This window comes from Lepidochelys olivacea, assembly GCF_965140295.1.
Source record: "Lepidochelys olivacea isolate rLepOli2 genome assembly, chromosome: 7".
NCBI classification, from domain to species: Eukaryota; Metazoa; Chordata; order Testudines; family Cheloniidae; genus Lepidochelys; species Lepidochelys olivacea.
In genome coordinates this window covers 24,862,435-24,984,330 of record NC_140417.1, presented here as the reverse complement: position 1 = coordinate 24,984,330, position 121,896 = coordinate 24,862,435, and the positions used below count along the sequence as shown (strand labels likewise).

At 42.4% G+C, this 121,896-nt stretch overlaps 1 protein-coding gene across 3 annotated transcripts; it reads left to right on the top strand.

Moving 5' to 3' along the window:
* The first annotated feature begins 274 nt into the window (after positions 1–274).
* On the top strand, positions 275–113,406 carry FLNB (filamin B). Of its 3 annotated transcripts, XM_084634972.1 has the most exons (47): positions 275–692; positions 44,534–44,782; positions 45,972–46,069; positions 47,591–47,738; positions 51,039–51,157; positions 52,505–52,582; positions 54,835–54,997; positions 57,088–57,285; positions 59,186–59,323; positions 60,809–60,935; positions 61,464–61,600; positions 61,950–62,143; positions 62,595–62,708; positions 63,287–63,430; positions 63,807–63,930; positions 64,235–64,395; positions 65,258–65,348; positions 65,657–65,826; positions 69,571–69,688; positions 71,601–71,863; positions 72,546–73,143; positions 73,389–73,562; positions 73,948–74,110; positions 74,585–74,745; positions 77,733–77,900; positions 79,447–79,539; positions 80,388–80,511; positions 81,067–81,223; positions 83,422–83,611; positions 85,602–85,849; positions 87,660–87,734; positions 88,455–88,557; positions 89,571–89,711; positions 90,654–90,782; positions 91,430–91,603; positions 92,448–92,606; positions 93,063–93,266; positions 94,129–94,281; positions 95,314–95,436; positions 97,543–97,809; positions 98,842–98,979; positions 99,076–99,191; positions 101,261–101,393; positions 102,829–103,005; positions 107,188–107,406; positions 108,894–109,097; positions 111,639–113,406. In XM_084634972.1, exons 1-47 carry the CDS (start codon positions 401–403, stop codon positions 111,824–111,826), a joined length of 7,905 nt encoding a protein of 2,634 aa, XP_084491098.1. In that variant the 5' UTR covers positions 275–400; the 3' UTR covers positions 111,827–113,406. The 3 variants fall into 3 exon arrangements, with proteins under 3 accessions (XP_084491098.1, XP_084491096.1, XP_084491097.1); XM_084634970.1 differs by lacking the exon at positions 79,447–79,539; XM_084634971.1 differs by lacking the exons at positions 79,447–79,539; positions 87,660–87,734.
* The last annotated feature ends 8,490 nt before the right edge of the window (positions 113,407–121,896 follow it).

Below are 121,896 nucleotides of genomic sequence, written 5' to 3'. Positions count from 1 at the left end.
TAAAGCCCGGGGAGCAGGCAGGTGCCTCATCCAGCTCGGAGTACGTACAGGCGGGGCCTCGGTATAGGGGAGGGGGAGCCCGGACCCTTCCTGGGGGGGGATTGCTAACGCCGCTGCCCCTTTGCCCGCAGGTTTGTCGGCGGGCCCTCGGCACTGAGCTCGCCGCCGCCCAGGAGGCGGGAGCGCGCCCGGGCGGAGCCTGCTCGCTCATCCCCCGCAGAGGGCGGGGCGGGGCGGCCGCCCCAGCATGAGCAGCACGCAGGCGCGGGGCCAGGGGGCTCGCGGCAGAGGCTGGAGCAGCAGCAGCGGCGGCGGCAGCCCGCGGAGCCAGACCCTGCAGTTTCGCCGGCTAGAGCAGCCGCCGCCCGCGGGCCGCAGCGAGGCGGAGCAGCAGGCAGACATGCCGGTGACCGAGAAGGACCTGGCGGAGGACGCGCCCTGGAAGCGCATCCAGCAGAACACGTTCACCCGCTGGTGCAACGAGCACCTCCGCTGCGTGAACAAGCGCATCGGCAACCTGCAGAGCGACCTGAGCGACGGGCTGCGGCTCATCGCGCTGCTGGAGGTGCTGAGCCAGAAGCGCATGTACCGCAAGTACCACCAGCGCCCCACCTTCCGCCAGATGCAGCTGGAGAACGTCTCGGTGGCGCTCGAGTTCCTGGAGCGGGAGAGCATCAAGCTGGTCTCCATCGGTGAGTCCGGCCGGCCAGGGGAGGGAGGGAGCAAGCCGGGCGGCCGCGGGCTGGGACGGCGGGTCGGCCAGGGGGCTCGCCCACCCCGGGCGTGGGGTGTGTCGCTCGCCCTAGCCGGGCGGCCCGCACCTCTGGCGCGGCTCTCGGGCCGCTCGCTGGCTCCTGCTGCGGGCTAGGGCCGTGGCGCTCACGGCCAGCAGAGGCCAGGGCGGTCGTGTGACCGCCGGGCTGTGGCCGCCCCCCGGCCAGTGACCCTCGGCCAGGCTCCCGCTGCCCGCAGGAGCCTGCACTGCTCCCCCGGCGGGGGTGGGGAAGGGCGCTGGACGCGCCCTCCTTCCTGGGCTGCCCGGTGTTGGCGGTGACCCTGGGCAGGGGAAGGGCTCCCTCTGGGTCGGGAGCCCGCGCTGGGGTGTGGTGGAGCCTGTCCCCGGTGGCTGGGCGGGCCCCCAAGGAGGAGCCGAGCTGACACTCCCAAGGCAGGTGTGTGGGGCTCGGCTGGTGCTTGCCAAACCAGCTCATCTGGCTGCTTTTTCCTAGTGCTGACTAGAGGCAGCTACCAAGGCAGGGGGCCTTTACCAGGGTCTCTAACAAATCTGTGCTGTGGCTCTTGGTGTGGGGGAGTTCTGGCTAAATCCCAGGGTGCTCTGGCACAGTTGTGCTGCCTTATGTGACTCCCTGAGACTTAAACCCCAACTTTGCCTACCCCAAGGGCTCCGGCCTGGCCAGAGGATGGCTAGGCCTATTCCTACCCATAGGGAAAGTGAAGACTGTCTGCCTTCTTCAGGAAGACAGGATTTGCTGTGCTGCATCTGTCCCTGCAGGTAGAGGCACTCTCTCAGCTGCTGTGATTTGAGTGCTTTGCAGGGGTTATGCTGTTAATGAAGGTCCCACTGCTGATTCCATTGAAAACAAGCTAAGGCCATCACTGATCTTTCATTGGCTTGCTATAGACAGTATTAACTGGCAAAACTACAGAGCAGACCTCTGGCCCTTTTGAAGTGAAGGCAAATGCTAGCAAAGGAACAGCTAGCTGTTCTTGGGTTGGGACTATAATTTGGATGTTATGCTCACCCCTATAACAAAGGGTGCCTGGATAGGCAGTGTTGCTCAAGACTTGGAGTTGTGTGGCCTTAACACTAAGGTGTTATATTGAACAGCCTCGGACATACTCCCCCCTCGTCTCAAGGACTTGATGGATGCTCCAGATGCCAAAGTTGATTAGGCCTTAGCCAGTGGTCACTCTCCAGATGACATGGTTGTGGGCATGGAGTGCCTAATGGTTTCCTTGCAGCTCAACCCAAGAGTGGCCATATGGGGTCAGACCAGTGGTCCATCTAGCCCAGTGTGCCGTCTTCCATCAGTGGCCAATATCGGGTGCTTCAGAGGGAATGTGGGGGGAGGGGGGAAGCAATCAAGTGATCCATCCACTATCTGCTTCTGGCAATCTGAGGCTAGGGACTCCCAGAGCATGGGGTTGCATCCCTGACGGTCTTGGCTAATAGCCATTGATGAACCTATCCTTCATGAAATTATCTGATTTGTTTTGAATGGTTATAGTGTTTGGTCTTCACAACATCCCCTGGCAAGGAGTTCCGAAAGTTGACTATGTGGAGAAGTACTTCCTTTTGTGTTAAACTTTCTGCCTATTTATTTAATTGGGTGACTCCTGGTTCTTGTTCTGTGAAGGTGTAAATAACACTGCCTTATTCAAGTTCTCCACACCGTTCATGGTTTAATAGACCTCTTCCTATTCCCTCTCTTTTTCTCCAAACTGAAGTCCAATTTTTTTTAAATTTTTCCTGATATGGAATCTGTTCCATACCCTAAAGCATTTTTATTGCCCTTCTCTGTACTTCTTCCAATTCTAATCTTTTTGAGGTGGGGTGACCAGAACATGGGATATGTAGTATTCAGGATGTGAACATAAATAGGTTTATGTGGTAGCACTATTTTCTCTGCCCCTTTCCTAACATTGTTAGCTTTTTTGACTACACATTGAGCATACATTTTCAGAGACCTATCCACAGTGACGCCAAGATCTTTTCTGGGTGGTAACAGGTAACTTGGATCCAGATCATTTTGTATGTTGATATTTTCCAATATGCATTACTTTGCATTTATCAACATTGAATTTTATCTGCCATTTTATTGTCCAGACACCCAGTTTTGAGATCCATTGTAACTTTGCAGTCTGCTTTGGACTTACAAAATTACTCACTTCATTGTTATACCGTTTTTGCAAATCGCTTTTATATTCAACAATACTGGTCCCAGTACAGATATCTGGGGAACCTTGCTATTTATGTCTTCCTAGTCTGAAAAACGATCATTTATTCCTATCCTTTGTTTTGTGACTTTCAACCAGTTACTGATCCATGAGAGGACCTTCCCTCTTATCCTATGTTTGCTTACCTGGCTTAAGAGTCTTTGAGGGACCTTGATCGTAGACTTTCTGGAAAGCCTTTGACACTAGATCTACTGGATCACCCTTGTCTGTGTATTGACTCTCAAAGCATTCTGATAGGCAAGGCATGATTTCTCTTTACAAAAACTGTGCTTACCTGACAAATGGTGCTCAGCTGTATGTCTGATTCTGTTCTTTATAGTTTCAATCAGTTTGCCTGCTTCTGAAATTAAGCTTACTGGCCTGTAACTGCCAGGATGACCTCTGGAGACTAGAGGGGTGGGAGTTGACCGACCAATGATCAGAAGGTTAAGTTTTATCAGCTGCTCAGCTCTTGAAAGAGAGGTCTCTTACCCTTGTGAACTATGGGTAGAGGACTTCTGTTTGGTGGTCTGCCTGAATGGGGGCAGGGAAGAGTTTGGAAAGAGGGAAGGGCTGGAGGGGCAGGGTGAGGGAAGAAACCTTATTTGTCTCCATTAAGCCGATCCCAAAGAGAAGGGAACTCCTCTCAGTGAAGCTTATTATGAAGGAGGAATAGGTGGAAGTTGCTGTGGTTGACCACACTCCCCCTCATTATAGACCTTAATCTTCTGAAATCCCCAGTAGTTCTTTCTGGGGGCATAGCTGGAATCTTTCAAATGTGGCATAAAGCACATTTTTCTTAAACCTCTTAGGAGCTATACTTGGTGTTTAGCTGCTGTAGAGTTAACAAGCAATGCTTGGGCAGGGTGATCCTTCACTAGGAACAAAGGTGACTTAAATGCAAGTTCTAATGAATTAAGATCCTAAAGAAAACCACCATTTGCTTTCAGATGAGTTAGTGGTTGTTAATGGCTTTGTCACATGAAAGCAACTGCCTTGTCTTCTCTAGGATTTTAACTCTGCTTTCTTCCCTAGTGAAGACAAGGTCTTGAGTCTGACAGGTCTCAAGCTCACTAAATTGGCAATTTTCAGAGTAACAGCCGTGTTAGTCTGTATTCGCAAAAAGAAAAGGAGTACTTGTGGCACCTTAGAGACTAACCAATTTATTTGAGCATGAGCTTTCGTGAGCTACAGCTCACTTCATCAGCTGTAGCTCACGAAAGCTCATGCTCAAATAAATTGGTTAGTCTCTAAGGTGCCACAAGTACTCCTTTTCTTTTTGTAAATTGACAATGTTGCTTCAAAAGTAATCAAACCAGATAATCTAAAATATCAGGCTGACACTTTGACCAACATAAATTCCTCAACTGAACAAACTTTGAAGTCTTAATTCACTATTGTCTGGTAGTGATACTTCACTATCTTAAGTTGCAAATGAACATTGGAAAATTTCATGTTGCTAGCTATAGCATGGTAGATTAGACTTGACTTTTTTTTTTGAACAATGTGCTTGTTTATTTAAAGGCTTCATAGTTGTGCATGACTTTTATAGGAAACCTTCTTGTCAATAAGACTCATGAGAGTAATGAACTACATAACAAGGAACACAATGATAAGACAAAGGAAAGAAAAATTAATTACATGGGAGCTAGCATACACATTTGGTGACTCTGTAAAAATTATACAGCTTGCTTTAATTAGCATCATACTTGAGTGACTACATTATGAAGTGCCAGTTCATGGTCTAATATGTAGATTATACTGATGAAATCTGCATAGGATCTCAATTTGTTGGCATGCAACTAAAACATAACCCTTCAAGCAAGAGTGTAATACTCTTATGAAATGGGTAACTTCCAAATGGATAACGGTTCAGGCTTAGTCACAATACACACATCTGGAAACCAGTAGTTCATATGCCTATGATACTGCTGAAGAGGGATTAATCTAAAAATCCCCCACCATGTTCTAGCTTCAGTGAACTGTGGGTGAAGTAGGATGAATAAGGCATCTTGCACAAGGTAAAAAATGCTTCTATACCTTTGTCTCTCAAAGGAGCAAGAAAATCTAACTTGACTTCTAAATATCAAACTCTCCTTGCACTTATGTAGTATTTGGACTCAATGCTGTTGCTCACTGTTCTAACAGGAAAGTCAATAGAACTAAAATTGAGTGTTAAAACTGGGTTGTATAGTGCCCTTATTCTAAACTACTAGACAGTATAGAAAAATACTCAAGTCTAATGCCTGGTTGCATTTTTAATTGGAAACATAAGTTTTTATTTGGCACCATAGCTTACTAGGTAGGGGAAATGATTAAAGAAGCCATTAATTATTCACTCATGACTTTCTGGTAATTGTGCAAACCTAGCTGATGCTTGAACTTCACTTGTTGACAGATCATCTTTCCATCCTACTTTCCAGTGGCAGAGGGTTAAGAAACCTTACTGCAAACCGTTTATTTTGGCTACTGGCCTTCTCTAAAACTAGGCAAGCTACTTCGCTTCATTTTTGTAAATGTCATCCCTGTCCTATCATTATTATACCTATATTGTTTTTGTCCATAGGCGCTCCCTTGAACTATGCTAGCTTGGAGCAGCAATGTTCCAGTGAACTGACTAGTTTGCGCAGGCTCAGTTTTCATGTCTCCTTACTGATTGGAGCACTGTGCTGCAGCAACACAATCCATACTGCAAGGTTCTACCATGTAGAGCATCCTGTGCAGGTTACATAAAGACCTTAAGTCCCCAGAGCTGTCAAACTGTTCTACAGCTTAATGTTCTTAACAGATGAGACAAGGCAGTATATGCACAAGTTCAGAAAATGAACTTGGGCTGTGGACCCTCAATCTCTTTACCTGAACTTCATGGTCCATCCCCTTAAAGTAGTCTTCAAGCCAGACCTCACTTGTATAGAAGTGCTGCTGAACATTCTACCCTAGCTGAAGTGAGCAGCTTTGACTATACCCTCTCCTAAAGAGAAGAAAAGGCCTACTTGTGGCACCTTGGAGACGAACCAATTTGAGCATAAGCTTTTGTGAGCTGTAGATCACTTCATCAGATGCATGCTGTAGCTCACAAAAGCTTATGCTCAAATTGGTTCGTCTCTAAGGTGCCACAAGTACACCTTTTCTTTTTGCGGATACAGACTAACACGGCTGCTACTCTGAAACCTGAAGAGAAGGACAGTCCAAGCAGACATCGTGAGGTCTAAAGCAACTGAGCTGACAGAAGCATAATGTTGTCTATTCTAGAAAATTGGTAACCAACAAACTAATACCTACTAACTGAAGTCACTTTACTTCCAATAAGTGTCAAACCTCAGACAAGCTACTAGTTGCACTGAAGTGAAAACTGCACTTGGGCAAATATTGGCCTTAAATTGCAAGCACAGATCTATGTAAATAGACTTCCTAAAGAACTCTAATGCTAAGATCTAAAGCACTGAGCTTGCAGAAATCAGATCAAGCTACTCAGGAAAACTACTGTGATATCTGCTACAAGCTGATCTCTGTTTGAGGATACTTTACCAAAGCTTTCTGACTAAACATTATCAGGAGGGTATCTGACATTTGTCTTCCAGACAACTCCTAAAACATGTCAGCAATTGTGTTGCTCAATATTCATTGTACCTCAGCAACACTAAGGCTGTGTTGCCTTCTCAAATGCATGAGGTCACTTGTTTTGCTTAGAGTGCAATTTTGGAGTTTGGGGTGCATTCTGGCGTGTATTGGAGGTAGAAATGAGAGCCTGTTGGAGTAGCGGTTGAGGGTGTATTGACTGGATAACTTTATGATTTTATCCTAAAGTTGCAGGAGGATACAATCTGCCCAAAATATTAACTGCTACTAAATGTAGTGATGCTTACTGTGCAGATGTAAGCAATTGTGCTGGGTGCCGATTACAAAACGCTGCATAGCAGGGACAAGGAGAGGGATTTCATTCAAGGCTTGGTGAGAGGCTGATTAGATTTAATCTATGGGACCAGAACTGCATTCAAACAAAAGCTTGAGCAAAAGTGTCTTATGGGCCAGTCTGCTGGGACTGGGTTTGTCAGTAATGACTGTAGGAAGCCTTCGCAGCACAGCAATAGATGCTGACAGAACAAGTTTAGGAGAGGAAGACTCCATAAGTGAATTCCATTTAACAGGTTACATTAAAACTGATCAACTTGGTGTCAAGTTGCCAGGATTAGTGATGGTAACCACACTAAACTGTCCAACAGACTGGAGTTTATATACTAAAACTTAGGCTTTGTCTCCCTGCTTAAAAAGGAGCCTCTATCACAGGATAAGGAACATGTATTCCCCAACCCAGTACATAATCTTACTGGAGACTTAGCTGAGAGGCATAGTTGCCTCAAAGTGTAAACTTCAAGGAGGGGGCCTCTAAGATTTTAGTGACTCTTTATTTTACTTAAGAGGGTTTTTTACAGTGAAGACACAGGCTTGGTGAAACAAAGCCAATACAATTTGGTTTTTAACACTGAAGTACTCTACAGCTACTGACATATGCAATTTGTAGCAAAAGCTTCCCATATTGCCTTGTCACCAGACTTCAACCCTAACCTGAAAGGTCCTCTAAAGTTTAAGGTGGCTTACTCTAGTGATTATCAACTTTTTAGGGCTTGAGCCATTCCCCCCAACATAGAATATACACTAAACAAGCACCCTGTGTGCCATAGTGGTGGTTCCTGTCCCACAAAACTGGCTGGGATCAGTTCCCTGCTTCCCATGTTGAGCTGCATGGAGTCACAGTACCACTCACTCCAACTGGGCTTGGCTGGCTCCCCATCATAACAAAGGGCAGCTGGACCAAACACAAGCAGCACTGTGACCCTGTGCAGCACCTGGAGCAGGCAGCTGAGCCCAACCAGCCCCATGGGACCAGAACTGCGGGAGCTACTACTGCAGGATTAGTGAGGGGCAGGACCCTTTGAAACACTTCAGTGACCCAATTTTAGGTCACACCCCATGGGTTGAGAAACCCTGGCTTAGTCTGTCCATGTAATCCTCTCTCTTGGGCAACAAGTTTCCTTCTGAAAGACAGGCTACTGTGCAATCCTTTTCCTTGTAGAAAACTCTGTCCTCACCGTTAACTGACAGTCAATGGCAACCTCCATTTGCTCAGTCTTGTATGTCCACCTGGTCTGGATGCTCCTCCTCAGATGTTTATTTCAAACTTATGTTTTAGTGTCTATTGCTTGTCTCTGAATTATTTTCCCATCCAAAATAGACTTCACAAAGGTATACCATAGCTGGTTCCACACCCTATGGAAACTACTCTGAAGTGCACTGCTAGCCTGGGATCAAAGGAACTCAAACAGTGGGAGGGAGAATCTCTGCTACTTGGCCCACAAATAAACTAAGCAGACACAGTGAACACTCAAATTTGATTATTAGCTTGTGTATTTGTAGCATTATGGAGTCTTTGTTAGCCATAACTAAGTGGCCATGCACTTGTGTTGGAGGACATGTTTGTCCCATGCATGGAATGCTTCCCACTGTATGGTTGCCCATGACTTCTCAGTTTGTGAGATGGTGGGTTTACAGAAGTGCTATCTATGCACTGACAACAGGGCCCTCAAATCTGAGTTGCTTTTAAGGTACTTGAACAGAACAATCAGTGGATTTGTACAATTGAACTCCAGACAGAAGACACCAGATATGGGTCAGCTAGAGTTCAGTGCTAGTAGACATAGAATAAATGTCAGTGACTATTGCGTCTACAGGGTTAAACTTGCTGTACCCATGACTCCCAGTAAGATAACCAGAAAATGAAACAGATTTAAAGACTCCTCTTGGGCACAAGGAGAAGAGTAGTACTTCTCAGCTTGTCTCCTGAGTGGTGTCAATCCCATTTCCTAGGGATGGGCTACAGCAAGGGTGGGAGGGGGGTGGAACTGGGACCACAGAAAACTGCTTATGTTCCTTTTATGGCTTCAAGCATACCCATAGCTAGCCATGCAGTAGGTGAAAGTGGGGATGAGTCCCTGCTACTTCATATCCTCTTCCTATAAAAACTGGTTAGACTTCCATCAGGACAGAATATCTGATGGTACAAAGCCAAATGTGGGATGTTACATTATGCTATAAGTTGTTTAAAATCTTTTATGGGGGAAAAGAGCTGTCTAGATGAGCTTTGCTTACTGGATTGGAGGACTACTGTCTTCCAGTATAGAAGGAGCTGAGCTTCTTTTTCCTTCTACTTGTGACCATGGGGTTTTGGAGTGCTTTCCTGGGAGCAGTGGCCTCAGGCTGAAAGCTGTGACAAGACCATCTCTTAAAGGAGAGTTCACATTTAGGGCACCATTACTTTGTTAAGCCTGCAAATCTGAAGTGAATCAAGACACTGAAAAGTTTTCATGTACATAAAGTTTAAAGGAAACATCTTGCACCAATAGAAAATCTAGTAGCATTGAGTTGCTAGTTAAGCACCTGTTTCTTGTCACTAAGTGAACAAGGCTGTCAATCTGAGGAAGTGAGCCGTAGCTCACGAAAGCTTATGCTCTAATAAATTGGTTAGTCTCTAAGGTGCCACAAGTACTCCTTTTCTTTTTGCGAATACAGACTAACACGGCTGTTACTCTGAAACCAATTAAAACACAGTGGCTATTTAGTCATAGAAATGCTGGACTGCAAGGGACCTTGATAGATCTAGTCCAGTTCACTGCTGTGAAGCAAGACTGAATATTACCTAGATAGCCTCTGACAGGCTTGTCTAACCTGTTCTTAAACATCCAATGACATTGCCCAGCTTCCCTAGGTAATGCGTTCTCAACTACTGAAGACCAGATACATAGTAATGGACTTAAATTGCAGCAAGGGAGACTTAGGTTAGATGTTAGGAAAAACTTCCTAGCTGTAGGGGTAGCTAAACATAGGAACAACTTGTCACCCTTCTTGTAACAACCTTTTAATGTACTTGAAGCTTGTACTTGAACCTTTTTATGTCCTACCTCAGTCTTCTCTTCAGACTAAACAAATCCCATTCTTTTGATCTTTTCTCATAGGTCACATCTTCTAGACCTTGAATTTTTTGTTGCTCCAATATGTCTATCTTTAACAAAGTGTGGTGCCCAGAGCAGGACACAGTACTCCAGTTTTGAGGCCTGATAAATACAGTGGAAGAATTATTTGCATCTTGCTTACAATACTCCTGCTAATACATCCCAGAATGTTTGCTTTTTTGCAGCACTATTACACTCACACATTTAGTGTGATCCGCTCTATTCCTCAGATCCTTTTCTGCTGTACCTTTTCTTCATAGTTAGGCAGTCATTTCCCACTTTGAATTTGTGCAATTGATTATTCCAAAACATAGTGCTTTGCATGTGATCTCAGTGAATTTTCACTTCATTCATCTTGTAACACAGTGCTTAGACTAGGTCAGCAGGCAAGTCTTGCTTCAGCTCCTTCTCAGGTGAAGTCTAATGGTTGCCATCAACTAAGAACTTGTCTCATTTAAAACTGCAACTCTAGGATTAGTATTACGAATCAAGACTAACAGCTGTGCTAGAGTAAGTCTCTCTCTCTCTCTCTCTCTCTCTCTCTCAAGCCTTGCTTGTATTGCTAGGATTTGATATGGGGACTTCTATAATGTCTACACTTGGTTCCTTCACAAGCAAAAAATAGAGGACGCTTCTCTACTCTTCCTGGCTTCTTACAAGCAAGAGCATTCCTCAAATCTACATACAAACCTCTTGGCATTACCCCTAGGGCTTAGGATACTTGAATGGGATTTTTGCATCTGCCACATTGTCCAGAAGGATTTCTAGTAGCTGACTGGGCAATGCTGTCATAGCCTAATGGCACTCTAAATTTTGACACCAAGGTCAACTATTTAGACCTGGAGAATTGTTGCAGTTTTTCAACATCTACCCAACATGTAGGAATCTCCTCTTATAGTGCAGGAACTCTTATACAGAGAATTGGTCTCTTCTGACCACTATTTCTGATTTGACCTCTATTAAAGTGTACATATACAGTATATAATGAAGACTAACATGCTAGTTACTTAAATGCATGAATTGTTCATCTTGGCCAATTTGTACATGCCAATATTGACTTCCAGTAGTCTCACGTGCACAAGCACTGTCTCTAAATCTCCTAACTTGCTTTGGGAATGCAGATATCTGCTTACTAGCAGACAAATTTTACTTGGTAAAATGTATTGTACTAAACATTGCTGAGGAGCCCTGACCCCTTTTGAACAGCCCAGCAGGTATAGACTAGTGCAAAGCTGATGCAGAGACTTTCTCACCATAACACTACCTTTGGGGATCAAACGCTGCTAATCCTATTGCAGGGCTCTCGGGTCTCCATGTAAAAATGTAGCAGTTGAGGAAAGATTTAAGGTACGATGCAGTCCCAGTTCAGTATTGTATCAAATCCTTTTGAAGACACCAGGGGATTAAAGAATATTCCTCCTCAATCTTCTAGGGGTGGTAGAGGAAGCAAGAATTTTCCTGTACATGCAGGATCTGAATTTGCTATGGGCAGGCCTCCTCTACAGACTTGGAGCTGCACTGCATCTGGTGAAGGCTCTTTAAGCTGATAGTTCTTCCATTGGCTTCTTTCCAGCTCCACTAGAGATTAGCTACGTCACTAGGAGAAGCTCTCCCACTGATGTAGTGCTGCCTACACAGGGGGTTAAGGTTGGTATAACTGTCACTCAGGGGTATGAAAAATCACACCAAGTGACCTAGCATGTAGTCTAGACCAGGGGTGGCCAGCCTGAGGAGGCGGCAGAATTTACCCATGTACATGGCCAAAGAGCCACAGTAATGTTCTCAACCTCCCACCCTCCAGCAGCCCTGCTGATCAGCACCTCCTAATCAGCTGTTTTGTGGTGTGCAGGAGGCTCAGGTGGGGGGAGGGGGGAGCAAGTGTATGGCAGGCTCAGGGAAAGGGGTGGAGTGGGGGGCAGGGCCTGGGGCAGAGCCAGGGGTTGAGCAGTGAGCGCCCCCCGGCACACTGGAAAGTCGGTGCCTGTAGCTCCAGCTGTGGAGTTAACTTCTGAAGAGCCACAGGTTGGCCACCACTGGTCTAGACCAGTGGCTCTCAAATGTTTACTTGTGACCCCTTTCACATAGCAAGCCACTGAGCACCCCATATAAATTAAAAACACCTTTTTATATATTAACACCATTATAAATGCTGGAGGCAAAGCAGGGTTTGGGGTGGAGGCTGACAGCTTGCAACACCCCATGTAATAAACTTGCAACCCGCTAAGGGGTCCTGCCCTCCAGTTTGAGAACCCCTGGTCTAGACCAAGCATAAGTATCCAACAGCTCCTAATGAGAAGGAATTGATCTCTGTATAGAGCACTAGATTAAAATTCAAACCGGGCTAGTGATGAACAGTAAATTCATGACCTGAAGTAATTGAAGAACCATTTCTTACTTACCCAAGGAACTGCAAAGCTAAAACAACTTTTGCTGCATAACTTTATGGCTCAGTGGAGGTGGCAACAGGTTGGAGTGATTAAAGCAGGAAACTAACTTGCACTCAACCTCTTTAAGAAGATTTAACTTGGTTCTACTTTTTGCTAACTGGGGGTATAAACTTGAGTTTGAAGTTCACCTTGCTACATTGCTCCAGGGTATAAAATTTACATCCCTGAGAGCTAGTGAAGCTGGCCTAATGCCTGGTATAAACATAGCTAGGTTGATGGAAGAATTCTTCTTAACTTACACTATGGCTGCTATTAAGATGCCTGGGTTGGTGACTGGCATTGTTACATTGCACAAACAGGGCTTAGTTATTTTAGCTTAAATATGCTGGCTTCTAAACTTGTGTAATGTCCTGCATTTAATGCTTTAAGTCTAAACTATACCTAGTGACCAGAAACAGTTCTGGTCACTAGTGTCCTTCAAGATTTGAGAACCAGTAGTTCTCATTCTGACATCTAGTTTCTAATCCTAGATTGGCAGTGGAAAATTGGTTCTTCTACTTTGAATGAAGAAGCAATTAAACTTGAATAATCAGAAATGACGACTATCTATGCTAGGGCTGTCAAAGGCTGGCTTCATGGTAACACTTCAGACTGGTTCCGCATGCTTAGCCAGTGACTTACACCAGCTCAGTTGGACTTTACTGCTGGGATTTTATATATCCTGCTTGAGTTTTAATTTAAACAATTTTAATAGATTATAGTTCAGGCCTTAATACAGGTTGTCAATTCATAATTTACATTGTTATGGTATTTAAAATTATGTAAAAAATAAACGTTTAACCACCCAGAATGGCAGTCCTTAAGGAACTTTTGACAACTGAGATCCTGGTGCACATATGGGCTACAAAGGTCTCCATATAGTTATGGCACTCTCAGTGAACCATGGAGCTTCTGAGGGAAGCAGTGTAAATCCAGTTCTGTACTGAGAGCCTGTGTGACCTGAAGGTAGGTGGCAAGCTGGCTATCCCAGGTAATTAGCTCTACCTATTTCTTCACTTTCCTTTAGAAGTAGAACTAGGAAGCAAAAGCAGCTGGCTCTTAGCCCTCAGCTTCTGGGGACATGGCTTGTTCACTTAAAGCAGTCAGCTCTGATGTCTAACAGTGGTGGTTTTTGTTGCTCCAAGGATGTTCCCAACTGCCTTTCAGCTGCATGCTGATTAGACAAGTGCCATTTAGACCATCTGTAGGAGCTAACCACTCTAGCTGTTTCTAGACCTCTACTGCTGTGTCTGTTTTTCCAGTACACAGCAGACAAGTAGAGCTCCTGTTGCCATGGGTGGATTACTTTTAAAAACCACTTCCTGTCATGCCCTTTGTCATTGAATAAACTGACTCAGTTGTGCCAAGAATGCACTGATAAGCTGCATTCCAGCATACACCTCCTGTGAACAAATAGAACAAATTCATCTAGGGCTGTAACTTTTGAGCTATATTTGGAAGCCGCTTCTAACATGTAACAGTTACACCCGATCAGTGGCCTACTATTGCAGACTGCATGTGCATGGGGTGGGGTGTCTGTGGTTTACCACAGACTGTCAGAACAGCTTCCAGCTCTCATATTGCAGTAAAAAAACCTCAAGCTGTTCTGTTGAACCTGGGTGGAGTGGGAACACTTACTATTTAACTTTCGGGCTTTTATCAGCTATTTCTATAGCTGACAATGAAGCCACCCTCTTTACTAATTTGTGACAAACATGTTTACACCCCATTTTTATATATACTGAGTTAAGTAGATAAGGGTTAAATTAATTACCATCTAATCAGTGATTTGCGGTTCAAATATCAATCCATCTTAAGATCTTTTGTGCCATGTATGCATGGCACGAGCACTGACATTAGCAACTTAAATATGAAATATTTAACTTGACCAATTGAAAGCCTCAAAGTTAAGCTAAGGTAGAAGCTGACCTACTGCCAGTGAAGCTGGGACAGGATACATTGAGGGGTGTGTCTATATTGCAGATAGAACCCTGTGGTGGTCTCTGCCTGCCAACTCAGGCTAAGGGGCTATTTAATTGAGATGTAGACACTTGGGCTCAGGCTAGACCCTGTATTATGGGACCCGCCCACCTCACAGGGTCCTAGAGCTCAGGCCAAACATTTTCCATGCAATTAAACATCCGTTTTAGCCTAAGCCCAAGTGGGCTAGCACTAGTTTTTTTTTTTTTAATTGCAATGTAGATATACCTTGAGTGGCACAGGGTGTAGTATCTTGCTGTTTGTACTCTAGCACCCATGTTAAGAGCCCTAGTCAGACAACTTCAGATTAACCAGAACACTCAATCAGCTGCTCTTGCTTTGTAGCCTACTCCTAAAGGGACACCTAATGCTAGTGTTTCTAAGGCTATTTTTAAAGGGCACTGTCATGCTATAAACCAGGCTCAAGCTAATCTGATAGTGATGGAAACAGGTACAAAATCAAACCAACCACTTATCTTCAGGATAAAAATCAATAACTTGAGTTACTTCAAGTAACTTTTTTGGGAGAATAGGCTTGTGGGAAAGTAGCACCTAGCACACAGAACTTGGTTTTGTATGGCTGGCTATCCCATAGAAAGTGGTAGAAGCCAGGGAGCTCATGGAGTTATGCTGCCATTTGAGAAGCAGTTGACATGATCAAAACTCCCATCACCACAGCATTTCTGTACTTAGTCCTTCTGTGCCTGATTCTAAGCCAAACTCCTCATAAATTGCAAACTCTGCTAGCTATAGACTAAACCTCTTCTAGGGAGAGGCAGTGGCAATTGCCAATCTTGATAAATATCACATCTTGCCCTTTGACCAAACCTAGAGAGATCTAAAATGGAATGCCATATGGCTGGTACTAGTAGTCTTAAGGTGGTCACAAGGATAAGCTATTTCCAACAGGAGAGTGGGTTTGTGGGGGTGGTGGGGAGAACCTGGATTTGTGCTGGAAATGGCCCAACTTGATTATCATACACATTGTAAGGAGAGTGATCACTTTAGATATGCTATTACCAGCAGGAGAGTGGGATGTGTGGGGGAAAGAGAACCTTTTGTAGTGGTAAACACAAATATTTTCATGGTTTGTGTGTATAAAAAGATGTGTACTCTCCACAGTATGCATCTTATGAAACGAGCTGTAGCTCACAAAAGCTTATGCTCAAATTGGTTAGTCTGTAAGGTGCCACAAGTACTCCTTTTCTTTTTGGGAAGACTCTGGAGCCCTACATTATCTGATAATTGATGGTCTAGCCAGCTCCTCTTCTGTAACTCTGCATCATAACTGGGTGCAGAGGAAACTCCATCACACCTGTTAAGTTGATGAAATGGGGAAATCACAGCTATAGTTGCTCTGTGCTGATGAAATCTTAATGAACAGTAACTTAAAACATCATAACATGATGGCTTGAAAGTAAGCAAGGGAGTGCCAGCACAAGCCATTACTTTATGGCCTGCAGACACTTATCTCTAGAACTGGAATAGCTTGTACACATTACTTTACAGCAAAGCTTCAGGGCGTCTGTTGCAATATACAAATCTGGGTATGGACCATGTCCACTTTAGCTTATAAAGATATTGACTCCTTGCTTCTTGAAGGCAGGCAGCTGCAATAAACCTATCCTCTAAATGCTTTTATAGTCTAGCCTATTCTGCTATTTGCACAGGGGAAGATACTAACTTAAATCCCCTGTTTCTGTTCGCTCCCCAACCTTTAGTATATAGTAGTGGACAAACCTGACCTTGGTGCTGTCTTAACTAGATTAGTGTTACACAGGCATTACTAAAGCTAATGACCTGCAGACATCTGCCATTCCACAGACAGGAGCACATGTGCCTCCTGAACTAGGATAGTTCTCATGAACTTTTACACTAACTCTGCTACCATGTCTTATTCACTTAGTGTGCCAAGCACACAATATGCAAGCTGAGGGAGATCCTGTTAAGACCACTGAGCAGGGTCCAGAGTTGCTTAAAAGCTACTGGCACAGACAGTGGCTTAGCACAGCAAATGAATGCCTAGGCTTTCAAGGCATTTTGGGAAGCTCATACATAAGTTTCCCTTTCATGTGCCTTGTCAGAGGGGGGTGGTGTGGTTTTTTAAGCACACTTCTCTCTCTGGCCCCACTTCCTTCTGAACTAATAATCAGTGGAATAAACTTCTCAGTTGCTACAGATTAGGTTAGACAAAGCACTTAATGTTTCAAGAGGCTGGACATATGGGTCCTTCAGAGCTTTTAGCAGAGTGTGAATGAATACAAACCATCCACCTTATCCAGTTTAAATTGTCTGGACTGTACCGTAGCTAAGCTCTTAACTACAATAAATGCAGGCCAACAAACCCTTCAGATTTGTTAAGCCTGAATAAGGAATCAACAGATGCTGCTAGTGAGCAGCCAGCCCTGCTGCCATCACACTATACCAGATATGGAATAAAATGGAGGACTTTTTAAAAGGGGAGACTCCAACCTGGGTAGGTGCTCCTAAAATGGAATGATGGCCCATGATATTGGATGGGATGTCTCCAGACTACTCCTATGGCTTTTACCTCTAGAGAAGATGGCTCAGGCCACTGATCAAATCCATGCACTGACGCTGGAATCTGTCTTCTGTGATACACCTGTTGCTTGCTTCCTAGTCATGGTCTGTAGATAAGGCACAAACTGTAGCTGCTAATAAGTAATCTATGCTGAAGTTGGCTTTAGAAATTATCTGCATTGCATGTGCTCTGACAGGAAATGTGGTAAATTCAGTTCAGCAGGTCCCATAGATGGAAGGGTAAGTTGGCAGCTGGTATATTTTAGCATTTGTAAACACCTGATAGCATCTGTACAACAGAACCAACTAATGCATGATTTAACTTGCACTGGACTTTAATGCTAGTCAATTTATTATGCAGTTCTGGACTCATTAAATTTTTCCTAAACTTGGCAAACAGGAGTTGCTCTCAAACATTATGGGGGTTCAATGTTTCAGATGTGCTCAGTTAATAGAGCAGAAAAAATTGTCTGTCAGCCCTGCAAACTAAAGATTAACTCAGTTGCAAGTCACATTCTCTTCTTGTATGTCTCAGATTGTTGGAGGATAGGATAAACTATCCCCTTGGTGATACCTGGCAACCCTACTACCTTAATAGAGGCTGAACAGGGTAATTAGCACTGGAACATAAAGAATTTGGTATATAAGAGGGAATAAGAACTAGCTTCCTTTTAGAAAAGGAGGACTTGTGGCACCTTAGACTAACCAATTTATTTGAGCCTAAGCTTTTGTGAGCTACAGCTCAAGCTATTTGAGCATGAGCTTGAGCTGTAGCTCACAAAAGCTTATGCTCAAATTGGTTAGTCTCTAAGGTGCCACAAGTACTCTTTTTTTCTTTTTGCAGAGACTAACACGGCTGCTACTCTGAAACCTGCTTGCTTTTGTCATTATAGGTCCCACAGTGAGTTTAAACTTGAAGTTGGCAGACATGAATCAAGCAGCAGAACTGAGTTGGAAGCAGTGGTTTTTATTGTAATCTTAGCATTGATTTCAGTCTTCATTGAGATGCTCACACATGCACCTGTATGCTATTTATAGCATTTAATTTAAACTTCCACAGTATTTGCTGAAAATACATTACCTGGAGTGGAGAGAAGCTTAAATTTAATTTTAATCAGTTTATTACACAAATAGGCTTTAACAAGCTGTGGTACTTTTCATACTAGAGCTGTAGAGAAATCACAAACTTCTGAAACTTACAGTTGGACAAAGAAAGTATTCAGACTGAAACATACCTAAGGCTAAAACAGACCACCCTGTTCATCAGCTAAAGAATATTTGCACCATATGTGGATAGTGCCATGCAGATTTAGCTAGGTGGAGACATGTGCAGGCAACAGTGGTGTTTTGTTTTGTCTGAATGCTTTCAAAAGTGTAGTCTCAAATTCTTTGTCAAAGTGGAGTAATCTTCACTTAACTGAGATGAACTTTTAAAGTCTTTTCCAGCATGAGAGATGTACAGTCAAAGCTGGAACTTGTGGACTCCAAGGAAGTAGATTTGCCTGTGCAGACCAACACTAGCCTTGTTCATTCTTATGCAATTATGTAAAATTGCTTCTCCTGGGAGAAGCATTCAAACCCTTAAACCAAATCTCCATTGATGCAGTGGTTAAATAACATGGATCCTTAGACAAATGCAAATTCCAGGGGCTAGATTTGATTAAATGCATTATAAATGTGCATGACCATCCTTGAAATTCAGACTTAGTCTAGGAACACTCCTCGTATGTACACTCAATCTTTGAAGTTCTGAACCACCTTCCTTCCCTTTCATGATGAAACTTACTGATCCAGAGCTGGATCACAAGTAATGTTAGGACCTTGACTTTCCTGTAAGAGAACATTTTAAAACTTGAAATAGTATCCTACATCTATGCAACAAAGCATTGTACCAACTTAGCTAGCTTCCAAACTAAACAATGGCTCCTTGCGTTACTGTACTGTTGAGTTCTCATCCTAATTTGAATACAACAGCAAACAAAATCTATGAAACTGGCATACAGGCCAGTGGTTTTCAACCAGGGGTCCTGGGCCCCTTGGGGGCCTATGAGCAAGTTTCAGGGCGTCCTCCAAGCATGGTCAGCATTCAGCTTGCTGGGGCCCAGGGCATAAAGCTGAAGCCTCACCACCTGGGGCGCTGAGCCCAGTCACCCAGGGCTGAAGCTAAAGCCTGAGCAATGTAACTTTGTGGGGAGCCCCCAGGCAATTTCCCTGCTTGTTACCCCCAATGCTGGCCCTGGCTTTTATATGCCAAAAACCAGTTATTTTGGCACATGTGGGCTATGGAGCTTTTATTGCATGTGGGGGAGGGGCCCTCAAAGGTTGAGAACCCCAATATAGGCTACCGGCTCCTTATTTTAAGGTGCCAAAATGAGCAGAGGAATACATAACTATAAAATACATGCTTTGTGTAAAAGAAAAGTCTGCTGTCTGCAGCTGAGATCTAGTTTGACTGCAATGTCTAGTGAATTATTGGCTGTAATGAATTGCATCCTAATCTTTTAATAAATGCAGTAATACTAGATTGGAGAAAGCAACTTGCTCAAATTCTAAGTACAGGACAAATGCAATAGTCCAGCCTCTAGTGCTGGAAGAATAGAGGATCTTTTTGATCCTGTCATGTGCTGGAGGGTGAAGGTGGCATTGCCTCTGGATTAATTCTAAATGTTTAGCTGTTGAATCCCTGTTCCACACTGGAGCAGGGCAACTCCCTGATCTCACTGTCCCTGAACAGTCACCATTAAGAGGCTCTTCTGCCTCATTACCACAGATTAAGTAATAAACTGAAGACAAACTGACTGGCAGAGGAATGGCTTCTGAACACTAGACAGAATGCTCTGAAGGAATAGTGAAAATTTGGCAAGACAAACAAATGCAGAAAAACTTCTGATCAAAATAAAATGGGCTACCTATTGTATGGGCAAAAACAAACCTAATGTAGCTGTCTAAAAACATTAACAAATGGAGTTGCTCACTGGCAGCTAGAGCTGGATGAGACTAATTTTATCAACTTTTTGCAAAAGTCACCTTTGAACCAGTTCTTCCCCAGCTTTTTTTAGAACTAGCTTAAGTTCACCATGTGCTCAATAAGAGATTTTTCTCTAGCAATATAAAATCCTATATGTAATAGAAACTCATGTCTAAACTAAAATATATTCTGTGGCCATTTATCCTGCACATAAGCATTAAACAGCAGTGGCTCATGTGCCCAGAGTTATAATAATCCCATATGGCCCTTCTTAAGGTGCTGGGAGACCACCCATGCAGAATGTATTCTGTACAGATTCATCACTGCTATCCTTGTTTTTGGAAGCTTCTCAAAAGGGGATTCTGACAGTGGCCACCATGATAAGACAAGTTACCTGGGCTTCAAGCCAACATTCTTATTCCTTATGTTGGCAACTTCTAGTTGAAATTACATAAACATAAGTCATATGCAGTATGCTAAATATACAGATCTTAAATCTCAACTGTGCAATGGAGAATACCTGTATTTAACTTGGTGGGCTGATGGAAGTACTGCTGCTTCCTCTGGTGGTCTGCTTGCCCTGGTTACAGTGTCAAGTGTACAGAACTATGCTTAAATGACTAATGGTGGAGGGGGAAATTTCTTTATACCTAAAGAACTGGAGAACACTTGTGGTTGAGCCTTAATGAGGCAGAACACCTTAAAGGATGTGATACCAGAAGCTATTTTCTCAGTGACAGTTAGGATTATCGGTGTTCTGGGGGAACTCTCTAAACTGAATACTAGTTGGCTCAAACACAGGAAGTACCAAAGTCATAGTAGAAATAAACCACTTTCTAAGATTTGCAAAGAAGTTTGCACTCTGTTTAAAGTGAGAAATAGAAAAGAAGACCAGACAAAGACTTTGTGGGCTTGATTCACCAGCCATGGAGTCAGCAGTATGACTTTGATCTGTTAAACATGAGGTGTGCATTTTGCCTGCATCCAACTCACTTGGATGCTGTTGCAGTTGCTGTGCAGCTGGTCTGAATCTTTATTTGGAGGAGGGAGTGTTTATGCAAATTGGGCATATCTCCATGACTGGAGTGGATGCAGCCATGCTGTACAATTGACTAGCTTCTACTTAAACTCTGCTGCAGTACTATCTTCTAGACCATATGTTGCCTACCCAGATCAGAAACCCAGTATTATAGTAGATTACACTAGAATAGGGAGTTCACTTGCTGTTACAGGATCAACTAAGCCAACACCACTATGAGCACTTGTCAGCTTTGCCGGACAAGAGCAACTTCAAGTTGTAGTATGCATGCCCAAAGTTGACTAGGATCCTGCCATAGCTGAAGGTTAGGGGAATTCTCTACTCTGTTGCTCAAATGAGTAGCACTACAGAAATGAACTTCACAAAGCAACTAAAATGTTTACTTGCAGTATCAAACGTACTGTCTGCTTGCCTCCTATCCCTCTGCCCAAGGAAATCAGGGATAGCTGAATTTCCATTAAATTGTTTTAAAACTGTAGGCTAGTGATGTGACAACTTCACATTACATGAAACTTAAGTGTGTGTATAGGATGTCTGTCTCCATTAAATCTTGCCACTTGGCATACTAACTATACAAATTGCAGTATAAATCTATGAAGACCACAGTAGAAATTTGCTTAGGAATCCATGCATAATAAGATAAAACATCAAGATCTTGGGTCTCTTCAGAATCCCTCAGACCGTTCACATGCACTTGAAATCTTTAAAATAGCTAACTGGTAACATGAAGATTTGATCATGCCAGATTACAAACACCAAAAGCTTTTTATCTCAAACTCATCTTGCTTCAAAACCTACTTCAGTATATAGAGCTTGGTTGAGCTGTGCAGTCCTGCATGAATGGGGATTTCTTCCTGCCCATCCTGTTAGTACAGTGACTCCAAATGGAAAAACTGAATCAAAGTGAACATTGTAGCCAAGGATTTCCCCAAACAGTAATCACTGATTATTTCCAATGTGTTGGTTTTGGCTTCAAAAATTCCATCCACTCTGGCTTTAGTATTTGGCATCTGCTGCAGAGAAGACATCAGACTGAACCAGATCTGAATAGGCTCACTTATCCCAGCAGTCCTCTACTTGCTGCCTCAGAACTATCTTGACCTACACATAGTGTGAGTAAACACTCCTTATTAAGCAATGTAGAGGTCACTCTGGCATCTGGGAACCTTTTAGCTTATTTGTTGCCATTTGGCATTCCTAATTCTTAGCTGAGGCATGCTGCATGAGTGACATTCTCAGGGGAAACAACCAGTCACTAAGTTACCCTTTAAACTTTAAAGTGGGAAAACTGTAAAACAGGGATGTAACTTACTCTGTTCAAACTTTTCCAAGGAAGCCATGAAACAGCTATTTCCTGTGCTGGTCTATTGTAGCTCTGTAGGGAAGAGGCTACCCTGAAGTGCTGGGGACTGCTTCAGTTAATAGTCCACTCAACTGAGGCCTCTTGTGTTCCCTAGGGGTACTTTAAAGCCTCTTTGACCCAAGGTATCTAGCTGCCCCTTCTGGGAGGGGGAGAACACTTGCAGTCAGGCATACTTCTAGTTAAGGGATACTAACTTTACTATCTCTACTTCAATTTTAGGGGGTCCTGTCTCTTTTGAAACTTAAGGCAAAGTTGTTATAAAACTAACATACTATATCACATGACTGACTTATTCAACATCAGGTTATATATTTAGAAATTGGATTACCATTGCCTATCTAGTTGGAGGGCTCCCCAGTCAGAAAGCCAGAATCTTTAATCCTTTTACAGTTTTACAGCATCAAAAAGGGTGGAGGACAAGCAGCAAACTGAGATTCCACTCTGAGCTAATATGGGAATAGACTCCTCTTCCCCACTCGGACCCTTCAGTTAAAGGTGATACCTTATCTAGAACTAGGGGAAGAAACCCACATTGAGTTTCTCATCACACAGTGCTTCTAACATTCCACTGGAAATGGTGCCCTGCAATAAGAATCCTAATACCTGACAACTAGCACTAATCCCATGGTTGCCAACCCTTCAGGATTGTCCTGGAGTTGCCAGGAATTAAAGCACATCTTTTAATTAATATTATGCCCTGTGATGAAGCCTCCAGAAATACATCAAGCCAAAACTGATAACCCTAACTAATCTTGAAGTCTCCAGTTTTCTGGATCTGTACTATCTTCCTGTAAAGAGATTCTTAAACTCCTGTTGGCACATTAAGCATGCTCCATTCACAAACTTGCATCTTTTGTAATCTTTAAACCTACACAAAGCAAAACCTGAGCAGTGTTGAATCTTGCTAATGAGGTTCTTATCAGTAACTACCTCTAAATATAAACAAGGCATAAATTACAAAGCAGCATACTTTTTAATTTAAACTAGAATCACTTTTGCCTCAATTTCATCTGAGTTTCAGGCTTCTAGGACCCAGTATGTCACTAAACTTTGTCCAATATACAACTGTCTTTAAGCTAAGGTTTTATTGTCTATTCTTAAAGTTGCTACAGTAGGTGAACTAGATTGAAAAGTTGCTGACTCAGAATATTCCCAGCCCAATCTGCCAGCATCAAAATCTATAAGATTTTTTTCCGCTACAAACATTCTGCCCTGCTACAGCAGGTCAGGGAGAGGGTGTGCATTACCTCATGCACATATGCCAGAATTCCAGTGTTAGGGGACCCAGAGAAGTGGAACTCTGTCATAAATGCTTTCTGGGAGGCTTTCTTGCCACCCACTTTCCAGTCATATTCACCGCTGTTGCTCCAAGTTTCCTGGGCAGGAGGCTTTGAGTGGAAGCAAAGGGAGGGGAAGGGATTGTCAATGACCAATGGATGCTCCAATTTTTCTTTAGCTGAGCATCCTTTTGGACTCATTGGATAGCATCTCTATTGGAGAAATACTCCAGTGTAAACTTGAGTTACAAGGGTGAACTGATGTTTCAACCAATAAGCAACTCAAGCAGAGTGTTTAGAGGGACACAGTGGGTGCAGTAATACCATTTTATTGGACCAGCTTATGTTGAGAGACAGCTTTCAAGGTGTCAGACCTTGAGGTTCTTAAGGGACCTTTTAAAGTTACTTTATACTTAAAACAAAAAACCTGGTTTTGTGCCCTCTTGATAAAAGCTTGTTGTACTGACCTTAAAAAAAAAAAAAAAAAAAAAAAAGTGGAGCGCTACTGGAATTCTGATGTGAACTCCTGCACCTTTAACAAGAAGTCTGTCTCAAATGATCACTGGTCAATGAGGCCTTGTCACAAATCTGAAGTTTTAGTCACCATCCCTTCTCCCATAATCCAGTTTATGGCTTTTCACATCATGTTTATCTCAATTTCACTAGTGTTCCAGGTTAGATAAGACCTCAATTTTAAATCTAGAAAAGCTTTTTTGGCAAAAGCTTTGTCTAGTAAACCCAAAGGGCACAAGCCCAGTCCTGCCTCTGCCTATCACCTTCTATTCAGACTCCAAGTAGGACTTAATGTCACAAGCAAGAAGCATTTTTACCAAGTAGTACAGAAATTAGTCAATGTGAAAAGGCATTGGAGTAATATGAAACATTACTCTTCAAGCATCAAGAGGAAATTGGATACAGAATGAATGGATGTTATGAAAGCTAACTTGTGTATTAATGCATAGTGGTAAAGTTAACAAGAAAATTTTGTAGAAATAAGGCTTGAAGTGTATCCAAAGCACTGTTTCAGTCAGGGCCTGTCCCATGCAGGAAAAAATTGTGATCTCATTATCCACTTCTGGGGGCTCTTAACACAGGAGCAAAGGTGACTTCACTAAACAGGAATGTACTTTAAGTATGAGGGGCCTGTGCTCATGGGACCTATTGTCAGAATAAGCAGTTTGTCAATGATGTCATTTACCAAAGCATGCTGCAGCAGGCCTCAAAGACACAAGAAGGGGTCTGAAAGCTAGTTTCTCAATTGGTAATAAACAAATGTAGAGTTTCACAGGTGGGGTGTGGAGGAATTTATTAGAACAGGAAGCATTACTGTGTGCCTCCTGTTTCAGGCACAACTGCCAGACTAGCTTACAGTTTAACAACTAGAAGTTTCTAGTTCAAAATGTAGTGGTGGCAAACTTACTTGTATTGGCAGACTGCCCTGCAAAACTGGCAAGGGACAAAGTATCACTAACAAAGCAGCACTTATGAAAGCTTACTGGCGTATAAAGATTGAACATTCAAACTTCCTTTAAAGAAGGATCATGGGTATACATGTGACTAAACTAATTGGGGGCTGCCTCCTAGCAGTAGAGCTGCAAGAAGACTTGTTCACTGCCAGATGGATGATTCTTAAATGGTTAACTTGTGTGGAGGCCATCAATTCAGGTTCAGTGCAACATTGCTTTCTGTGACTGGTGAAACTGGATAAGCAGTATTAAACTATCTGGCCTTCTGAAAGATTCTTGATGCCCTCCTTGTACTTCTAGCACACCTCAATACCAAGGAGCATCTACATGGTACATGGCTTTTCTAATCTTCAAGTGCTCTACCAAATGATGGTGGGATATTATGCCATCATTTAAAGGTAGTTTGTTGTTTTTTTAATTCTAGTACTTTTCCTTACCAGGTTGTATAGCCATGTCTGTCAGCTACCTAATTTTGCAATTATCTGGACCCCTGCTCTTCACCCAGCCACCCTTATGGAAGCAATTTGTGGTTCAATGGGCTAGTTTTAACCCACTTCTGTAGAAAGTGTGGTACTCTAGCATCTCCCCACATGTTGAGGGGGAGGAAGTTTCTTCCTGCTACCTGTCTTGCTCAGGTGAGTGTAGGGATTTCTGTCTTTGAAGTCCATGCCCTGTACCACAAGAACTTGGTGTATGGGTGTGGTGGTGTCATTAAAAGCACTACTGAAATCTGAATCTATTCAGACTCATCTTTCAGTTACATTTGTTTTTTGCTGAAACTACTCAGGGCCTCAAATCCCTTTTAAGACCCAGGGCAAAAATCTGAAACTGAGGGCCCACCCAGCCACCCCAAAAAAATACCACAGAGGGGAACCTGGGAGCAGGTTTATACCAATAAAAGTAAAAACTAGCAGGATCTTATTAAAGGGGAAAAGGCAAAATGCCACATGTATTGTGAATACAGAGAATCCTAGTAAGCAGTTATAGCTATAACATTCCATTCAATTTCATATTTATACACATTCTGCAAGGTTGTTACCATAGTTACCAGCCTTAGAGTTGCTCATGCCAAGCCACTCCCCTGGACATGTGGAGGGAGCAGGGCCTTGTCTGATGCTCCTGGAAGTTAATTTGCAGAATCAGACCCCAAAGTTCTCACTTTCTAGAGTCCATTTTTATAGGAATTTCTTCCTATGCCAATCTATGGGAATTGCTTCATCATGCTGTTGCTGAATCAATCAGCAGATAGCACATTCCTGACAGCTCCGTGCTGCCAGATGTTATCTTGTTCTTTGGTTCTCCCATTCTTGAGGCTGTTGGGTGGATTCCAGTCTGCCCTCCAGGGGTTCTCTGGTTATTTCCACTTGACACTTTCTTCAGCCGATGGACACTGGATTCTTAGGCTGGCACCTCCCTGATCATTCAGTTACTAGCCACACCAAGCATCCATCCACATACATCCCCTCTCTATCTTAATCACAATTTATAACAAAGCAAGATGAATACAACAAAAGGGCAGAGAGTCTCTGGGTGCTGTTTCTGTTGCTTTGAGTCTCTGAGTAGTTTACAAAGAATTGCTTTGAGAACAGACTGTCTTAGAATGTACTAACACAATTAGCAGCTTGCAAGTTTCAGAGGGAGAGAACTCTTAATTAGTGATACCGTGGAATTTAAACTATGGGGAATCAAACTCATTTGTCATTTTAATACAGAACTTCTTTAATATGATCCAACAGTTGGCGAGCAAACCTATCCTGCACTCATCCTGTAAGTAGTAGCTTCTGTCACATGGGGACTGGGCCCTGCTCCAGGTGTCACAACATGGCACACTAGGTTGCAGCCCTACTCAGGTTTGGCCTCTATGATGATGGGGCTGCCAGGCCAAACCTGACTAGGGCTGCAACCTAGTGTGCCGGATTGCAACTTCACTTGATTGGGGGGCCAGGGTGGTGGTCCCTCTTGCTCCTCCTGGGTGGCCCCAAATCTAAACAGCAGGTTCTTACCAGACAGAAAACTATCACGAAAGCTGCAAAATGCATTTGACTTTTCACACAGTAGAAATCTCATCCTAAAGATACCCTTCCCACTGTGCACTGTATGTACAGCTGCGTGAAATCTTTTTTTGGCCAAAACTTCTTGCCAAAAAAGCCGCTTGAGAATGACTGAACCATTTAGTGAATTCAGGTTGAATTTGGTGAATTGATTTTTTTGGAATTCATTTCGTTTAAATATCTTTGAGACCACTTCAATTTTTGACTCGACATGCTGTTTTTGTTAAGTCTTAAAGGTTAAACCTAGAAAAGTCACTTGACCTGGACGTTTTGTTCAGCCACTGAACAAAAAAGTAATGGGCACAGATAATGCCGAATGCACATCAGCACTCCAATAAAACTGCTTCTGTAGATTGGCAGGCCAAAAAAGCGAGCACAATTCCCTCATTCCTGGCAGTACTCACTTGAATGCTCTCCCAAGTTTCTAGTCTGACAGCTTAGCCAGCCTCTTTTCAAATCGCCCACTTTTTCAAAAATCCACACCTTTGCAGCGAACAGCATGCATCAGAATACCTCAATTACCTCTCAAAATATAGGTGAACCCCCTGCATTCACTTGTTTAAGCTACTAGCTATCTGTGTAATGGTCACTCCTTTGTAACACTTTTTGACCCATAAAAAAAATTAAGCTTAATTAGACATTGGGACCCATTGGTCACAAGACTTCAGTTTCTGAACAAACTGTAAATAGCACTGAAGCTGGGGACAGACTAGTCTGTCACAGACCTGTGGAGCTTGTTGGCATCATATGCTTATGAATCTAAAACTTTGGGATCACTGTAGAAGCAGACAAGCTGTTTCTTCCAGGCCCAGAAAAGTTGATAGGTAGGTCTAGACTGAAGAGCTATTGGAGGAAATAGTGGAAGTATGTTCTCAAGGCACACAGGAACCTGTCTAATTGATTTAGACACATTATCCCCATAGAGGATGTTGCTAATGGCTCTACCAGGCACAATAAGCTTATGGAATGAATGTACACCGTGCACTTCAGCAAAGAATTTCCTTTCCCAATTCACTCAACTTAGTGAGTCTCATGTGCAAAATCCTCATTTTATAGGACTTAAATTGGAGATTGAGCTGCTGGGGACAGTTGAAGTCTTGCTGCCTTCTCCTAGTATTGTACTTCAGTGGGCAAAATATCCATAGCCAGTGTTATGGCTATGGATGGAAAGAACCTTTTTCCTGAACGCATGAGCCTTTCAGACACCACTCTCCTATCTAAATCCCTGGGATGTTACAGTGGGGCTGGCGAATGCCTTTGTAGTTGGACTGACAAGTATAATGAAGCAACCGCTATCTGGGCCCTGCCAGCATAGGTTAAATACACAACATCCTGCATTAGTGAATGAATAATGGGCAATACAAGTGTGGCTGGGAGACAAGCATGAATGTAGGTTTTAGAGTGGTAGCCATGTTAGTCTGTATCAGCAAAAAATAGTCCTTGTGGCACCTTAGACTAATTTATTTGGGCATAAGCTTTTGTGGGTTAGAACCCACTTCATCAGATGCATGGAGTGAAAATACAGGAGTAGGTATAAATGAAAGGATGGGGTGTGAGGGCAGTCTAACAAGATAAATAACAGCAGGATACCAAGGGAGGGAATAAATCTTTTGAAGTGGTAAGGGTGGCCCATTACAGACAGCTGACCAGGTGTGAGTAACAGTAGGGAGAAATTAGTATTGGGGATATTAAGTTTGTTTTGTAATGACCCAACCACAAATGTAGCTGCTTTGTTTTTTCCCTTCAGATTGTGGTTTAATGGCTGTCCTGACCAGAGGTGGAAATACTTCAGTAGAGCTTTATAACACCTTCATACAGTGCTTTGGGAGGGAAAGTGGTTTTGTAAACAAGATTACCTTTAATACAGCAGAGCAAAATACTTAACTATGTTAATGTACAGGTTGGATTGACATGCAGCTTGGCTGCTATTAACTTAGCTATTTGATGGCCTAGTCCAGTCCTCAACAAATGGAGGCCTTAGCATGAAGCTTATTTCTTATAGTTGGAATTAACAGGCAAATGGCTTTTGCCCATCTGCAGCACAAGATCTCTATGGTAGTAAGAATGTCAACTGATATCAGGAGATACATTAAGCTACATCTTTGATTATTCTATGGATGGAGTTAAACTTGCTCTCATCACACTTAAATGGCTAACTAAAAGCTAATGTAGTATACAAAATGCCTGAGTACCTATGGATGTGCTTACTGAGTGTTAAACTAGTGGTGGTCCAGTAAGTTATACAGATCCTAAACATAAAAGATACTATTAATGACTTGAGAATGGCCAGGCACAAAGTCAACATCCCTGTAAATATTCAGGAAATACAAAGGAACATGGGGCAGTGTTGAAGGAATGGGGTGGGTGGAGGAAAGAGGGGACTCCTCTGCTTGTGTGGTCACAATGCAAAGCAGTGCTCTTTTATATGTATATGATTACTTGATTTACTTATGAGAAATCAAACTGGAAAGAACTTGCAGTACATAATTTGAGATTTTTTGCAAATTTAGGGTGACTGACACTATTTAAGATATGTTCATCCTTCAAGATCTTCTTTCCTATAAGTGGAAGAACTGAAAATCCAGCCATTGGCCTTAAAGGGTTGGATGCCCAAAGTAAATCTTGTCTGATTTACAGCAGCACCTCTACCTTTGGAGTGGGGGTGCTGAACAAACAAAGGGTAATTCTTAATGATCTCTGTAGAAGGCAGACTAAATCTTCATGGCAAGTTTCAGTTAGTTGACAGACTGAAAAGAGCAGATACTTCAATGTTTTTTCCAAAAGTGAATAATTACCATTATTGGCCTCCCTACAGCTCAAAGGTGTAGACCACAACTGGTCTTCACAGGTTAGCTGGCATGAATAAAATGGAGTTAGTCAAAGCAGTATTACATCAAGAACTCTCTCTGTGGGTGAAGTGAAGCAATGCAAGCAACTGATTGCTATAAATGAACAATACAGTTTGTACTGGGAAGCAAACTCTGGGGAAAAAAAAGGCTGAACACTGCAGTACAAGAGGAACTTGTGGGCTTCTTAATCGAACAGAATGCTAGGCTCTTGTACATTGAGTTAGTGTAGTAACACTTTTTTAACTATTTAGTAGGACCAAATTGAAAGGGGGGGCTGAAGTAGTCTAAATTTCATCTTGATTGTCTGAGGTGCTCCTAAGAACCTAGGTTGGAAACTCAGTTTGCGCACACCTTCTGGAGCCTCTAATGTGCATATGCTTCAAAAATCTTCTGTACTCATGATCTTGTCCCCTTCAATTGTTTCACAGGGCCAAACAGTAAAATGTAAAGTTGCTGTGTTTAGCAATGAAGCTGACTCAAGGTCTGCTGCAATATCTCCTCTTGCTTCCACAAATTGTCCAAAGACTTGCAGCTCTACTGCAGAGCAAAATTCAAGAAGTATTTGATGCAGTTTGTCTAACACTAATTCGTTCCATGTTTCTTTATCTGAAGAATAACTTTAAACCATCATGAACAAAAGATGCTAGTAACTTAGTTTCTGTGAATCACATCCTTGGGTTGCTGTGGGATTCATGTTCCACACCCAGCTAATCTTACTGAAACTTCTTGCTCTCTAGAGTCTTCTTTTTAAGAAAAGCTGTCGCCACAACTACTATGCATGGAAACCAAAAGCCAAGTGAAGAAAAGTTTAGCTGTCCCTATCTGGGTAGTACGTACTTCCTGTAAAATAATCCATTAGGAATGCCTTAAAGCTCCAGCTTGTGGAGTCCTGTGACTATAAATTGGCTTTAATTGAAAGCTAGAAACTTTTTTGTGGCAGCAGGAAAGCCTGAAAACATGGCCTAAGTCAGGGGTTCTCAAACTCAGGGTTGTGACCCCTGAGGGGGCTGCAAGGTTACTACTGGTGGGAGGTTGCAAGCCATCTGCCTCCACCTCCCCAGCCCCCCTTTTCCCCCAACATTGAAATAGTTTTTAAATTTATAAGGGGGTTTGCACTCAAAGGCTTGCTGTGTAAAAAGGGTCAGTGCAAAAATTTGAGAACCCAAAAGGCTCAAAGGCAGAATTTGATCTTGTGACTCTTATTTGAGCCTAGCATGATCCTTTGACCCTGAGATCTAGCAAAGAGGGGCCAGACTGGCAATTGCACAAACCAATCCTCCAATATGACCTAAACTGATGGAGAGGTTAAGGCTCCAGGCTCAAAATCCATGGCCAGCTTTCAAAATTCTGGCATGTATCCCCTACCTTGACAGGCACAAATCTGAAATGCAGAGCCCTGCATGACCATGTGAACTTAACTCACCACCTACCTTGTTGCAGGTTGGTGACAGACCTGTTACAGCATGCAATAAAAATACTTGTTCCCCATCTTACTCTAAGGGCTTGTCTACACTTACTGTATGATCGATGCATTGGCAGATTTAGCAGGTTTAGTGAAGACCTGCTAAATCAATGCCAATCCATCTTCCATTGACTCCTGTACTCAACCTGATCAAGAAGAGTAAGGGGAGTCAACAGAAGAGCATCTCCCGTTGACCTCATGTAGTGTGGACCCCACACTAAGTAGATCTAAGCTAAGTCTATTTGAATTATGCTGTTAACTCAAATGGAGTCGCTTAGATCAACTTTTCCTTTAGCATAGACTAGGCCTAGGTCAAGCAGCTAAAGACTCCAATGGGAGCCAAAACACTGCCTATAACTAGAATAGCACTACTAAGTTACTGTAGACTCTAGTGTCCCCTCCAATAGGGTAACCATCTTCAACAGGCAATCAAATAAAGCAGAAATTGATTGGCTTAGTTCAAACACTGTTCCTGTTTGGGACTTTAAAATGGTGTATATTGCATGCTTTATGACACACCATAATCCATTGTTTTGGCAAGCTGCCACTTAAATAGGATAATAAGTACAAGAATTTCAATCTAGGTTCTTAGAAGTATGGTGGGAGGAAACTCAGTTTAATCTTCCTCTTTATTGCTACCTCATAATCACTTAATATTTTAGTTCTGAAATGGAGTACTTGTACATCAGTAACCAATGTCTACAGCAGAGTTTCTCAAATCTGGGTCCCAACCCAAAAGCAGGTTGCAAGCCTATTGTAGGGGATTCATGAAATTGCCACCCTTATTTCTGCACTGCTGTCAGAGCTCAGTGGACAGAGCATTCGCTGCTGGCTAGGTGCCCAGCTGTGAAGGCAGCGCTGCCACCAGCAGCAGCCCAAAGTAAGGGTGGCTCAATGGGGGATGAGATCATCACAGCCAGACATACTTTCAGAGGAAATCCTAGCTAAAAGTTGGAGAACCCATGGGCTAATCACTGATGGGGCTTTCAGATAGCCAGTTAATGCTACACCAGCGTGGCTCTTGCTTGTAGAGACTACTCAGTGGGTCTGCTCTCACTAGCTTATGTATAGGGCCCTGCAAAACTTACAGCCCTGAAAAATGCATCATGGACTGTGAAACCTGGTCTCCACCATGAAATCTGGTCTTGTGCTTTTACCCTATACTATATAGATTTCATGGGGAAGGCCAGCATTTCTCAAATTGGGGGTCCTGGCCCAAAAAGAGGTTTGGGGGGGGAAGAGGGGTCACAAGATATTGTAGAGGGGTTGTGGGTATTGCCACTCTTACTTCTGCGCTGCTGCTGCTGGCAGTGCTGCCTTCAGAGCTGGGCGCCTGGCCAGCAGCCAACATCTGGCCACCCAGCTCTGAAGGCAGCACCAAAGTAAGGGTGGCAATATCACGAATCCCCTACAGTTTTGCAACCCCCATGAAGCCGCCTTTGGGTCAAGACCCCCACAGTTACAATACAATGAAATTTCAGATTTAAAGATCTGAAATCATGACAACTTACAATTTTTCAAATCCTAGGACTGAAATTGAGCAAAAATTGACTGAATTTGGTAGGACACTACTTACATAGGGTGGTGCCACTAGGTAACCTACCACTACTTATATTGAAGCTGACTTGCAAGTCCTAGTCTATATGTAACTGAGGTACAGACTAAACAATTATAGTTCAGGAGCAAAGGTTGCTAATAGAAATCCTAAACTGCATGACTTATACTTGCTTAAATTCCACTCCTTGCTTGTGTTGGATGTTCTCCCTATCTGTGACTCCTACCACATTGGGCTATTGATCAGTTTGTGTATTAGACCAGAGGTTCTCAACCAGGGGTACATGTACCCCTGGGGGTTCAGAGGTCTTCTGGGGGTACATCAACTCATAAAACTAAAATATATAACAGGTTAAATAAAAAGTACTATTGGAAGTCAATATGGTCTAAATTTATACAGGCAAAATGAGAATAAGCAGTTTTTCAGTAATCGTGTGGTGTGGCACTTCTGTATTTTTCTGATTTTGTAAGCAAGTAATTTGTCAGGTGGAACTCAGAGTATACAAGACAAATCAGACTCCTGAAAGGGGTTCAGTAGTCTGGAAAGATGGAGAACCACTGTATTAGACTGAGGTCCCCAAGGGGCCACAGGTACCTGACTAGTTGCATACAAATGCCACTGAAGTCCATTGGATATGCAACTGACAGGATGAGTAGGACCAGAAAAATTCTTGTAAATGCAAAATGGCAAATTCTAATTATAGTTAGAACCTAGTCTGCTGCTAGGGGCTTGTCTACATGGTCCTGCAGTTCAGGCTACAGGAATGTGACTCTGCAATCACAGACTAAAAGGTACCTAATCAGGATTAAGTAGTCCACTAGGTAACTTCTAGTTCATGCTCATAAGGTCTAAATATAGCAGTTGCAGTGCAGCATGTGGATCACAGTTCTTGGCTCCTTGTTGGGACATCCTGCATTCAGCTCTGGCAACTTACCTCCTTAACTGGCTAAGAGAAGGGCTGGCAGTAGAGCACTGTTGCTCTGAGTGCCACATTGACCAAGAGCTCTTAGGTCACTAATCCACTCCAATAAAATGCCCCTCCTGGAAGAATCAGTCATGTGGCGCAGTATCTGCTTACCTACAAAGCTGATGCTTCCTGAGTAAGTGTTCACAATGGGTACAATTCTTGAGGGGATGGTATAGTGACAGATTGTGTTTTCCTGCAATATCCACAAGGAACCTTATTGCATTAAAGTATCTTAAGAGTCTGTATTAAAAATGGGTTTCAGAGTAACAGCCGTGTTAGTCTGTATTCGCAAAAAGAAGAGTACTTTAGAGACAAACCAATTTGCTTGAGCATAAGCTTTAGTGAGCTGTAGCTTATGCTCAAATTGGTTAGTCTCCAAGGTGCCACAAGTACTCCTTTTCTTTTTGTATTTAAAAATGCAAATGTTTGTACTGTGGGATTGTATGTAGTCAGATCCCCGCAGTGTTAATCTAAATCTAGTGAAGTGTCATGGATTTAAAAGGACTATTTGAACCAATATGCTAGACAAGAAGGAACTTCTGGGACAAACTAAGTTGTGGGTTTCTCAAACTCTAGAGGGAGGTATATGCAAATATGTCTTTGTAGCTGTAAATCTGTCTGATCACCTGTTACATGTAGACAAGATCGGAGGCCAAAACAGTATAAAGTAGCAACTTGTTGATGCATGTGCTTGTTTTGAGCTAACAGCTATTGTGACCACAGGAAAAAACCATTTGGGAAAGGACTGATCTGCCAGAGCCCTTGTTTCAGTTTGAAGTGATCCCTGGTAAACTGATTAGCATTGGAGGTTCTTTTTGTGGTCATCTTAGCTGTAGTTTCAGTTTAATGGGCTTGCTGAGAGTGCACTGTGGTGACTAAAACTGTGGGCAATTACAATGCTTTCTCTCCAGAGGACTATAAACGAAGTAGGCTGGCTAGGGAACAAAACTTGTGGGGAACTGAAGATAGGCAGGGAACTCTGCAGCCTGGAAATAATACCTTGATCAGGAGCAGGGGAAAGATGCTGGCTTCTCTCCAGCAGAAATGGCTGCTTTGGAGCTAGGAGCCTAGACATAGTGCCCTTGCTGGACTATTGGAGAGCAGATAAACATGCGGTTGTCCTGAACTGTGAAAAGTAGATTTCTGAGCTGTGATTTGATAAATGAGTATCTCTAGGCACACCAGTGACACTTAGAGCTGCTAACTTGTGCAGTGATTTAAATGTATGAGGGCACATGCTGACTTTAAAAATGAACAATATACAACTCCTGAGTTTCAATTATATGGAAAGTCACATTCAAGCTGCCTGGGCTAATAGGGCCAAAACAATCTTCAGTCACTTATCTCCTGACAAAACTTCTCTCAGCTTGCAAACATAAGGACAAATGTGTTAGCTGTTGACCTGGGACTGTGGAGCTTGCAAGTTGTCATGCAAGAGATGAATATACAGGGGTGGGGAAACAGCTAATAGGATACAAACATCTTCCAAGCTAGGGTGGACAGACATCAGGCTTACTGCTAGAGTGCTGCTCCTCTAGGGGCTTCTCTCTGTCTGTGGTCAGGTTTGGAGAATGAACACCACTCATTCCCTTCTGGCTTCTGTATGTTGCTTTTATTCAAAGCAATCTTGTTTATCCTTTCCTGTGGCTTCCCTGCAACATTCCCTTCAGGATCTTGCTGTATCTATGTTGCTCCTATTTCAAGAGCCAAAAGTAAAGCTGACAATTCCTCCTGCTTTTACTTCAGGGCCCTTGCTGCCCATGGTAACTTACTCATTTCCAGCTGATAGTTATTTGAATAAGGATGCTGAAAGCTTGAAAAGTACTTTTAACTAGGCTTCCATGTCTTGTACTTGGCCAGCTGGCCAAGTATGGTGAACTTCCAATGTGTCTGTCGCTAACGATGGATAAGACAGTCTGGGTCTCCAGCATTGAAACATAAAGGAAACATAAAGCCTCATTAGGCATATTCATAATTACAAACAAGCAGTTTAATCCTTTCCAAAACTTGTCTTCTGTGGTGCTGCTTGAACTTTTGTGCAGAACTAAAAGTGAGCCACTTGTGTTGGCATATCCCAGAATAAGCTGTCAACAGGTTGAACTCAAAGCATCATGTTGATTGCTAATAGAAATGCAAGTTAAAGCATTACAGTACAATTGCATGCCCAACTTGAAATAACATCTAAAGCAGGGGTGGGCGAACTTTCACTTGAGGGCCACATCTGGGAATATAAATTGTATGGCAGGCCATGAATGCACCCAAAACTGGGGTTGGGGTGCAGGAGGGGTCAAGGGCTCTGGTTGGGGTGCAGGCTCTGGGGTAGGGATGGGGATGAGTTTGGGGTGTAGGAAGGTGCTCCAAGCCCAAACTGAGGGGCTCAGAGGGAAAGAGGGGCTTTGGAGGAGAAGGGGGGGATAAGGGCTGGGGCAGAGGGTTAGGGTGTGGGGAGAGGCAATGGGATGCAGGCTCTGGGCAGAGTTTACCTCAAGCAGCTCCCAGAAGCAGCATGTCCCTTCTCTGGCTCATATGCAGAGGCACAGCCAGGTGGTTCTGCATGCTGCCTGTCTGCAGGCACCACCCCAGCAGCTCCCATTGGCTGCAGTTCCTGGACAATGGGAGCTGTGGGGGCAGCACTTGGGGCAGGTGCAGTGTACAGAGCAGACCCCCCCACAGCTGCCCCTACATGTAGGAACCAGAGGGGGACCATGCAGTTACTTCTGGTAGCTGTGTGGAGCACCGCCCTGCCAATCCTGCTCCCTGGCCGTAGTACCAGATTGGGGCAAGCCCTAAACCCTGCTCCCCAGCGGGAGCTCAATGGCTGGCAGGCCAGATGCAGGCTGTAGTTTGCCCACCCCAATCTCAAGCAACAGCTGTATACAAATCTAAACTGACTCTAAGATCTAGAAAGACTTAACTTGGAAGGCTTCATCAACACAATTCTGCATATCCCCAAATATCAGACCACATGTCCTGGATAGTAGGTAAGGCAAAAGGAACATGCCTATTCTTCCTAGATGGGAACTCTAATTGTGTCAAGCTCTGGTGCTTGCTTGGCTCTAGCTGTGGTAACAGACTTCAGCATTTCCTCCCAAGCAAGAGGTTATATAGCTAACAAGCATTTTGTCATCTCAGTTTTTGGGACACTTTGGCCTGGGAATAGCCTTAGGGGGTCTGGACACTCAAGTTTTGCTATTTGGATTAATTATGGAGTGATACATAATCAGCATCTGGTCATTATGCAGTGATTACAAGAAGATACTAGTTCATCTTGCTGGTATTTGTATTGCAAGCAATTGAGACTGGAGAACTGGTCAAGGCAGCAAAATAGACCGCTAAACTGTAATGTTAAAAAAACAGTAGTATAGTAAGTTTTAAAACTTGTTCCGGACACTTTCACTAGAGCTGGATGGAGAGTTTAAAAACTAATTTGCATGTTTTTCTGGAACTTTTGATCAGTTCTATTAAACTTTTTTCCTCATTCACCAACAAGACTGAGCTAATCAGTGTAGCAATATGGCTTAATGTAAGCTGGATAAGACTGTATATTTAAAGACCAATCAACCATGTTGAAACCAAAATGGAGATTGCAGAGATTGGTGAATTTTCTTAAAGGGATAGAAACTAGCACAAGAGGCTGTTTATGGAACAAAACCTCTCACTGATGCCCTGTCAAGCTTTAACAGCCTTGTTTTCCTATTTTATTTCTCACCACTTCCTGTAAAAGACCCACAAATGGGGCCAACTTTCAAATGCACAAGTAAAATTGGAAATTGTAATCTCCAAAGTTACCTTGGTGCAACAGCTAAGGCTACAATCCTTCCATGGAGGTTGCAGGAGTCGCAGAACCCATGACTTCAGGCCCCCTGTCGCCCCCAAGCTGCATAGTTGCTGGGGGCAGTATGGGGACCCTGTAGCTGAGCTCCGTATTGTCCCAAATTTTCAGTAAAAGTCAAACAGGTCATGGGCTTCTGAGGTTTTTTCTTGCTAGTGACCAGTCTGACTTTTCCTAAAAATATTCATGACACAAATTTTAGCCTTAACCGTACTTTAAAAGTAGATGTGACTGTCAAATTGACAGTTCCTAGTATTTGTACCAAATATACCCCCACCTGATAACTTGATGCAGTTTTAATGCTGGTCATAGTATCTGAATGTCCTGTGGCTTTGCTTGGGTTAGGGGACTCTCTAATAGACAGCTTTTGGCTATGACCAAATAAGTTACCACTGGCTAGTAGTGGTCAAGTGAGCAAATTGAGTTGATAGAGGATATCTTTTTAATCTAGTCCAAATTGCAAAGAGGGAGATTGGTCCTGTTCATATCAGACTTTCTTCCAGATCAGTGTCTATTGAATTCTCCTCAGTTGTCTTGTCTGTCTATATATCAGTCAGTTTGCCCCAAAATAAGACTTCAGAAACTGCGTTCTTTTAAATTGCCTTTTGTTTTTGTCAGGGACTGTTGCTGAGCCCCACCCAAGGAAATGGTGGGGATCAAGCACTACAGGAAGATGATTCAGGCCACTAAACTCTATTGCTGCTCGCTGCAGTCAATTATCAGTCTTAAACTCTCTGTAGATTTGCAGTTGTGCCATAACTGCAAAATAGATATTTTTAGTGATGTGCTTCAACTTGGGGAAGCCACACCTTGTCATAGCTGAGCAGTATTTCACATACAGCAACTTGGTTAGTGTGAATTGATCTGACTGGTTCACCTGCCTGGTAATGCTGGATGGGTATTTCTGACTCAAACTTATATCATTGCTATTTTAAAAAAAAATTAAACTAGTCCTAACTAGAACATAAGTCATTGCTTTGCCTGTTCACTGAATCAAGGGTAACACTAAAATGCCAATGGCCAGTACGAATTCTGAAACCAAAACACTGAGAAACTTCTGGCTTAGGGCATGGCTACACTGGAAACTTCAAAGCGCTGTTGCAGGAGCACTCCCGCAGCAGCGCTTTGAAGTGCGAGTGTGGTCACACACAAGTGCTGGGGGAGAGCTCTCCCAGTGCTCCTCATAATGCACCTCCACAAGGGGATTAGCTCAGAGTGCTCGGAGCCACATTCCCAGCACTCAGCCTGTGTACACTAGTACTTTAAAGCATGCTGACTTGCTGTGCTCAGGGGGGTGACTTTTCACACCCCTGAGCCAGCAAGTTAGAGCACTATAAGTGTAGCAGAGTCCTGAGTGATAACTGGGAACCCAGCTATAACATAATTCACACCATGAAATGGTAGGATCTTGGTCTGATACATGAATGCTCGCTTGCTCAAAAAGCAGCAGTGCAAAATACAAAATGAAGCATGATAGAATAGATTACAAAATAGGAAGCAAATAGTTATATTGTGAAGATAATCTGCCATTTCCTAAACTCAGTACATTCTAGCTTCCAGGCTTCGATATAAGCTTCCTAGTCAGTGTTTCCTTGAAGCCATAAGTAAGACTCTTTTGATCATACAAATCCTACTTCAGGGCAGGGGTGCTCTGATAGGCTACAAGTTCTCCCTCTCATGAATATTCCCTACTTAAGTGAAACTAGGGTAAAGAACCTGGCTGAATACATGATCAGTATAAAGGACTGGCTGTTTAATTGGTGCTAGAATACAAAACAACTTGCATTGTGTGAGCTTTCTCTTGAAACTCCCACAAGTGCCAACAGCCTGCAGTCTGGTTTTATTAACAGTACTTCACGCCAAAGCAGACATATCTTCTACATGTATTTAAACAGTCTCAGCTAGGTATTTCTGAATCTGGCTTCCAAGAACAGTCTGACCAAACTAGCCTCCTAGAATGAGTGATAGACAAATCAGGATATTATTCAGTTCTGTACAGAACATACTGTTGTCAAAATGTGTATTTACATTAACTTGCAGCTAACATTCTTGTATTGTAATTGCATACAGTGAGCTATAATCTTAAACTTGGCTGTCGTGTTTAACTTTATTTTGGTAATAGGCTAAAAGGAGCCAAAATGAAAGCTCTTGACACTGGTGTCAGGTTACTACTGCAGTGTAGCAATGTGTGTAAGGGGACTGTTGCCCCCTTACTAACATTCAGTGGGTGTTTTGGTTGGCTAGCTCCCAGTACTAAAAGGGGAGGATCTATTGGAAACCAAGACCCTGAGACTGATGGTCCCCAGGAGCAATAGGGAGAGGCCAATGCTCCAGGTCGGCCTGAATGACAGGGCAGGCAGGCTAATTAGGGGGTCAGGAGGCCAGGGAGGTCCTGTCCTGTCTGTGTGAGCTGGATTTGCCTGGGTCAGACAGTGGGGCCAGGCTAAGGAGAAAGCAGGGGCCTGAGCTGAGCTGGGGAGCAGAGCTGTGCCAGATGCAGAGGGGCCAGAAAAGCAGCCCAGAGAGAGCAGACCTATCCTGGGAGTAGAGCTGCAGCAACCAGAGCCAGAGGGGCCAGAAAGACAGTCCACAAAGCAGGTCTGTGCTGGGAGCAGAGTCACAGAAGCAGCCTGCAGAGCAGACCTGTCCTGGGAGCAGAGCTGCAGCAACCAGAGCCAGAGGAGCCAAAGAAGCAGCCCAGGGAGCTGGAGGCAGAGCAGCAGCAGTGCAGAGACAGTGGTGGAGCTGGGTGCAGTGAGCAGCTGGGAAGAACGAGGGGGACCCTGGGCAGCAGGCCCAGCACAGGGAGACGTCTCAGCCAAGGGGCTCTGCAGGCCAGGCTTGGATCATAACCCCAACAGGGCAGGGGCGACACTGGGAAGAAGGTTCTACCACTTAGAGCCTGAGAGCATGTGGCCACCACCAGAGCAAGTGTCCAACCTGCAGCAAAGCCAGGACCTGACCTGCAGCAAAGAAGGAGGCCTGGGACTTACAAGGAACAGACTGAACTGCCCAGACACTCCAGAGACTGTTTGTGATGTTTCCTTTAACCTTTCCCATTTTCCCTTATTCTTTTTAGAATTAATTGTTGATTAAATAACTTGTATGTAATGGTCAGAAGTGCCCAGTGCAGAGAGTACCCCAGAGTGGGGACACCCTAGCCCCTGTCCTAGGTGACCACAGCAGGGTTGGGGGTCAAGCCCCCAGGAATCCTGGGCCCAGCCTTGCTGGGGTTACGAGGACTCTTCCAGACAGAGTGGAAGGGGAGCCCTCAAGGGCAGGGAGGCCACTGGGTAAAGGAAGTGGGAGCGAGGACTCGGATCCTTTTGCTAACCTATTTCACCAGGGTAGTGCAGAAGCCAGGAAAGTTCCCCACAATAGCAGGACTGTTCCCCCTGTTTACATGTGCGTAGCAGTAACTGGGCATCATAAGGTGGGACTTTGAGGACTTTCAGTCCTAAATGTCCTGGTCTCCGAGCCAGCACTCACTTTAGAGGGCAGAACCACATGGGTTATGTTTCTTTGAGCTGTCAACCTGTTGGCTAAGAGTTGCTCTAAGACCGTTGTGTACAAAGCTGCCAGTAGTAGCAAAATGACTGTCAAGCAGGCTTTCCAAGATAGCTAAAGAGTCTCCAAGACCCTTACCTTCTCTCTTCTAGGCTTCTATATTTTACTTGAGACCAAGATAAATGAGAACCAGAAATGTCTGCAGTATAAGTCTTAGTAGACTTGAAGCATCTGGGTATGTTAAAAGGATAGTTGCCAAATATACACTGTTGTATTATAGGGATCCCTCATGCATGTCTGAGCTTCAGCAAAAAGAAATTAGAATACTTGTTGGCAAAACCATCTGCATAGCAGTTGTGGACAGTTACCAAGTCATCTTCTGGTGACTCTTTTTAAAACCAAAGCATATTGCAAGGGTTGTCAACGTATTGAAATCTAAGATGTCAGTAATAGCCTTATTTCTCAGTGGTAGTTTGGCCTAACAGGAATGTGCTTGAAGAGGGTCATCTTAATGCACTGGTGATGGTCACAAATTAAGTTTGTAATCTGATACAGGTATTTCAACTTCTGTGACTGAATGGAGTAATGGTTGAGAGCTGGGCAAAACTTTTGGCAGTTTTTCTTTACTCTGAACTATTCATTCACAAAATAGCTTTGATCAAAATGTTAAAACCCTTCATTTTGGTATTTGGGTTTTTGGCAAAAACCAAGGACTAGATCAGTGGTTCTAAACTAGAGTACATGTACCCCGGGTAGATACACCTACCCCCTGAAGACCTCTGTGTATCAAGTTAGCTAGATACATAGCCTGGTTTTACAACAGGCTATATAAGAAGCACTAGCAAAGTCAATACAAACTATAAAATCATACAATGTACTTGTTTATAGTGCAATTTGTACTATACACTGAAATAGAAATATTTATATTCCAATCAATTTGTTATGGTAAAAATGAGAAAGTAAGCAATTTCTCAGTGTGCTTTGACACTTTCTATTTTAAACTTGCTTATAGAAATCAGCCTTAAGTGAGGTGCAACTTGGGGTATGCAAGACAAATTTAGACTCTTGAAAGCCATAGAGTAGCCTGGAAAGGCTGAGAACCATTGGACTAATTAACAAAACAGCAGTGGCCTCCATCTTCCTTTGCCCTCCTTTAACCCAGTGGATAGGTAACTAACCTAAGCTGTGGGGACCCAGGTTCAGTTCCCCTTCAGCAGGTTGTGGAGAAGAGATTTGAATTCACCTCTTGTACATTGCAGGAGAGTACCCTTGCCGCTGGCCTTTGGAACATTCTGGTATGGTGTTTATCTCTCCTGTCAAAGCTGTTCCACTTAAGATCAATATTTAACAGTTATTGGGGCAGGGAATTGAACTGATGGTCTGCTAACCACCATTGCTTGTTCTGGATCATAACAGATAGCCATTGGGCCAGGGAAAGAGTGTGGGTCCTGATTTGCCAAAAAGTTTGGTTCAACCAGAAATAGTCTCCCCTTCCCAGGATTCCCAATAAACAAAAATCCATTATTAGACCAGCTGTAGTCTTACTCTCTGGGCCACCACATGAGGCCAACTCATTTGGCAAAAAGTCATTCACAGTATCACATGTCAGGATTTTAACATGCTGGCCTAAGACCTAGAGGAAAGGGGAGGATGAACTGTTTTAAAGAACTTTAAAACATCTTATCAAGAAGTGGCCTCTGTTACCCAGCACTCCATTTTCTCTACCAGTTTTAGTTAAGGCTAGCTTTGAGCATTTAACATCTGCAGAACTGGGTTCAAATTCTTAAATCAGTTGATGTTGGTGACAAAGTGTGACTTAAGTTCAAGACCACGAGACTGGGGTTTGGACAACCTGCCTCCTATTTCTGGTTCTGACAGTCTTCCTGTATTATCTTGCAGTCACTTAAACTGTTACTGGTGAGACAGAACTTCATGCTGTGGGGATCAACCCCATGTTGGGAATACTTGCCCACTACAGCTGTGGGAGTCCCTAACTTGTATAGAATTGGTCCTTGCAGGGAGTAGCTGCCCCTTCCCTACTTCTGATAAAAACAGAGCTCCAAGCCTTGTGTTCAGCAACCTGGTAACTTTGCCAGACTGACCTGATTGCTCTAAGGAGCTGTTGGCCATTTGGCATCAGATGCCAGCTCTGCCATAGGCTCCTGTAGAAGTATTTCATGGCTGGGCCATGCAGAGTACAGAGGATCCACTGAGACTCTGCTTTGCTTGTTTCCTGGATTTAAAATTGGTCCTACATGTAATTAGTAATCCACTTCCCACACTCTTCAGTTTCACTATTCTACTTGGTCAAGTGGCATATCCAACCATCAGGCATGCAGTGTCTGAGCTTGGGAGGGGGTGGGGAGTGGGCAGGCATGGTTTCATACTGCATATCAAACTGTTGCTTTGGTGTGCACTGGAATGTCCTACATTTGCTTCTCCTATACTTGCCTTATGAAACCTGGTTTTGGGTGTGCACTGTCTCAAAAGACAAATGTCTCTAAACATGGCTTCCACACCAGTTCTCCTCTAAACTGAACCTAAATGAGTCTTTAAACTGAGTTGCAGAGCTTGGGCTCTAGCATGAGCCCAGGCATCTATGTTGATATTTTATAGCCTCATGGCCTGAACCCTCATGAGCCTAAGTTGGGCAACACAGCCCCACCAAGGGTGTCTTACTGCAGTACAGACCCACCCTAAGGCTTTCAAATGCTGTCTTAGAAACAGGGAGTGTCTCTCCTATTGGAACTCTAGTCAACAGACTTGTCCTGCAATGTAAAATTCCCTGCAGAACAAGTGGCATTCTAAAATGGCAGGGCCCCAAATCAGCAGCTCCTTAAACAGCTGTAAAAGGGGACCTTAAACAACTTCGGGACAGCACACCTTAAATTAAGGAAAAGGAATACTCTGAAGCAATAAATATTGTGTGAGACTTGCTGCCCAAAGAGAATTGAGGCCAAGAGCTTAGCCTGAGTCAAAAGGTTATCCACTCTCAGGGATCATGAAACAACATGTGTGTTCTAGATAATGTGCTCCAGGTCATAAACACTTTTACTTATGGGGCTTGAATGTTCACCACCCCTCTGAGCAGACTATTCCAAAACTGCCTTCAGGAGTGCTGCTTGCTTCTCTGAACCAGTAGGTACTGGGCAGAGGATCAGATGGGTACACTGGACCACTGGAATCAGTCTGGTAATTCCTGTGCTTAATTTAAATGTGTGTGTGTGTGGTGAGCTCTTTCATTTACCAATTTTAAGGCTTAACCAGATTTATCTTGTCTTGCAGATAGCAAAGCAATTGTTGATGGGAACTTAAAACTGATCCTTGGCCTAGTATGGACCCTTATCCTCCATTATTCCATCTCAATGCCAGTATGGGAGGATGAAGGAGATGACGATGCCAAGAAACAGACCCCTAAGCAGAGACTGCTGGGTTGGATTCAGAACAAAATTCCTTACTTGCCAATCACAAATTTCAATCAAAACTGGCAGGATGGCAAAGCACTGGGTGCCCTGGTTGATAGCTGTGCTCCAGGTAAGCATTCTCTTTGTAGATCAGTGTCTTTCCTCCCTCTTTTTTTGTTCCTTGTGGCAGTGTTGAGCTAATGGTCTAAATTTAGCAATAAGATTAGACATCTAATGCCCCTCTAGATGAGACTACAGGTTTTTTTTATAAAACAGCCTACAAAACAGTTGTGGAAGCAAGCTTTAAATGACTTGGCTAAAGGTCCAGCCCTCGCTGGAAATATCAGCATAAAGATGAAAGTCTAGTTTGGTTTACTACAGCCCCCACTACAGTTGTCTGTCCTAACCTACTGGATCAACACAAGGTATGAAGGAGCAAACATTGGCTCCTAAACTGAAACGAACTTGTTGTTTGGGCTGAACATGAACATCTTTCATTAAGATCATAGCAGGAGGTTCTGCATGAAGGCTTTTAAAACACTTACACTTGGCACAGAATGCTGGAGTTACAGGAAGCTGTATACCTCCAAAACTCTAAATCTTCACCTTTATTTGTGTATTTCTCTACTAGAGCAAGAATAACATGAAGGGGAGAACAGCACAAGTACCTTTTCTTGCCATGAAATGATGGTGTTGTAAACATAATTACTTGAGCTAATCTAGTGCAATTCTGACAGTTTCTCCTAATGCTGTACAATCTTCACAGTATAGACTGTCAGCTCTGCACAAGATTCCACAGGGACTGTCATTTAAATCTTATTGTGCTTTAAGTCCAAAAGAGACCTCATTCCTCAGGCTAAATCTAAAACCTCCCAATCAAATGGCTGAGTGGGAGTCTTTCCTGACTGGCATCTTGGTTCATAGGCTAGCTTGGAAGTTCTTGGTGTCACTGAAGACTGCACTGTATCCTGCAGCATGCACACCCTTGGCAGTCATAAGTGACACACATCCTACTTCATGCCACCTTCCTTGGAAGTATGGTGGCTGCAACCAATAAGTGCAGTTCTAGAACTGTGAGGAAGGTAGCCTTCTACCATAGTAAGTGTGTTGCTTTCAGATTAGAACTTCCTATTTAGATATCCTTCCCTGAGAGCCAGTTGCTTTTTGGACTCTAAAAGCAGTCCTATGCACAGATTTGGAAAGTCATTACCCAGAATAAGCACTGTTGCATGTGACGGTCTCAAGTTTTTAAAAAAAACACCTCTAGCAAATAAACAGTCAATGTGAAAGTTCTGAATGCATAACTTGCTTATTCTTAGGTCTCTGCCCTGACTGGGAGACCTGGGACCCTAAGAAACCAGTTGACAATGCTCGTGAAGCCATGCAGCAAGCTGATGACTGGCTGGGTGTGCCTCAGGTAAGGCAGACTGAAAGCAAAAATGCCTGGAGCAGAGAGGATGCTGAGTCAGTGCTGTTATCACTAACTTAATTCTGACAGCCAAGTCCTGTTAAATTTATGTGAGCTTCTCTTCAGTAGTAGCCCTTCAGACGTCTTTAGAGTGTGGAGCTAGAAATCTGCAGTCTGTCTTCAGTAACTTGAATCCCTGTTCTGACTCTCAGGCCCTGTCTACACTTAAAGCAGCTGTAGCGCTTAGTGCAGAAGCTACCTATGCTGACCAGATTGCTTCTCTCATTGCCATATGTACTCCACTTTCCAGAAGCCCTCCTGTCAACATCATGCAGTGTACAATGGAGGTTTGGTTGATATAACTGCAGCAGGTGTAGGGGTGTGTGTTAAATGGGCATGAGTTTGCAGTGTAGACCAGGGCTTACATGCTAGCTCTATGGAGGAGAGCACCGCTCTTATGCAAGAGAGGAAGATAGTGTACACCAACTAATGGTGTTCAAGGGGAAATGCTTCAAGGCCAGGATGACTTTCCTGTTCTAACCTTGAGACTTACTTTTATTTCTGGTTATTTGCCCACTTGCAGCTTCTTTCTGTTGGATGAGAGAACAGTTGAAGTGACTCAGGCCCTTAAAATTGCTCTGACTTAATCAGAAGCAGTTTCATCAAGTCTTTAAGTAGATTTGATTTCAACAGCAGTGCACACCCAGAACTCTTCTATACAATCTTCTCCTTTCAAAATAAAACTAACCTTTGTTATAAAGATATGGCTGGGTATTGGAACACATCGTTCTCTTTTGAGTGGGGGTCGGGGGGAGAACTCTCTTCATTCTTCATTACTAAGTGTACTTGCTTGAACGGGGTCCTTGGGGTTAACCTGTTCATTTAGTTTGCCACCTGACGTCTTAAGTACTTTTGTAAGAAAGTAGCTTTCTTTTGCATTGAATATCTCACTTGAACAGGAGCCCATGGATCTTCAAACCAGATTTTCATGCTCATAGTATAACAAGCAATATGTTAATCTCTGAGCAGTAACTATGCTCATGGCATTAGAACAAACTGAGATGGACATGACAGCATCACAGCTGTCAGTGTGCATTTCCGTTTCACTTTTGCTGCTGTTCATCTAGCATTCTTCACTGAAGGAATATCCCCAAGTTGCTTTCCCAGAAAGGTAACTTGAATGGTCTCTGCTTCGAAAGTAAAGAATTCAACAGAAGTGCATTAGTTATTGAAGCAAACAGGCAGTGGTGGTCTCCATCTTTGTTTCCCTAAAACTGCATAAGTAGACTAGCTTTACGAACTTCCTAATGCAGACTTCTTTACTACTAACTCAACCCATGATACGGCATTAAATACTTTCAAACTGAATTGTATATTGTAAATCCTTCCAGTTAACCCTAGGAAACTATGTAAGGGGAGCTAATGGAATGTATAGAATTCCCATGTACCTGAATTGTACTGCTCTTGAAGTCTAATGTTGGTTGATGGTAGACTAAATACGTGTCAAACACTAACCTGTGTATGTTCCAGGTGATTACTCCTGAAGAAATTATTCACCCTAGTGTGGATGAACACTCGGTAATGACTTACCTGTCGCAGTTTCCCAAAGCCAAGCTTAAACCAGGAGCTCCTCTAAAACCCAAACTGAATCCAAAGAAGGCAAGGGCCTATGGCAGAGGTAAGGAAGAACACTTAGGTTGACGTTTCAGAAAAACAAGTTGCTGCTTGATTGTGTTGTCCACAGTAGGCCTGGAGTCCAAGCTGGATTTGTGTACTTCTCTTGTGGTGCTTTGGCTCAGAAATATGTGGAGACAGTCCAAAAAACACTCCTATTTCTAAAATGCAACTCCCCACAAAAAAACACCCCTTCTGAGCATGTTTAGGAAGCCTGCTGCCTTGCATATATGTAACAACCCACCACTGGGAAAAGTGGGATGGCAGACCAGGAAACCTTTTAACAAAATGTACAGGATCAGTGTCTCAAACAATACTCAAACAGTGTGCACCACCCCATTTGCATATTACCATATAGCATGCACTCTTTTAAAAAAAGCCCAGAAACCAAAGTGCAGCTAAGAAGTAAGTAAAAGATTGATTGCATGTAGGCAGATATTCCTGCCCTAGAAGACTAGCTGCTTCTGCAGGGGGTGGGTGGGTCAATACATATAACACTAGAATAGTCATAGTGAAACTTACTGAGATTCCAAGTTATTCATCGACAATAACATGAGGCTCACAGTTGCTGCCCAGAATAGCCAAACTATTAATCAGGAATCAACAATGCAAGGTTTTCATTGCAGCCCATACACTATCTTGTTAGTTTTAGTGCAAACATGGACAGTGCTTAGTGGTGAGAAGCCATGTGGGCTTTCTGGCAGAGGAGACCCTTTTATTGGATGAGGGTAACTAGCTGGTAACCATCTTGGTCCAAATCTTAAACTTTCTGGGAGTTGTGACTTTGAAAAAAGTCCAACAGGAGGTTTACCAGCAACCTAAAGTTGAATACTAGGAAAATCTCTTGTTACCATATCCATTCATGGTGTGTGCGTGTAAGTAAAACAAGATGGTATCTTATTGTATTCCAAGCTAACGCAACCTTTCTTTACTGCAAGGACAACTGTTCTCAATTGAGAGGATGCGATTACAGTTTGTGTATAGAACTGCACTAATGACTCCCTGAAGAGTGTTTGCAGTAACCTTTATCATAGGCAAAATAAGGCCCTTTAGGGGCAGCATGATCTGGAGGGCTAACAGGATTGAGAAGTGGTAAGTTCTGACTTCAGCTCCACCTTCAAGAAAGTAGCTTTATCTCATTGTCTTGCTTTCCTTGCCCAAGGGAAGGGGAAACAACCTTCTGAGGTGCTGCCTCCATGCTGGTACAGTACCTGAACATTAACAGCTTATGTGCAAAACATGCATTTCACTCTTGATGACTTTGATGCATTTAACACCTAATGTGTGACTAGGAATAATCATGTTACTGTTGCATTTCTCTAGAGATAAATTGGTTCAGAAATTCTGCTGTTCACAGCCACTTTTTGGATAAGCAATCAGACACTGCATTTTCTACTAACTGTACAAATGGCTGTGGAGAAACCAAGATTTAATAAATCTAGAGGCACTGGCTCATGAGAAGCAATTTCTCGGACATATGATGTATATGCTTGGACTAGCATAGAACAAGCAACTTTGGGAAACTCCTCCACCCATTCAGTCAACAGCATGACAGGTGTAATAGCTCAAGGCTAAGTGTAAAAAATCAAGTAACTAAGTTGCAGTAACTGCATGCTGTGACAAGTCTTGTGCTAAGATAAGTACAGAGCCTTTTCACTTTGGGGGGGGGGGGGAACTTAGTTAAGCTAAAAGTCCAGTCTTGCAGGGCACAGACCTTCACTTAAGCTATATTAGCTGTGTAAGCTTAGTTTTTGGCAAGATGTTTTGAATGACTTGCATGGGAGAAATTAGGGAGGGATGTGGATGTTCACCAGCAGATAAACCACAACAGTGTCAGTTACATGTAGTGAAAGTAGAATGCCTATGAAAACTACAAACTAAACTTTTGGCCACAATAACCAATACTGACTGGCTTATCTTTTTACGAATATCTTATCGAATTGCTGTTCAGAACTTCTCTACCACTTTAACATTGTGGCTTCTCTGTAATACTTTCAACATTCCCAATTCTATGAACTAGTAACACCAACATCGTTCTTGTAACTAGAATGAAACAATCCTTGCTACCCTATGGAAGCTGCGTCATGGGACACTGCTTCTAACTTTTGGTGGCTCTTCTGAACAGTCCTAACTCCATCTCGGAGAATCTGGCAGCCTATCCTGAGACTTAAAGCCAAGTGGCATTCAGAATTCCTGACTTCATTCTGGGATCAGCCTGCTGTGACCTTGTGTTAACCATTAAAACGCTTAAAGGTGCCTGTATTGTAGGAAGTGCAGGTTGTGACACTAATATCCTGAACAAAACCTATGGAATTAAGATAACTTATTCAATAAAGCTCAACATTAGTAACTCACACTGCCACAACTGCATTTATAGTACAATGTACCCAATAGGGATTGAATGTGCCTTTTCTAGTAGGGAGGGGAATGCTAATGGACTTCTGTTGTCAACCTTTGAAGCCACCCCTAGGGGAGAAACTCATAGACTAGTTCAAATTGGATTTTTCCAAAGACCAAGAGAAGACTTCTGGGTGTAAGCCTGAGTTTTTTAACTGACTCAGGGCCTTCTTCCTGATCCAGCAAATGGACAAGACCATTGGTACATGGATGGCCCAAATCCCTATAGCAGGATCAGAGGGATTTGGTCTACTGAGGTCCCATAAGATGGAGTGCTTGTTCTGAGCTGAATTTGTGGTAATTGGGTAACCATAAGGAATCCCCCATGGGTGGAGGCATTCAATGACTTTTAATCTGCTAGAATCCATGTTAAGATTGGGCTTCCTGATGAGCTTATTGGCATGTGTGAGATGTAGCTTTTCATTGGGTTTCGCTAATGCTTTGTGCCTTTAAGAATAAGGTAGGCTTGCCTCGACCTGTGGTAATTACCTGACAGTCACTATTAGCAGTCTCTGAAGAGACCCCAAGCAGGTTCTTTGGGCACCCTGTCTGTGCTGGCATAAAGGCTGGGAACTGTGCAGTCTGGGAATACCCCAGTTAGAAGGGAGAAAGATGCAGGTCTTCATCCCAGAGGCAACAGCTGAAGAGCTGGAAGCCTCAGTGGGTGCCCTTGCTGGAGCAGTAAGGGGAAAGACAGGTGTAGCTACCCTGAGTTGTGATGCCAGTTGTCTAACACCACTGGTCTTTTGGTAAGCAAGCAGGCCTGAGAAACTGTTAGAACTTAATGTCTCACAACTGAGGCCATATCAGAACTTGTATTAGGTGGCTTGTGTGATTGTCATAAACAACCTCTTAGTTTTGAAACAACCACCTAAATGTGCCATTTTGTGTCCTATCCCCTTAACAGGAGTTGAGCCTCATGGAAACATGGTGAAGCAACCTGCCATCTTTACAGTAGATACTATCAGTGCTGGGCAGGGAGATGTAATGGTCTTCATAGAAGATCCAGAGGGCAACAGAGAAGAGGTCTGTATGCTAAACATATTTTGCATGAAAATTGGTAGGGAAAAATAGCTTAAATGATTACTAACTACTGTATCTCAGTGTAGTAAACTGTATTTAATGCACAATACTTAAGTAGTTTCTCTGATCATAAATAGAATATATGAATATTTTAAAATTCCAAAAATAACTGACAACAGTTTGCTAAGAATTAGTGTACATGGTTCTTAAGTAATAGAAAACTTTCAATTACAACTGATCAGGTGGGACAGGAGCATGTTTTATTTGTCAAGTTGTCCTATTAGGCAGTTTTGCTTTCTAGCATGAAAATTGAAAACTATCACACTCTGGACTTGAATCTGAAGTGGTATTCAAGGCCTTGACCTTGCCAGGGAGATAGTGTTCCTGAGAATCTTTTCTAGGCTCTTACACAAATCATAAACAAGCCAGCTAGAAAAAGGGATTCCTTAGCTAGGATCCAGTTGGACAATTACCATGCGCAGTGTGACTGCAGAAGCAACTCTGAAATCTTTCCATAGCTGGTTTTCCCTAAGCAATGTTCTAGTAGTGAAGAAAACATTTTAAAATAGTCTTACCAGACTCAAAGCCCTACTGTCTTCAAGCCCTCCTCCTGATTGTTCACCACTTGGAAAAGCATGATTTATCAATTAACTTGAACAATTACAACCAACACAGTTCAAATGTTGAATCACTAGAAGTAAATTCTTGCAGTGAACTGTACTTGACCAATCAAAGGGAAAAATCAAATGACAGTACATTGTTACCAGATAGAATTAAATCATGATAGCCCTGATCATTCTGCAAGAGCAATGACTAAAGTTGTAGAATATCTGCTGCTAATTACTTATTACTCGGTACATTAGAACAATCTTGGGAGTATAACCAATGCTGTCTGGTTTCGAGGAATTCCACTAATGTGATAAAGTTTTTTGGTTACTTTAATCAAGTGAGAATTTGAATTAAGACATTCCAGACAAGTCCAATTGTACACTGTAGTTGATACTGATTAACCGTGTTGGTCAGCCTCCAGTTTAGTTGTGTGTGTTAGTAAAGGAACAGAATAGGTCACCCAGTTTATACTAAGTGGGTTCATGTGTTCCTAGAAATGTCAGTGGCTTTTGCACCGATAATGGGGAACAGATAGCTAGCAAGTATACTTGCTGCCATGGCAACTATATCTAAAGCATTGCTGTGGGTCCTAAAGAGATGATCATTCTCCTCTTTTGACTAGTTTCAGCATCAAAGTCTACCAACTAAAGATTGAATGTCACTTGTGAAAAGTCCTAATTTAGCAGATAGTAAAGTGTAGACTCAATGTTTCTGGGACAAATGCTTTGCCTTCCTTTCTAGGCAAAAGTGACACCTGACAATGACAAGAACAAAACCTACTCTGTGCAGTATGTGCCAAAAGTTACTGGACCTCACAAGGTGAGTTTTTTTGGTGTTCAGGATGCTCAACATGCTTAAGTTAGTATTGCGCTATTCATGGGCGTGTTAACCTTGCATGTTTACTGGTGAGATAACTACCCAGAAACCCTGGTGTAAATAACCTGTTTCCATTTTCTGTTCAAGTCTCCACAGTTTGGGGCCAATGGACTATTCTTTCCCTTCCCCTAAGAGATGGGTGTGTTCATCCCTTTCTCCAGGTTGAGAGAGAATATGGTCTTGTGGTCAGTACTTCTATTTGATGTGATGTGCAAGGATAACATGACATGCTGATCAAAAGGATGTCTGTCCTCTCCAAAAGGGGTTGGGGGAGTATTCACTGTGCCACTGGGCTCATCCTCTCTGCTGTTTTCTTCACGCTGGTGTCAGACTCCTTCAGAGCATGAGCAGAGCCTTTTGGTCTCCATGAGCTTTTAGTACCAGGAGTAAGGCCTGTGACTCAGCCTGATTTGGGGGCCCACCAGGAGGGTAACTACAGTGGACCACCTACCACACTCAAGAAGAGGCTGGCAAGAATGAATTGGAGGGATGGGCTCCATTCAGCTCCTCCTCCTGCCTCTGTGCTGCAGTTTATCTCAAGTTTTATTCCACTCTAAGCCACAGGGTTGAAAGGGCTTCGCTACAATACATCATTCTCCAGTACCCTCTACTTCCCAAGCTCAAGCATTAGGAAAAACTAGCAGCCTTCTAGGGTGGTTCTAAAATGCTGGTCCTGGGCTCCTGGAATCTTTATGCAGACAACTTGGCGGTGGGGAGGGCCCAAAGTAAATGCACTAGAGTGGTCAGGCCAGTCCTTTGCACTGTCCCAGTTAGATCTAGTGGGGAAACTATGACTAAGCCAAACCCCTGGATCATTCTGTTAGTCTTCACACCTGCCCCATACCTTGAGAACTTCCTTTCAAAACTCTCCCCTAGCTGTACAGCTGGGTACACTTTAGCCCCCTATATTCTAGATTGCTAGCTTAGTGGTTCCACCAGGCAAGGTATGAAAGCTGACCCTTGCAGAGTCTCTGCATTTCTCATCAGTTGCTCCAGCTCTGCAGTCTGCCCCCTTGGCTAGCTTTCCTTTCAATCTCCAGCAGGTCCTCATCCTATGCCTGCAAGTTCTGCTGGAAGAACTAGACCTAGAATCTATCGCCAATAGCTCTAAACTTTGTTACAATCTTGTTCTCTTTGCCACCACTGTGACTGGCAACCAACTAGGGCCTGTTCCAGAGCCAACGACAATGAGTTCAGTCCTCAAAGTGTCATTTTTCTCTGGATATACTGGGAGTGAAGCATGTAGGAAGGACCGTGAGAAGCAAACATCTCTACCTTAGTTGCCTTGAGTCACGTTGCTTCATTGTAACGGAGTATCCATGGCCAAAGCAGTCAGGGACTTTGTGTAACTTAGTGTGCCATATCTGCTTGCTTGATCTGTGTATTTTCCAGGTACACTAAGTGAAGTGGCTCTTGGATTTTGTATTTAGAGCTGTATTCAGCTTCATAGTCCAAGATGTGTACTTAATCCTCATAACTAGCTATTGTCCTTGGTGGACAAACTGATCACTAGTTTGAGTCCATTAATTCTGATCCAGGGAAGACAAAGATGCATTTCTGTAGTGCAAAAAAGCAGAAACTAGTAAAATAGTGGTGCAGGCTCACTGCCCAAATAAATGTATTCTCCAAAGGGTGCCACATCCTGGCTTAATGAGTCTAAATGCCAAAAGCATGATGGAGCACAACTTCACAATGGACAGGCTTTCAATTTAGCTGATCAAACCCCCTTCCCTCCAAATCTTGAAAATGAGCTTGTTCACTCTTATACCCTTCCCTCCCCACACCCTCAGTCTTGTCTGCCTACAACAGTCTGTACAGTGCAAAGTACAATGGGGCCTATCCTCTGTCCCTGTGCACTAGTATAACGATTGTTGCAAGTAGCCGTTGGGCCTCCAGCAGTGGAGTATGGTTATCTTCTGGAGACATTAAGACTTAAATCTAATTGAGGGCCCGTATTTCCCAGGTGTTTCTAAGTGTGGTAAGCAGCTATGGTACCTCCAGTTGCCTCAAAGTGAGGGAGTTAACATTAGTTTCTCCACAGGACCTCTTAACTTAGCCATGAACCTTAAGAGTTCAAGCACTTAATCTTGTGATTTCAAATAGTAAGTTCTGCCAGGCCTGAACATAATTGCAAGGTGGCCTCTTAATTCTAATCTTACTTCCACAGTGCTAATGTCTGATTTGATTTTTTTTAGGTTACAGTTTTATTTGCTGGACAGCATATTTCTAAGAGTCCATTTGATGTAAATGTTGACAAAGCCCAGGGTGATGCCAGCAAAGTAACAGCAAAAGGACCAGGCTTGGAGGCAATCGGAAACATTGCCAATAAACCTACCTACTTTGAAATTTACACAGCAGGTAAGCATGCTTAAATGAGTTATAGATCCCTAGTAAAGCAGTTACACAATTATATACTCTACAGTAGCTCTTGCAGCTTGACTTGGTTTTGGTCAGTACTGACAGTCTTCCCTCCACTACTTGCTAAAATGGGGCATGATATATCTGCCTCCTAGAGAAACTGAAGATTAACTGTAAATATAAACACTCCAAATGCTTCAGCAAAAGAATCCATCCAGTTACTATTTGAGTTCTGTCTTAAGTGATGAACCAGTCAGTCTACTAAAATGACTAGTGAGCTTGTAAGTTACCATTTCTTCATAGACCATTTACTTCACAGCATTTTGTGGCCATAATACTGTATTCCACAAGAATGTGTGTTTAACATATTGCAAATGCTGATGCAGAACTTCACTGTAAAAGAAAATAGGGCAATTACTTAAAGTATTTAAACACTTTAACCCAGTGTTTTTAGTGTATTAAACTGCTTTCTGCCTGAGGCTCCTAAAATCTTGGCTGCAGCTGTCTGATTTAGGGGACTTGCCACACTACTCTAGCAAAACATTGTTTCTAATTGGGAGATATAGTAATCTGCTTCATGTAAAGACATGTCTGGACTAAAAGTCATGGATGTTGAAAAAGCACCTTGATTGCTTATTCAGCAATACAAGATAGTTGAATAACAGGTGTCTTCAGTGGTGGTGAAGAAAAGAACGAACTTAGACACCCTTGTCTAGAGTAGGATGTTGGCTTAGAATAGGGGTTCTCAAACTGGGGGTCAGGACCTCTCAGGGTCCTGAAGTTGTTATGGGGGGAAGAAAGGGGGTCATGAGCTGCCAGCCTCCACCCCAAACCCTACTTTGCCTACGGCATTTATAATGGTATTAAATGGATAGTTAATTTATAAAAAGGGTCACCCTCAGAGGCTTGCTATGTGAAAGAGGTCACCAGTACAAAAGTTTGAGAACCACTGATGTAGAAGCTCTAATCTTAAATTTTAATTTTATTCTATTCTTTAGAACTAGTTTTTCCCCTGAGTTGTTCCAGTTCACCATTTTGGAATCACACAGTCCTGGTTAATGTCCAGGAACTCCTTACTTTATATTGGCAACTTGCTCTATTTGAAAGTTTGAGAGAATTTGATTATCTTCTGCTGGGGGCTGTGGAGTCCTATTTAGTGTGTGTGTGGAGCACAGGTTTGTCCTCTACCAACTCCCTGGAAAATTGAGTGGCATTTCAACTTGTGTATCAGGTTGGAACACCTCACTTATGTTTGGCCCACCTTCCCCTGCATGAAGGTGGGCCAAACTTGAATGTTGTAGGAACCCTGCAGGTCAGGTCACAATGACCCTCACTCAGACTTGACCCAGTTGTCCCTCTGTCACAAGATGATAGCATTGCAACCTAGCACATGGGGTTGTGGCCAACTCAAACTTGGTGTGGCTAAAAAGCAGTTGAGTTGGGTGCATCCCCCTTCACCCCAAGCTCCATAGCCTATGGCTTCTGCAGCTGCATGCACAGACTGAATTGTGAAAGGGTTTTGTGGGGAGGAAAAGCCAAACAGTATAGTTTGTCTAAAGTTGCCTGTGTAGTGCCAAGAGTGGTGAATAATCCTTGTTGTGAAACCATTCTGGAGGCAGTGACAGATTCCCTGCCACTGCTGCTCCCTCACCTTAGGGAGCTGCCAGCCTTCACTTACTAGCAAACAGGATCTGGCCCTTTTTGCCATAAGACTGCAAACCAGGGGGGAGGCAAGAAGGTAAAAGTAAACACTGAGGTAGGATTTAATTATTCTGCTACTCGGGTGTCTCCTGAACATAAGTGGTGTAAGGACAAATGGGTCTAATGCTTTGAGTAGAGGCTGCTATCAGTGTTCCAGACCACCTTAATGTGTCACTTATGCCCTTACAGTCGTGTGGCTGGGCCATAGCAAAACATTCCAAAGTTGGCTTCCTCAGGGCTGATCCCTTCACACAGTCTGCCAACCCAAAACAGTACCTTAATCTTGGATCTTAGCAGAGTCAGACTTGGAAGGGTCTTGCTTCCAGCGAAGTGCAAACTTGCAATGTCGGAGTTAAAAGGCTGAACTAAACTTGTTTTCATGTGGGTAGGTGCTGGTGTGGGTGATGTTAATGTGGAAGTGGAGGATCCTCAAGGAAAGAATATAGTGGAGCTTATGACAGAAGACAGAGGGAGCCAAGTCTACCGTTGCACCTACAAACCTACTCACGCTGGTCCTCATACTGTCAGAGTGACATTTGCTGGAGAGACTATTCCAAAAAGTCCTTGCATTGTTTCTGTTGGAGAAGGTATGTACTGGGATGATGGCTGCACCAAAGTATTTCTGTAAATATGGACTGTTTTCATCCATATTGATGGATTTGATTACAGGATATGCACATCCTTACCTTGTGTATGACAATCTTTTCCTTTAAACCATTCATTTGCTTTAATATTTGATCTTGCATATCCACTTAATTCAATATTCGTAATATGGCTCTAGGTGCTAGTCTCCTATCAATGGGCTATAACTTGAGCTTGCCCTTTCTCTTGGAAGAGGCTGTCTTAAATTCCATTTCAGTGTCTAACCTTTCTTCAGCTCTGATTCAGTCTACTATATTTACTTTCTCAGTTTTTCCTCCTTAACTGATGCTTGGCTTTCTGTTCCATCCTCACCTGCCTCTACGCTCTCAACCTCTGCTCACCTCTCCTGAGCTACCCTCCACTTGTGGAATTTTGGACTTCACTGCTAATGGCTTCCTAGTTGAGCAAGCTATGTCGGTAAGAAGCACAGGGTGACACTTTCTTCATGGTTTGCTGTCTTTCAGCTTCTAGCCTGCAGGTTGTTTGACTATCAACAGCTTTCCCCCTTGCTTCCTTGGCAGAACAAAAGGTGCAAGCAGAATACAAAGCACTTGCCAATTAGGGCAACAAGATTTGCCTTGCAATAAGTCAAGTTGGTGTAACTACTTAACCACAAATTAACTGCTTAACTGACTTGCATAAGGGCATGTGGCTTTTTCCTACTTGAACTTAGCTTTGCTGTGAGCTCTCCAAAGCTAGTAGGTAGCATGTGATTTAAAACTTTGATCTTGTTTATACAGCCTGGATTATGAGTTGAATTTACTAGATGACAATTGAAACCACTATCTCCAAGCTATTGGTATGACAAGCAGAATGAACTGCTTGTCAGACTCTCCACAGATGCTGTACACTACACTTCTACTATAAACAATGCACATGCATAATATAAAAATGCATGCTGGGATTAAACTGGGAACCTATAATAATGAGTGAGCTATCTCTCTAGAATGTTACTGGACTGAAGGCTACCTGATAGCTGGAATTACATTTATGTAAGGCCAGTTATTCAGAATTACCCAATAGCTTATTTTGTAGAAATAGTTGGTACTTAAACTTTGCTCAGGGATGGGAAAACACTTTGCTGTGGACAGCTACACTTATGCAAACTCTCAAGTTTAAGAATCTGCCACCTACTCTGCTTCTGTAGCCTATTGCTCTGATCTGACTAACTGTACAATGTGGCATTGCTCAGTCTCTGCATGTGTCAATGCTGAGCATAGCTCAATGCTGAGCATATCTTGCATTATTCTATGAACCTGCAGCAAAGCAAGAGTTTCCATTTCCAGTCTTCCAAGGTACTAGTTGTCTGAAGCCAGTTATAACATTAGATATTACCACCGCTGCCCTACTCCTGAAGGAGTAGCCCAGTAGATTACTATGGCACACTCATAAAGTGAAACTCTATACACTACATGCAGTTTGGCTCAAATGTAAAAATGACCTTGAGAAAAGCAAAGTTATACTGCAAATGGTGGGCTTACTTTTATAGTAACATGCTCCAGTTAATGTTTGGTATTAAAGTTCTACATAGCAATTGGTCTTCACTATGTAAATGTCAAAGGCTTTTTAGTCTGTCTGTAAGAACAGCTGATGTAAATGTACATGACTCAGAACACTTGGGAAATAACTTAGTACTACAGTCTAAAAGCCTAAAGGCCATATGTAGAATGGCTAGATTCCATACTGATCCCCTTGAGACTAGTGTGATTCAGATTTTTCATTTTCAAAAGCTAAAATATTCTCCCCTGAGTCAACATGCTAAGTAAAAGATGGGTGTAAGCTGCCTTGGCTTGAAAATCTACTTGAGAATCAAAGGCTATACTGATGTCTAAAATGCATTTGCAGCATGCAGTCCAAGTGCTTGTCGTGCAAGTGGTAGAGGCCTACAACCTAAAGGAGTCCGGATCCGAGAAACTGCAGACTTCAAGGTTGACACTAAAGCAGCAGGGAGTGGGGATATCAATGTGTCCATAAAAGGACCAAGTAAGTGTTAATGATTTGAAGTTGTCTGCAGTACTGTATTGTGGGAAAAGGGGAGAAGCCTCAAATGTGGACTAGTCAAGGAATTGCAACTTTCAGTGATATTCACAGTATGGGGCTTCAGTATTTTGATAGGGGGAGGAAAAATAATTAAGATGGCTCTTCATTTTTCATATGTAAAATGAACATATATTCATGGGTGTAGTGATGAAGCCAGCCACTCTTCAGTTGTTCCATATCATGGCTTGGTGTCTTTTTTTTATAGCCTGTCCTCTGAAATGACTTCTACTCTGCTTCCACTGTAGTGGGCTGGGAAACTTCAACTCTAATCCACATCTGCTTTATAGCAGATGCTACAGTAGTTGTCTTAAGTGATGCACAGGATCATTGTAACTACTGAAGAATGTTAGACAAGAATACTCTAATCATAGCATTGGTTATTGAGCCTCCAGCAGCAAGACTCCAGGGGTTTAATGCCTGGTGTCCACCATGAACTTCCATTGTCTATGAAATCATTGGGCTAGATACTAAAGATTCTGCATGATTAACTTAAAATTGAGTGTGTGTACACAATGTGCCAGTTGAACACTGAATGCTAGAGGTTGGAGTCTTTTTTTTTTCAATTTAATCAGTTAAATTCAAAATTGGGAAAGCTTTCATGTCTCGTCTCTACAGCTATGAAATTAGAAATGCTGTGAAGCTACTCAAAGGAAGTAAACTCTGTAGAGCATTCTAGAGCTTAAGTTGAGTGTCTGGGTGTGGCTTAACTCCTTCATTCAGTTATGTAACTTTTCAGCCTGAAACTCAAGCTTGCTTCTCCCATCACCCACTTCTAAACTCTACTTTCCTTTAATGTCAGTTTGTGTGAAGACTTGGGTAAGCAACTAGCCTATTCAACCACACAAGTGCTTTGGGAGTGGCTGGCTTGTCTTCGCCTGTCTTAATTTGGCAGGGCTGACCAGTGATGCCCGCTCTTGTTCTTTAACTGTTCCTAGTTTGAAGTAAACCCTCAAGGAAATAGCCAAGTATCCTGCACACCCTTAATGTTTCATGAGAAAGTGGTATTCCAGCTGGCTGTGGCTTAATGTAGTATGGAGAGAGAAGTGATGGACTTTTATCAGTGTAAATTTCCTTATACTAAGCTGTTCTTGAAATGTATCTTGCAGAAAACTAAAAGTAGGTATTCCTTAAATATTTGTAGTCAAAACCTGACAAACGTTAATCAGCAGAGTGATCCATGTCCTCTTAAAACAAAAGAGCATAGGACAAAACATAAGGGAACCTGTTAGGTCTGGTGACTTCAAACATTCTCTCATTTATGCCATCTGTCTTAGAGGGCAACTGGAACTATCTTGGTTTCCTAACTGCTTTCTGGTGGGAAAACTTTATTCTCAAGAGGCTAAGTAAAATCTAGAAAACATACTTGCCTGAATAACTTAAGGTGTTGGCTGGAAGCTATTGAGTAATGCTGACTTGATCTCCCAACAGAGGGCTTGGATGAGTTTGTGAAACAAAAGGACTCTGTGGATGGCATATATGCATTTGAATACTACCCAGTTAGCCCAGGGAAATACATTGTCACTATTTCATGGGGTGGACACAATATCCCCAAGAGGTGAGTTGCATTTTTAATAGATCATGTGGGTAGGAACCAATGCTAACAGGAATCTACTGGGCTGGACTTGCTTTCTAAGCTGCTCTGGCAAGAATTGTTTTAATTGCGCTAACTTGTATATTCATTCCTGCTCCTGGGCCAGCATAGCTTGCCTTGGAAGGTTTGTAAAAGGGGGCTAGCATAGGTCTCTTTCCAGGCTCTCCAATCTGCCTCTTGTGATCCACAGCTTGTATTAAACTGCATGGCCATGGGGGAGGACTTTCATTGAGCTTTTAGTAGGGTCCATGAAATCTCATGGTGGAGGACTCCAGCAGACATTAAGTCTAGTTAATTGACTTATTCATTGTTTCAGTGGCATGACTGATCTAGATGACCTAACTCAATCTGAAAGATTGCTCCATAGGCTGGTGGGCTGGGCTCTTCAATGCACATTGTATAATGTCACTTATTAATGAAGCTACAGACAGGAGTGGGTGCTATTTCTGCTGCTCCTAATACTGAATTTTGACCTTTTCCCCCATTTAATAGCCCCTTTGAAGTTCAAGTAGGTCCTGAAGCAGGTCCTCAGACAGTGAGAGCTTGGGGACCAGGACTTCATGAAGGGATTGCTGGTAAATCTGCTGACTTCATTGTAGAATCCATTGGCACAGAAGTTGGCTCTCTTGGTAAGTCAGCCTGGTTGTCCTGGTTAGGATTTTCAGGTGCTTTAATGTTGAGCTGCTTGATGACAATAGTCTTTCTGACAAGTATGGTGATCCCATCAGACTCACCCAGTCACTAACTAAACATTAAGCTTACATAAATCTGACTACACTTGCATAGGAAATGATTTTCTAGCTTTCTAGAATGTGGGGTATATTGGGTCTGAGGGGAGACAACACCATTGAGTACCTACTCCATAGGAAAGGTGTAGTAGAGCAGTGAACAAGGAAAAGGTCTGGCAACTGGGAGGCAGGCTTGAGCAAGCCTTTAAAACCCACCATGCCCACTTTGGGAGATGTTTGTTTCCTTTAGGCTTTGCCATTGAAGGCCCATCTCAAGCAAAAATAGAATGTGATGATCAGAATGATGGCTCGTGTGATGTGAAGTATTGGCCCAAAGAACCTGGTGAATATGCTGTTCACATTATGTGTGATGATGAAGACATAAAAGATAGTCCATACATGGCTTTCATCCAACCAGCTTCTGGAGACTTCAACCCAGATAAGGCAAGATAGCTGAATTCTTCTGTATATAAATAGCCATTGATATGGCTGTTTTAAAAGCTACTTGTAATTTTTCATTTTCATGCATGTTCTACAATCTTTAGCCATGGATTGGTTGGCAGGCACAATGCTGGTTCTTTTTCTTAAATGTGTCTAAACGAAGCTATTGCTTGGCCCCTACTATATTGAGCATAAGAGCTGTTGCAAGAATGTGACTATAGTGGCCTTTCAGGTAACATGGCAGGGTACTACTCGAGGCCAAAATTCTAAACTCAAGCCTCTTTAGGCTTGGCCTTCATGAAGTTGTTTTTAACACATGATCTCCTCAGTCCACAAATATGAAGGCCTGTGATAGGGTTTTGGGTCACCTTTTAGAAATACTAGCTTTAGCTATGAGCTTTGCTTTCTTTGGCTGTAGAATCCATGTAAAACTTGTGCACTTTACCTTTTTTAGGTAAAGACTTATGGTCCAGGGTTGGAGAAAACTGGCTGCATTGTAAACAACCCTGCTGAGTTTACAGTTGAGACCAAGCAAGCTGGGAATGCACCTTTGAAGATATATGCACAGGTAAAAACCTACATTAACTATCTGGAAGTACTATCAATAGTCACAGGTCTCTCCTTTGAAACAGGTACCTAGCACATTCTGGCTAATTAGTTAGCCACTCCCCTAAGAATATTCATGTAGATTCTGAGCATCCTGTTCTAAGTCTGTCTGCGGCTGTGAGACTTGATCTGCATCTTGGTCCTTCATTGCATTTCTGCATAGTAATCCTTTAATTTAAAAGGTGTTTGGGATTATGCAAGCCTAACTCCAGTACGGATTTAAAGCCCTTTTTATTAAGGCCTGTGACTTGTCCCTGGTCTTGCACCTATTGAGACTTCTCGAAGTGGTCTCCCATAAATTGTCGTGTTGTCAGTCTACTAGACTTCTACAGTTTGGTATGTGTGGCCAAGGAGAGATGAGCAGTTTAAATTTGTGGTAAGATTGTTACAATTTCTTAATTCCAAGCAGCTCTGCTGTAGCTGCTGCTCTTGATCATTAACTTTTTTGATAGCCCCACATCTAAAACTACTTGTACCTTGTCTCTGCACACCTTTGTATGTAGTCAGTCATCTAATTCTCCGTTAAACACTTGCTTTCAGGATGCAGAAGGAAGCCCTATTGATATTCAAGTGAAGAGCAATCCTGATGGAATCTGTGCCTGTTCTTATATGCCAGTTAAACCAATCAAACATACTATTGCTGTTGTCTGGGGAGGAGTTAATGTACCCAATAGTCCATATAGGGTAAGTACAAACACCTACAAAATTACTTTGCAGGGACTGGTGGTACATCTTGTAAAACAAGAAAACATTCGGATAGTTTGTGTTTGTCCTCGCTAATGCTAGTGAGTACAAGTCAATAGAGCTACTCATGAGTAAACGCTTGCTGCATCAGTCTTGCTGAAGGTTGCCTGTCCCATTCTGCAGGCTAGCATGTCAAAGGGCTCTAAAACCAGTGAGCACAGCATAAACATAGGGAAGTCGGAAACTTTATTTTCTCTTCTTTAACTAAGCAAGAACAATAGTTAAGAAGTCAGGGCATTTTGTCAGGTGCTAAACTTAATAAATCAATGTGACCCAAGTATAGGGTAACTCTGAACACTTTTGTGAACCTGTCTAGGTTCTCATAGGACAAGGCAGTCATCCACAGAAAGTGAAAGTGGTTGGACCTGGGGTGGAGAGAGCTGGTCTGAAAGCTAATGAGCCTACTCACTTCACAGTTGACTGCGCAGAAGCAGGAGAAGGTAAAAGATTGTAGATAATGTATTGCTATCTTGTATCAAAACTAATTCTATAAACACTCCCTGTTTGAACAGGAATCTGATCGCCTCAATTCATAAACTCTTGATTCAAGCTTTTTGCTTCAGAAGGGAAATCTGAAGCTAAAATCCTCTTACAAAGATTACGTGGAATGATTCATACAAGTACCTGACAAACTATCATATCCAAGGACTTAAAAGCAAGATGTGACTTGTTTCGTTGCTTAGTACTATAGCTACTTGGATACTAAACCAATTCCTGATGTTGTGGCACACTGTTTGCTCCTAGGTGATGTCAGTGTTGGCATTAAATGTGATGCTCATGTTATAAGTGAGGAAGAGGAAGACATAGCTTTTGACATCATACACAATGCTAATGATACATTTACAGTGAAGTATGCACCACCTGCAGCTGGACGTTACACTATCAAAGTGCTTTTTGCAGGAGAGGTTTGTATCTTTTTTATTTGCGACTAGAAATCTTAGCAAAAAGAAAAGGAGGACTTGTGGCACCTTGGAGACTAACAAATTTATTTGAGCATCAGCTTTCATGAGCTACAGCTCACTTCATCGGATGTATTTAATGAAGTGAGCTGTAGCTCAGGAAAGCTTATGCTCAAATTTGTTAGTCTCTAAAGTGCCACAAGTATTTTGTTTTGCAAATACAGACTAACACGGCTGCTACTCTGAAACCTGTCATTAGAAATGTTAGCTATGCAGAAGGCTTTGAATCCTAATGTAAATTACTATTCAATGTGCATTACTCAAAAGGGGTCATTGTTAAGTTTGTAAAAGTTCTTCATAGTTTGGGCCAAACTCCAAGAAAAATGTTTCTATAATCTTTTTTGAGTCTCTCTCCATTGTAACACCAAAAGTACCCATGCAGCAAATGTTATGCTGGTACTTGAAAAGGCAAAGGCTAGTTGACTTCACTCTTTGTCCAAGCTGTGAAATGTAAAGTTAACTGAAATGTTCTAGAACATTTCAGTTATCGGGAGGAGGGGGCTTTTAATGTGACTATGCATTTTAGTAGTTTCAGTGGTGGTCAGAGGGAAGGCAAAAATACATACAGAAGATTGCTAGCTGTTCCTGTGCAAAGCTGAAGTAAGCATATGGGATACATTAGAATAGGTTTATTTGGCAGGGTACAACTTTCAGGAAAGCTGTGACTATCTAATCTGAGACAATGCCTGATTTCAAACTTAAACAGTAGTCCTTTCACTGGAAGGCAGATGCTAGGTCAAGCTCAGCAGACAAAGCTTACAACTGGGTATAACTCTGTCCTATTAAAGTAGCATGTTTTATATTGAAGGAAATTCCTGCCAGCCCTTTCAGAGTTAAAGTGGACCCATCGCATGATGCCACCAAGGTGAAAGCTGAAGGACCTGGATTAAGCAAAACTGGTGAGATTCCTTTTCTTTATGCCAAGTGATATATTGACATGAGCATGGGGTAGTTCGAGAGCATAAACTCATGATGTAGACAAACAGCCATGTCCCAACTTTCCCACTAGGGATTTGGAATGGGATTACTCTATGCCAAACATCAAATCTGGGGGCATCAAGATTAAAAATTATCTCTGTATTGTCTTTGAACTTACTTGACCAAGTTGAAATTGCTCAATTTTCATATGGACTATGAACTTAAACATACAGCATAGATAGCACAAGAAACAAGCATATTCTAACTTTCAAATTTACTTTCTGTTAAGGTATGGAAAATGGCAAACCAACACACTTCACTGTATTCACCAAGGGTGCTGGGAAAGCACCGCTGGATGTGCAGTTCAGTGGACCTGTACCAGGAGATGCTGTGAAAGACATGGATGTTATTGACAACTGTGACTATTCCCACACTGTTAAATACACTCCAGTACAGCAGGTAGGTCTGACACTTCTGAAGAAATGGGAGTGTTAGGCTCCTTGAAATGACAATTAACAGCAAAAATAAAACTGAAAATATGTGAGTGAATTAACATGAAGTCTTGTGTCTGACTGAACTTTTCTGATCAAAGGAAAACCATGGCAATGGAATGCTTTCTTCCCAAGAGCTGCCCAAAAGCAGACAGTAAGGGGTCATGAGTGTCTACAATCACAAGTACAAATAAAGCTGTAGGCTACATGTTGGGAATGGCCTGTCCAGAGAGCAATTTAAACAAAGATGCATAGAAAATCTGACTGGAGAATGAGTGCAGATTTTGGTGGCATGAGAACTAGTCACTGAAACTGATCCTGCTGTACTAACAGTGTAACTTTGTCAGTCTAACTGATAAAGGCAGGCAGAAGCAAGTGCACCCTACAGGTGCCCAAACAGAGGCCCTACCCCTGCACTGCCTCCCTCCCTCACCAAGCTCCTGCTTGCTGTCCTCCACCCACCCCCCATTGCTCACCCTTAAGGTGAGTACAAAGTCAGGGGGCATAGCCTTCCTGCTTTTAAAAGTGATTGGGTTCATGGCCCCCTGCCTTCCCCTCCTGCCACCTTGTTCCAGCACCCCTCACTGGGTAACAAACTAGCAGACAGTTTACTAGCTAATATGAATGGCCCTGGTCCAGATGTTTAGGACTTCCAAATCACCCCAGATTTTTGCAAGCTGTAGTTTTCTATGGCTGGGCTGCAGGTAGTGAAACTGAATTGTCCTCAGTCGAATGAGCTGTAGTGTTAACAGGAGTGTAGACCATAGCTAGAGCCCTGCATGCATACAAAATTTGTATCTGCAGATTTGTAGTGCTCAAACAATAGTGCACAACTCCTATTTCATGGTGAAATGCATTTCCAGAGTAACTCTTCAGCTAGCTTGTTTGCTTTTAGGACTCAACACACAATTTATGCAGAATATAGAACAGTATTTTCAGTTGAGATCAGTTCTTTTGCACAATGGCTTAGGTGTTGCTTAACGTTTGCCTATAGGAGGAAGGAACCCAGATAGGGAACTTTCATGTTAATAGTGGATGCAGCTTTCCTAGTTTACAACAGGGAAGAGCTGGAAGTCTTTACTTACAGAGAAAGCATATTTTCCCTTTTTGTCGGCAGGTTTTTGTGTACTTCTGAATGTGCATAATACCCCAGATTTCTATTAATTGTCATGGCAAAGTAATGTCCTCTTAAGAGCTGCAGTAGCTTCTTGGATACCAAGTTGCCTAGACTATATAGAGTAACCATAGAACAGTAATGGAAGGAGTAAAAGCAAGTCATGTTTTTTAAGGGGACTTTCCCAGTAAGCTTGCTTATATTGCCAAGGTCAGGAATGACTAATCCCATTTTTAAGGAATTTAGTACTATCAAACTGAAATGGTCTGACAAACTTCAGTTATCACTTAAGATCTAACTGGTCTGACTTTGATCTACCATAAAATTGGCATGCACTTGGGACATGGCAAGTTCATGACCAAAGAATGTCAGTAGCTTCAACTAATATATTTGGAGAGGTATTACTGATCTCTGAGCTTGGCTGCTTTGTATATCAGTGGGACTGGATTTTAGTTCTGGCTCATCTGTTTCCTGGAGTGTCTTAAGCAGTAAGGAACACTGCTTACTTATAGTATACTTGTAGCTCTCTGATAGTTGTACATCCCCTTTCTAGCACTGTTAAAAGTATACCTCTAAGGTTCCTAATCTGTCTTTGCTGTTGCATGTAAAAGTGGCAGCAAAACCAACCAAAGATTGCCACCTCCAAATAGCACAAACAGATTCTTGGCTTCTCCGAAAGACTGGGTAACACCACATCTGCTTTCTTAACGGAGTCTGCCAGACTTAGGAAACCCCCCTTGCATAGGGTGTACTCAGTATCGCTGCTACTGCCAAACCCATAACCTTCCTGGCAGCCAGTGTTGTCATTAGGGTGGAGAAATTTTACCCAATAAATGGGTTTTGGATTTTAGTAACTAGAAGACCTGGCTAGTCTTCAAAGCTTTCCCAGGTATGTATAATAGGGTGGTTGCTAATGCTAGTGGGATGTCTAACACTGTTTGTTTATAGGCTATCAATCTACCTTGCCCTGAAGGCTTCCAGCTAGATAAAGGAAGCTGAATAATTCACTATGGGTAAAGGAGAGCACAGTGCCAGCTGTCAGACATTAAAAATACAGTGGGTGGTGTAACTCGTTTGACCAGTGCAGCATACGTTTGTATGTTCCTCTGTTTTTTCCACAGGCTAAGACTAGGAGGGAAGGAAAAGGACTGTATAAAAGCTTTCACAGAAGAAATTGTGACACATCTGTAAATACAGCAATGACTAATGTCACTTACCAAACATTTCCCAGCCCTGTAAAAATACTACATTTTCAAACCTATTCAAAGGATTAAACCAACTGGATTCTCCCTAATCAGCTGAACCTCTAGTATTTAGAGTCTTTAATTATGTGACTTGGAAAGTATCCAGTCCCATGCTATCCTTTTACTGCTTCTGAGGTTTCTAGAAGCTCTGTAGAGAACACGAGGCTGGCAATATTAATCTTGTACCCATTCTTCAGCACTGTAGAGAACTGAATGATGGCTACTGAGCAATAAACATTCAGGTCTTGGCACCCAAGTAAGCTGCTGTACAAAAGCTAGGGGAAATTATAGGTGTACAAACAGTGGTGATCATGAGGTTTCAAGCTGCATCTGGGAGAATGACTTGGGGGCAGGGGCAGCTGTGAAGTAACAAGACCCAACTCAACAGGAGCAAAACAGTGTATATATGGGAGGAGTGGAGGAAACTGCCAGCCTGGCGGAAAAGGGAAAACATTGTGGCTATTGGGCATTGATTTTTTTTTTAAAGTGGTGTCCATATTTTGGTCTCTGTGCACTAGCTTGTCTCCATGCAGAGCTCACTGGAGTGTGTAGACCCTATAAAATCTTTACAGGGATGAGGGACTTACTAGGCAGTTAAATTCCTAAGGGACAGCATGAACAGAAATCTCAGTATAATACTCTTAACCAGATATTGATAAGGTTGAGTAATTGTCAACTGAATAACCTACAGTTAGCCTTCCTGATTTCACCCAGTGCTGCTATAGCTGTTTGCTGGCTTATGTGAAACCTTCATGGATATTTCACTTGGGAGCTGAGCCAGCCAAGAATGAAAAGTAAGCAAACGGTGATTATAGCTGAAATATGGACTGTGGTAGGAGAGCATAAAAGGAACACACATCTTGGGCTGAATCTGGCCATGACTCTGGCATTCCAGCCAAAGCACACAGGAGCATTAATCTGTTTCTGATTTATACATCTTAACTTTGGTATTTCAAATGCTATTAAAAAATATAACCCCTTTGTGGGCCTGGACTTGGCATGCTGTCTGTACGGTGGAATAGGATACCTGGTCTCAAGTTGGGTCATTCATTCAGCTGTCATGCCTGAGCTCTGGGAGGGTGGGAATCAACCTGGGGCCTGAATTTCTTCCAGGCAATCAAAATAGTACTGCAGTGTTGGCAGGAGAGCAAGCTTTCTCCCTCTGTCAAATGAAAAGGGTTCAAAACTCAAAAGCTGGAGTGGGAAGTTGGGGCAGGGAGCTCACACAACACTTGGAGCCTGGTCACTGTCTGCCATTATACCTTGAGTCATAAACTAGTATATAGTGTCCAACTAGTAAAGCACAAGCATGAAATGGCTGAAGACCTAACTTACAATATTAACCTTTTGGCAGGGTCCCATGAAGGTTTCTGTAACCTATGGTGGTGATCCTATCCCCAAAAGCCCTTTCACTGTGGGGGTTGCTGCTCCACTGGATCTCAGCAAAATTAAAGTCAATGGACTTGAAAACAGTAAGTACACTTGCAAATGAGCTATGCAGTGCATAGTCTAGTTTACTGTAAATTTTTTTAAGGTCTGATCACTGAGTAACTTGGCTAGAATGAGTAAAAACCAATACAAAAACTCCTGCTGTTGTTTTTACAGTAACTTGGTATTCTAGCCCAAACACTGTAATTTTGTAACCGTAACACCACTTGAATATAAGCGGCTACTCTTAGAAGTTTGTTTCAATCTGATATTTTTTTAAGGCTGTGCAGCTATCTGAACATCTAGTACAACTACCAACAGGATTATGGCGTGTATGTAGCTTGTGAAGTATACTGAAGGATAGCAAACTTTAAAATGAGTTCCTTAATTAATCTTATTCCTGGTCATAAATACAGGCAGTTTACGTTCTCTGCTCCAGTTAGATTAGAAGTTGGTTCTGAATCCAGTTTGCATCTAACTTCAAGTTTTTGATTTTGTAGTAAATATTGTGGCGTCTCTACCTTTTAAAGGTTTTGGTAACTTTTTATTGCTAGGAGGTAACACTTCATAGAAGTTGCACTGAAAGAATCGTTTTAAGGCTAAATTGCACCACAAATACCTGGAAATGGACATCAATGTCATTTGTCAGTGGACACTAATCCAGTGAGAGACCCAGTTAATTATTGAATCAATGTGCCCAGCTTTAAACCTGAGCTGGGTGCCCAACAGGCTTCCAATAAGGATTAACGAGGTTTTTGTCCTCTAAACCTCTGTTCTACTTAAATCCCATGGATTAGTCTCCTATATAGTTATGGCAATACAAGCTTCCCTCTACAGTCTGTTTCTTATTGTGCTCCCACAAGAACAAGATTGTAAAGTAGCTTGCTTTGTATGCTCATTCAGACCTTTGAGACTGCTCTCAGATAGAGCTGTGGACACTATTTTTATTGGCTGACTTCTAGAAACTGGGTTATGCCAATGACTGGGCGGTGCCTGGCTGAAATGAAATAACCCAGGGGCCAGACTTTTTTATAGGCTGGTGGGCAATTCAAGGAGCAGGTAAGCACTTAAGTGTTCAGTGGGATTCAAGTGCTTAGCTCCCACTTTAATGCAGTTAGGAGTCTAACTCCCATTGGATACCTTTAAAACTCTGGCTCTGGAGTTAGAAACACATTGCTAGAATAACCTGAACAGTAATGTCTAGCACACTACTGTTCCATGGAACATTCAAAATTTAAACTTTTTAGTATGCCTTGTTGCAGAGATGCTGGTGTGATGTGGGTGGGTCTAGAAAACCCTTCATGTTAAAACGTCCTAGATAAAAGATCCAGACACTTTGTTAGCTCCAAATGCTGTACTTTGACACACACCATAAACTAGCTCTCAAAAGATCTTTTTTTCTATGAAGTGCCTTGCTGGACAACGGCTTCTAGTGAAAGTGGAGTATGGTGGCACTCCTCCATCCCACTACTTCTGAGCTGCTGCTTCTTCACAAGGCTCAGCTGCAGTAACCTAGTGGAGTACTGTTCTGCAAGCCTCATTTACCAACAGAAAAAATTGAGCAAATATACAAAATTATTGAAAGGGCTTAAATTGCATATTACCTTCTACCTGTAAATTGGCAGGGAGGTGGGACACAGAAGGCTGCAACATAGTGGTAAACTCCTGGATGAGCATTATGTATTTCAGATGTGTTGAGAGGCTGTATAAACAAGTCAAAAGCAATCTTGCTTGCCTTTGACCCTTTGCAGTTTCCAATTAACCCATTGTCTCTGCTTCTGCTTGTCATGACAGGCTTCTGCAGCTAAAGAAATGTTTTTAGTTGATAAAAATCCTTGTAAAACATTCTCTCAATGCTTTGTGGCTGAGGTATTTCGGAGTATGTCCAACTATAGGATTTAAGAAATCTAACCAGACCATTAATCCTGAAATACTAATATGGGCTTTCTCTTTAAGGAGTGGAAGTAGGGAAGGATCAGGAATTCATAATTAACACACGAGGAGCTGGTGGACAGGGTAAACTGGACATTAGTATTTCCAGCCCTACAAGGAAAGCTGTGCCATGTGTGGTGGAGCCAGCTCTTGGCAAAGAGTGCAGCACTGCAAAGTATATCCCAAGAGAAGAAGGACTTTACATGGTTGATGTAAGTTATGATGGCAATCCAATTCCAGGAAGTCCTTATACTGTGGAAGCCACTCTACCTCCAGATCCTACCAAGGTAAATGCATAGGAAATGCTTCAGTGGTTGACATACAGGAAATATTTGCTACCCACAAACTGAATTACACTCACATAAGAGCATAAACTTTCACATCTTGTTTGACCTGTTAGGATTATGGAGCAAGTACATCAATTTAATTAAGAGCTACTTAAAGATTAAATTGTTTGCTTCACAATCATAACTAATGACTTTATTCTTCAAACAGCAGCTTTGAAAAGCTTAGTACTGAAAACGAACTCCAGGTATTTTAAGCAATATGAAGTCAAGTGTGACTCCATATTAATCTACTGAGACTCACTTGAGGTTTCACCCTCGAAGAATGTATGTTGTAATACAGTTGGCTAATAACACCATATAAACACCGCTTAATGTTGCTACCTTTTAGTTTAATGGGTGTACAAAGACAGCCAAGCTTAAGTCTGTAAGCATGGAAACTTTAGCAGACTTCATATTGTCTAATGTAACTTGACATTAAGATTTTCTTCCATCAAAGGAAAGAAGCCTATTCCTTGCTGTAATGTGTCTATGTAACTGGAGTTTTTTGCAGACTTTAACAAGACTTACCAAATGAATTAGTCTGAAATTCTTTGTGGAACTGCTTTATTTTACTTTGCCAGGCAACTGCCAGGTGAGAATTTGTGTAAATGTAATGGCCTCTAACGGAATATTTTTATCCTAGGTAAAAGCCCATGGTCCAGGCCTTCAAGGAGGTCTTGTTGGAAGACCAGCAGAATTTACAATAGATACCAAAGGAGCAGGAACTGGAGGTTTAGGTTTGACAGTAGAGGGCCCATGTGAAGCTAAAATTGAATGCTCAGACAATGGTGATGGGACATGCTCAGTCTCTTACCTGCCTACTAAACCTGGAGAGTACTATGTAAATATTCTGTTTGAAGAGGTTCACATTCCTGGTTCTCCATTTAAAGCAGATATTGAAATGCCATTTGATGTATCTAAAGTGATTGCTACAGGCCCAGGTCTTGAACATGGTAAAGTGGGTGAAGCAGGATTGCTCAATGTTGACTGTTCAGAAGCTGGACCTGGGGAACTGGGTGTAGAAGCTGTATCAGATTCTGGCTCTAAAGCTGAAGTCAAAGTTCACAATAACAAAGATGGAACTTATGCAGTTACATATATGCCACTCTCTGCTGGAATGTATACACTTATGTTGAAATATGGAGGAGAGCAAGTGCCAAAATTTCCTGCCCATGTCAAAGTAGATCCAGCTGTGGACACAAGCAAAATTCAAGTGTTTGGACCAGGAATAGAAGGGAAAGGTAAGCAGACTTAAGCATATAAGTTGCTTCTGCCTGTTCAAGCACAGAATACTTTAAGGAGCGGAAAGGCTATAGTTGATATGTCTACGTACAGTATTACAACTAGTGATTTTTGCAAGAGAATATCTTTGACACCTTTATCAGTCATTCATAGTTGTCATAAATGTCTAAGAATCGAGGATTTTTCATAGACTAAAATATTAGGCCCATCTAAATAGAATGGCTTCTCAAATTGTGTTCTGCAGATGTCTTCCGTGAAGCTACAACAGATTTCACTGTAAATGCCCAGCCCTTAACAAAGACTGGAGGAGACCATATCCAAGCACAAATCACAAATCCCTCAGGAGCTTCCACAGACTGCCTCATCAAAGACAATGCTGATGGAACATATGCAGTAGAGTTTACACCATTTGAAAAAGGTAATCTGTTGTCTGACTACCCTGTGTGGAAAGGGGAAGACTAACTAAAAAATATCCTGTTAATGGGCTTATCAGTACTAATGCTAGTATTTAAATGTTAGCATCCAGGTACAAGATTCTTTGACTGAAGAGCAATTTCTGTAGGAGATAAATAGTATAGAGTTATATGTACTATATGTTCATCTTTCTAAGTATAGCTTCAGCAGAACAGGCTATTTTAAAGAACCTAGAATTAAAGGGTAATTCTGAGGCCATGCTAAACACCATTTTTGAGTAGATGAGGAGCACTGCCTGTTGTAGTCAGTCTCCAGTATCTTGAATGAATGGCTCCTTGAAGGTGGTGGTTAATCATTGAACCTAAAGATGATGGGTTTTCACTTAACAGGTCCACACACAGTTGAAGTGACTTATGATGATGTACCTGTTCCAAACAGTCCTTTTAAAGTGGATGTCACTGAAGGCTGCCATCCATCACGTGTAAAAGCCCAAGGAGCTGGACTGAAGGAAGCATTCACCAATAAACCAAATGAATTTACTGTTGTCACAAGGTAACCAAGTCACATGATCAGTGGAAGACAACATAACAAGTAATTTCAGGACAACTTGACATTGGATGCTAAATCCAATAATACTACAAGGGCTGAACTTCAGTAATCTAATGTCTTGAGTCACAGGTTGTTACTTCCATCAAATTCAGTCTACCTTTGGTAATGTTACTCCAGAAAGTAGCTATCACAAACCTGTTTTGGTGGTCTTGTATCAAATCCCTTGTGCAACTAAAGTTCACACCCAATCCATACCTGGCATTTCAAAACATTTTCACAGACTGTTCCTGAACTGTTTGATTCACAACTGAAATGTAGCCACCTCTGGGGTAAAATGCAGCAAAGCTACACTCTATCCATGCTAGCATTACTACACACTCTGAAATGCAAGTGGGACATCAGATGTTTGCTGTACATTATTCACAAAAATGAAAGCATACTAATGGGCTGCGTTTTTTTGGGGGGGGTTTTGCGTAGAGGGGCAGGAATTGGTGGACTTGGAATAACTGTTGAAGGACCTTCTGAATCAAAGATAAGCTGTAAAGATAACAAAGATGGCAGCTGCAGTGCTGAATATATCCCTTATGCTACAGGAGATTATGATGTCAACATCACATATGGGGGAGAACACGTACCTGGTAAGAATTCTTCCATTAGAAGATGCCCTAAAACTAATAATGGGTTGAAAGTAAGATTGTAAAATCAGTTTTAGCATCCAAGTAGAAAGTCTTCAGATATTAATGTTGTGTATTGTAGCTAAATAGTGGCTGAGGTGATGCTAAGAATGCAGTCATCCTGGTTTAGAGATTTGTAGAGCTTCCTCAGAAAGAGCTGGCAGACAATCTTGCAGTTCCCTACTTGTAGACGCTCTGCTGCTTGAGCTAATATTTGGGAGCATTGGGCAGGCTTTTGAAATTACTCAGGATTTTTAGAAATAAACTCAGTTTAAACATCAACTTGCAAAATAGCTGAAGCCAGACCACTCTTAACCTTGGCTGCTATTGCAAGCTAGTATGAAGCGATGGATAGGTGCCCAATACAAACAAAATGTAAAGCCCTTTTTGTATTCACCCTGGGTACTTCTGAGAATTTGAGAATGGTTTTCAGTCTTCTCTGATATAAGATGTAGCAATCCATCTTGGTGCATAGTCTGCTCTTGCATCATGAGGTGGTATTAGCATCTTATCTAAATCTAGCCCAATGGAATATTGGGACATGACATAAACTAAGTAGACTAGTGTGGGAACTTGCTTTCTAAAAGTGCAGTCTGCCAGTTTAGGAAACAAATTGCACAATGATGTTTGACAGGGCCAGACTAAGACAGCCCTTCCAGGGTGTGAACATTAAAACCATGGCTTGCAGTAAAATGATGCAATGATAATGTGGTCTTCTGGGATTATATCATGCACTGCAAACTTTTGTCACTTGAAAAAGCATTTTAGTGCTATCATTTCCATGAAAACGAACAGGAGCCTGTTTATCTCAAAGGTGCACTGGCTCTCCAGCTGACACAGTGTAGTAACACATGAACGGTGTTCCAAGTGTTTGGCAGCAACTAACTTGCATTTTAGCTAAGGTGGTTTTGCAGTGTACCAAGGATTAAATGTCTTAATTTCTGCTGAAATAGTTCTGAACATTTAGCCTTGACTTCTGTGTGTAGAACAATGTGCATTTTCTAGGACTTCATGGAACTGACTCTACCCCCACCAATCGCATTTATCAATGTACTGTAACTTGGTAAATTGCCAAGGAACTGGATGCTTGCATGCGTCTTCATTTTGGCTTCTGCCTTGTCCTCTGCCCGTACTCTGTTCCTTCCTCATTGTGACAAGCAAATGGTTCACAGCTAAACATCCAGCTTACAGGAGCAGGATGCCGGCAGGTCACTTTCAACAGTGAAACTTGTGTTTTTTAGCTAGCACTCTGGGTCCAGCCAGTTATGGCAGATAGCCCAGATATTTCCAGTTGCTGTCTGCAGGCCCTTCAAATGTTTCTTTGGCTCTTTATCCCCCCTCCTTTTTTTTTTTTTAAAGCAACAAGACTTTATTTCCTGCAGTTAAATCTACATAGTGTAGCCTTCTCTCTTGATTTACTGCTTAATACATCTCTGCTTTTGGAACACTCTACTTCTGCACAGCTTGATAGCATTTTGCTAACACATGGTCAAACTTGTGAAAACACAGCATGGAAATTCAAAGGGAATACTGACATGTAATTTAACTTATTCTATCTGGATACTGCATGTTTTATACTGCACAATAGGCATAGAAGTGTAATAGCCTACAGAATTGGATCTGTGTGAAGCCCTTAATTTATGAGCAAATAAACAATTAAGCTGTCACTTTCAGCTGCCATAAATGAGCAGGATACTAGCAGGGTAAAATGAACAGTGATACTAATTTTCTTGCCCCATACAGAAAGCTAGGTAAGTAACTAGAACTATCCACCTAGTAGCAGAGTCTCAGTGGATGGGCACAACAATTAGGCTTGATAGCTGGCTCTCACGGAAGTACAAAAGACTCAATGAGTGTGGCAATTAACTTCACTAGGCTTTTAAAAGTGCCCCTCCCCTTAAAGATTGAGGAATAGTAAGGTAACACCAGGAAGCCTGTACTGTACCTGTGGTATGAAAAATCGAGCATATAGTTTTCAGCATTACTAAGAACACACGAAATGAGAAGGCTAAAACTTTCCTGTGGCTGTAACTTGAAGCTTTAGTGACTTCAAGTGCTTATTTATTCCTGTCCATAACACCATACTTTTGGACAGGTTGCTATCTGGTTGGAGGTGGGAGCCACTAATGTAAAACATATTGAATGCTGCAAAAGCACAAAGCCAATGTCCTAAATCTTAAATTAGGCTATTCACTGCTGTGGCTGGCAATGTTGGAAGACTCACTGCCTCTAGTGGGGAGTAGATAACTTGCTTCAAACATTTTCTTACTGATGCAGACCTTGAAAGAAATCAAGGTACAAAAGTGAACTGGCTTTCATTGACACTAACATGTTGCTAAGTTAGCCTCTCAAATATTAGACTTCTAATTCTCTTGAGGTGTTAAGCATCCTTAGCTTATACTAACTTTCTCAAGTGGCAACTGTACCCAATGGCCTTAGAAACAACCTCTCAATTATAGAACCTTGAAACCTGACTTAATCACCTTTTTAAGAGACTTTTTTTGGAGCACTTGACCTAAATACTTTGCTTGATCAAAAGTGACCAGAACTTCAAAATGCTCCACCCCAAATCTGATTATCCTCCAATTCAGAACTGGTTTCAAAGATAGTTCCCTTAGCATAGTCACAAATGCATAGAAATGTAGGGAAGGTGAAAGGTCTATTCCAGCCCCTGTGCTTAGGCAGGACCACATAAACCTAGACAATCATGGACAGATTTGTCCAGTCTGTCATTAACCTCTAATGATGGGAATTCCACAACAGCCCTTGGAAGCCTTTGTCAAACTGAAGTGCATATTGCTTTTTATTTTCAGGTGTAGCAAAAAACTCTACCCTTAATATTAGAAGGAAATACTGTAGGATACAGGGGGTGCAAAAGATGGTGGCAGGAGGCTACAGTGAGCTTGCATTTACTACTTAAACTGCCAATTTTCTACACTTCTATTTTACAGGCAGTCCATTTAAAGTTCCTGTGAAAGATGTTGTTGACCCAAGCAAGGTAAAGGTTGCAGGTCCAGGTCTAGGAACAGCAGTTCGAGCCAAAATCCCACAGTCCTTTACTGTGGACACCAGTAAGGCTGGAATAGCACCTCTTGAAGTTATGGTGGCAGGACCCAGAGGTAAGGACCTTAGAATTATCCTACTTTGATATGCCTACTTTTGTAGCTTGCAGGCAGTGCTGAATTAAAGAATTGTGGGGTCTTGTTCATTATGGGGGGGGAGGGAGGGAGATGGGACGGTGCCTGCACTCAAATTTGGCCTGCCTGCTGTTAGAGGGAGTGTCAGACCAAACCTGAACAGTGCTGTGACCTGCTCTAGCTCTGTTCCAGCTGCTGCTAGCCCTATGCAGCATAAATGGGAGCTAGTCAGCAAAGCACTTCTACCCCATGTATACTACACCAGCCTCATTTATCCTGACAGCACTGCTGGGATGTGCATGGGGGCACAGACATCCTGCTTGCCCAGGGCCTTCCTAGTTACTTGCCAATGCCCCAACTGACCATTCCTATCGCCCACCCTGCTTTCGTGTGGCACAGGCCAAATTTGAGTGAGCAGCATTGCTGCACCTCAGTGCTGCACAGATTTGGCCTGCCACAACACCACTCGCCCAAATCTGGAGGGAGCTTGAGATGGGGGGTGCTGTGAAAGTGCAGAGTACATGCTAGTTAATCTGGCCCTATGAGTAATGACTAGCCCCATTGACAGACTAGTTCCATAAATACTAGAATTGTGCTCTCCTGGGTACTTTTAGCAGTACATTAGCTTTAAATAGATCTTCAGTCTTAAACTTTGGAAGAAACTGAGGGGCTACAATGAACAGGGGCTTCCTCTTGGAAGAGTTGACATTTCAAGAGGTAAATAAGAAGGGGGTGAGATTCAGACCTATTTAAAAAAAAAAAAAAAAGCAGTGCATCAATCTTCCCTGCCTTTGAGGGGTGAGACATGCATCTTTGTTCCCATAAAGCCCCAACCTAAGTTGTACTGCACATTAGCTTCATGAACAATCAAATCGGTGAAGTGAGAGGCAAAGATACTAATCAGTCCCCTGATCTATGTAACATTAGGACTGTGTTTTCTTGTTGCCTTTACTAGACAAATCCAGTCTGCCAAATAAGTCCACAGACAGAACACACATGCCACTTCAATATAAAATAAAAGATAAAAGTTCTGTCTTGAACTATGCAATCTCAAGTACCAGTAGCTAAATCTATGGGGTGGTAGTTCATTTCTCCCCCACCCTGTAGGATTACTCCTCTTTGGTCAAAAAAAAAAAAAACAAACAAGCATGCTGGGCATACCAAACTCCCCTTTTTAAAATGGAAGGTGGCTCTTTCAGTAGGAAGCTTCCTGAGAAGTCGGCAGAGTACATTTTTGAAGGCCTGCACAACTTGACTAGGTACAGCTATGACCCACATGTTAGTAATAGTGTCTGCTTTTCAGTAACTCATAGCGCTTAAGTCAAATGTATCCATATACAGGATTCATGGTGCGAAGACAGGCAACAAACTAAGTGCTAGAAGAATTTGACTGGGGGGGATATTTTGTTTGACCTCTGGCCTGATCTCTGCTGACCACACAAGCCTCTAATCTCATCTTTCATAAGGAAAGATGAGCCATAATTCTGTAAACATGAGTGCCCTTCAAATAACCATTATCTAATTCTAGCTGATGAAACGGATTCCCAGTCATGGCGCAGTCCACTGAAAGCGATTTCAGAGTTCTTTAAAGGTGACCCAAAGGGGAAAGCTAATAAGACAGGTTTGCATTTTTCACTAACTGCTGACCGCATATGTGCACCAATCCATCTGCCAAGAGCAAAAATCAGTTGTAAATATAACTTGCTTCATAGGCTTTGCATGGCAACTAAACTTCTCTAATAGCTGCTGAATTACTAAATTTACATTAAAGCATTACTGCAGTTATAAATATAGCTTGTCTTGAAATGTGTGATTTGAACTGATTAACTGCATGCTAAGAAATTTGCTGTAACTGCAGTAGAAATCTTAAGATTTCCTGTAGCTTAAAAAAAAGCTGCTTCAGACCACCTGGTTTCCTTAAACATTCAGTTTTACTGTAACTGATCTCTGTTGGGCAGTAAAACTTTTTCCAGATATGCTGAGGGAGCATGAGACTAAAATCACTGTCTTGTACTAACATGCTTTAGAGCTGAACTCTGCTTGCACTGTATTGCAGTGATCGTGTGTAATCTTATCAATGACTGACAGTTGAGACAGCTATCACCTTTCCCTTTTTGTAAAGCTCTTCAGATACACTTGAGTAATGTGGTCTAATTGCCCTTAGCCTGCCTTTCAAGACCATTCCGGCTTTCTCCAATAGTGTGCTATTGCCAGTGTAGTCAGCAAAAAGCCTAAAGGGCGAGTGGTGATGGATGCTGCTTATCTCTGATCTATGGCTCATAAACATAAGTGGAAACTATCTCCTAATACCTGCACAGTGCACTCATTCTCAGAGGCTTATATGTGAGATCTAGTGTAAGGCTTTAAATCAACAGCACTTGAAGCGACAAAACTGCTAATGCAATTCTGCTGTTCGAATAGGATGGGTTTGACTAGTGCTGTTGAACAAATAGCCTGTTTCTGTTTTAGGAATGGTGGAGCCTGTTAATGTAGTCAACAATGGAGATGGGACTCACACAGTAACATACACACCTACGCAGGAGGGCCCATGTGCAATCTCTGTCAAATATGGAGATGAAGAGATTCCTCGCAGGTAAACTAACAAAGCCTCCATTTTTCCAGAACAAGCTACCTACCTAAATAGCACTTCACCTCAGAGTCCATGTTCTGAATAGTCACAGCCTTTGTAACTTTGACTGCTTTCAATGCCTGTTTCCTCCTAAGTCAGTGTAGTTAAAAAGGGGGTTTTCTGGATGTTGATCCCAAGAGCCAGTCTGCATTTTTAAACTTTAGTGTTGGACTTGAGAAGTGATATCTACTTCCCAGACTATAACACAATGTTCTGAGGTGGCCTCTGGTTAATCTTGTATAGTTGGATTCCTCTTGTCTCCTAGTACTTGGGAGAAATGGAAAGGAAGATTATGCAGTGGCATGTGCATGCCAAGATAAAAGTGAACCCTTAGACTACAGCATCTCCATTTAATGCTTACCTTCAAATAGTATCTAGATTAGTCTTGGTTCCCAATTCAGGAAAGTATATTGGTTAGTGGGATTTAAGCACATGCTTAAGTGTTGTCCTGAATAGTGATAGTACCTACTATAAAGCCTGACAAATGACTTAACGCCACATTTGTTCCCCTGTAACAAGTCCTTTCAAGGTAAAAGTGCTTCCTACATATGATGCCAGTAAAGTGACTGCAAGTGGACCAGGTCTCAGCTCATATGGAGTTCCAGCCAGTTTACCTGTGGCGTTTGCTGTTGATGCTAAAGATGCAGGAGAGGGGCTTCTGTCCATACAGATAACGGTAAATTGTTTTTTTTATTTGTCCAAACACACTGTTCCTGAGTGGGAGTAGGTTTAAAATCTATTCAAATCTTATCAGTTGCCACACCCTGAAATACCTGGAGTCTTTGAAGGGTGTGCTCTGGCTAAAACACAAACTCAAATTCAGATATTGCTTGGGAAGATATACTTCAGGGTGTTAATCCCTAAACGTCAAACAACTGAAACGTAAGGCTGGTCAAGCATTAAATGACTAGCTGTGTTGTAGTCCAAACGTCTAGATTTTCTGATCTTTCTCCAAAGATCAAACATGCTGATGCTGAAAAGGGGGGGGAAATCAAGCTTCCTGTTGGAGACTATAATTTTTAAATTTTAAAAGTTAATACCTTCCTACTTATCTGATCCAGCAAGGCCACAGTCTTGTACTTCTGCTGTTGTAGTTATGTTGGAGGATAAACTAATCAAATGATCCTCTCTCCAGGCTGCTAAATTTACAAGCTCTTTAAACTGATACAACTGGATCTTGTTATTGCTATAAATACTTTGTTCCCCCAAATACCTGATAAGGTAGGGGAGGGGTTGTGGCAAGACTACTGTGGCTTGGGCAAAATTGCCCCTTGTGCAGTGAGCTAGTAAAGCTTACTGATCCAGACTCAAGTTAATAGTTTTAGAAGCAGGGTAGTTTTTCTCCCTTTTGCATTCTCTATCCCTATCCTCCATTTCATGGCCTTTGCAGGATTTAGGTATCCAGAAGTCATATTACGTAATGAAGTTGCTTGGTTTGCAATTCTACTTTTAACAGTATCAGTAACATGTAGTAAATACATAACTTCCCGATTTGCAGTAACCTGCCAGATAAAATTCTCTAGCCTATGCAATGTCAGCAACACTTAATGGTTAGTCTTGTAGAAGGTGGTTGTGTACTCAGTTACTCTTCTCATAAACCTCCTTTGAACACTCTCCAATATGACTTTTGGGTGTTCTACTTCCATTTGCTCCACCGATACAGCCTAAAGGAGCAAGGCATAACTCCTTGTACCTATAAGATGTCAGAGTGCATTAAAATATGAACCATTTAGCTCACAAACTTAGATGAGATCTGCAACTTTAGTATGAAGGGGTCCAGGTGGACTTTTTTGGAAGCTCACTTCATGCTTTGTAGCTGTTTGGAACTGTTACAGAACAGCTTTGTTAGAAGCAATCTTGTGCAGTGTTGACCTTGGTATTAGATGTGAAACTTAAGCATGCCTCAGCTTCAATACTATTCTGACCAGCAAGTCCAAGCAGCTCCTCGGTTCTTGTAACGCTTTTTGAATATCCATTGTAGTAATGGCAGTTGGACTAGACTAATATAAACTTTTCGGTTTTCCCCATGCCCAGCTCAAAAACATTACAAGACCAGTCTCTTCAGATGAAAGCTTAAGTAGGCTCAATGCTTTTGCCTGACATTGCTAATCTTTCAGTAGGCAACTGGTAGCAAAACTTGTGTAACACAAAGTATGTGTAAATTTATTTGAACCCTGCCCATCTTCAGACCTACAGAAATGGATATTGAGAAGTCAGACTAAATTAACCATTGTCTAGACAGATGCTGGAAATGAGATGCTTCCTGAAGTATCTGGTTGAATTACATTGCAATTTGCATTAATATATCCTTGTATCTTGTAACCATAAGGTGATATGCTGAGTGTATAAGCATTTTGAAAATAAGATGTTGCAGAACTGGTTTTCACAACATTTGAATTGACTCCCCTTTTTTTGTATGTAGGGGGTAATGTGTGTTAGGATTATTATGGTATGCTGAAAAATCTGGAAAGGACCTGAAGGGGTGTATTGGAAATTGCTTTGGGTGGGGCTGGATTAGGAGTTGGAGTGCTGGATGCTACTAACAGGTGTTGGCAAATACTTATCTGCAAATAAAGACAAAGTTGTGCAGTGTAGCTTCTGATACCTGTTTAATTTTTCCACTTAAAATGGCATGTTTTAGTGCTAGTCCTTTGATCTGTATAATCAGTTTAGGTAATGAACTCTTCCAGAGTTTAAGAACATGCGGTCATATTTCTAAATGTAGCTGACAAGATTCACTATCCTGTTAGATGTGTGATCAGGCCACAAATTTTACAAGACTAAACACTTCTATCCATCTTCCAAAGAGAACCTTATGTTAAATGTGTAACTAGTGAGAGGACACTTTCTTAATATTTCACTTGTGCCCCTCAGGACCAAGAAGGCAAACCAAAGAGAGCTGATGTTCATGACAACAAGGATGGCACTTATGCAGTAACATATGTCCCAGACAAGACGGGCCGTTATATGATTGGTGTTAAATATGGTGGGGATGACATCCCATCTTCCCCTTACCGAATCCGTGCATCGCCAGCAGGGGATGCAAGCAAGTGTTTGGCCACAGGTACGTGGCCAGTCTGTGTTCTGAAATACTTGGTGTATTCCTACCCTTTTTTTCACATGAGTATTTCTAGCTAAGCTACAAAAGGCTTTTTCTGTGACCTTGCCTGAAAAGACTGCAAAAGTAAAAATGAAGTAACTGCCTTCATAGTGGGTGCAGTTACCTGCAGGTCCCAAAATAGCTTCTCATAGAACAGCATTCTAACAGAATTGACTTCCCTAAGATCATCTTTTGGGGATGATTCCTTTTTGTGGGTTAGGAAGAAACTCTTGCCGGGGTAAGCCAGATATCAACTGCAGCCCTTCTTTGACTGTAGAAAAGTCAGACAGTTGAAGTTTGACACTTGCATTGGCATAGATGAGTCTCACTGAACTTAAACATCTATGCAGGGTAAGAAGGTGTGATTAAAACCTCACTTCTGCACATGGTGAGTTAGCATGCAAGTTCTAGCAGAGCCAAATGTACAGAAACCAGCTTCAGTCGAAGTGAGAAGACAACTTGTACTACTAGGTAACAGCTGTGACCCCCGCCCCTCCACGTATTACAGTAACACCCAAAGCTGCTCATGTTAGGTCCTGGACAGAGATGTAGTCCTTTCCCTCAATTCAATCTGTAGAACTGAATGTAATGATTGGAGGCATCCAAACATCCAGTTTATAGGACTTAAATTCCTGTAGTGAACATGCACAGCAGAGCTCTACTCCAGGTTTTGATGACAGTTACAGGAAAAGCATAGAATCTTGAACTTGGATGTTGGCTGGTAAGTAAAAACTAACTTCATCTCTGAATTTAATGTAAATCTAACCTACATCTACACACCCATAAGGACTTTTAGATAATAGTTTCACTTAAACTGGCACTAACTGAAAGTTTTTTTTATGAAGTTTAACTGTCACTTTCTAAAGTTAGTATTTTTGACAGTTGAGATGTTTTCAAGCTTCTAAAATAACTATAGATTCCAATCACAAATAAAGAAATAGCACCGCAGTGATCTTAAATCAACATTAGGGAGAGAACATTTGGCTTAATGTCCTCATACTACTTTCTGATCCAGTGAATTATTCAGCATTGTTGAGAGCAGCACTAACTGCTGAAGCCTTGAATTGAAAGTTTCTCAAGTTCCTTGTCCGCTTAAATCACTTTCCTTAAAATAAACTATTCCTTATCTGTGGCATCCATAGAAACACTCAAATGCTGCTGATCTATATTAAATGACCAAAGCTGTGACCATTTTGGTACTTAAATGTGAACAAATTGCTTTCTTCAGTGATGAATGCCATTGTTTTCATTCCAAAGCAGATGTCCTAAATGTACTGTAAATCTTACACTTGATTTTTAAGTCTGATGAGAAATATGATGTCTTGTGCTTGATTGCTATGTATTCATGGGGGTTTCTCAAACAGATGCAACTAATACAGAAAGGGTTTCAATATACCTTTTTAAGAGCCCCTTCTTGGCAGAGTCAGAAGGGGAAACATGGTCAATTGTCATGGCTAGAATATCTTGCCTTAGCCCATACCAAGGAACTGAATCTTATTTCGCTCAGGGCATCTAGTTAAGTGACTAGGTTAGGTAGTACAAAGAGCCAAAGTGCCAGTTGGTTCCATATGTGAAGCAGTCTCCTGATAAAGGATTAAGTGATAGGTTGCTTTCTTAAATGTAAGTGTCCATCAGCTTTCTCCCTCAGAAGCTTTATTTTATTTTATCCTCGCCCAGCCTACTTGACTGAGCTGCGGAAGAATAAGATTAAAAACTGGCTCTTGCCGCTGAAATTCCTGAAACACATGAATATGTAAGCAAAAAACATTTGTACCAGAACCACAGCTTGTACCACACCATAAACCTGGTCCTGTGACCATGTTACTGTTTCTCATATAGCCTTAATGTCTTCACAGGCGGCATGTCTGTTTAGTTATGATTAAAGCAAATCATCCTCTCGGGGAAAAAAATGACTGGTAAAACTTAACAATCTGTAACCAAAACTGCTTTCTAGGTCCTGGAATTGCATCCACTGTGAAGACTGGTGAGGAAGTTGGGTTTGTAGTCGATGCTAAATCTGCAGGAAAAGGTAAAGTGACATGCACAGTCCTGACTCCAGATGGGACAGAAGCTGAGGCAGATGTTGTTGAAAATGAGGATGGGACTTATGACATCTTCTACACTGCTGCTAAACCAGGAACTTATGTGATTTATGTCCGCTTTGGTGGAGTGGATATTCCAAACAGCCCCTTCACTGTAATGGTAAGGTTTGTTTGTTTTTTTTATAACTTCCCTCTGTCATACTTCAGATTTTATTTGGTAGTTCTCTAATAGTCTGGCAGAAAAATTTGGACACATTACTTGTGCATATACAAATATTGCCATTTTGCAGTACAATTGGGTGCATGATACCATGGTGATGGACATGGTACAAGAATGGTCTTTTGGACAAAGATTTTATCTTCACTTCCAGAGCTTTCATCTCTACTTCAGATGTTAAGAATTCAAATCAGTGGCCATAGCCTCTAGTTTAAAAGTCCCCATTACCGTAGCTGTGCACTTAGCTACATGTGCATCATGTCTGACTTGTCAGTAATTTGTAACTTCATCCCAAATCCTAAAGATCCTTTTAAATAACCTGGAGTAGAACATGCTGTGCTTACTCTTCCAAACACACTTTTTGCAGAACTGCCTGCTAAATGACTTCTCTAATCTGAAGTCACTCTTTTATGGCAACTACCCATTTATACATGAGCATGCTATGCCTTATTTTGCCTGTTATGTAAGGAGGTCTCGGACACATTTGAGACAGGCCTTGTTGTAATTACCCAAAGGAGCCCTTGGCAGTAGATAGCTTAAACAACAAATCCTGAGTACAAAGCTTGGCTTGAAAAAACAGCTCTGCACACAGCATGATCTTACGTCTGCTTAACCAATCTAAAGACAAGGTGAAGTGAAGGAGGCTCTTTACTACACTAAAGTATCAGAGGGGCAGCTGTGTTAGTCTGTAGCTACAAAAATGGAGTCCGGTGGCACCTTAAAGACTAACAGATGTATTTGGGCATAAGCTTTCATGGTAAAAAAACCCACTTCTTCAGATGCCTAACTATGCTATTTGAGTGCCTAAATACTGGTGGTGTGGTGTTCCTATACTGTAGATCAGAACATGACTCAACACTACTTCCCAGTATTATGAAAAAAAAGTCTTGTTACAGCAACGTATGTTGTCAGACTCCCCTCATCACTAAACAACTCCGTGGTGTTGGGCTGAAAGGCTTAGAAAACTCCATCAATAGTGATTGTACCTATAGCCAGCCATTTTTAACCCAGTTGCATCCCTGTGTGTCTTGACTTCACAGCATGATTTATTGGTGTTGCCCTTTGACTTATAGTAGCTAACTCTCGGCAGATAGTTACTGTAGCCCCAGAAGACACTTCCTTGAAGTGACTCCCTTCACAGCCATGCAAAAATTGCACCAGAAGCATCTCTTGAGGTCAATGAGCCTGTTCCAATGGCAGTCAGTTTGCTACTTCCTAATGTACTGATGCATTTGAGTCTGATGTGGGGGTTTTGGTGTTCTCAATACAAAAGAGCAATGGCTGTTTCTCTAAATAGACCTTTGTTTCAGTGTAAATTCCCAGTGTGTTGCTTCACTTAAGGGCTCTGCAATGAAGTAAACGGGCAAAGCAAGAGCAGTGGCATAACGGCAACTGAAGTGTTGTGGCCTAATGTCACACTCTGGATTTCTGTTGCTTCAAGTAGGAATGACTTGAGTCTGCCAGTCATCCAGTCTGCATATGTGGGAAGGGAGACTGCTCTGGAAAAGAACCAGATTGGGTGTCATGAATATGCATCAGGAGAATCCATTAACTAAGCACTATCATTAGTCAAGGATGCTCAGTCAGTTCCTGCAGTTGAATGTGTCCTGGTGAAGTGCCACTAGAGAACTGGGAGGAAATTTTTAGGGTGGGAAATGCCTATAAAGTGAAACCCCTAAGTGTTATGTACTCTCTAAAAGTATTAATTCCTCCACACTTGATATCCAATTAACCTGCGTTTGCCACTAACCAGGCTATGGATGCAGACGAAGTTGCAGTCATGTCGCAGGAGCCAGTAAGCGCATGTCCCCCTGGATTCCATCCCTGGGTACACAATTTTTTACTCTTCCTTCACATTCTATTTCAGAAATGACAGCCTGCTGCTTGGGACTGCTTGGTCTTTCTGGTCATTTGTTCACCGCTTTCCAGCTGATCAAATGTATTTTGGGATTCAGACTTCATGTGCAGATCTGTTTTCTTTGCTGCTTAAAGGGACTCTCCAAACTCTCAAACATGAAGAGGAACAGTGTCCATTTATTGCTCCTATTTCTGTAACTTAACAAATTCAACCTTGCAGTGTAACTTTAAGCAAACAGTGTTGTCTAAAACTGCATTGTGAAACTTGAATTTCTTCAGGCAAAAATTTGCTGCTGCTTACACTGCAATCATTCTACCATTCTAAAAAAAACCCTTTGTTTCAGGCCTTGAGCAACTAAAACTCAGATGGAGCCATTTTGCGTCTTGTGTGTGCTAAATTTTCTTTTTCTTCACTGGCGTTCAATTTTTATCTTAAGTGTGCTGAAAATCTTATTTTTGACTATTTGGCAGTTGGGTCAATATTAAGCTAAGGGGCATCAAGGGATGTTTAACTGGGCAGCTGTCTAGTTGGGCAAAATTTTGCAGTTGATCTCCACAGTACTTAGTGCAAACTTTGTGGACTGCACCAAACTGCACACAGATCAAATTCTCCTCTTTGTACTCTAAGCAAACGCCAGCTGTTCTGTACTTGCTCTGTCCCCATAAAATGACAGCGCTTTGTTTCCTTTAGGTCACAGAAGAACCTTATGTTCCTGTTGGTGACATGAATGGTGTGGGATTTAAGCCCTTTGATCTCGTTATTCCTTGGGCTGTAAGAAAGGGAGAAATAACAGGTAACCACTTCATAGTATGACAAGCTGCACGGAGCTGCCTTGCTTTTGACAGCACACTTTAGCATTTAACACTAAATGTGGTATGGAAAACGGCATTGACTATCTTGACATATTAAGTACTATGTAACTTAAGAGTTTTTTACTTGCATACAGGAGGCATAAGCAACACAATAAAATATGCACATGTGAAATGTGTTAAATTCCAAAAGGCAACTCCTGGCACTGCCACCAATCCCCTTAGTCCTAAATGGAGACATTACCTATCCCATTCAGGGGCTCTGGATGCTTCTTTCTGGAGCACCTGTATATTGCTCCTGAAACTATAATGCAATTTATCAAGTGAACTCCTCCAGCATAGATGCTGCAGATTATCCTAGTCCATAGCTGCTGACTCTTCTTCCAGACCTTGTGTACAGCCTCGGTAGCTGACATCCTATTAGCTGCTAGAAGTGACACCAAGCCACATCCTCAAACCCATAATTTAAGGGGGCTGCCACAAACTAGAAGATTTTCTACTGGGATGGTGGCTAAAGTAATATGAAGTGCCCCATCTCACTGTTCCCCACCCCAAATGCACTGTAAGCCAGGTATCTGCATTTATTAGAATTGAGTTTTCTTCAAGAACATGACCACTTGTCCTTCAGCTCAGTATTTAGCTGCTGCCCAAGTGGGTTCCTTTACAGTGCTCATAATCACTTTTAAAGGATTGGGGGGAACCCCTTACAGAAGTGAGGTAACCAATCAATGATCATACATCCTACTAACCTTTCATTTTGCCAATATAATCTTGTGCTACATTGCCAGGCTGTTCACCATATGTCTGCTATACACATACAATATAGAAGCAAGAGTAGAAATATTTGGGATTCTCATTAGTCTATTTGTACTTGTGGACAAGTAACTTAACCATCTGAAATGCTGGGGTTTAAAAATGTCTGACCATTCAAAGGAGTGTGGGTGGGGGAGAGAACACATCCACTATTCCAGTTTAACTCTTAAACTGCCTTCTGTAGGCGAAGTTCATATGCCCTCAGGGAAAACTGCTACACCCGATATTGTGGATAACAAAGATGGTACGGTAACGGTTGGCTATTCTCCTACTGAGGTTGGGCTGCATGAAATGCACATAAAATACATTGGAAACCATATTCCAGGTGAGTGTCCAGCTGAGCCTTTTTTGCATTGGGACACACATTGTCAGTGTAAAACTGGGGATGTTCTGTTTGCTCCCAAATACCTTTGGCAATTTAGTTGTAACTGGCAGGTTGCATAACTCAGATTAAGAGGTATTCTCAGATACGAAGGTTAGAAGAGACCACTATAGTCATCTCGTCCAACCTCCTGCACAATGCAGGCCACAGAATCTCACCCACCCACTCCTGCAAAAAACCTCTCACCTATGTCTGAGCTATTGAAGTCCTCAAATCGTGGCTTAAAGACTTCAAGGTGCAGAGAATCCTTCAGCAAGTGACGCATGCCCCATACTACAGAGGAAGGCAAAAAACCTCCAGGGCCTCTTCCAATCTGCCCTGGAGGAAAATTCCTTCCCGACCCCAAATATGGCGATCAGCTAAACCCTGAGTGTATGGGCAAGATTCACCAGCCAGATACCTAGGAAAGAATTCTCATTCACTTCACGATTGGAGTAGAAATTCCCTGAAAAGCATTTACTATTGAAATGGCTTTGCTCGTTTCAATAGACAAGGAAATGAGAGTGAAAGCAAGTGGAGGCAAGGGAGCTTCCAGTGCAGTTCAGCAGCACAAGACTGACTTAATGGATTTGTTTTTTGGGAACTAGATGTTGTGGCATTTGTGACTTGCTAACAAGTCTCCCATCGTGGCCCAGAATGAGCTGAGCAATATGTTTAAGGAGCTGGGAAGACTGGCATGTTTGTTGCAATTCCTTCATTTTTAGAAGAATCTCAGATATTTATGTAATGGTGAAAGGAAGGTTCCAAGGAATTATGTATGCCAAACATAACACTAGAAAGGCTAAGATCTTGTAAACCATTGAATAAACATCCAATGCTTCTAACCCCCAATGTGATTTTTGTACATATTTTCATTGTCTGGTTTAACTCTTAAATCCTCCATAGAGAGCCCACTACAGTTCTATGTAAACTATCCAAACAGTGGAAATGTGTCTGCCTATGGACCTGGTCTCATTTATGGTATAGCAAACAAACCAGCGACTTTTACCATTGTTACAGAAGATGCTGGAGAGGGTGAGTTCTTCTAAGAGGGATGGTAAATATTGTTTTAACCAAACTTTAATTCTATACAAACAAGCCTAAAGCAATTTCAAACTTCAGATGTAATCTGGAGGTGTAGTTGAACTTAAGAAATAAACTAATAGTGATCTAACTTACTGGAAATAACCTTTGAATAACCTTTTTCTTTACTTTTCCCTTATAAAATCCCAGCTAACAAGTTAAAGTTAAATGCTGACATGAGTGGACTGTCAGACTCCTTTTTCTGAATTTTAACTTGCGCCCACACAGCAGAGTAAAAACTAACATTTCCTGTACACAGTAGTATTTCAGACTGTTTCCTGGAATAATAAACTTGGCTTAATTGTGGGGGGGCGCAGGGGAATTCATTAGTCAGTAAATTGACTCTGAAAAGTCTGTGTTCCATGAATCAAATGTTGTAGATTGAATCCTGCTCTGTCAAGGCCGCCTTGGCACACTTCTAGCTGCCTGAAGCAAATGGCTTTCCTGCTTAAAATTTTTTCTGACAGGATAAAACTGAACAGTAAACATCAAACTTGAATACTAAGCGATAAATCTATTAGTAACGGGTGCCTTCCTTACAGCTACCTTGCCTCTTTAAATTTTATTTAAGTTACTCAGAACACTACTTTCTATAACAGGTGGACTGGACTTGGCTATTGAAGGACCTTCAAAAGCAGAAATTAGCTGCATTGATAACAAAGATGGCACTTGCACAGTCACGTACTTGCCAACCCTACCTGGAGATTACAGCATACTAGTGAAGTACAATGACAAACACATCCCAGGCAGCCCCTTCACTGCCAGGATCACAGGTGTGAAGAAGACTGTGTTTTGACCCAATAATTAACTGTTCTAATCAACAGATGGTCAGATTCCAGAGTGCAAGCTGCCCAACTGCCTCTTCGGTGTATAACTGTAAAATTGGGAAGTTACTTTCTGGCCTGCAGTCTGGGTGAGGCAGCCAACTTTGTTGAGTCAGTGAAGTCTACACATTAGCCTTGTGAATTAACCTGTAAGGCTTGTAACTTAATCTCCTACATTACTAAATATAGCAAAACTGCCATTCTTGTGCTAGCTAAACTGCTGTAATGGTAAGTGCATGGGATGAGAGGAGGGCCTGGAGGTCATCCATCTAGCCTCATACTGGCTCAGAATGCCTTTGGATGAGGTCTGCAGCTGTTCTAAGTGGAAACAGAGCTCTGTGTTTCCAGACACAGCAAGCTTGTGACACTGACCAGCCCACTTAAGAGTTACCAAGCTGGACTGAAAGAATAATGCTGAAGTGTCTTCCTAACATGATCTTGTTCCATATTTATCCTTTCATGGGATAGAATTCCAGATCTTATCAGAGACCACCATAGTAAGACACAATAAAAAGTGCTTTATCAGTTGATAAAGCAAACAAAGCAGAGTTGGCTCAGACTGACCATCTGACAGAGCTAGAACAAGATGTGGGCCTCCCAGCTCAGCCTGCATTATAATTCTAGTCATGCATAATTCTAGTCATGCATAATTCTAGTCATGCATAATTCTAGTCATGCATAATTCTAGTCATGCATAATTCTAGTCATGCATAATTCTAGTCATGCATAATTCTAGTCATGCATAATTCTAGTCATGCATAATTCTAACTGGAATCTGCTCTTATTTTTGTAGATGATGGCAGAAGAAGATCCCAAGTTAAGCTTGGTTCTGCTGCTGACTTCTTGCTGGACATTAACGAGTCTGATCTCAGCCTCTTAACAGCCAGTATTAGAGCCCCATCTGGTCGTGATGAGCCTTGTCTTCTGAAAAGATTACCCAATAACCACATTGGTAAGCTCAGCCTCTTCCCAAGAAAGGAAACTAAAATGCTGTCTTGCAGTTGTTACTAGCTGGTCATTCACTAGCTTGTGGAACGGGTTAACATCTTTCCAGTGTCCTCCAATCCTCACCTGGCAAGAGTGTTGGCCGGGAACAGAATGGGTATGGAGACTGAATGCTTGGCTTGCCCTTGATGTAATACTCCATGCTGGGGTTGAGGCACATGTCTAGGTGCTCTGGTGCTGATACCCAGGATGAATCAACTTGGATTAACAGTTTTCTAGAGCCTGGTATTCCCTACTGGCCCCTTAAATGAGTACTGCATCTGTACAGCAAAATTAAAAGGCTTAATTGCTTTGTCAGTGTAGTGCTTCATGATTCGTGTGACAAAGGTTTTAATCCGGGCAGCATGTATGCAAACCTATAAGCCAGCCTGTCTTATTCCTGCTGTGATTGTCTGCCCTGTAGGTATCTCATTCATTCCACGAGAAGTAGGCGAACACCTTGTCAGCATTAAGAAAAATGGAAGTCATGTGCCAAACAGCCCAGTATCTATCATGGTGGTTCAGTCAGAGATTGGAGATGCCAGCAGAGCAAAAGTTTCGGGCCGCGGCTTGATAGAAGGACGCACGTTTGAGATGTGTGATTTCATTGTAGATACAAGAGATGCAGGTTAGTGCTTATGGGAAGGCTCCATTTTGGAACAGTGCTTCAGCGCTCTTTTTTTTTTCTGAAGGAGGCCTGCGTTATGTTGTCTAGTGCAAAGTGTGGATTAGTTGCTGGCCCCAAACATTCTTGCATACTAAGTATTCGTGCTACTACATTTTAATGCTATTCAAGTTGTTTACAAGTGTAAAGCCTTTCAGAGACACTCTGCCTGTTAGCTTAGTCTTACGTGTTACTTCTAACAGATTCAAGAAGCCTATTTGATATTTTGTGTAGTAGCTTTCCTGGGTTTTTGTTTTTTCCCATGTAGTGATAGCTATTATATATATAGCTAGCTAGCTTTTTTTCTTTATGGGCCTCTCTTGCAACAGGGGAAGGTGCACTTACACAATCAGGAAAATGTGGGTGTAAAACTGCCAGTTTCTGACAGGGCATCCAAGGATAGTACCTGAAACTTCTTCCCCTGTCTGAAACTAATTGAGTACTGACAACATAACAATCTAAGTGTAAAAACAAGTTATACCTGACTGTGTGGGTGGGTTTTTAACAAAAACCCCAAAGAGCTGTGTAAGCTCAAAGGCTTCTCTCACCAACAGATGTTGGTCCAATAAGATATTACCTCACCTACCTTGTCTCTGGTTATACAATGGTAGCCAGAAAGTACTGCAATAAAAATAGCATTAGACTATCTTTATTCAAGGCTTCATGTGACCAGTTCATCCATACGCTGAAATGACTGGCTTACTTGCTTCAGAATCAGTTGCCAAGCTTGCATTTGAACCATGTTTGACTTCAAATCATTTGTTCGTAACTTGATTTTTTTTTTTTTACTGTATGTGGGGCTAAACTAACATGTTGCAACTTGTAGGTTATGGTGGGATCTCACTGGCAGTTGAAGGACCTAGCAAGGTAGATATTCAAACAGAAGACCTAGAAGATGGAACCTGTCTAGTATCATATTTTCCAACTGTACCTGGTGTGTACATAGTGTCCACTAAATTTGCAGATGAGCATGTTCCAGGTAAGAAGGAATGGCTTACAGCTTGCTGTACCAGACTCGGGGAGTTAATACCTCCTAGCTGCTATACTGGATCCATTGTTTTATATTTGTTGCCTTGGCTGTGACCTGTTTGATGCTGGTGTTTAAGATGTGCTTGTTTTGAAACAGCAGGTCTTTAAGGGAGCACTGAGGTAACATCAAGGGAAGATGTGTACTGCATCTCTAATACCAGTCTATTAGCCGATTAAGTGATGCTCAAAAGATAAAATGGTGGTATGAATGCAGTGGGGAGGGGCAGGTGTTTAGTGGGTTACATGCTCTAGTTTACCTCTCCCAGAGTAACTGCTTTAGGGAGGGAAAAGACCAAGAATATTGGCAGGACCATGCCTCAGATTGAGTAGGGGGAAAGGATACTAGAAGGCCCTACTTTCTGAACGAATCTCTCTCCACTGCTGAATTCACACTACATACCAATGCAGGAGAGTAAAGGAATCTAAAATCCTGACCTGCGTAATACTTTCTGCAGGTGCGCAGACACCAGGATTAGTCATCCTCTTCTGCAAGCATGTTCAGAGCAGGGGGAGCCCAGTACCATAACTTGGGTGTGGGAGGAGAGTGGATTTCTCCCTTCAGTGTCTGCATGCACGCGCACATTCTCTGAAGAAATGTGCAGTAGTGGTGGCCTTTATTGGAGAGGCATCAAAAAGGTACTTAAAGAGAGTAGCTGGTCCATTAATCTTGCTAGTTCTTCAGTTGCTGCATGGGATTATGCATAGTCCATAGGCTGTACACAAGGTCTGGAAGAAGTCAGTAGCTATGGACTATCTGCTGCATGGGAAATGGTACCAATATCAGACTCTTGAACCTTTGGGTTTTTCACTACTCAGCACTAGGAGTAAGTGTTCCAAATTCCTTAGCTGTGTAGATTGTATCTATTGACTGTCTTCTATTTCTCATCACTAATTAGAAAAAACTGTAGGATTTTTCATTAAAGATTGAAACACTTCACTAGCTTTCACATATTTCCGAGCTGAAGTGTTGTGCTTCTTACAGGTAGTCCGTTTACTGTGAAAATAAGTGGTGAAGGAAGAGTGAAGGAGAGTATCACACGTGCAAGAGGAGCTCCCTCTGTTGCAACAGTTGGAAGCATGTGTGACCTTAACCTGAAAATTCCAGGTAACACTTCCTGACTGGCTGTTACACTGCACAAGGTTTAACTTGTTTTACATCCATGCCTCACTTCCCACAGAAAACCTCGTGGGAACATGGAACCTGCAAATGATTGCTTGTTTAGCATGCTGTTAGCTAAAATGCTAAGTGTCTTAATGAGACCTGAAACTTAGAGTGCATTTATATTTTAATTCAGATGCATTGGTTAAGCTGTTAAAAAGTAGGATGTAACAATGTTTAACAAATGGAGGAATAACTTGCTGAATAAATAAAATCAAACCACATTTAGTGATGTGGAAAGTAGAGCTATACAACAGTTACTGTATTAACTTAACCTAGAGACCACTTCTGTGGAACTCTTGTTTGTATTTCTACTTGGCAAACTTGAGAGAAAACATAGGCTTTTGAACAATATAACCTTCTTTAAATCCACTATCACTTCCTTAGTGTGGTGTGAATATTTCAAAATGCTTATGAAAAATTTTCAGTGAAGTTTTTTCTTTTAGCAAATGGTATTTAGATGTCCATAATATAAACTAGTTATCTATATATCCTAAGGTGAGAACTTGTGTAAACCAGATATAGTACCTGAGCCACTTACTGTTTCTAGTGGAAGAATTTTATAGCTGTATTTTGACAATATTTCTCAACTTCTATTACAATGACTGTCCCAGCTATTCTTGCATCTTCCCCTCCTTTTATTTAATTTCCTTACTACCGCCTTAGTGACTCTGTTCCAAATGGCTGTGTCTCTGTAGGAACTCCCTCATTTCTCTTGTTAGTTTAATCTCTGTTTTTGTCTGCTGAGCTGAAGGACAATTGCCCGACTCAGTTGAGAGAACCTGTCATATTTTCATGGCTGGATGAGCTATTGTCAAGAGCCAGACTTTCCAGTCTGCCTTTTGGGTCCACAGCAGTGCAAAGTGCTCAGTGGAGGCTATGGAGGGTGCATTTTTAGCACCAGGCACATGGAGTCCAAGAGTGGCAGTGTGCTCACATTTAATTACCCAGCCTGACTTGCATAAAATCCCATTCTTACTGAGCATGGTGTTAAAAAGTGAATATCTGTGGGCAGAAATTTAGTGCATTTAAGGGAGGGAATTTTAAAGAATTAAGTGAAGTTCAATAAGCAAGCAAATCTCATATTAGCCCCCTTAAAAACAATCAGAAAAGTGACTTGTAGCTACTTCCATAATGTAGAGGTGAGAGTCCTAACTATCCTGAAGTGGTGACATACCCAATCTGAAAGACTTTTAACCACCATATTTATTACTTTCTGGATTAGGTAAATTACCTTATCATGGTGAACAAATACCTTATTTTCAAGAATACTGCTGAGTTAAAACACAATATTCTGAAACTATTTCCATGATATTGGTGACTGTTTTTATAAATGTCACCATCAGTATGCTCCTTTATATCTTGAATAATTGTGCAGGCATTTCATGCTTTAATGGCTGGCTGATATTTCACCTTTTTCCTAAAACTACCTGGATACTGCTGGCTAGGGTAAATGACTCCACTGTGAAGACAGTGGAAATCCATGGATACTAGCTCTTGACCATCTTCTATTAACCATGTCCATGGTGCTCCCGCAAGCATGATTATAAATCCATAACATTTTGTCACTTAAAACAAAGAATAGACCAACTAAACAAGCAACAGACCATATATGGGTCTTGCTCAGCCATGCCAGGCAGTCAGATGTACGTTCTCGGGCTTAATGTCTTCCATACTAGGAGGGTAGAACTACAGAAATGGTGTATTCTGCCCTTGTGGCAGGGCACTCTGGATTGCCCTATTGGACTTGGAAGTAGTTTTGATAAACTGTAAAACTCCTTGCCCAGAGACTCAGTTACCATGCCAGATAAACGATTTGGGTCTGGGATAGCCTTGGCAGGACCAAGCATGGATGCACAGATTTATTTAAAAATTAAGTGAAAAAGCTAAATTCATTATTTAATCTAGCCCATAATAGATTTGCCCATGTCTGTTTAGGTGGGATATTTTTACAAGTACCTAAGGGAGTTGGCCCTACAAAGCCCATTGTCTCAAATCTCAACCTTAATCATTTTGTTCCATTAGTGACTGCTAACCTCTCTTTCTGTCCAGAAATTGATAGTGGTGATATGACAGCCCAGGTAACTAGCCCCTCTGGAAGAACAGCAGATGCAGAAATAAATGAAGCTGGAAAAAACACATACTGTGTCCGCTTTGTGCCACAAGAAATGGGGGTCCACACTGTGGATGTCAAATACAGAGGACAGCATGTCCCAGGCAGTCCTTTCCAATTCACTGTGGGGCCACTTGGTGAAGGCGGGGCTAATAAAGTAAGAGCTGGAGGTCCAGGACTTGAGAGAGCAGAAGCCGGCATCCCAGGTGAGAATTCCTTGACTTCACTACCAGACTCCTGTAGCTTGGAATACAATACACCAGACCCTCACTAGAACGCAGGATTTGGGATCCATGCATGGTACTGCGTTAATATGAATTGTAATTAAATTTGGGATCCATGGCTGTCACCACATTATATGCAAATTTGCGCTATATAGATGCACATTCTAGCGAGGTTCCGGTGTACTACATGATTGTCTTTAGAGCAGCAAGTCAGGTAGTACACTACAGTCAACTGCTGTAAACAGGACTCTGTACAGCTTGGTGGCTCAGCTAGAGCTTAGTTGTAATGGTGCATCACTTCAAGCTGTGTAGTATGCCGTTGAAATACAGGCCAAGAAAAATAACATACAGCTGCATTGAATGGGTGGTGAAGGTCTTGTATAACAATCTTCAGCTTCTTAAATTCAAGTGTCCAATGACATGCTATATCGATAGGACCGTGGTAACCCTAGGTTGTCTTGACAGGTGTCAGTTCCTAGTCTACTTTTTTTAGCTAAAGAGCACAAACCCCTAGTAGGCACTGCAAAACACTGATGCAACTTGCCTGGGTCTACCTTAGCCCAATGCCAGTGCAGCACATCTACACTAGGGATTTGCATCTGTGTTGCTAAATCAGTGCAAAAAGTGTAGATGAGGCCTAAAATGTAACTTTTAATGTTTGTTCTGACTTAATACAGAACTCTCATCAGGTTGGGTGTTAAGACTCAGACAACTGTAGTAAACCTGAATGATACAATGAATAGAGGCAGAATTATATGTTGAAGGCGCATGTACCTTCAGCCTGTCAGTGGCCAGTAACACTACCTGAGAATGAATTAACAGTTACTATTTTTTTCTAAATCTAAATGGTAAAACTGTCAGTCTTTGTCGATGGCTTTCACGTGGTAGAAGTCATCACCATGGTATATCAGTATTAAAACCATTGCATAGGGAATATACTTCTTGACCAGAAGGACTCAATCGTCACTAGCAGTTCTCTCCAGTGAGAACTCTGCCTGTGTGCTTTGTCAACAGCTGAATTCAGTATATGGACAAGAGAAGCTGGAGCTGGAGGGCTTTCTATTGCAGTAGAAGGCCCAAGTAAAGCAGAAATTGCCTTTGAAGACCATAAAGATGGCTCTTGTGGTGTATCCTACATTGCTCAAGAACCTGGTATGTAGTGAAACCAAATACTACTGAAATAACTACAGAAATTTCCAGTGCAGTCACTTTTGGAGCTTTCTTATGAACTACTTCCTTGTCTTTCAGGTAACTATGAGGTGTCCATAAAGTTCAACGATGAGCATATTCCAGAAAGTCCCTACCTAGTTCCTGTCATCGAACCTTCAGATGATGCTCGTAGACTCACTGTTACTAGCCTTCAGGTGAGACATAAGGAAGCATCTTCATAATTTACCACATGCTGACTGATTTTTGTCCTTGTTCTCAGAGGCTGTAATAATTCTGTCTAAGTTTATTAGGTGATCAGTTTTAAATAGATTCATATGTCCACATCCAAATGAAACTTTTAGCAAGAAAAAACTTTAAGCAACTGAAAGCCCTTTGGCAATCAAGGGAGATATAACTAGTCTAGAGGAGATTCTTAAAGGTCAACCTCTAAACAACCCGTATTTAAAACACATTCGCCATGCTTCAGTTGCTAACACTAGAAGATTTGGGAATTCAAATAAGAAAGAGGGGGGAACAGTGGTCTTGTAAAACTTGGGATTGCTCCAACTAGCTGGCAGTTGCCTATAAGTTGAATGAACCTATAGCTTCTAAATGTAGCCTAGAGCTCCTTATCCCTGAAACCTCTCTTGTAATGTGAACAGTCACTGTGTTTACTCAAGTAGTGCTGAGTTGACTTGTAAGGGTGCACTTTTTTTAGCCACAGCTTTAAACCCAAACAAAACAGTGTACACTAATGTAATCAAGCATTTACTTCAGACTTGTTCTGGGAATCCATGTGGGCAAATAGATGAATACAAGGCAGTAATTCACTTATGTGCCAAAGTCCTAAAACCACAGACTTGAACCCTTTGAGTTCATAAACAGCAGCAAATGTGAGTGAATTCCAGCTTTCTACTCATTCTGGACTCCTCTGGTACACTTAACCACAAAAAATCATGAGTTGCTTCTTGTATTTTAATATAAGTAGCATTAAAAGTGTGGCTTAAACCTAAAAAGTCACTGGAAAGTGAAACTGCACCCAGTGTAAGTTAGTATGTTGTGCCTAGATCTTGCTGCATTTGAACCATTCAAGTGGCTCTTGCTAGAGTTCTTGTTCTAGGTTGCTGAGATCACTCTCTTCCTCATCTTTAACACAACCTGATTTAAACAGTTTCAATTTTTTCAGTTTAAAATTAAAGTTGACATTTAACATGGGAGAGTAATCCTTTTGAGAGCCTAAAAAAGGAGTTGCATGGACCTTAATTAGTCACTGTGGTATTGATGATTTTCTTGTGTTTCATTTAAAGACTTTTGACAGGATTGTTCTTAACTAATTTCTCTGCAGAGGGAGATAAAGCTGAATATTCTGTATGACCTGTCCAAAAACCTGCACCATCAGTTAAATTTTTTATAGGTGCATTTTAATCTAACTTAAATTCTACTCAGTTACATTTATTTCCCTCTTCAGGATATAGGTGCAAATGGGATCAGGTAAAGTATGTTCCTATTACAAAGCATTATAGTCAACATGGCTAAAGCATAACCAAATGTAACCATTCCTCTGATAAGGACCCTATCAATTGCATGAATAACTATGAAATACACTTGTTGGGACTGATTACTTGTTGAAGTCAAATGCAAAACATTGATCTCTTTATATAGCATAGCAACATCTGTTTTCATGTTAATCTTTAGTTTGTCATTTGTCCGTTGTGATGACACTAAATATAGCATGTTGCAGGAAATGTAAAATGCGTTTAGAGCCTCTGACAGCTGCATTGATAGACTTGTCTTCCTTCTGAATTAACGTTGGAATGAATCAGCAGACTGGAAGCAGAACTATAGCTAATATGTAACTAAAATCTCAAACCTCTGAAAACTGACTCCCCCTGCACTGACAGTGGGTGACCAATATTGAACATTATTGGTGATTGCATCATGACAGAGTAGGAGTATGAAACTATTGATGGAATGTCCAATTCCTAGCCATAAGTAAACAAGCCTTGTTGGGTAGCTGTAGAAAGCGTAATTGACTGACAAATCCACTGTTTAATGTCTACTGGACACAAGTCTGCCTTTTTTAAAACAGCAAACAATGAAGATAATGCAGAGAGCTTATGGTCAGGATAACTTAACTCTCAAATACTCAACAAATGCCTTTATTTCCTAGCACGGATTTTTTTGGTAACTAAACCTAGTGTCCTTGTAAATATTCTGTTAACAATGTCTGTCTGAAACCACTGGAAAAACTAAATTTGGCAATCTAAATATATTGCTTTCTTAGGAATCTGGATTAAAAGTTAACCAGCCAGCATCTTTTGCTATAAGGCTTAATGGAGCTAAGGGCAAGATTGATGCTAAAGTTCATAGCCCCTCTGGAGCTGTAGAAGAATGTCATGTTTCTGAACTGGAGCCTGGTAAGAACTTGTATGAATGAAAGCCTACTGTATTTCAAACACAGATTTCCATATCTTAGATATAAATAGTTGATAACTTCGTAAGTACAGTGGTTGAATATCATGTTCACACTAGCTGACTATTATCTTTGCACCACCAATATAGCTGGCAACTCAAATCATTCTGACTTACTCATAACAAACCAGAAAAGTGAGCAACTAGTGTGGAAACCTGCCTTTTGGAACTCTTCCAACTAGAATTGTCCAATCAGATTGTGCTGCATTTTCTTGCCTAGTCTCTCAAATCAACTCAGTGTAAACTTTTTCTAAATATTAGAGGGAAAATGTTTGATCACTTTAATACCTTACTTCAGGAGGCTAGAATTACTTCGTTACCTGTCTTGCTCAGTATAAATTCATGAGTTCCAAGTACTCCCTATTCACTGATAGTGCTGTTACTGAAACTTTTCATTCTGGGTGCTGCAAAGTACTTGTTCTGTAACAGTCAGTACAGAACCTGATTCTTCCAAAAGGTCAATACACTTTATTCAAAGCTACATTTTCAATTGGTGCTGGTTGGCTGACATGGATTTTTTAGATTGCTACAAAAATAGAAACCATAAATGTGTTTAAATTTTCTTGTGTAAAGAGTCAATTTCCCATTTCAATTACTGTTTTCCTTTTACAGACTTCAGTACAGCAGTTCATTTCAAAGTCTAAATGACTATGGGAAAGACTTGCTGTTGGATTTCAAAAGCAGTTAGCACATTTCTGCCATTAATGTTGGGTGTGCTGTTCGCCTCTGGCACAGTGTTTCTGATGCCTGGAAACAGAACTTAAGTGAAATTCAGACTCTGAAGTCAATGGGACTTTCCCACAAATGTCAGTGGGAGTTGCTCAAAGACTCAGCCTTTTTTCTTTGGGTTAATGTGTGAAGCCAAAAATGCTAAACACTACTGTATGGTCAAGTCACTCTCAAATGTGGAACCCCAAGTGACGTAGCAATCATCCCAGAGTTGCATATTCCCCTTTCTATTTTGAGAGTAGATTTGGTTTGGCTTGATCCATATACTGAATGGATAACAGGTTGTGCTTTAAGCTATAATAATGAGCCCAAGGACAGCAGAGCTTTCCTCTAAGTCTCTCAAATGTAGCTGGTGATCTTAACTGATGCATGAGGCAAATTGCTCTATTAGCAGATCTATCTAAAGCTATACTGGTTTTTCGGTACAGTTAAGATCACTCGTTACTAAACAAGATGGGAAAGGGAAGAGTTTGTCAAACTATTAACGGCACCATATTGACCAAAGTCCTACTTCAGATTGAAAGCAGGACAACTTGTGCAACCCAACTTGCCTATTCTGGGTCCTCAAATTTTACTGAATGTTAGGGAGTTTGAGTTTTTACATCTTCACTGGCAATATTACTGAAATATTTGACTGTGCTTGTCTTACAGATAAGTATGCTGTTCGTTTCATCCCACATGAAAATGGTATTCACTCCATTGATGTGAAGTTTAATGGAAGCCATGTGGTAGGAAGCCCATTTAAAGTCAGAGTTGGGGAACCAGGGCAGGCAGGCAATCCAGCACTTGTTACTGCATATGGACCTGGCCTAGAGAGTGGTATCACAGGTAACTTCCCTCTTAAAAGTCTGAAATCAGACTGAAAATACTGTTTAGCCCAATGGAAATTCCCCTCTCTAATGCTTCCAAAGAGCTGTTTTTCAGACTGATTTTATACAACTGTAAATGTTTACTTTCTCCTTGCCAAGGCAGCTAAACTAACAAGCATTTGTTCTTCCGCCTTTATTTTCTTGTACACATTCTTATTCTGCCTTGTTATAAAGCTTACTAGGGTTGTAAAACCAGCAGCTTGCAGGATTAAAGACTGCAAATTCTGGTGGCTGAAACAAAGATTTCACTTGTATTGGTGAAAAACTTGGCTAAGCAAATCGGTGTCAGTTAGCTCAACTCAACTTAGGTGGTCCCTTGGAGCTCAGGAAATACTTTGGCTTTATTCCCACATGGGAAGCTCTAACACATGAGATATGCAGAAGAAGATGGAGGTTTTTTTGAAATAAAGGCATTTTAAACTCCTTGTCCAAAGAGCTTTGGATCAGAATTGATAGTGCAGCTTGAAAATTATTCAAGCCCAGATCCACAAAGGGACTTTGGTGTCGCAATGCTTAGCATCAGGGGGACTAACTTTTAGGTGCCTAGAAGATCAAACACACACAGAATACTGCAGTCAAAGGCTGAGTGAGGTGCCTAATGAATGTGGGAGAGAAGTGCCTTGGAATGCAATCCAGAAAAGCCAGGACACGAGGCAGGGAGCTGCCTAAACTGACCAATGGGAGATGTTGACAGGGAGGGATGGAGCCAAGGGATGCACCCCTCCTTGAGAGAGGTCACTGTGTCTGCTTAGTGATCCACAAACAGGAACCAGTCTCTTGGAGTCAGGTGGTTTAGGTGCCTAAGTATCTTCTTGTGAGTGTTAGATGCCTGCCTTGCTCCACATAACCACTTTTAGCGCACTTGCTTGATATGAGAGATGGAGGTTTGATTTCCTCTGCCTAGCAGAAGGAGAAAGGTGGGAGACTCCTGTTCAAATCCTCTTGAGTGCTGTGACCACTGAGCTATAGGGTATTCTGAGCCTCACTGACTCTCCGTTAAAGCTGTTCTGCTGTGGATAAATGAGGGTTTGGAGCAGGGGCACTGGAGTCTCTGGGTCTCACTTTGCAGATGGGTGCCCTAACTACTGGACTAAGTTAGTTCCACTCTGGTTCAGTGACTTAATATTTATCCACAGTGGATAATCTTCAACAGATTGATAGAGCTCCACATCACAATATCACATACCCAGTGCTTAGAGCACTTTGAGAGGTAGGAGACCCCTGTTCAATACTAGTTTCTCTCTGGCAAAGGGGGGGATGGAACCTGGGTCTCCCACATCCCAGGTGAGCAATGCAACCTCGTGGTTAGAAGTTAAGGTGGGAGGCACCTTTGAGGTGTGTTTTTAAAATGGATCCAATCATAGACATTCGTCCACATCTTGCCCAGTTTGTGAATTGCTCTGGGCCTTGGGGTGGGAAATAAGTGTTTTGGTGCTTAGAGGGACAGCACTGTGTGTGTACATACCCCCCCCCCCGGGGGGGGGGCAGAACTTAAGTGCCGAGTGAGTTTAGGCACCTACAGTGTTCACCAGGAGTTCTGTGGATCGCAGCGGAGTTTATACCTGGGACTTACGCTCCTAAGTACCTTTGTGGATTGGGGTCTCTGCAAGCAAAGGTGCAGATCTTCTCTACATTTCCCAGCTTAAATTATATTGCTATATAACACTTGAAAGCTGACTAGATACTTGTTACTTCTTGTTAGCACTTAGCAATTTTAGAAGTTTAAGGGGGTCTTTAAATGGCAGCCAAAGCTTAAATTGAAAGAAATTGCATCTCTCAATTGTGTATTAGGAACTGTGTAGAGAAAGTTGGTTTAAAATCTTGCTTAAATATTGCTCTTGTTGGAAGTCTGGAATCTCCATTATTTCAGCTCTCCTGCCTGCAAATAGTCTGCCAGTTTCTTTAAACATTCAAACAAATATAACTTAATTTTACCCTTTGTAATCAAATACAAAGACATTCTTGTGCTCATATTATGGACAGTTTAAATTATGCCAAACACTGTAGCCAACTAAGACTTAAGCTTTCACATTTCGATGGGTAGTGATGTCACCCACAGCTAGCATGGTTTCCCTGCTTCGTTTCCTTTTCCCCTGCTGTGGACTCTTTGCAGTACTTCCATTCTCAAAAGGTGGAATGTCGATCCCTAGCAATCCCTGTGTAAAGCTGTTCCTGGCAGTGTAACCAGTGGGGTGCAGAAAAGCAGTGATGGATATAAAATATCCCCACCCTTTTTTACCTGAGGGAAACGAAAGTCCCCACTGACACATTTCCAGTTGAATCTTTTAAATCCATAAAACATGTTGCTCAGTAATTTTGCACTGAAAGACACCAGTATTAACTCCCATAAGGGACCACTGACCACATTCTGAAACTAAGAGTTCATGTTAACATGGGAACTGCTGGAGGCAACATGGCAGGACTCCTGAACAATAGACCAGTCTGAAGGACTCTAGGTTTTGGTAGCCAATAGCTAGGAACACTTGAAACCATCTTTCCCTCCTAATCCCTTAAATCTGCAGAAAAGGGCAGTTGCTTGTAAACAGACACTGGTGGAAGTCACTGCTATGGGAGGTCAAGTTGAACATTAACACACTCAGAGGGTATGTCTACACATGGATAAACCACAGCTGACCACGGTCAGCTAGCTCAGGCTTGGGCTCCAGCTCTGGGGGCTGAAAAATTGCTGTGTAGATGTTTGGGCTAAGGTTGGAACGCAAGCTCTGGGATCCTGCAAGAGTGGAGGGTCCCAGAGCTCAGGCTGCGTTCAGAGCCCAAACGCAGCCTGGGCCAGCCAGGGATGTGCCACAGGTCTCTTGTCCCTGTGTAGTCATACCCATAGCTGCATAAGCAGAGAAAGGGAATAGATTCCTATACTGCATGGTGTAAACTGATCACTTACAGAGGTAAGGAAAGAATGCTCTTCCAATAAACATTGAGTTGGAGTAAAAAAGAATCTCCTTCCCAAAGACCCTGAGTACTAGCTAATGCTAGAGAAGATGCCATATTATGTGGATTCCAGCCTGATACAGGATTGCACATCTATATTCCTCCATTCCCCATGGTAGCAGGAATTCTACTAAACAGTTCCTGCTTTCCACTGGTGAGAAAACAGGAATTAGCAACTTCTGTTCCATCTGATACCACATTTAAAGACTTAAACTAGACTAGGAATAATAAACCTTGGAAAGGGAATGTTAAATTAAGCTTAATTGTAGTGTTTGGTCATCTGTGCACAGCTGACCTGCTTCGAGATATCTGACAGTTGACTGAGACTGAAAGCCTTGCTTAAAGCTTTCTTTGTAATGTTGATAGCATTGTGCTGTTACTGCAACACAAATCAGTACTTACTGATTCTATAACTGAAACAAAGCTTTGTTTCTACTCCAGCAGAATGCTTGGAGTGCTACCCAAGGCAATCTGAATAACTGTTTTGCAAGAGCTGTAGCCAAAGATTTATCCTGGCCAAGTGTCGCTGGTGTGATCTATTGACAACTCTTAAGGGGGCCTTCAGTGATGAGTGGCTATAATCCTGTGGGGAGATGGGGATCTTACCTGGGTTTAGGATTGGAGAAGACCTGCATCAGTGTAGGCTGCAAAGGGGACTGAAAGGTTTATCTTAAGAGTTTAATTGCCTTTAAATTAGCCTCTCATGCATAAAAGATCCTCCCCAATTCCTGTTAAACTCCTGAAGGGCTTTTCTCCTGTTTCTGATGCCCAAGAAATGGGTAAAAGCATTTGATTAAGAATAGCCAATAATGGCTTCATATAGGTAAAACATGCATACTAGAGGCAAAATTCTGCTTTTATACAAGTGTAAAGCTGAAGTAACCCCACTGAAATCACTAGTTTCATTGGCATGAGGCCAGAATAAGTGAGCAGAACTGGGCCAAAGAGCTTGACCTACTGTATTTGTCTGTTTCAAAGCATCAACATTGCTTAGACTACTCATGGTCGTCTTGCTGTTCCATACACTGTAAAGGTGACCAAGCTTTTAAGTACCATATTCTTGCCTTACTTTACTAACTGCTTTGCACATTGATCTTGTGTAACAGTACATGCTGGTGATTGCATACATAGGTAAGCATTACTACTTTTCCTACACCCTTGGTTTTTATTCTTATGCTAAACCTCTTTCCAGGATTGCAATCGGAGTTTCACATAAACACAACCAAAGCTGGTCCAGGAACACTCTCCGTTACAATTGAAGGGCCCTCAAAGGTGAAAATGGACTGCCAGGAAACTCCTGAGGGTTATGATGTCATGTATACACCAATGGCTCCAGGGAACTATCTTATTGGAATTAAATATGGTGGACCTACCCATATAGTGGGCAGCCCTTTCAAGGCAAAAGTCACAGGTAAAAATACTAACCAGTGATGGCATAGACTAAAGACTACTAATTTAGTTCTCTGTAGCATATCTCTGTGCAATACCGCAAAGGGATTTATTGGTAGCAGTGTTGAAGACTATGAAGGGCAGAGCATTCCCCCCACCTCAGATCTTCTAGATAATGAGATCCTATTTCAGAACTAGTTGAGACAAGCACCACTGAGGTGCCTGCTATTGAAAGCTTGTCCGTGGCTGAACAAAAACTTCCCTAGAACATACTGAAAATCCAGCAGCTCCAGCACACTGTATTAGGGGCGAAACATAGCTCACTTTTCCCAGTGACAACTACAAAACTTGTCTCTTGCCGTGATATAAAAGGCAAATTTACTGGATGCAGTCTAGTCTTTGACTCTTCCTTAAAGAGGTTCCCTTCCTTTAAGGACAAGGACATGCGTATCGACAGATAATTGTATCTTCTGAACAGCTTTATTAAGAAAATACAGGAAAACTCAGTGGACTTCCACTGTCTGCGAATACTGTGCTCAAAGCATGGAATGGAGTTCAGTTTCTAAAACTGCCAGTGGCCTTGATGTGTTAAAGATCACAGGACACAATTTGTCTTAGCTGTCCCATCTGTAAAATGCCACCACACTCGTGCAAAGTCCTGGGCAGACTGTTTTCAGAGTTTTCTACAAAGTTGCACCCACTCTGTTCTGCCAACTCAAGTGTATAAAGTCTCACTGACCTTTAGCAACTCGAGCACAATTCTCCTTTCTCTCAGCCAGTTTGTTTCACTTCATGAAATCTGAAGTCCCTGTTGGCTTTCAAGCACTGCAGCTGTCTTGGTGTTGGCTTAAAAGCACTGGGGTTGCTGTTGCTTCCAGAAATAACGCATGTTCATTCAAATCCTCTATCCTAGTAGGAGCCAATCTGCAAAAACAAGATGAACAAATCCATCTTTAAATATTGCCCAACACTTAATCATGGTTCACGTACTACTCTTAAACTGTTTGCAAGCATAACCAGCACCTGGTTTGTAAATCAAAATGTTCAAGAAATAGAAAAATCTTGATTACTTGCTCTGCGAAGTCTGCAGTGTGCCTATTACCATGCTAGATACAAACTGAATACTTTGTATTAGCCTCTGTACTGCTGAAGTGAAAATCCGGCTTGAGTGGAAGAGGGCTAGTACTGTTCTCTAACCTCTTTATGCCTATCACAGTCCTGGGAGCACGTTTCTTCCCGATGAGAAATCAGGTTCACCACAAATTTAGTGGGCAGTGAACAGAAGAGAACTGAATTACCAGAAGTCTGTTTTCTAGAGCATGGATGTGCCATGTTTGTATAGGGTCATTAAATCCTTGTTCCTGACAGAACCTCCAGGTGCTACTGCAGGGAAGTGATTAAGATCAAAATATTAGCCCAGCCTATTGACACAACTTTCTCTGACTTCCCAGAATTCCTTCTAAATGTACTGAGAACCCTGCCTATTGCAAATCTGCTTTCCTTTTCTAGGCCAGCGACTGGTTAGCCCAGGCAGCGCAAATGAAACGAGCTCAATCATGGTGGAATCGGTGACGCGGTCATCAACAGAAACTTGCTACAGTGCCATTCCCAAGTCTACATCTGATGCCAGCAGAGTGACCTCTAGAGGTGCAGGACTCTCAAAGGCTTTTGTGGGTCAAAAAAGCAGCTTTACTGTAGACTGCAGCAAAGCAGGTATGGGTTTAAGGATTTGATCTCAAAGCAATACATATCTGCAACTGTTTAATTTATGGCCTTAAGGGTCCAGTGGGAGACCAGGATGAAAAACTTAAGCTCTTGGATCCCAGGGAGGTAAACTGCCAGCTAACTGAATTCATCTCTAGAGTACAGGAATGTGACTGACTGCTTTTGAGCTGCCTATTGTTAGCCATTAATCAGAACTGAATGAGTGGCACTTGACTGACTGAATCAGTCATAAACTAGCATAATGACAGGAAGGGGAAAAATCAGTTGTGTTGAAATCATGCAGTGAAAGGAGAGGTTTGTCTTGCAACTGTTACCTTTGCTCTAATGAAAGACTGTGCATAGCACCATGCATGTGAGGCCAAATAAACTAGTGATTGAGTAGATAACAGACCCTGCCTGAACTCTGAGCCAGGGACTCTACAAAGTAAATCTAAGGGCAGGTCTTCACTTCCTGCTGGATTGGCAGGTAGTGATTGATCTATTGGGGATAGGTTTATTACGTCTTGTCTAGATGCAATAAATCGATCCCCGAATGCGCTCCCTGTCAATGGGGGAGCGGCAGTGGTTGACTCACTGCTGTCCTCACGGCCTGGTAAGTCGGCCTCAAATACACAACTTCAGCTACACGAATAGCATAGCTGAAGTCAGCGTATCTTAGGTCGACTCCTCCCGGCCCCCAGTGTGGAGCAGGGTTAACAGATGCAAGTGAAGTATTCAGGGTAATCAGCAGTCACTATTAATCTTTTAATGACACCCTGTAAATCCCAACAATTAATGAGCCAACTTTCATAGGTGTCAAAGGATTTTTTTATAGTGGAAAAGATAGCACAGCCTTACTCCAAACTCTTATAACCTACAAATATCTAAAAGCAAAAATTGTACACTTTTTTGCAGTACTTGGCCCTCTTTCTTGTGCTGTAAATTCTGGTTCTGGTTGCTCTGTCCTTATTTTCAATTTATGGTTAACATTGATAACCAAATTTAAAAAATGAATTCTGTAAAAGCATTGACCCCTTGAGGGTTAACTAACAAAGTTAAGCATGCCAGATGATGGCTACTGCCCAAAGAGTGTGTCAGCTTTGCAACCTTGAATTCAAGATTTGGATGGATGGAATTTTTTAAAAGCCAATTTATTTTACATGTTCTACTTTAAGAGGTATTTTTTAAAAATTTTTTGCAGCCCCTTGCTAAGTTGTAAACAGTTATGCAAGACCAAATAAATATTTTAAACTCGTTTGGCATAGCTAAGCCCCTTTGAACTTTTCCTAAAATGGCTTTACACTCTAGAAGTTTCTTTTGTAAACTGCAAGTTACAAGCAGATAACACATTTAAGTTGCTTTTTTACTATTTTGCCTTTTACAACTTTTACAGTCCTCCCTCAAGGTGGCACATTTTGTTAGTGTTAGCTGTCAAAAATAATCCTTGTGAAACTGCTGCTTTGATTTGGGTTCCGTTTGCCTTAAGGATAACTAGACATTGTCTTTTCCATTGCTGCCAAGGGGTTCTATTCTTTGAAAATTTCAGTGGCATTTAACGGACCTTCACTGCTTTGCCAAGCATTTTTCTCCAATACCTTGCTCTGGAGTTTCTTTTGCACCCAGTCCCACTTTCCCTCTAGTTCTCTGGGGAATTCATTGGGTCCACCCTTCTATTTGACCCACTTCTCCAGTGTGGTACAATCTTCCTCAGATTTAAGCCCTTACAAAGGCTTGTGATCCTTGACCTACAAGTGTAATAAGCTATACTGTTACCTGCTCCAGATGAATGGAATGAGTCAGGGCACCACTATGTTGGGGAGGCGCCCCGAAAACCCATTCGACTCCAGTCTTCTCCCTCAAGTTCCTTTTTATTTGGCACACATCAAAGCTGTGCTAGTTGATCAGATGGAAGCATAGGGGGTGGATATAGGGTGTACCACACATCCAAAATTACACCGCAAACTTGTACGTTGTTGCATTTACTATACATTGCATCATGTGTTTTGGGATTTCTTGATCCCTCTATAGGAAAGTCCCTGTATATCAGTCATTGTCCATGCATGACTTGTTCTTTCTCTTACATAATATTCCAGGGTTACCTTGTCCTCTGTAAAATGGTTCCTTGGGTATTCCTCATTTTAGCTAGTACAGACATTGTTTCCAGCCTGCTGATCCATTTACCTCCCTAATCCTGTCTCCAAGACATAAGGCCCCACCCATGTCCACTTACTCATGTCAACCCAGGCCAATGATGGTAGCAACACCTTGTATGCAGGTCAGACACCATACCTGCAGATTAAATGTTAGCTTAATGAGGGGTACTTCCAAAGATGTAAATACAAAATCCTTCTAGGTTCTAAAATGGCTTAACCAAGCCTAGACTATTGCTAGATAAACAAATCACTAGAGTAATGGCCCAAAACACACAATAAGATGGTAAGCGCTTTGGGTTGGTAGACCATTTTTTGGGGTGGTACAGCAACAAAGACTTAAGTCCCCTGTTACCTAGTCATAACTATAAAAGCTAATGGTCTCTCATTTGTACCACAGGTTCAAATATGCTGTTAGTTGGTGTCCATGGACCCACAACACCATGCGAAGAAGTTTCTGTGAAACACTTGGGAAACCACCAATACAATGTAACTTATGTGGTCAAAGAGAAGGGTGACTATATTCTGGCAGTGAAGTGGGGCGAAACGCACATTCCTGGAAGTCCATTCCATGTCACTGTTCCTTAAGTTCTTCTACGATCTATAATCTTTGCATCTGCAATTCAGATTTTTAAAACTGTTTGCAGTTCTGTTGTGACTAGATACATGCAGCTCACATTTCAGTACATCCAAAAGTAAATTCTATAACTGTTTTTAGAAGTGTTCCAACTTTTTACCTAAATAGAATACTATGTAATGTAAATCTATTTAATATCCTTTTTAAAATTGTAACTTTACTGTCAGTGGGTAACTATCAACATTAATCGTGGATAACTAAGACACTAATTTCCTTTGTGGATGTTAAAGACTTAAGGTATTAATTGAAAACTGGAATTTGTCTTTTGTAATTGGGTATCTTAAACTACTGATTTGTTTTTTTGACTAGAGACTTTACATTAAGTTGTGGAATATGACTTGGGCTGTCCCCAATTCAGATTTTTTCTGTAAAGAAGTGAGGTAAAACTGGTACTAAATACGTGCCTTTGTATACTTGACCAATTTTAATACTTAACATTATGAAAAGCTATTCAAGTGGCATACCACTCAAGAGAATATTTTACAAAATGCTTTGCTAATTGTTTACACTTAAGAAAAGAGTGCTTAATTTTGCTATAGCAACCCTTAAGCTATCAGGAAGTAACTTTCAGTCTGCTTTCAGCCCTTCTGCATTTAATGCCTTGTAAAAATATATTAGCTTTTTTCCATGATGCTTGTAATGGTGGCTTTAATTAGCTTGGGCTTCTAGCGAAACTTACTATAAATTGCTAGTGTGTGATCAATCATTACTTTGGTCATAACTTCCCAAAAGTCTTTGCTTCTAAGCACAAACTCCAGTCAGTTGGTTTAAATCAAGTTATCCAAGCCAGGTGTGAATCCATACAGCTCAGAAGCCTCTCATAAAAGGAAAAGATCAAAAGGTTAGCTTCACGTTTGGGGTATTCACCTGCTCCAAACTTTAACTTTGAAAACTAGCTCTGCACAATAGCATGTCTAATAGTGCTCTGAATCCACAAGGTAACCATAGTAGGCACAAGCTACTTGATCACATCCTAATCCTTTTATGGGAACTGCAATCCAAAGACTTCAGTAAAGCACCTTCATCTCCTGAAATCGCTTTCATGCTGCAAAGTTTCTAAAATGCACAAGGGCTCATCCATCCTTCTTATGAGTAAGGAATGAACGTTTAGTTCTAACTTTCATGATTGTGACATTTTTTCCTCCATAACAAATACATTTCAAATGCTGAACTGAAGTTTACTGCCAACTGCTGTGTTTGAGCACAAGTTTTGGCTAAATAGCTTTAACTTTGTATGATTAGGAAGGATTTGTTGGAAATATGTTGATGCTTACCTCCTATCCCTAGTGAGAGGTTCCTACATACAGCTGTTCTGTAGGAGTTGTATGTCAATGCACTACTTTTTGAGCACAGTTTCTTGGGGAAATTGACTTTTTTTTACTGTGCTTTGTGCCTTAATGTGAAATGCTTACTACATTGTAAACTAGGACGTAAAAACAAATAAAACTGGAATAAAATGCAGGATTGTAAAATTGTATCTTAACTTATTAAAACAATGTTGGCTACATTAAAATGTGCATGTTAAAAACCACCTCAGATTGTCTTCTATTTGAAGAAACGGTAGTTTTAGCTTGGTTAATATAATATAATATAATATGCTTGTGTGGCTTCATGTCTAACTTCCAGCCACATGTACTGTTACTGTGTACATCTCCTGGCCCTAAAACTAGTCACCAACGATAATCCTTAAAACAGTCATGTTTGACCCTACTTTAGACTTGACAAGTGTTCTCATAATGAAACTATTTGGCTAGGTCTAAAACATTCCTGACTCTCTTGCTGCTAAAACGACTGGGCAGTATATGATATTAAATCTAGGCAAAACCATCATACTGCACTGAGACGCTTCACAGTTCACATGACTCAGAGTGAACTAGCAGCGCTATGTGGTCTGCCTTTTGATACAATTTTTAAGACACATAGTGACTTACAGATACACAGTAGAAATGAATAAGGCGCATACACTATACTGTCTCCACTCCTCAATTACTGTCCTCCTCACCACTGGTATTGCTAATGTTCAGTTCATGCTCAACCACACCTGCTTCAATTAAATTAGCTGTTTATAAGCTGCAATTGTCTGGCCGATGTGTAGTAAACATTGGACTGTGCTTGGCTCAAAAGATGAGGCACTTGATAAATGTTTGGTTTACCAACTCCAAAGGCGGTAGGTGGACTGAACGGCTTGCAGATGGGTAAAAAGATGGAGGCTGTGGGTCCCATCCATGTTGGGTCTCTAGTAATGAACATCTGGATGTTCAGTGAGATTTTTGTTTAAAGGAGTTGAAGGCTTCAGTCCAGTTCCAGGAGAGTGGTGTCCAGGCCTGGCCCAGCACCTTGCTGGTGGTCTCAGCCAAGGACTGCATGTGGCAACTGAAGTGTGTTCTGCATGAAGCACAGGCTTTCAAAGCTGCTACTGTTCCTGCTGGGTCTGTTGTGCTTCAGTCTGAATGGCTAATACATCAGCACTTATTTGGTCAGTCATTAAATTCATTAATTTTCATGGTCCAAAACTCCCTTCTAGGCTAGGGGCTTTCCTTTGATAACTGAAAGGCAGAACCTGCATTTACGAAATCAGAAAAGGTGGGTGGCTTCCACCTGCTTATTACATGCTTATCTCCTTAGGTTTAACTCAGCAATATGTTGCCATAGAAACGAGCAGATGTTTCTCTAAACATAGCACTCCCACTCCAAATAATAGCTGGGAAACCAGAAACTGTTTGCAGGCTACTGCTGCCAAGGAGGTTCTGATATTGCATTTATCTGTCTTTCCTAGTTACAATTGACCTAGCACAAGGCTAATGAAGCCAGGGAAAGGCTGACCTCTTCATTAATGTGAAACTATCCCACCCATTGCAGCAAACAAGAGTTGAGAAAATGGGTGTGCCTGTCCTGCTAACTCTCACTACCAAAGGGTTGCATACTGTGCTCTGGCAGAAGTTTTCTTTTGCCTGCTACCATTTAATCCTTCTCTGCCTTATCCTGTAGCTGACCCAAAGAATTGTCCTCAGTCCTTCATCCAGATTATTTTTATGCAAGACTCTGAATGCTGATTCTGTGCCACATTGCTATTTATGCTATAGAATGTAGGCAATTCTACTGGTATATACAAGGGCTGGTGTGACTTAGTATAAAAATCCAAGTGACTTATCCACAAAATTGAACTACCTAAACATATTGCTACCAAATGCTGGATTTAGTGTAATAACCCTCAAGTTTCATGTAACCTTTATCACTCTGACTGTGTGTTTGTCTCCGCTCTGGGAGCAAAGTTTGCCCTATTGGAATCAAAACTTCAGCACTACAACCATAAAGCTTGAATTTTAGACATGTTAGAATAATTTAACTCTGGGTTCCCTTCTCTGCTACACAAACCCATTACCTGCTATAGTTCCAGTAACAGTAGTGGGATTGCACACAAGGCTCTTTTAATGGGTCTCAATCCATATCTTGGAATATGGCCACCACTAGAATTTTACAAATAAAGATTATGCATAAATGTGGCTACTTGGCTAACTTCCCAAAAATCCTTTGTGTGAATAGTGCCTCATTTATTTCTGAACTGGGGGGAGGATGAGGATGAAGGAGCTGAGACCATTCAGATTTGAAATACCAGCTTTTTGAAAGCCACCCCCCAAAAGCTAGCTGTCCCTTTGAAGCTTGCATCAGCTGGGAGCCATGTCCTTTCAGACTTCTGTGAAAACAGTTCAAAAGACTACTTTTATAATCTCACATATGCCTTACCTTTTTTTACTCTTGGAGTAAGGAACAGAAGCAGCTGAATGAGTACTACCTTGCTCACTAGTGGACATCTGAGCCAGACAGAAGGTGGCTGGCTGGCTTCACTTGCAGATGACCACTTGCAATACTGCTGACTTTGGGAGGCAAAATTGTGTGCGTGTATTAGGAGGGAGAGGCAAAATATTGGGGAGGGGAATGTTTTGGGAGGGCAATTTATGATGATCTGAGCAGTTCCTGGGGGAAGCAACTGATGATCTCAAATAGTACTCATGAGAACTTGGGAGTGAGGGGAATTGAACTCTTTTGGCTCTGAGGGTAAGTGGCTTATCTTTATTTTGTGGTGAGCACCTAGAATATTGGACAGGTGCTGTGCTTTGATATAAATTCAAAGCAATGGCTTCATCCAAGTGACTTTCTCAAAATGCACCCACAACTACTCACCTGATATAAGACAACTAGGTGTGGCTCTTAATTATATGAGAGCAGGTGAGTACAAACGTACTGAAAGCTAACCCAACCTCATGCTAGGCCCTTGCACACTCACTATGGAAACAAGCATTACAAGGTGGGGAATCTACTTGAAGAAAAATGTTCTAATCTGAGTTCCATTTAGTTCACTTTGGTTTTTAGTGCTGTGTTTGGGGGCATGCACCCCAAATGTGGCCATCCAAGATGTAACCAATGGTCCACACAGAAAAAAGTCAAGTATTCTGTGATGATGCACTCCATATAATTTTATGAAAATATGCTAATGAGTGTGAATATTTAACTGGAATATGCTTCATGCAAAAGGTCTCTTGTAAGGTATCATTACAAATCTTATCTACTGAGTTGGTCATCCTATTTGTATAAATGTATCATTCTTGTTTCTGAAACAAGAAATACGAAATGTAACTGAGGTCCTATTGTAATTATGCAAAGTGTGGGCCATTAATGGTGGCTTGGAATCTTCATGGCTCCCATTAACCAGGACAATTGAATGTAGATGGCTCTGTTTACTTGCAAGCCTTCCTGTGAGTCAGGCTGGGAAGAATGAAGGTTTGGGGTCTCACAGGACATGTGACCATGTCACCTGGTACTGAAATCCATCTTAAACCTGGGGCTTTTCCATTTAGGAGGAGGGGTGAGGACCCAAAGAAACACAATTCCCGCCTTGTGCCAAAGGTGTATAAGGGGGTAGAACAGAATAAAGGGGGCTGCAGTCATGAGAAATCCCCTAGCTACTACCTGAGCTGGAACAAGGACTGTACCAGGAGAAAGGAGTCTAGTCTGTGAAAGAAGCTTACTGGAATATCTCTGAGGGTGAGATTTACCTGCATTTGGTTTCCTACAATATTAGGCTTAGACTTGAGTGTGTTTTTGTTTATTTTGCTTGGTAATTTACTTTGTTCTGTCATTACTTGGAACCACTTAAATCCTATTTTTTATATTTAATAAAATCACTTTTTGCTTATTAATTAACCCATAACAAGTATTAATACCTAGGGGAACAAACAGCTGTGCATATCTCTCTTTCAGTGTTATATAGGGTGAACAATTTGAGGTTTACCCTGTATAAGCTTTATACAGAGTTAAACAGATTTATTTGGGGTTTGGACCCCATTGGGAATTGGGTGCTGGATACAGGAGCATTTCTTAAGCTGTTTTCAGTTAATCCTGCACTTTTGGGGGACGTAGTTCTGTGTTTGCAGCAGGCTAGCATGTCTGGCTGAACAAGACAGGGTACCGAAGTCCCAAGCTGCCAGGGAAAATTGGCTCAGAGGTAGTCTCGGCACATCAGGTGGCAGTCCCAAGGGGGTTTCTGTGACCCAACCTGTCACATATCCTGTCTAGGATAGCGGCAAGTACCAGCTGCTTCAGAAGGAACAAGAAACCACAGAGGGCAATGATGGTGCTTGCAGCAGAAATAATCTACTTTCTGTTTAGGGGTTGCCTTATGACTGAGGCTTGAGTGTTTATATGACTTCCAAAAGCAGGGAGTAACCAGAGGTCAAATCTTCTTGGCAATGAAAATAACATCCTGAGCAGAGAAGAACTTGCTACCGTTGAAGTCAGTTCAGCTCTCCCCTTTCTGTATTATTTAAGTGAAGTCTTCCTCCTAGTCCTCCACTTGCCTAGAAGATGCTTTGGGCTTGTTTGACAGCGAAGGAAACCACATTACATGTGCAGAAAAGATTAAACCTCTTGAATCATGGACCTGGAACATCTACAGTTAACAGCCTGGGCTGTGGAAGGTGATGTAGCTCAGCAGGGATTCTCCATTAGCCTCTGAGACATTTTGATGTCCAGACAGAATGTAACCAGGAAACTCCATTCATTGATCTGATCAAATTAAGGTTCTGGAGCAAGGGGAAATAAATATCTCTGGGGCCAGTACTGCCTCTTTGTGCAGTACCCAGCCCAGTGGGGCCCTAACCTCCAGATGCAACTGCAATCCAAATAAAATAATCACACTATTCTGGTGATCTCAGCTACGTTAGCTTCTTCAAGATCGTTGATTGCTTCCTACAGCTCCAGGAAATCTTGAATCAGAGCAGAAAAACATCTACCAGATGGATGTACACATCTAATGGATGAGGTTCTCAATATGGGTGGCCCAACAGTCTGGACCCAGTCCAAACCTCAGTATTGAAATCCTTGATTACTGACATCATGACAGATCTTAGAGATGCTTAAAATGGGCCAGTCTTTTGTTCATCTCTGCAGTCTGTCATGGTTACCAGGCAAACTGTATCTTAGACCCCTTTGAGTCCCTCTCAAGTGTGCCCCTTAGGGGACAGGCCAGGCTATCTGTACCTCACTTTGGGTGGAACTACTCAGTCAAACTACTCTTAGACTAGATCTTTGGGCTGCAGCCTCCCCGCCCCCCCGTCCCCCTGGTGCGTTCCTAAATGTATTAATGACACAAGTCCAGCTCTGCTTGGGCACTTACACACATTTTCTGTTGGGAGCCTGTAACAGCATACATTTGCAGTGACACAGAACTGGCAACTCAAAGCATCATTTATGCCTTTCCTAAAGCTATAAAGCATTTAGAGCAAATAGTAGCAACACACGCTTGACTATAACATCTGGGATCCCCTTGAGTTGGAGAAAGCAGTCTGCCTCTGTTCTGTGCGTGCGCCTACCTCTCAGCTTTTCACTGACACACTGGGCAGTCTTTCCCAGCTCATTCAATGCCCCTCCCTTTTCCTAGGGTCTCTGAGGTCTAGATTTCCTTAGATCCCATGCTTTGCCTTAAAGAGTAACCCGGTCTAGCTTGGTGGAACCTCTATTACCTCTCGCAGGAGCACGATACCCATGTGCTGCCCCCAAAGACAATGCTATTCAAAAATCTGGTCTTGTGTGAATGGGGTGCATGCTCACCTAAAGTGACCACACTATCTCAAAGCACCACAGTCACTGCAGGGTAAGTAATTCTTTCAAGGTAAGCCTCTTTCCACGATTCCTGGGAAATAGTTCTATTTTGTTCTATGATGGCATGAATGGATATTTCTAGGTTCTGAAGATGTATCTCAGATACATGGAATACACACGCCAGTTGTATCGTGTTCATCTCATTCCATCTAAAATGCCAAGGACTTAGGCTCGCAAGTTGTTGCAGGTATGCTATTTTTTCCCTTAGCAGTACCTGTAGGGGAGCACCCCCAGCAACCCCTGGAGTGCCGCCACCATGGCAAGGTATAAGGGGCGCTGTGCACTCCCCCACTCCCAGTTCCTTCTTGCCGCCAGTGACGGTGCTTCGGAACTGCAGTGCTCCAGCTCTTCGCTGTAGCCTTCCCTGTTTGGACTGTTTAGTTAGTACTGACCCGCACACTAGTTGCTTATGCTGTCTTGGAGAAACCCACATCAGCGACTGCTGCAAAATTTGCAGGTTGTTTAAGCCCCGGACTAAGAAGGAGCAGGGTATACGGCTCAGAGCCATATTGATGGAGTCAGCCCTGATCCCGACACCGTTGCGCCGTTCAGAGTTGGCACCGAGCACCTCAGTGTGCGGCGACCCAGTGGTGCCTTCCACCAGCCGACACCGCTCCCCATCCATGGGACGCTCTAAGAAGACGAAGAAGTGATCTTCTCTGTCAAGACACCGGAACAAGGCTGGGGGTGAGCTTAGACCCGCGTTGCGCAGCTCTCGATCCCCTGTGGGCTCGCGGCCTCTGACTCAGGTAGAACGGAATAACACAGCCCACTCTGAGCCAACCTCCCCAGACACCAGTGGCCACATACAGGTGCCCTTCATGCCGGAGGCCCTGCAGGCGGCTCGAGACATAATGTCTCTTCCGGTACCAGCTGCACTGACCCCAGTGGCTCCTTGGTCCAGAGGCAAACCAGTGCTCTGAACACTGCAGTTGCCACCTGGCTGGGTGTCGAGCAACAGGGACTCGAGGCACCGCTCCATATCTAGGGAGTGCAGGCCTCAAGGTCAGAACACGTCCGACAGGGACCAATGGCACCGGAGGTCACCAACTCTGAGAAGCCACCGTAGCCCCTTGGGGTACTGACGCTGCTTGCGCTCTTCATCCCGGTCGAGATCCCCAGCTCAGCACCACTTCCACAGCTCCAGGCATAGATTGCCAGCAACTGGCCACCGCAGATCTGCCCGACAGAGCTGTTCCCAGAGCAGCCGCTACAGACGGTACGCCCGCTCCTCTACACCGGACTCACTGTCTCGGGTCTGGCACCACTCTCAGCACCGTTACTCATCCCCATCTCTGGATAGTGGTCGTTCATGCACCAGCCCAGCCTCCCCTCGGAGCCAGTAGTCAGCGGACCAGCCCACTCCAATGGTGCTGCAGCAAGTGTAATGGCACCAGACTCCCTGGCCAACGCCCTGATACCAGTGGACCCCATGGGCCCCGACACAGACCCCCACAGGTGGCTCGCTCAGTAGCCAGGGCCTCAGACAGACCATCAGCCTCCCTCTCAACCCCCCAGGAGGGGGTCAGCGGAGTTCTCCTCCCTGGCCCTGTATTTAGAAGGGGACCAGGTGCTGGGGACTGCGGCACCGGTGGGAACACAAAGCACCATGCCTCCATCCTCATCCTCCCCAGGTGAGACTATCACAGCACCCCTTCCTCCTGTTCCCCAGGAGGACATACAAGCCCACCAGGAGCTCCTGAAAAGGGTGTCCTCAAGTCTCAATTCACAGGCTGAAGAGGTGGAGGAGCCAGTAGACTGCCTCTTTGATGTTCCCTCAGCCACAGCGCTGGCTAGGGTGGCCCTCCCTCTCTTGTCTGGGCTGTCCAACAAGGCACAGACCTCCCTGCAAGACCTCCCCTTTGACGGCAAGACCCTGTTCGTGGAGCAAATGGACATAAAATTACACGGGTTTCAAGGACTTTCACATGATCTTAAAGACTCTTGGCCTCTATGTCCTGGCCCCGGCCAGGATCAAGTTCAAACCTCAGCAGGCCCCCAGCCAAGCCACCCACTCCCGACATGAACCTTTTCACAGGAAATCTAGAACCTATAGGAAGCATCCACAGTGGCAGTCTCAGTCTGCCCCCCAGCCTGGCCCCTCTAAGGGCAAGCAGGTGGGTAAGTGCCTATTTTGATGGGATGCCCGGGGACGACTTACCAGTCTGCACCAGGGATCCGCCCGCCCTATCCTTCTCCAACAGTCTCTACACATTCCTCCTGGAGTGGTTGCTGCTGACCTCAGACTGCTGGGTCCTCAACACCATCTCCTGGAGCTATACCCTCCAATTTCTTTCTAACCCACCCTCCCTCCCCGTCCCTGTTCAGGGACCCCTCTCATGAGAGCCAACTCGAGCAAGAGGTGAGGCAGCTCCTTCACCTGAAATGGTGGAGGTGGTGCCCACGCAGTTCAGGTACAAAGGGTACTACTCCCACGTTTTCCTTATCCTGAAGCCCAAAGGGGGCCTCAGGCCCATCCTCGACTTGCGAGGTCTAAACCAGTACATGGTCAAGTTCCACATGGTCTCCCTGGCCTCCATTATTCCCTCCCTGGATCCCAGAGACTGGTACACCGCTCTTGATCTCCAGGACGCGTACTTACACATTCATATATTCAAGGGCCACAGGCGTTTCCTTGTGTTAGGACAGGAGCACTACCAGTTCACTGTCCTCCCATTTGGCCTCTCAACAGCACCCAGAGTCTTCACAAAGTGTATGTCTGTGGTGGCAGCCTTCCTCAGATGTCGGGGCAGGGGGGTCCAGATATTCCCCTATCTTGACGACTGGTTGGTCAAAGGCAGCTCCAGGTGGCAGGTACAGGACCACATAATACTCCTCCTGCCCACATGCACCACACTGGGGC

Bases quoted from the DNA above. Each gene is read 5' to 3' on its own strand.
- FLNB (XM_084634972.1), top strand. From the start codon at position 401: ATGCCGGTGACCGAGAAGGACCTGGCGGAGGACGCGCCCTGGAAGCGC. The intron at 52,583-54,834 runs GTGAGTTTTTTT...GATTTTTTTTAG, and splicing joins AAGTTACTGGACCTCACAAG to GTTACAGTTTTATTTGCTGG. The intron at 85,850-87,659 runs GTAAGGTTTGTT...GCCACTAACCAG, and splicing joins ACAGCCCCTTCACTGTAATG to GCTATGGATGCAGACGAAGT.